Here is a 135,708-nt window from a genome sequence, read left to right on the forward strand (position 1 = left end):
AATACAAGTAAGCTGTAACACCACTCTTTCTTCCCAAATTCTTAAATTTTAAATATATTCCCATGGCGGCAGCCAAGGGCCAAACAGAACCTAACAAAGTTGCTTTAAGATGTGCTAACAGAGGCAAAAAAGGAGTTTACTGGAGGCATCACCAGAAATCCACCAGAAGCAGAACCCACGGGGCAGGCACAGGGCCCCCTCGCCCGATAATGAGCTGCCGCACAGGTGCACCCACCAGTCAGGGCCCCAAGCTGAAGCACGGCACGGCCGCCCCCGCACCGTGGTGTTCAGGTGCGTTCGGCGCAGTCCCTCCTGAGTTGGTACACTGGCCCACCCCATAACTACGACAGAGCCCAACACTGCGTTAGAGACCTCGCACAGGTCCGCATTCAACATTGAGAGCAGAGCTTCAGTTTTCCCACTGACGGACTCAAGAAACAAATACACTCTGTGTGCCTGATAAAGCTTCAAGACCTCAAGTGCAGTCACTCTGGTCACCGTCTAAAACCTAAGACTTAGGAAGCAATGTTCAAATTACACTTCAAAAAAGCAGGGGAGAAAAAACCCAACACACTCATAGCCTCACCCCTGTCCCCATCAACAAACTGAGCAAGTTGCAATTAGCAATCCAAATGAGGGTTCAATTCCTTGCCCTAGATAAAATCCTGGGTTGAGATCTTTAATCTGAATTTATTATTACTGTATTAAACCACTTAGAGATCTATTAAAAATCCCAAACTCCCACCTTTTACCGTCTTTACGTAGAAAGGTATAAATAGGATCATTTTCATTCATAAGTGCAGATGAAAATAGTCACAAATACTGATGAATGTAATACTTCCTCTTCAACCCCTCAAAGAGCCAGAATGCTAGAATAGAAAGTCACTATGTAGCCAATTCCCCACTAGAAATGATACTAGGAACCAGCCATTCTGGAGAGCATTCCCAAAATTCTATTTGTTTTCTAAAATGTGTCAACTGATAAGCAACAAGTAACAAGACACACAGAGTCAGACATGAAGTAGGCTTTCGATAAACGATGTGAAAGAAGGACTGGCAGCAAAGACTCTGCGGGTGCTAGCCTCCCCACCCCTGCCCCCTCGGGCTGCCTCCCAGTGGCAGTGCTCAGGAGTGGGAAACAAGCCGCCCTGAGCTGGGAACGAAACAGGCTGGACTCGCCAGCCAGCCCTCCAGTGGTGCGAAGGCGACCTTCCGGCCTCTGCTGTCCGGCGTAAGAGCCTGAAACATCCATAACTCACCACCAGCGGAGCGTCCTGAAGTAGCCAGAAACCACCTATTCGGTAGTCACGTATTTTGGGCCCTAACTTACAGTTATAATCATACTGACCATAGATCTATTTTTTCTTCCAAAAGTCAACAGAAAGACTAACTTACGGTTAAGGGGGAAAAAATCACATAATCACCACAAAAGTCCCCCAAAACACGTTTCTACTGACACTGCCCTTTCAAAGGTCATAAATGCCCAACATGGCCCGAGACGTCGCATGGACCAGCCTGAAGAGGTGGCCTACTGGAAGAGCCAAGACATCCACACACACAGAAGCGGCAGGACTCACTCCGCCCCACACTGCCTCAGGGCCTGACACCGGGCAGCGTCCACCACCTCACAGGGGAAGGCCGCAGTCCCTTCACAGGTGGGACTGCCCGGAAGGCGTGAGGAACGTGGCACGAGACAGAAGGGGTCAGGATCGCAAGTTTCACTGTCCCCACACAAGCTGGCACACACCCATGCTACTCTGTACTGAACTAAACTTATTTTCTTGGTCGTCTTCTGCTCACCCCGCACCACTCTGCATATGAACGGCTGGTTTCCCCTTCCCTCATCTGTCCCTTTCTCCTCCGCTCTTCCAGAGAAAGAGGTCATTTTAACCTCCCTGAGGACTGAGGCAGCTCTAGAATGACAGAGGCAACTAGGAGTTGAATTCCAGTCTGGGTGACCCCGAGGTCCAAACTGGGACACTGAGACCATTCCAAAGCCAATCTGAGTTTCTTAGTCAAATAGGGAAGGCTTCTAGTCCCCGAAGTGTCCCTCCAAATGCAGACTCATCAGACTGGTCCCGAGACGAGATCCATGGGGACTGTCAGAGATAAATACCAAAATAATCCGTTCTGTAGGAATAAGCCGGCATTCATCTTAACAAGTCCCAGCAAATCTCCTTTCCAAAACAAGCACCTGCCTCTTGGAGCAGCCTAGTAACTGGGTAGATAACAGTTGTGTGAGCCTGTATCTAAGCCTAAAGCGCCCAAGATCGTAATACCAGGGATACCAAGATGGGTGATAATAATCAACCTTGCAAAATAAATAAAAGACATTTTAAAAAGTACCAGCCCACCCGGAATTATTAGCTCACGGTTTGTGCCCTGTAACATACGTACGTAAGGAAATGGGAATTCCTCTGTGAGCAAACAACTGCTTTCAACAGTTAGGTCATCAGATTAATGGCTTTTTCACGGAAGATGCCAGGAAGCTAGGGCACACACCCAAGTCTGGATCTGCTCACCCCAGCTTCGTCAGTCTGCAGCAGCTTCAGCTCTCATCAGAGCAGGTGTAACCTCTGAGATACTTCCACCCCCGGCTATTTCCAGGACTATTACTAGGCCCCCTGGAGCTTATCTTTGACTCAAGTACCTCGTGTCCTAAGCAAAAGCTGCCAACAAAGGTCTCCGAGTCAAAAGTATTGGGTTGGCCAAAAAGTTCTTACGTTGTTTCTGTACGATGGCTCTAGTAGTGCTTAGCTGTCTCTAACTCCATTTGAAACAATTTGGTTAGATTGCTCTGTGACAACCATCCTGTCAGTGTGTATTTAAAAAACTGTATCAAAACTGTTGAATTTTTGTGTAGCCATTTTCCTATTGAAGATAGAAGAACATATACAACGTTTTTGGCATATTATGCTTTATTATTTCAAGAAAGGTAAAAAACAACTCAATTGCAAAAAAAAGATTTATACAGTGTATGGAGAAGGTGCTATGGCTGATCAAATGTGTCAAAAGTGGTTTGTGAAGTTTCTTGGTACTACTGACATTTTGGCCAAATAATCCTCCGCTGTAGGGCTGCCTTAGACATTGGAAAAGTTCAGCAGCACCGGGCCTCTCCGTAGTAGAAGCCAATAGTGGGAGATAACTGACATATCCATATCAATAAAGTTATTGGTGAAAAAAAAAACATACAGGCTTTTCGGCCACCCAATAGCATCAGGGCACCCCAACCTGAGATGCAAATCATCTAGCGTCACCTGTGGGCAAAGGAGAACAGCCGTCCCCCAGTATCACCTGGCGGTTTCTCCCAACCTGCCTGGATGACGGTCCACAGCTGGTCAAGGGGCTGAGTCAGAGGAGACGCGAAAGGCAGTGGTTCCCCCGGTAACTGATACCCCGCTTGTCTGACAGAGGGCATTCTAACCAAGTAACTCAGACCGTGGTACCTCGGTCCCGCAGCGAGATGGCTGTCCAGCTGCCGGCAGCTCCAGCCTCGCTCTCTGAGCGGAACCCTGATGCACCCGAGCCCTTTGGGCTGGGGACACGGGCTAGAACTGTGCAGGGACCGACTTGTCAGACTCCCTTGGCCCATAAAGGCCCCTTTCTAGGTTCAGACAAAGAGATGGTCTCTCAACAGAGGCTGGGTGGAGCCGCAATCTCCCAGCAGCTTCGTCTTCAGCTGCATTTGTCTCATGCTGGCGGTTCACTGCCAGCCCCGTAAGGACGGAGGGACACCGACAGTCGGTCTTCAGTGTCCACGGGGGCTGCTTCAGGCGCCCTTGGAGACCAAAGTCCAAGGACACCCAAGCCCCTTGGCCAGCCCCTGGGACCCACGGATACGGAAGGCCAACTGTACTGTATGTGCGGGTTTTTGTTTCTGCTTCTTATTCACAGCTGTCGTCTCCTTCCTCTCCTACGTGAGGAGCTTACTGACAGCGAAGAGCATGTTAATTCAGAGAAGCTGCACTTCCCAATCTGGGGAAGGAGCTCGGGGAGGAGGGCACCAAGGTCAGGCTCAGGGGAAGATCAGAGAAGCGGTGGCCGGAGTGGGAGGGACGTCCCCCAAGGGGACCCAGACAGAGCAGGTGCTGCTCTCAGGGTGTGGTAAGGACTGGACGGCGCTGGCACGTTCACGGTACACTACGCAAGGCTTCCGCGCTGCACCTAGAACGTGTGCTCCAGAGAACGGCGACCGGAGAGAGGACCACACAGGCCACAGAGCTGACGCCTCCTCTCCGTCCTCGGTGAACCCAAAGAGTTCAGAAATTTCAAGTAGTGAGCGTAGGCCCGTTTGCATCTGTCTTACAACAATATTCACATTCGGCTCCTTATTAGGTGGGAGAGAAAGCTCTGGAATTTAGATCCGAAAAATCCATACCTAATTCTCCTTTTAATCTTGCCCAGGTAAGTCTTCTGAGTTTCAGATCCCTCATCTGTAAAGTGAGAGCAGCACTACCTGCTACACCCACATCCCAGGATCCCCACCGAGACTCACAGGCGGTTAAGACATGAGCAAGGGATTCAAACAGCAAAGGACCCGACAAGCGTTGGTTGCTCCCCCAGGGGCACAGGTGGGAGCAGGAAGGAAAGGGCTACGAATGGGAAGAAAAGAAGAGAAGGTTCTTCCACCTGAAAGAGAAGTTGCGAGCACCGTCAGGAGTAATTTTAAGCTGTTGGCTATACATTGAGGGGAGCGGGTGACGACGGATTGAATTATTATTTCGAACTCGATTCTCACGCCAACGCACTCACATTGCACTGACCGCAGAAGAAATGCAAGAAAGACTAAGAGTGGGTGTCGGGCGCTCAGCTCGCCGAAATAACTGCGAAGTCCCACCTGGGGGTGGGGGAGGGTGGAGTTGGCTCTGACAGCCGCGCTGGCGGAGCTCTGTTGCATAAGGTGACAGCAGCAGAGGCGTAATTACCAAGCACGGCAGTGTCACGTCCTCCACAGCCCGTGCACGGCACCTACAGGAGGACACGTGGTGTCGCCCGTAGACGGATTCACAAAAAAAGGAAAAGAAAGAAAGGCCGTTCCGGAGCATCCAACAACCCTGAGACTCAGCGGGCTGGCTCCCCTCAGGGGGCCCTGGGGAGGCGAAGACCCCGGAGCCCTGAGCTCGGGGCCGCGGGCGGCGGGGGGCAGGCTGGCTCTGACGCGCCGCAGACGCGCCCAGCGAGGGGTGCGCTGCGCGAAGAAGCCCCGTCGCAGCGCCAGGACCTCCGAGCCTGCGCGGCCACGGAGGCCGCGTCCTCTGCCCGGGACCGACGGGCGACCCCGACCGCCCAGAGGGACTCGGCGCACGGCGCGCCGACCGGCCGGACGCGCAGCGGCCGGTCTGCAGTGACGACCCCCGGGACCCGGTCCCCAGCAGCCGCGACAACCCGAGGAGGGGCGGGAAATCCGAACCCCGGCCCGGGCGGGGACCCTGGCCCGCGGCGGGGGCCGGGCGGGCGCGGGCGGGCTCGCGGGGAGGCTGTCCGCCGGGGGCGCCGCCGCCCCGCGCGGGTACCTGGTGCAGGGCGGTCAGGCCGTCCACGTTGGCCGTGTTGATGTCGGCCCCCCTGGCCAGAAGCCTCTTCACCTCGTCGGTGTCCCCGCTAGAGCAGGCGGCCAGGAAGACCGCGCCGTCCTCGAAGCGGACCCGGGGGGCCCCGCGGCTGGTGCGCGGCTGCCGCTCGGCGGACTCCTGCTCCGTCGGCGAGCCCCGCCAGCGCCGCAGCTGCTCCGCCCGCCGCGCGCGCGCCGACTCGGCCCGCTTCCCGCCCAGGTGCTCCAGCTCGGCCATCGCTCGGGCCGGCGGCCGCGGCCGCGCCGCCGCCGCTAGGTCGCTGCTGCCCTGGGGGCCGCCGCCGCCTCCTTCAGAGCGCGTCAGCCGGGAGCAGAAGGCGGAGACCCACGCGCCACCATCTTTACTCCTCCGCCGCCAGCGCCGCCCGCGCGCTCTCTCGGCTTCAGCACGCAGGCGCGCCGCGCCCCGGGGCATCACGGGACTTGTAGTCGGAGACCGGCCCCAAGGGCACCCCTTGGCCTTCAGAGAACTACAATCCCTGGATGCACCAGGACAAGGACCAGAGCTCGTGGCTCCCTACTTCGCCCCGGACCCAGCAGGGTCACCTTTGCCCCAAAGCTGGAACTGACTCCCGCCGCGGCGGCAGCCTCTGCGGGCATTTTGGGAGTCGTAGTTTATTCTTGTTATGACTACCAACTACTCTTGGCTTCCTAATGATCACATCAGGCCTTTGAAGTGCAAAGGGCACGGGAATTATCCCTATATTCTGTTGGGGAAAACCAGACAGAAAGTACCTGGTTCTAAATCTGGACTTTTGTTAACATTATAAATATAATACGTTACCATGTATTAATCACAGTAAATGCCAATGTGCGTGGGGAGGAGGGCTGCACACACACGTAAAGTATCACATATTGTACACGCGTACTTCGAACTTGACACGTGCTCTAGGCTCGGGAGAGATCCTGGAAAGGATGCGTTCAGGTGCGGCCCCAGACAGGTTAAGTGACTTCTCGGAGCCTGTTTCCCGATGTTTAGAATGGGAATAGTAATGTCTCTGGTATCCACGTGGATCAAATAAGATCAGGTATGGAAGAACACCTAATATTATCCCCGGCACAAAAATTAACTTCCCCTCGTTTTCTCTTCTCCTCGACCGTTTGCATGAATCTTAAATTCTTAGCAGACAAAAATGGATGTCTTGTCTTCTACGATCCCCCATCCCCCACCCCCAGCTACAAAAAGAAATTGTGGAGCATACTATAAACTTGTAAGGCAGCAAATTGGCTATTTTCATATTCACAGTCAACCTGGTTACAAAACCTGTCAGATTGATTTAATAACTATACCCCTAGGTGTTTGGCCCTGGCAAAATTAATTAAACATGTTATCCATAATGAAAGAGAACACATACAATTACTAGGTTCTTCAAACTTTTCAGTAGGTTGGACATTTTTCATTTAAAAATGGTGCAAAAATTATTAGGCCATTGTAAAAGGAAACTTTATTATATCCCATTTATTAATTATCCCATTTATTAATGGGATATAACAAATCTGCCTGTGTCACAATTTCCCCTGAGATGACCTGAAACTCAAAGGAGAAGTTACATGTAATTGTAAAATATTGTTTAATAACACAGTATCAATCTACAATGTGCTTTAATTAGGTATTCTTAAATAACTTACAAGTACTAATTAAGTGCTCCAGCATCTTTATGAACTGGGAATAATATACATTATGCCTTGTTTTCCCTGCTCTGTGTGCCAATTTATGGTCACTGCGGAGTTTGCCACGCCTCATCATCTACAGCGATTAGAAGTTCTGTCTGGGAGTTACGTTGTACGGCAACTTGTCAACATTCCAACTCAGCCTCTCGCTGATAATTAAAATTGCCCACAAGCCCTCAATAAGACTTTCCCAACAGGGTAAAAGGAACACTGATATTAAATCCAGTAGGAAAGCCTACACGGGTAAAAGCCTAACCCTCTTGAGGAAACCATTCTCAGCTAAACCGCCAATCTGCCCAGGAAGCCAAAAAGGGAGAGGAGCAAGGTTCCGCATACAGCAAACTGCGGAAATCTCAGGAAGCACATCCGACAGCAATCCCCGGGCACCACTTTAATACCATGTTCCCGGAACACAGCAGCTGCTCCAAAAGTATAATTGAACTGTATATTTTACTGGCCTGGTTTTTTCGTAAAGATATTTTAACTGGGGTAAAATTTTCAAGGGTCAATACATTGCTTTTGGCTGTATTCTTTCCATGTTCAGAATCTAGAAAAAAGTGGCATCTGCTTCCAGTTGTATAAATAAGCTAAAATTGACCAAGTGCAGGTTAAATCCTTATTTTCCCAAAAGGTATGAACTCAAATTTCAACAGGGAGAATTCAGCTTCAATACTAGGAAGTTCCAAGAAGTACTTTCTTCCATATCTATTTTATTTGCTTTCTTTCCCCCCTGAAGTATTGGGTTGGCCAAAAAGTCCATTCCGTTTCTTCTGTAGGATGGCTCTAGTAGTGCTTAGCTGTCTTTAACTTCACTCGAAACAATTTTGTTAGAATGTATTGTGACAGCTGTTACATCAATGTGCATTTTAAAAAAACTTATCAAAATTGGTGAATTTTTGTGCATCTATTTTAATACTGAAGATGGAAGAAGACACACAACATATTTGGAGTATTGAACTTTATTATTTCAAGAAAAGTAAAAATGCAACCGAAATGCAAAAAGAGATTTGTGCAGTGTGTGGAGAAGGTGCTGTGATTGGCCAAACGTGTCAGAAGTGGTTCGCGAAGTTTCTTGATACTATTGACATTTTGGCCACATAATCCTTTGCTGTGGGGCTGACTTAGGCATTGGAAGAAGTTTAGCAGCCCCAACCCCCCGCCCCGCCCCCCGCCTCTGCCCACTGGAAGCCAATAGCAGGAGACAGACGACATACTCTGAATATCCAAATCAATGAAATTATTGGTGAAAATGAGAAATGTCTTTTATTTTAGGGAAAAACCATATGGACTTTTTGGCCAACCCAACTGTGAGAGTATAACACCCTCTTTGGATATTTTATATAAGTAGCTAAGTTCCTTGAATAATTTAATCTACATTTAATTTACTCACTTGGAAAGAGAGAAATGTCTTCCTGCTCTGTAATTATGGAAAGCAGTACTAATTATTTTAATCTAATTAGCTTAACTGGCTTAGCCAAAAAGATGTTATGCCACCAAAATAAACAATTAATTTATGTATAATGGTTTGAAAAGTTTTTCAAAATTAACATAAGTTTTTTCCTGAAACATCTCCCCACCCCCCGCCACGACACTCTGAGAGTAAACGTATACACTCAGCTCATTAAACAAACATGGCAGAGATACTAAATAAATATTCTACTCTAAAGAAAACACATTTTATATGCAAGTGATTGAATCCTGGCACGTAAGTCTGTGTACACATAAAATATAATTGTTGTACATTTAAATGTACTGAGTCGGCTATGAGGCATGTACGTATATTCTTGTGTAAAGAAACATTAATTCTTACATACACGCGGTAAAAATTACGATGGTAGAGGGCTCCGTTTTTAACAGCCACGACACCTGCGCACCGGGTTTCTGGAATCTCAGCCCGGCCTCCGTTCCTGCCGTTCCCACGCCTCCCCCTGGTGGACAAACGGAAACGGCACGTTTAACCCCTCGGGGCTCTTTCCTTCCAGGATCCAATTCTTCCCGTTTGGTGGCCGAAAACTATAGGTATTCGCTCGTTTTCTCACGCCGCCCCTCCTCTCCACCAGACTCAATACAGTTCCTGATTTTTCTAAGAGACCTTTTCAAGGCCCGTTTGCAAAAGAACCTCCCAGGGAGAAGTCAACTTCGGTTCTGAGATCCAGCTCCAGTTGGGGTAGGAAGGAAATGAGCGAAGCCCCAGATGTCGTTCACAAGCCACCGTTAGCTGGTTCATTCCTGCGACCGGCGTCGGGGTCCCCGGAGAGGAGTCTGGAGGAGAAAGCACATCCCACGTGGTGGCTCGGGGCCCCAACGTGGACTAGGCGCAGAAGTCACCGCAGGGATTGGCCCGGTGACTAGTATCGGCTGGCCGGCCCTGTCTCCCGTGACACCGCTCTTCCAAAGCCGGCGGTGAGCGGAGAGCAGCGAAACGAGGGTTTGGGGTGGAGGGTGTCCCCCGGAGGCCCGTCCTCTGGCGTCCACCGGGTGTGAGCCTGCTCCGGGCGGCTTGGCTGTCCACAGGAGCGCCCGGGTCAGGACCCGCGCTGCGGAGGCGGAGGAAGGTTCGGAGTCCTGTCCTGACTTCCGCTCGGCCAGGATCCGCCTCCGCAGCCCGCGGTTCGGTTCCGAGTTCTGACGGCCGGCACGATCGCGGAGCTCAGGCCGCACCCTTGACGTCCACCCACGGTCTTAGGCGCGTCCTCCGTGTCCCGCGAAGTGCGACGGTCGCCCTACCGCACATCGAATCTTACCGCTCCCTCCACTGTCCCTCCGGGGGTTAGTTTCCAGCTCCTTCTCCGATCAGATCACAGAGTCGGCCCGGTAACCCGCCTCGTAGCCGTTCCGGCCGCCCGTAGGAAACCGGGCTCGGAGCAGCCAGCTCCCGACCTGAACCCTCCGCCTCCCGCGCTCTGCGTTGAATTCGCGGGCTAAGAGCGCGGGCCAATGGGCGGCTGCGCTCGTCTCCCCGCTCCACTGCGAGCCAATCGCGACCCGCGCCCGCAGGAGCGCACATGCGCAGGTGGTGGTGGGTCCGCGGCGGTTTTGCGGTGAGGTGGACCGCGAGCGTAAGCAACGGGCTGGTGTTGGGTCCTGGCGGGGGTCCCTGTGGGTCTGGGGGCGCGCCCTGCTCCCGCATGGCGTAGAGATTCCTCTAGGCGGGGCCCTCGGGACAGGAGGGTCAGCCTGTGGGGAGGCAGGCGGACGGACGAGAGCGCTCGCTCGGGCCCCGCCCACCACAGGGCTGCACAGTGGACGGATAAGCCCCTTAACTGGTCGGGGACTCGGCCCGGGGCCCCCAGTGACAGCCTGTCGGAGCTCGGCGGCAGCGCCTGGAGCGGAGGGTGGGGCGGGGAGGGTGGACGGGACCCGTTCCTAACAGGAAAGCGCTCCCTCGTTGCGCAAGTCCGCGACGCGTGAGAAAGGCTTGTGAGGTCCCGGCTGGCGCCGGGGGCGTGGCGTCAGGCGTGTGGGGCGTGGCGGCGGGACCGGGTGCTGGTGTCCAGTCCCTGCGAACACAGGCGGGGTTGGGGCCTCCCTTTGCGCGCCCCCGGCGCCCCCACCCGCGTCCCCGCTTGTGCACCGCATTCCGGCGTTAGGCACATGTGCGCTGGAAGCCGTAAAACCTGTAAATAAAAGATGTAAAAGGGGTTGTCCTTTTCTGGATGGAGACCATGCGCTGAACCCAGTCACTTCTGTGTTTCAGAGCTGCCCTTTTCTCCGGCTGAGCCCCCTCGAACCATGAGCGCGGCCCCGTGCGCAGGGACCATGCAGAGGGCCTCGCGCCTGCGAAGAGAGCTGAGCCTGTTGGCCACCGAGCCCCCGCCCGGCATCACATGCTGGCAGGACGCGGACCAGCCGGGGCTGCGCGCGCGTAGGTGCCCGGCGGGTTGTGGGGGGACCCATGGCCCTGCTGAAGGCTGTGCCTGAATGCAAACAGGTGTCCCTTCGCATGTGGGGAACCATCCGACCTCTAAATGCCCCCCCCCCCCCCCGCCCTGTCCTTCTACCCCAGTCTGCCCCCAATTGTAAAAGGTTTGCTTGGCGCCTCCTCTTGACCCTTTATTACGCGGTTGCTGATGTGCAGCCGCGGTTGGGGCATCGGCGTCTCAACTTCCTGCGAGGCCAGACAGGAGGCGGAAATGAGCAAGTCGGTGCCCGGCACTTGCCAGCTCGTGCCGGTCTGCCGTGTGAGCCCAGTTTGACGCCCTCGTGTCTGGGCGCGGCGGCAGCGGCGGCGGCGCATTTTTTGAGGACCGGTTATAGCCCTGAGAGCATTGCTGTCCCGGTCGGCTCCTCTGTAAGACCGCAGACGTCATTGGGACCACGTGGAGTGGAAATTCAGATCATCCGATCACCTCTTCACTTTCTCTTTTTCCTTTTAAGAAATAATAGGTGGGGCCAACACACCTTATGACAAAGGGGTATTCACGCTGGAAGTGGTCGTTCCCGAGAGGTTAGTGTGGATGAGACTGGACCTGCAGGGCGAAGCTCAGTGACCGGAAGGCAGCAGTGTGGGAGTTGAAGGACCTGGGGGTTAACCCCTCTGACCTGACTGAACGCCGACTGTTCAGACGTGCGGGGCTGCTCCGGGTGGTGGGGGTAGGCGTGTTTCAGTGCTCGCATCTCAAGTTCCCCAGTGTTTGTAAACTGCCGTTAGAAAAACCTGGGGGGGGAACGGCTGTCTTTCTGAGTGGTCACTGGGAAGCTGTTCGTGATGGGTTAAGAAGCAACGTTTTAATGAAATGTCTCCACTGTCCTGTGCTTTCGAAGGTACCCGTTTGAACCACCTCAGATCCGATTTCTGACTCCAATCTATCACCCAAACATTGATTCTGCGGGAAGGATTTGTCTCGATATTCTTAAGCTGCCGCCAAAAGTGAGTGGGGGTGGAGGGCTGGCGGCAGCGCCGTGTGGCTGTCAGGTGGGCACCGCAGCCCCTCACCCTGCTCACGCAAAGCCCTGCTGCCTCTGTGCAGGGGGCCTGGAGGCCGTCCCTCAGCATCGCCACCGTGTTGGCTTCCATCCAGCTGCTCATGGCGGAGCCCAACCCCGACGACCCGCTCATGGCTGACATCGTGAGTGCCCCCGAGCTCTGCGCCTCCGAGGCCGTCGGCGAGGCGGCCCAGCCCTGGAACTCGCCCCGGCAGGTCCTCTTTCCCTCCCCCGACTCTCTTCTTTGGGTTTGTCTCAGTCCGCAGAGTTTAAATACAACAAGCCCGTCTTCCTCGAGAATGCCCGGCAGTGGACGGAGAAGCACGCGAGACAGAGACAGATGGTGAGGAGTTCGCACAACTCGGACTTTCTGCTGCCGTGGGTCCAGCGGACGGGTCTGTGGTGGACGCAGAGATGTGCAGGAACCAGATCTGGGCTGTGTGCGCTCCAGCGTGCTGGCGTGTCCCTCTCTGCTGTGCAGCCTTCACCGAGCAAAATGGCCTCGGGGCTCAGCCACCAGCAGCTTCTTCCCGACAGTTGTCACCCATTAATGACACCAGGGAGCAGGCAGCCGCCGGGTGACGTGGATCCCTAGGGGTGGTGTGGGCAGCAAGGGGTGACCCAGACACTCAGAGTCTTTCCATAAGACTTCTTGCTGATGCTGTTTGCAGGAGGCGGGCAGGGGTGAGGGTGCAGGAGGGAGGGGCGTGGACTTTCTCTGGGCCTGTTTTCGGGAGAAGGAGGACTCCCCACTTGAGTCTTCCTCACGGCCCGAAGCACACAGTGCAGGGTAAGCACCTCTGTTCCCGCTGAGCTGTAGCGTCCTTGGGAGGGAGCTGAGGGGCAGTGAGTGCCCCCTGTGGGAGGGGGAAGGATTGAACACGTGGGAGGGAGTGTGCATCCCAGAGGCCGCAGACAAGGCCCTGGAGGCGCTGCCCCGGCCGGGTGTTCGGTCCTGGCGCAGGCCTGAGCCTCGGGTTTTCCTCCTCAGGCTGGCGAGGAAGAGACGCCTGGAAACCCATCGGCGGCCGGTGACTCGGCAGCACACAACTCAGCCCAGAAAAGGAAGGCCGGGCAGCTGGGAGGCAGGGAGAAGAAAGCCTGCCTGGACGTGTAGGGCTGGTCCTGGTCCTGGTCCGGCAGAGTCTGATCCTGGACCAGGGGGGCCTGGTCGGCCCGCCCGTCTCACCTGGCATCTTTGTCCTTGATGGCGTTGTCGTGTCTGTGCCGTGTAAAACAGGCCTTGTGTATTTATATGCTCTTCACTGCTTCTCTAATCGAGTTTGTTTTATTGAGCTTGTACTTGTGTATTTTCAAACGTTTTAAACCTGAAAAATAAATAACCATTTAATGTTGAGTGTGTTTGTCCTGAATGTGTGTCTGGGAGCGAACTGGTCGGAACGCTCGCCACACGGTGAGAGAGCAAAAGCAGCTGCAGTTGCTGTCCTTTGTTTTGCCGACTCACCGACATCGCTGGGGACCCTGGAGGCTGACATACCTGTACTGTGACTGCCGGAGACACTCCCGTCACCACCGGGCCTGCGGGGGCTGCAGGGCTCCGCAGTCTCAGCGCTGCGTGGGCCTGCGGGGACGTGTGCTTCCGTTCACCTCTGCAGCGTCCGCGCTGCCTGAGTTGTACTGCTGGTCAGAATCCCTGTGGGGGCCTTTCAGCAGACACCACCGGACACCTACTGTGTGCCCGGCTTTGTGCTGGCGTTTCAGAGTGCAGCGGCGAGGAGGTCAGACCTGGATTAACCTAACGACCGTGCGAACTGAACAGGGATTCTTACAGCCCCCATCTGTCCCTGGCTCCGTTTCAAGGCGTGCCCTACTTGGAACAGTGGGGTGCCAGACCTGCACCCTGCTCAGGATTGTGGGTACACGTGGCTTGGCCACATCATCCTGTTAGGTGACAGCAAGCAGGTGGAACAGAAGTCAGGTGAAGTGGAAGGAGGCTGCCCGGCTGAGCGGGAGACTTTGAGGGCGGCAGGTAGCAGGACCATCACGTCTCCCTGCATGTCCCACTGCGGTGACTGCGAGGTGAGGGGCTGTCACAGAAAAAGCATCTGAGTAGGCAGCTCCCGATCGCCCCCTGTGAGTCCCCTGGGCGGCCCTCCGCCTGCCGCAGCACACCTGTGGTCCCAGGTCAAGGACAAGATGGGGATCTACTGTGACAGGACAGCAGGGTGAACACGCCAGGTCCCCTCATGCCCCGTTTCCTCGGTCCCCGATTTCCCCAGAGCCTGTTCCCATCTCTTCTTAAAGCCCAGCACCCACTTGGCTCCAGGCTCATCTCTGCTCATGTGTGCTGTGTCTGACGCGGGTTCCTAGACGTGAGTGCGTCCGTGGGTGCCCTCAGCTGTGAGCGGAGCCCAGCTCGGGCCGGAGCTGACGAGGAGGGTGCTCTTTGCCTTCCTACTCGTGAGGCCCAGGGCAGCATGAGCATCTGGACTGGGGGGTGGAGGGGTCAGTCTTCCCACCTGCACCAAAGCCTGAGGGACTTTCTTCATGCAGCTGGCCACAGACCAAGTGCCAGTGACCGTCGGGCCACCATGAACCACGGCACCGGGGCCAGGAAAGCTGGGTGTGCAGTGGCAGAGGGACTCGGGGGCAGGGGGAGGAAAGGCTCAGCCCTGCAGGATGGACTCCACCTGCTGCTTCAGCCTGGGCAGCCCTCAGCCGCCATCCCTGCCCCCACCCCAGCCCTGGCCTGCTGCCGGCCTCTCTCCTTGTGCAGCCACAGCTGCTACCTTGTCTCCTTGTCCCCAGCCGTGGCCCTCCACAGTCCACATATCCCACAGCCACAAAAACAGTCTTTTGATGATGCAAAAGCCGCCTTTTACTCCCCTCCTTAGAGTCCTCCCAGTGGCTTCCCACCCTGCCCCTGCTCAGCCCCTGCCCCTGCCCCTTTCTCTGCCCACCCTCACAGCAGCAGCCATGCCCCACGTGACCGACACCCAACCTGAACACACCTGGCCATCTGCCTCAGTGCCTGCATGAGTGCCATCCCCTCTGCCTTCATGGCCGTGATGGTCTCAGTTCAAAGGCAGCCACCCTGGAGTCCTCGCCTGTCCCTTATGAAGGAGGACCTGCAGCCCTCGGCCACTGCTACCGGGGTCTGTCTCACACACCCTGCCTGAGAGCACGTCCAAGGGCTGGCGACAGTGGCTGCATAAGCAACCCCACGCTGCCAGGGCTTCGCAGCCAGCCAGTCACCCACCTCTGACGCAGCAGGTGCAAGAACTCGGCTGCAGAACAGCAGTGAGAGAGCAAGAAAAGCTCGAGGAAGCGTGGGAGTGGGCTTGTGATGGGGCAGCCTGGGGCCGGCCACCTTTCTGTGCCCGTTTCTCCCGCAAAACGCAGGTAACGGAAACCTGACTCACGGACTGTCGTGAGGACCAGCTGAGAGGAAGGCCCGGGCCTGGGACAGTGTGCACGGGCTGCCTAGCAGGGGACAGGGGCAGAGACCGCGGACACCCCCAGGTGTCCCCTAGAGCTGCTCCACACCCGTCTGCTCTGTTTCTAGGACAGGCGAGCCAGGTGCCCCCAAACCTCTAATTAGAGAGGAGAGATGACACTGAGCCCAATCACGTAAACACTGCAGGTCCCAAGCTCCCTCCCCTGTGCCCCTCCCCTCCCCATGCTCCGCAGGAGCATCTAAACCAGAGCAGAATGTGCCGCCCCCCCACCTCCTGGGCAGTCGCTGGGCGAAGGCTGGGCCAGCTATTTATCCTTGACTGCCAGCTGCCACGGGAACTCAGCACAAACAAATAAAGCTCCTTTCCGGCCAAGTGTGTGTTTTCCCGTTGGTGTGTGTCCCCCCTGTCCCCCCCACCCTGCGCCCAGGTTGTCTTGTTTGCAGGCCAGGTGGCCTGGGGAGGCAAGGACAAGGACAGGAGAAGAGGGGGGCTGTGGTTTCTGAACCTGCTCCCCAGGCAGGCCAGCTGCGGTACAGCTGGACAGGGCTGCCCATGAGCTGGCAGAGGCTGGAGATGGGCACAGACCTGCTACACCCAGAAACAACGCTCTCCGCTTTTTCCTTGCTTCTTGGGACGGCTCCCCCACCCCAACCCCCAGCTCCTGCCAGGCCCCCCAGAACGTCCATGTCTCTCCCCAAGTCTCAGTCTATCAGAGGTGACCAGTCACCCTTCCTTCCATTCCCGGCACCTTCAACCAGGACGTCTCGACTTCGCTTCAAAGGTGACCTGTGGACACCGCTTCCCCCAGCCTCCCAGCAGAGGGGACCTCCTCGGGGCTGAGGCTGGTCTGCAGGTCCTCTAGAACAGGGTCCGGTGGTGGTCCCTTTGGGGAAACGTCCAGCTTCCCCCACCTGGCAACTCACCACTGACCTCAGAACATGACCGGGAGGCTCCTCCTCCAGAGCCCTGACCGTCCCATAGTCACCCACAGGCTCCTGCCTGGCTCCACTGCCTTCCCCTCTCGGTAGCCCCCCCATCTCAAGTGCCGTCAGCTAAGCAGCCCCCAGATGCCCATGTTGGGGGGGGACTGAGCGGCTGACAGTTCCCAAACACTCACTCTGTGCCTGGCACTCACTTCTTTACACAAAAAATCTCCTTTGCCAACTTCAATAGCCCGCAGAGTTTAGGTGCCGTGCCATCCCAGTTTTCCACTGACGACACAGACTCAGAGGTTAAGGGAACCCCTCTGACACCTGCCGACACCGGCAGGTCTGGGACTCCCACCCAGGCCTGTCTGGCCCCAGAGCCCCACTGTACACCGCGTGGACCCTGGACCCAGCCGGTATTCACAAAGGCCGCTGCTCCGCCCCCAGAGCCACCTTTCCGCAGGCTCCTCTCTGCAGAGCGACGAGGGCTGAGAAGCTCCGCCAGGGGCTCCCAGAGCTGAGCCTCGGTGGGCTTGTGGGTCTGACGCCACCTGTGACGTCCAGGAGTAGAGCCTGCGGACTTCAGGGACAGGGACAAGTGGACAAGGTGGGTCTCAGTCACCCACTCACCTTCCCTTCCATGCTTGCTGGTCTTCCACATTCGTGCCTTGTCCTAGGTTACTGCAAGGGGCCTGTCCCTAGGACCCCTCTCCCCTCCTGATGGCCCACCCCAACAATCCTCCTTGCCTGGCCACATTCCCGGTCAGCAACTGCCCTCTTCGCCCTCACGCTGTGGGCAGGGGGAGGCAGAGAGGGGGTGTCAGGAAGCCTACCTGCCGGTGAAGGAACTCTACCTACTCACCTGATCAAACAAAAATCGCTGCTTCACTAATGAACAAGTTCTGGAACTTTCAGGGCTCCAGCCCTGCACACAGGGACCAGGACAAGCTGTGGAGCTGGGGGCACCACCCCCCTGGGAGCAGGCAGGGGCGTTCGCCCGACCTGAGGCGATAAGACAGCAGCCGAGGCCCAGGCAGAGGGTCTAGGACACAGGAACGAGGGACCATAATGTGCGTGGGGTTCTGGAAGGGAAAGGACCCACACAGGGCTCAGGCTAGTGTCTGGGCCTCACGGGGCAGTTCTCGGGGATGCCTCAGCATCGTCCAGGTGGAAGCTGCCACTCGTGCTGGCTGCGTCTCCTGGCCAGGTGTCCGCGCAAGGTGGGGAAACAGAACCTAAATACATGGATGTATTTAGATATGTTAATTCCGTAATTCTTTTTTTCCAACCAAAAGTAATTGAGTGAGGGCTGCGGAGGCCCCAGAAAGGGCTGCGGTGGCAGGTATGAGAGGCGCTCCATGGGCCTTTCCTGCTGTGCCCACGGACAGCCCTGTTCCACCCGACCGGGACCCGCACACAGACCTGGAGTCCCGAGGGCCGGGACGGGACCTGGCCCGAGTGGCTGACCACAGCTGGCTGCCGACCTGTGATTCGCCCAGTGGGGAGAAAGGAGCTGGGCAGTGGGAGTCTCGCCCGGTCTCTCGGGACACCACCCTGGGACATACCGAGAGGAACCAAGGCCGTGAGCCGGGCGACAGAGCAGCGAGCCGGCAGGGGCAGCCTGAGGAAGACTGGGGACCCCCATCTGCAGCAGCCGCGGACCAGCACAGGCTGAGTCAGCAGCAGCAGTGGGTCCAGAGGAGGCAGAATCGCTTCAGCGGTTGCTTTCTACATCCCAGGGCACAGGGTCACCAGGGTGGGAGCCTCGGGACACAGGTCTCCCGGTCTCAGCTCCCACTCCCTGCTCAGGCCTCAGCACCTCTCCTTCTGGGAGACCCGCCCTCCCACGCCCAGTGCACCTGAACGTGCCCTTAACTGCTGCAGGTGGACAGGGTCAGCCTTGACCTCACATCACAGCTCCCACCTGGGTCCCCAGCGCCCACCCACCGCCGCGGAGCACCCTCCTTTGGGAATGTATCTTAGATATTCTTTTTCAAAATTATTTTATTTATTTATTTTTAGAGAGGGGGATAGGGAGGGAGAGAGAAGGAGAGAAACATCAATCGGTTGCTTCCTGAACGCCCCCAACTGGGGACCTGGCCCGCAACCCAGGCAGGTGCCCTGACTGGGAACAAACTGGTTGATTGATTTGTTTTTGGTTTTCGGGATGACGCCCATTTCGTTGAGCCCCTGAGCCCCATCCAGGGCGATCTTACAGATAGTCTTACTGTGGGTTCTCACCCTGCAAAGGGGCCCCCCAGTTATCTTGGGACATCACCCCGCTCTGAAGCAAGTCTTGGGTGAGAAAGCTCCCAAGGGAGGGAGTGGAGAGGAAGGGGACCCAAGAAGAGGACAGCAAGCTGACCTTTGGGGTCAGGAGACTGCAGGCACAGGCTTGGGTCCAAGTTGTTGGAAGCCCACTGGCTCCTGCTTTCTCCCCACAGCTCTGTCTGACCCAGCACAAGTGCAAAGGGCAAGGGCCGTGGATTCTGGCCCCTCTGAGCCTCACCCTGGGCCTCCTTGGCGGGGCCCCAGGTGCCCGAGCTCAGAGGCCAGGCTGAGGAAGAGCCTCCACGCCTGACTGCTCCCCCAAGGCTGCCCCTTGGTGGTTGCACCTTGGGTCCAGCAGAGATAAGAGCCCAGGGACACACGCGATACTTCACTGTGCTTTATTGTACAGAAGAATCCCGATATGTACACCTTGCAATCCTCACACTTCACACAGCAGCGGCGGGGTGGGACCGTGACCCGGGAGTGACGGGAGCGGGGTGGGGGCCATGGCTGCCCCAGAGCAGAGGTAGTTACAGGGGGAGCCAGGAAGGAAGGAGCTCCAGCGTTCCCGAATGACCCACCGCCAAGGGAGCGCGTGGGCACATGGAGAGTGCCGGTCCCGAGGCCAGCACACTGATTCCAGAGCCTGTGAGAGTCCAAGCCACTCGGCAGGTCGGATGGGACAGAGGGAAGGGCCCTCTCCGCTCCCGGTCTTGGCCTCGTGGCTGCAGCGTGGCCCACGCAGCCAGTGGACTCGGGTCAGCGCCTGCCAGGTCTGGGAACGGCAGGGGGACAGCAGAGCAGCTAGGCTGTGAGGCTGAAGGACCATCTCAGGGCCGTCTTCACAGTGGAGCCCTGGGGCTGGCGGGGAGTGCTGGCCAAGGACCAAGACTCGGGAAGTGGGCTGTGTTTGCTTCGGTCTCAGATTCCAGACCCCTGTCCTGATGTGGCCGATGTCGGGGTGCCCTGGGACAGGTCTCCCCCAAGTTGTCTCCTTGTGTCTGCAGAGTGGTCCTGCTCTCACTGCCTCATCCCGAGTGTGAGTGTCTGGGGTGGGGAGGGGCCAACCCGGGGTGCTCAGAGGCATCGGGCGAACTGCAAGGTAGGAAGGCACAATGGGCCAGGCAGAAGGGTCCTGACCTATGGGGCCCCCAATTTCTGTAATGCTTCCTACAACACAATGCAGGCAACAAATCCACCTCCAGTTTGCTGGCTGAGCACCCCCCTCAGAAAAGGCGGGGCCCAGGATGCAGAGGGAGGACCCGGCTTTGGCAAGAGGTGGCATGAGAGAGAACCACGAGGTGGCAACTCAGGGCCAGAGGGAAGTCAGAGAGCCACCGAGGGGCTGTGTGCACCTGCTGGGACCCAGGACCCTCCCTCTTTGGAAGCTGGGCTTGGGGAGGAGGCAGGAGGACCATGCTGCCTGCCCCAGCAGCGGGGCCAAGGCCGGAACCACAGGGCAGCCTCTTCCCCATCCTTCGCAGGGGGAGTCTCTGCCAGCTGATGCCCCCACTTTACCCAGGTGGGGCTCCTGGGACCAGGGTACCTCGTGGGGTCCCTGGGGAGCACGAGGTGGGCCCCTGGGAGAGAGCAGTGCTGAATTCTCCGAGAGGTTGGCAGTCCACAGAAACCAAACAGGCAAACAGGCCCTGCGTCCAGCGGCCGGGGCAGCTGGGTTAGACAGCAGCAACGGAGCCCACTGCTGCAGGGACGGTCAGAGCTGGCTTGGCACGGACGTGGCCCGTGGCCCTCAGAGAGGGCCGGCCCCCGTGCCGCCTTCCCCCACGCATCTCTGTCGGGTTAACGGGACGCAGGGCACGTGCTGTGTACGACCCACGAGTGCCTTTGGCCGTCCCTTGAGGGCCTTTCCTCACGAGGGCCCCTTCCCTTAAGCAGACATGACCAGGCAGTGGCCCGAAGGACGGCCCAGAGGAAACCAGGCCGTGCAGCCAGCACACACCGGTGACGGCCACCGGGCCCAGGCAGCCAGAGCCTGGGCCCTCCTCCCAGGGACGACGGGGCTGAGTGTGGGTTGGATTTATTTTACAAGCAGCCGCCATCCATGGAAGGGAGGGAAGGAGCAGACGGGAGACAAGGGTGGGAGACATTTACATGTGGGAGGCAAAGGCGGAGCCAGAGCGCTGGACGCCGCTGCCCACTGACAAGCGCCCACCACCTGGCGCAGCCCCCTCTGCTCTCAGCAGCAGCTCCCTGTCCATGGAGGGCTGCTGGTTCCCAAAGTGGGTTCCCTCTGGCCGCCCTCCAGCCTGGTGCCCCCCTGGGAGACAAGGGCCACTGCAGGAAAGCTGTAGGTCTCCAGCCCGGGGGAGTGCCCAGCCTCAGAAGCTTCCAGAATGAGATCCACATCAGAAAAGGCCACCAGGGCCTGTGTGGAGTCGCAGGAGCTCTTCTGCAGGTGGCTGGTGGCGGCCGAGGCCAGGGGCCTGGTGACGCTCGCCCAGGGCCAGAGCCGCCCCAGGTCCTCGCGGAAGCGGGGGTTGGAGAGCAGGTAGAGCAGCGGGTTCAGGCAGGCGGGCAGCGGCAGCACCAGCAGCAGGACGGACTTGACGGCTTCGGGGGCGACGGGCACGAGGCCGAGCATGGAGGCCACGCTGAGGAAGGCCACGGGACAGTGGAGCAGCCCGTCGGCGAGGATGAGCCAGGCCACGTGCCGCACCATGGCGCCGTCCCATGCTGCCCCTGGCTCACCCCGCGGCAGCTCGCAGTAGAGTCTGATGTGGGCGCAGGCGGCAACCAGGAAGCAGAAGGAGTGCAGCATCACCAGGGCCACGGCAAAGCCCAGGGCAGCTGGCTGGCCCTCGGGCAGTGTGTAGGGCAGGCAGAGTGGAGAGGCCCCGTAGTCCCCCACTGAGGCCAGGGGCAGGGCAGCCGCCAGCCCCGCCAGTGCCAGGCAGCCCAGCGCCCCTGCTCGCACGCTGCCCCGGGCGGGCGCCTTCCCGTGGGCCCAGGTGCAGGACACCGAGATGCTGCACTGTACGGCGGCCAGGGCCAGCAGCAGCGCCGAGGCCTCGGACCCGAGCACTGCCAGGAAGCCTGCAGCCCGGCAGCCTGGCCCCGACTCCCAGCGGGCCCCGTACTCGGCAAACCGGCCAAAGGTCAGGGCATCCACAGAGGCCAGCAGGCCGCAGGAGACGCCGGTCACGGTGTTGGCCCCTGCGATGGCTCCGACCAGGAACTTGACCAGAGGCAGGGGGCCAGGCCCCCCGGCGAAGACGCTCAGCAGCACCAGGGCGTTGCCAAGCAGCGACAGCACCGTGATGGCCCACACGGCCAGGCGGACACCCCAGCTCTCGAACAGGTGCTCGCAGGGCTTGAAGGGGCCTGTGGGGAGAGGGCAGGCATGGTCCTGGGCTGCGGGGGCCCCCGCTGGGGCTGGGGTGACCCGCGGGAGGGACTTGCAACAAACACACACACAGCACAGGGACACGCTGCCAGCCCAGGCGGGGAGCAAAGGGTAAGCACACCGCCCTTCCGCAGGAGCAGCTCCGGGGAGAAAGGAAGGGACGGGCAAGTCCAGAGGGGTGGACAGGCCGTCAGGATTGGGCTGTGGCTGGAGGAGAGACACCTGCGTGCAAAGGCTGCCCTGAGAGCCACAGCCCTGAGGCCAAGGCTCTGCTTGCCCAGTCTGGGCCCAGGGAGCTCCCGAGGACCCCGCTGTGGGTGGCCCTTGACCCCCCTAGCTCAGGGCCAGGGACACAGACCACATTTAATATTCACAGTGTCTACCTGTAGCTGGGAGGCACATTAGGACACACGCAGCTTTCTAAATCGATCTGGAGGGGACTTCTGGGGTTTCCGGTCTGGTTTGCGTGTGGCGGTCAGACCCTGCCTCTTCCCCTCCCGGCCCCCAGGTTCTGTCCTCAAATCGCCTGGTCACTCTGGACATATTATGTCTTCATTCCTCTTAGCTTGAGACCCCTTTCCTGCCGTGCATGGCTACGTAGCTTGGGGATTTGAAAAAAAACTTGGGAGCCATTTTTTTTAACACATTTTTTTGATTACCAAGCAATAGATAATAATTATAGAAAATTTGTAAACTATAACATGGAAAAATTAAAACCACTTATGATCCTACCTCTCAGAGAGAAGTCATCATTTTGGTATGTTTCCTGCCATTAAAAGATACATATGGACATAGAGAGTTTTAAACTCCATTGGGGTTTTGCTGTGTACAGCTTTTATTCTTTTAAAGTTAAAATTTTGCTAGGTACTGTTCAGCATGCCCCTTATATTCCTCCAAATACACGATCTACTTGGCGGTTTGTATGAGTGATGTTAAAGCGAGTTCAAGCTGGGCTTTGTCCTTGAAACGTCCTCTTTCACCTGCTGATTATCGGTTTTCAGAGGTGAAGTTTCTGTCCAGGTGGGAAGAAACAGCGCTAGCTTCCTCCTCTGTGTCGGCGCGCCTGCCAGGGCAGCCACTAGAGGGCGCGAGGCAGCCGCAGGCGCTGAGGGCAGGTGCGGGCAGGCGCGACTTCAGCCTTAGCGGGAGCGAGAGCGGGGGCGGGTAGAGGGGCCCAGCCACAGAGGGACGGGAACGTGGAGCGCACCCGTGGGTGACACAGAGAAGCTCACTGCCCCTTGCTCCCGGCTCACGCTGAGCAGCTGCTGTCCTGGCCTGGGCGCTGTGCCTGGTACACCCAAGGGTGACTTGCAGAAAGGGAAGAGGACTTTCCTTCTCTCTTTACAGAAGAGGGGTTTGGGTTAAACTCTAAAGGAGCTTCCCCATCGGTAAGGCTCGGTTCTGCCCTAAGTAGTTCCCCGGGGGTGCTGGGGTGTCCCGTCCTGGGGCGTCGTGAGACAGAGAGACTCTGAGACGGAGCCCAGGGTGTGGAGAAGGTGACCCTGCCAGAGTCCAGCCCCCTTGAGGGTCGCTCTGTGGGTCTGTGGGTCTGTGGTCAGGAGCTGCCCCACCCCCAGCAATGCTTTTCTCTTCAATGGGGGGCATTTCTTCCCGGATGTGAGGCTTCTGATTGGTGGATTCAGAAAGGTTCCTTTGACCTCCCCCCACCCCCCTCCTGCCCAGGAGTCACCGAAGAAGCTGTCCTCCCCAGGAGGTGGGTTCTGGACACAGAGAGCACCTGCACACAGCCGCAAGCACACCTGGCTGACCCTGCATGCCCACCCTGCCCCACCCCTGTGGCCCCAGCTCACCTGGAACAGGGCTGCACTGGACGCTGGGCTGCGGCCTTCTGTCCTCCGTCTCCAGCTGGAGCTCGTCCAAGTCCAGGTCATCTGATGGGGAGACCAGAAAGTTGCTTGGACCATGGGCTCCAAATGCCCACCCTGTACCTTTACGAAGTCACCCGCGTCACTCTGCCCAGCATGGTCCTTCCAGGCCCCTGAGCGCAGGGTCTGCCCCTGGGCGTGAACACTGGTGGGCTCCCGTGCTGGGCTCTCTGCGTCCTGGTATCTTTGCGGAGACCTGCCCTTCTGTGACCTGCCTCTGCACCCTCTCCAGGCGGGAGGGTGTGCGGGTGCTGCCTGGGGGTGGGGAACGCTGCTTTGAGAACAGGAGCTGGTGACCACAGGGCCCGGCCGGCACTCGCAGTCCCTGTCCCGTTGGAAACACTGCACATTGAGGACAACTTCTGACAGCTGGGAACAGAGGTTAGGGGTGGAAGGGTAAAGCAAAAAGGAAAGAGGACTCACGGACATGGACGACAGTGTGGGGATTGCTGGGGGAGGGGGGTGTAGGGGGACAAAATGGTAATGGGAAAGAGATACAATTAAAAAGGACACCTTAAGATGGAGAAATGAGCCAGAGTGTCCGGAGGAGGAGACCCCGGCGACAGTGAGTGGAAGCCACGTGTGTGAGACAGTCCAGCAGCTGGGACAGTGAGTGGGAACACAGGGGCTGTCCTCAAGGAGCCCGGACCCGAGTGGCTCAACGGGTTAGGCATCGTCGAGTAAACTGAAAGGTCGCCAGTTCGATTCCCAGTCAGGGCACATGCCTGGGTTACAGGCCAGGTCCCCAGGTGGGGGTGTGTGAGAGGCAACCGATTGATGTTTCTCTCCTTCTCTTTCTCCCTCCTTTCCTCTCTCTAAAAATAAAATCTTAAAAAACAAACAAAAACAACAACAAAAAACGCCGAGGGCCTGTTAGGCACGAAGGAATCTCCTCCGTTTTGCGTCCTCCTGGAGGGCAGAACAGGGAAAACGATCGTCAGCAGGAGGCGGCCCTCAGGGTTCCGGGGGAGAAGTTGCAGTCCTCAGTGACACGCACGAGTCCCACAGTTCGGGTGGTCCAGCCAGCGGCGTGGGGAGGTCCCCATGGGGAGCCCAGTGTCTGCCGCATGCCAGGTGCAGGCAGGGTGGGCCCGACACGGCCCGATCTCACGCAGCTTGTGGGCACAGACAGGGACCACCATCACAGCTCTGTGGGCGGGCGCCCTTGGGCATCGTCGCACAGAGAGGAAACCGAGGCTGGTGGAAGGCAGGTGGTTCGCCCCAGCCTCGGCCACTGAGTGAGCGAGCGGCAAGGCCAACTCCATACCCGAGTGTGTCTGACCACAGAGCCCGGAGCTGGGCAAGACGCTTTCCCAGGGAGGACTGATGTGGGGGTGGGGGCATGAGGGATGTGGGGGAGCTTTACAGAAGCAGGGGCAAGCACGCCTTTCACCGGAGACACTGAAGCAGACAGCCCCTACCATGAGAAAGGGCAGGTCTACACTGACTCAGAGGCTGGACTCGGCCATCTCTACCCGTCCTTCCCGTTGGATTCTAAGCTATCTGTCAGAGAAAATAGGATTAGCAAGGTAAATACATTGCTAAAGAAAGTCTGTGACGTGTTGGAAACCAGTGGATTTTTTTCCTATTCACTGTTACAATGTTTCTTAAATAGTGGCCAGCTGGCTCCAGCAGAGAGGGGCACGGGGAGTGGAGGGACAGACATCTCAGAGTCCACAGATTGTATAAGAATTTTGAAACACTCTGAAACATTTATAACTATGCAGATGACACCCCTGCACCATGTGCAGGTTTGAGAGTCAGAGCCCCGGGGCTCTTCCTCCGTCTACAGAGGATGAGGAACAGGTGACTGTAGCACTTGTCCCCACGTTGGGCTTCCACGGTTTCCTGTGCAGACCCTTCTGCCCCACCCAAAGGGTTCATATCCGCCCTGGGAGCGGTCCAGGAGGCAGGCGGCTGTGGAGTTGCCATGGCCCAGACTCTGGGCGGCGAAGGCCGCCGTGTGCCCGGTCCTGGCATTTCCTTCTCTCCCCACCTTTCCTCCCACCCGTGCCTGTTCTCCAGAGTGGCTGCACTTTGAAGTACAAATGCATGAATGAAACACACCCTTGGAGTCCGTCTGTCTGCGGCTGAGAGCCCCAGCCAAGGTGCTGAGTAACCGCTCCCCCAGCGAGGAGGAAATCGAGGCTGGCCGAAGCGGCAGCCCCCTGGCTCTGCCACAGGAAGTGGAGCCCCGCCCTAGCTCCCACTGCCCCACGGTCCTCCCAGACCTAGGCCTGGCGGAAAGTTTCACCTCGAGCAAGGAGGGTTTCTGTTGCTCCTTCCAGCCCCTGAGGGAGTGTATTGCAGATGTCCAGCCTTCCCGGGGGCAGCCCAGCTGCCGGGCCCTCCGCCTGGTGCTCACCCTCCTCGGGAGGGGTGTTAGCACATGGTGGGGGGCTCCCAGAGACCCCATCACCGTCTGTCCCCCTGCACCAGCAGGCACAGATCTCAGGCGTGTGGTGGCGGCTGGAGAGGTGGACCCCGGTCGCCACCTGCGGTCTTTGATCCACCCAGAGGGTGTGTGACTCAGGTCTCACTTTACAGAGTGGGAAACTGAGGCTCAGGAACACTGGGGGGCTTGTCCAAGGCACCCAGCTGCTGACGGTCCATCCATCAGGTTCAGAGCCCAGGTCTGTCTGCATCGCCGAGAGATGCTTTCCTTACACATTTAGATTTCACCTTTCCACTCACTTCTCTGAAGTCAGAGGGCGGAGAGGGGGTTGCAGAGCGGACAGAAATGGACAGAACTCTGCCCATCACTGGGGGGCAGGGCCTCGAACAGGGCCTCACCTGAGACACCTTCAGGAGGCTGTCTCTCAGATCCCCCTTGGCCGCCTGCCCCCACCTTTTTGCCTTCTGCCCAAATCTTCCAGAAATGGGGACCCCTCTGGCCCCAATGGCCTCGGCTGGGGTCTCCTCAGCGAGGCCCTCGGGCACCTGGTGGCCTCGGAAGTGTCCCTCTGAGACTCTCAGGGCTGGTTGGTGGGGCAGGGCGGCGCAGACAGCCTACTCCCTATGCTGCTTCTTCTGACTCCAGGATGGAAGTGGGGACTTCTTCTGGAAGCAGGTGGAACTTGATCGACCTAATTCAAGCCTCCTCTGGGGGGTGGAGGGGGTGGAGGGGGATGGGCGTGTTCCCGAGAACGCCCTGCAGTTGAAGGGTTGCAAGGAGGCAGCGTGGGGAGGGGACGGTAGGCACCGGGCAGGGAGGCAGGGGTGCAGGGGTGCAGGGCCTTGTGAATGCAAAGGGCGCACCTCCATCGCTAGTGTCTCCGCGTGCGGGCGGGCGTACTTCTGCGGTGCAGCCTTGGAGAGACGGCCCCTCCCTGGGTCCTCTCCCAGGGTCCCCAGGCCTCCAGTCTGCCTGCCCTCCCCTACAGACCCCCTGCTCCTCCCAGGTCTCCATCACTCACAGTGGCTCTCGGCTTGTCCTGTGAGAAGTCCCAGGGGACTCTTGGGAGCCTCCTCATCCTCTGGGTGAAAGTTGTCCGCCTCCCACGGCCTGGAGGCCTTAAAGAAGCTGGCACAGAGGCCCCCGTAGGCACAGCACTGGTAGGCGTGGGGCGCCTCCAGGATCCTGGGGGCGGGGAGGGACACGGATGCATCAGGAACGTTTGGGGCCTCATCCCAAGTTCCCCACACCCAGCGCCTGCCCTTCGGCTCCAGTGTGCCCCGGCTCCCTGCAGGCGGCTTCCTGGCACTGTACTCAAGGGTCAGCAGCCTGGCTCGTGCCTCAGGAGGTCTGGGCACATTTCAGTCCGAAGAATGGAGCCGGGGCCATGGACTTGCTGCCCTCGGCAGGCTCAGAGTGGGGGCAGCGTTCCCCCAAGGTCACACAGCACTGAGGTGCTCTGGTCGCCTGCCAACCAGCACCTCTTCTTTAAACTGAAGGAGACAGGACTCTCCTAGTGACCTCTGTGCTTGCCCTCAGGGAGGCCTGCACCCTGGCCCCCCACCCCGGGCACCTCGAGCCATATGGGTGCCCTGTGAGGGGGCCCTGGGTGCCATCAGTGCCTGGAGGATGACGCAGCCGGGGTTCTGCTCAGAGGCCGGGCTCTGCCCTAGCTCCAGGGGCGCAGAGGCAACCCAAGTGCCGGGAGGGGGCGAGGGGCAGGGAGGTGCAGGGGCCTTCCCATCATCCTCCATCCTCACAGGGTCCCCTGGGCCTGGGGCTGGGACAGGGCTGCAGAGGAGGGGCAGGAAGCAGGGGTGTGAGCCCTCCGCTCAGCCTGCACACCAGGCATTTCCGGTGGCCTTCACGTGTCCCTCACAGCCTCTCAGCTGCCCTGGGCCAGACCTCCCTCAGGGGGTGGGGGGAAAGCCAGGCCCTCACCTCAGTTTTGGGAAGCTGTCCTTGGAGAAGGCCTGAGACAGAGCCGGGTTCCCTCTGAGCTTGAGATGCACCAGGCCCCCCAGCCCAGCCAGGGGCAGTGCTGTCAGCTGGTTTTCTCTCAGGTCCCTAGGACAGTGGATGGCCAGGGTTACTGGCAGTCAGGGCTCTGCGGTGCCAGGGCTGAGCTGAAGGTGTGGCCAGAGGAGAGGACAGAAGGGCTGATAGTCACAGGCCAGGAAGGCAGCTCTGGGTGCTGGGGGGAGGGCGGCCAGCAGAGGTGCCAGGCACCATGCGCTTGCTCGCTCATTCGCTCATCAAACGTCGGGCACTGATTGTCCACTGGGGTCATCCCACTTCAGGGGTGACAGGGCCCCTGGGCCACAGCTCCTGTGCCAGGCGGGAGTCCCATCCAGGAGGCCCCGCCCCGCCCCTGCCTCTCTGATGACATGGGAGCCCAGAGCTGGGACGGGGCAGAGCTGGCCGGCTGGTCATCGGTCCCCACTGCAGCCAGAGGAGAGGCTGGGTATGTCTTGCCAGGAGCCACAGAGGGAGGGAGGAGGGAGGTGGGAGGAGGCAGGAGAGCCCTGCAGCCCGAGCCCAGGGAGCGCAGACTGGAGGGACTGCGGGCTCGGGCACAGAGGGTCCCTGAGGCCGGAGCCGGTGCTAGCCTGGGAGGGGTCTCAGTGAGAACCAGAAGGCGCCCCCTCGGGTGGGCACGCCTTTTGCACACACGGCCGGCAGGCAGCTCCCCGGCACGGCGAGGGCCGTTGCTGTAGCACATGGCTGCACATCAGCGGCCCCTCCAGCGCTGGGAGGTGCTGGGGCCATCAGCGGAGGGGCGGGGCGGGGCGGGGTGCAGGGAGGCCCAGGTTGCCAAAATGCCACAGAGCTCCCCCAGATGATGTCCCATGGCCTGAAGGGGGCGCGGCTCTCTGGTAACAGGCCCCGCAGCCGGTCAGAGGGCCTGTCCCCGTGACTGGTGAGGCTGGAGCCCTTGTCCCCAGGATGTGTAGTCAGACACCCATGCCGGTGCCTGCTCTAGTGTGGGTCCTGCTGTCCCCACTGGCCGGCAGCACCCAGGATGGGGACACGGGGGCACTTACAGCTTGACCAGGGAGCGCAGGGTTGCGAAGGCCTCGGGGTGGATGGACCGGATGGCGTTCCAGCTCAGGTCCCTGTGGGCAGAGAGGGTGTGAGAGGAGGGACATGCGGAGGACTCCCTGTCCCCACCCTGGTTCTCCTGCACTCACCCCCATCCGAGCTGCCCCTGGAGGCGAAGGCACCTGTAGCCTGGCTCCTGGCCTGCTGTGGCCCCAAAAAAGGGATGGGGCAGCCTGGCCCCAGAGCCTCACAGCCCCTGGGGACCCGCTGGAGATGCGGCTGAGAAGCCATCTGGCAGGGGGGCACCTGCCCTGCTGTACTGGGGGCTGTGTGCCCCACTGTGAGCCTCCCCCAAGGCCCTGCCCCCCACCCTCCTGGGTGCACGGGTACTCACAGGGCCCGCAGGGAGCTCAGCTGGCGGAAGGTGTCGGCTCCCACCTCCCAGATGCGGTTGTGCTGGAGGCCGCTAGGGCAGCAAGACAGGCTGGTGACCGGGGGAGGGGGAGAGGCGGGGGGGGGGGGGGGGCGCCGACCCTGGCTGCACTCCAGGCTGAGACCCCCCAAACACGCTGGCAGAGAAAGGAGAGCCCCCACTTCTCCTGGCGCAGAGAGCGAAGGCCCAGCCCGCAGCGTATCAAAGGGACCCGGCTGTTTCGGGTAAGTGGGTCAGGAGACAAAGCCACAACGCTGTCCCGTGGCCCGAAAGAGAGTCGGTTTCCAGGGTTCCCATCGGGCCTGGCCCCCCGCCCAGCTGACCTCACCCCGTGGGTCCTCCAGACCCACGTCCAGCACCAGAGCACCGTCCAGCCCTTGCACGGCCGGTGACTGGCCCCAGCTGGGCGGCAGAGCTCAGTGGGCTGAGAGACTCGGGCCTTGGCACCTGCTGGGGCACTTGGACAGGCCTGACACCCCGCCCGGGCCCCCAAAGGCACCGATCGCCCTGCGGAGACCTGGGGATAGGCCCAGGGGGCCCTGCTGGCTGGAGAAAGCAGGGGCCGGGTGACCGCCGTGGAGAGAATCTTTCACGTGACTCAGTTCCCTGTCAGGTTGGCGCCGGGCCCCCACCGTGTCTGTGTGTGCGTGCACAGACGTGCATTCACACATGGAGTGCGTGTGCGGCTCGGGGAAGTGACAGCCCCTTCCGGGTCCAGCCCTCCGGGCCACGGTGGTCCAGTCCCTCCTTGGGCCCTCGTCACCACCACATTGCCCTGTTGCCCTTGACCCTCAGGGAGCCTACTGGAGACGCCTCGGGCACCGGCTCCTGGCCCGTCAGCTTCTGCCCAGGTCTCTGCCCAGCCCCCAGCCCCACTTTGGGGAAGGTCAGCGTGCAGCGCCCTCCCCACTGCACCCACCCTGACCCTGGCTCCACTCACATCTCCTCCAGCTTCTGGCACCTGTGCAGGCTGGGCAGCTCCTCGATGCGGTTATGAGACAGTTCCCTGGGGAGAGAGGGGCCGGGACTGGCGTGACGTGGGGCCAGGGAAGCAGCCCTGTCAGGCAGCTGAGGCTGGGCGAACCCTGAGGGGACATGGCTGCCAACACACATCACACCAGGACCCTTCCCTGACCAGGAGGGGCCTTTGCAGCCCAGGGGGACCACTGGCACGAGGCAGGGCTGCAGAGGGCACTCACAGGACGCGGAGCCTGGGCAGCTGCTGGCACATCCTGGGCGGGAGCAGCCGGATGCCGGCGCGGGTCAGGGTCCTGCATGGGGGACGGAGACGGGGACAGGGAGAAAAGTAGATGGTGGGGCCCTGGGAACCGAGTGCCAGTGTCCCCCACCCCCGTGCCCTGGGGAAGAGAGGATGGGAAGGAAGGGGAGGGCAGGGGCTGCCTGGGGAGAGGGGCAGGTTGGAGAGCAGCTTGGCTCAGGGACAGGGTGTCCTAGGAGAGACCCAAGGCCAAGGTCATCCCCGGGAAGCATTTTCAGGATGCTGGTGAGTCTCAGGGGATGACAGAGGCACAGAGGAGAGTCCCCTCCCACCGTGCCACGGGTGGACAGGGCGACATGGGCAGGACAGGGGACAGGACCCCTGACTTGTTCCATTCATTCTCCCAAACGGTCTCAGGGCCTGCTAAGCCCCGACACCCACCCTCCCACAGGCGTGAGGGAGAAAGTCGAGGCTGAGACTCAGCTTCAGAAAGCCAAGGAGGTGGCCTCTCACTCCCTCCCTTCTGCAGGGCCTCAGGCGTCCAGGGCTGGGGGAGGAACCCTGAAGTCACTCACCCCAAACCACCTGCCACCCGCCCTGACTGCAGTAGGGCCCCATTCAGAGCCGGCCCTGGCCCAGGGGGCCCAGCCAGGTGACCTCTGGAGCCCCTAGCAGGAAGCGGCCAGATAGGGGCAAGCAAGGCATCGGACATCCAGGTGGGTGGAGTCCCGGGGTGGGGGCAGGACGGCCAGAGAGCCACTCACAAGGCCTCCAGGCTGGTGGTGCCTTTGAGGTCTGGGAACTCCTGGATTTCGGTGGCTCCGTTCAGGGACCTGGAAACAGAGCCGCAGACTGGGGGTGGGGTCTGAGCGTGTCTACACCAGCTCCAGCCCTCGGGCTCTCCCCCTAGAGACCTCCACATCCCGGAGGGGTGGTGTCATCCTCCCCACACGCCCCACAGCCGAGCTCCGGCCCAGGTGGAGGCTGCGCTGTGCTCAGCAGGGGCGGAGCAGCCACGAAGCCCAGACTGAGCGGGTGCCCATGACGTTCAGGCATCACCTCTGTTAACACGGTGAAGCTCAGGCTGCTGGGTTTGCTCAGAGCCTGAGACAGGGTCTACCCGGAACTCTTGTCTTCTGGGGTTTCCTCAGCGCCCCTTTCTTAAGCTGCTTCAGACTGGAAGCTTCCACCCCTCGCCCCCCATCTTGAGAGGACACAAAGCCCAGGGACCTGCGCAGGGAGTGGGGGCTTAGTGGGGGGGGGCGGGGGGCAGTGTCCAGGGCTGCTGCCTGAGCAGGGCCTGGGGGCTCAGGGTCTGGCCATGTGATGTCCTCACGGCCTGCGCTGGGTGGGGGTGGGGGGACACAGGACACCCAGGGGAAGCATGTGCTTTAAAGACAGCACGGAGATGCTGAGGGTCGCCAGTGGGAGGGGCTTTCCTGAAGGAGCGGGACCTGGGCTGGGAGCAGGAGGAAGGAAGCAAAGCAGTGCGGCCCAGGAGCTGGAGAACCGCGACCTGGCCCCGGCGTTTTCCGCAGGTGCTTCCTGAAGAGGCTGGGTCCAAGGCCCTGCCTGGGGATGGGCCCTGCCCGCCCAGCTGGGGTCTGCCCACCCACAGGGGCTTCAGTCACCAGGTCTGGGAAGGGGCCGGAGCAACGCACAGGGTGTGCAGCTTCGGCAGGTGCTGGAACGCCGACCTCCCCACGGACTGGATCGGGTTGTCGTAGAAGTGTCTGGAAAAGCCCCGAACGCCGAGTTCAGCGACTGGCGCCTTCCGCTGGGATCGAGGCAGCTCTCTGCTGTCTTCACCTCCCGCCCCCACCCTCTGGAGCCCATGAAGAGCAACCCCCTCGCCCGGCCAGGACTCACATCGCCTGCAGCAGCGGGCTCCCCACGAAGGCCTTTTCTGGGATGGCCTTGATGATGTTGTTGTGGAAACCCCTGGAAGGCAGCAGGGGTCAGCGGGGACTGGGGATGCGTGTGACCTCACAGGGACACATGGGTTCCAGGGGGCTGGCGGACTGCCCTCCAGAAAGGCCAGAGACCAAAGGGATACCCGCCGGGAGACCCAGGTTCAACCCTGCCTGTGACTTTTCTTCATTCAACATCACACTTGACTCCCCCCACCATTTCCCTGACAGGCGTGGGAGTGGGGCCTAAGGAAGCCCTAGAGCAATTCAGCTGAGGGAGGGGGGGTCCTGTCCGTCACCACCACCATTGTCACTCATTCGGGAGCCCTCTGGAGGTCCCCAAGGAGGAAGCAGAGGGTGTGTGGGAGGAGGAGACCAAGGTGGAAGGAACAGAACTTCCAGGGGACCCGGGGCGAGGGGCGAGCCCCAGATGGACGCTAGCTTGATCTCAAGGCCCCAAAGCTGAGGCACAGAGAAGGGGGCAGGGCAGGAGGACTAGGCAGAGGGTGGGGTGTTGACGGACTAGACACAGGGGCGACTGCCTGGGGCCCTGAGGCAGGAGTTTGTGTTTGGTTAGCTGGGGAGGACCTTTCAAAATAAATGCTTGGGGAAAAATGAGTAAAATAAATGCTGGGCCATGTGGCACAGAACCCTCACGCAGCAGGCCCACGCAGCCACCCTCGTGTCTGCGGTGATTCCGGCTTCTCCGGGGCTCCCGGGTCGCCTCACCTGGCTCTCAGTCTCCCACAGCCCCAAGCTGTCACTGACCCTGGGCCTCCAGCCAATGCCACCACCTGGGCTGGCTGTGTCCGAGCTGAGCTGCGCGTGGTGCATTCCCACATGTCGGGGACAGCGGCCCTGTCCCCAAGCAGCTTTCCCTCGAGAGTCACAGAGACAGAAGAGGATGGACAGACACGCCCATACACAAATCCTCCAGCCCCTGCCGCCTCAGTCTCTGCTCCCCAAGCCCATCAGCCTCTCCCGTCCGGCACCGAGGAAAAGCCAGACCTCTCAACCTACGGGAGATGGGGGACTTCCAGCAGTCCCCTCGGACCCGTCCCTCTGGCTGGTCTGGCCTTCGTCCCGGACCAGGTGGCGGGGCAGTGTGAAGGTGCCACAACCGTTTAGGCGGGCGTCTGAGTCGAGACGCTGCCTGATGTCCGGGGCTCTGCTGGTCGCCCTCAGCTTCCCTCAGGCTGCTCACGCCCCCGTCTGTGCCCCTGTCCTCTGCCCCCTGCCACCCCCCGTCTGTCCCGGCCCCCAGAGCAGGACAAGGGCTGGCAGAGGCACTCACAGCTCCTGCAGCCTGCCCAGCGTGCGGATGGCGACGGGGAACTCGCGCAGCTCGTTGTGGTTCAGGTCCCTGGAAGGAAGCAGAGCCCTCATCAGGAGCGGCCAGAGTGGGGGTCCCCGGCTGTGGGTGCTGCCGGCCGTGCCAGGAGGCACTCGTGAGGACGTGTGCATTTCACCCCTGCCCCTCACACCCCGCAGCGAGCAGCCCCCCGACAATGGGACAGGGAGATGGGGCCCGCTGGCTCAGAGCTGTCCCCGCTGACCAAGGAAGCCCTTTAAGTCTTTGGGGACATCAGTGGGGGCCGCGGGACAAACGGGAGAGGGAAACCTTTAACACCTGGCACCAGCTCTTGGGATTCTAGAAGGTTCTCGGGTGACTCCCTGGGCTACCTGTGGCCTCTGCTCTCACCTTCTGTAAAAACGAACAGCGCCCCTTGGCGCAGGGTGGTGGCGGGCAGCTCATCTTTACTTTCTTTTTGCCCTTTCCCGGTTTCTCAGGGTTTCCACAATGAACACGCATGTCACACGTGTGATCACAAACATGGCGGCGGATTTGAGAGCGGCAGCGCCCCCAGTTGGCGGGACGGCGAGTCAGCCTTCCAACCAGTGACAGGCGGGCATTTAAGTGGGCACCGCCTTGCAGACATCAGCTGATCACGTATTTTCAAACCGACTGATGCCCAGTTCCTCCACGTCCAGGGACGGGTCCTGCAGAAGAGCCTGCACCCAGGGCACTCGGAGGAGAGCACCTGAGAAGGGGCTGCAGTGGGGGGTGGGGGTCCACATTCCTGGCATTCAATCTACCACCGGCCAGCCGTGGAAGCCACCCAGATGACGGGCAGGAGTCGCCTGACCATACCCCGGTACTGCACGGCCGTGACCTGAACCCAGCCGCCCTCCTCTTGCGCGGCGGCTGCCCAGTACCGCCGCCGCCCACCATGTGGCTCTTTCAGTTTCAGCTGATGGCAAGTTGGCACCACTAATAGGTCAGCCCTCCGCTCACCAGCTTGCTGTGGCTGACACCAGCAGCACGGACGGGAATGTTTGCATCCTCTGGAAAGTCCTGCTCGACAGCGCAGCCCACGGAACGCGAGCCGAGCAGGTCCCAGCCAAGAGGGACCCAGCCAAGAGGGACCCAGCCGAGTGTGCTGACCCGACTCCCCCAAGCGGTGTGGCCTTGTGACCTGACCGCCCCACAGAAGGTGGGCGGGGGGCGGGGGGCGGGCACCAGGCTACAGCCGGCCCGGGACTGAAAACACCAGCCCGTCTCCTCCACAGTCTCTCTGCCCTTCCACCAGCTCGTGTGGGTGGCCAGGGCCCAAGAAGCCGCGTCCCTGACCACCACGTGGGGGTGGCCACCTGCCGGGAAGAAACACCCTCCCTGCACCATCACAGGGTCCAGGATGACCCTCTGCTGCTGCAGCCACTGCCCACGGTTCAGCCTGTCTGCTCCAGCTGCTCAGCCGGGAGCTGCACCCCGGCCCAGTGGGTCTGGAGCCCACGCTCTCAGCTGCTACCCGTTGGCTGGGAAGACCTTTTAAACTGCAATGGCGACTCCGTTGCTCTCCTACCGAAAGTCGGAGACGGTTCCTCCTGACGTTGGGGACGGGCTCTAGAGACCCAAATGGTCCATCCGCCTGTCCACCGGTTCACACCCTCCCCCCCATGCATCTGTACACCTGTGCACGTTTGCTTCCGCGGCTCCCTCCGGGCCTGGGGCGCCTTCTCCACATCCTCGGCTGTGGACGCCCTACTTCCCCTTTGAAGCTCGGCTCCGGCAAACCGTTCCTCACACAGCCGCATCCCTGCAGCCGGAATGGCCCCTCGCCCCCAGTGCCCGCTGGTTTTCTCTCAGAGCAGCGTGGCCTCAGGCAGTAATAACGATGGTGGTGATAATAACAGTGCTGATAATAACAGTGATTACTATGTGGCTCTTGTGGTTCTAGGTGATCTACATATATTAATTCATCCCGTCCCTAGCCAGCCCTCTGAGGCAGGTGCTGTTATTACCTCTGTTTCAGGGAGGAACTGAGCCCAGAGAGAGGCCTGCACTTGAACCCTTGGCTGAGAATGAAAGAGCTGGGTTTGTAGCCCAGGACGTGTGAGCTGGGGTGAGGGGCCTCTGTGTGCCCCGACCGACCGGGCGATTGGGCGCTGCCACCCTCAGGAAGCCTGAGGGTCCCCTTTCGGGTCTCCCAAGGCCTGGGCTGCACATGTGGGTGCTCATTGTCAGGGATGGCTTCTCCCGCTCACGGCCGAGGCCTGCAGATGGGGCTGCTCCAGGCCTGTGCGGCCCCTTGAGGTCAGACTCTGGCACGCAGAGCCTTCCCCAGGACCCTCCCACAAGGCTCCTTTGGTCTGGCCCTTCTGTAGCAGGGTGGTTTCTGACACCCTCAACCTCAGCCGGAAAACCTGTCCACAGCTTTTTTAATAGCCCAGAATCAGCCAGCAGCCCAGGAAGCATAAACTGTTCCATCGGCTGCTTTGGGGAGCTGGGAGCAGACGGGAAAGGGCCCCCTGTAGCCTCAGTTCCGTTTGGAAGCTCAGCTGTGATGGCTAACCTTCCCCTCCGTCTGCTCAGCCATTTCCAGCCAAATCCAACCCAAACGGGCGGCAGACCCAGGCCATCGGAAGGCAGCTGCGGAGGCGAAGCCCTAAGCTGTGGAAGACCCATGCTCTCAGCTTCTCCCCCCCCTCCTCCCCAGCCCTGCGAAGATGCAGAGACGGCCGCCTCCCTAGCTGTCTGGGAGCCTCGTGGCGGGTTCAGAGCACAGAGCTGCGGATTTCACTGTCATGCTGGCCAGCCCCTGTGTCTGACCGGTAAGGAAAGGTGGGCTCAGAGAGAGAGGGGCTCGCAGGTCTTGGAGCCCCGGCTCAGTTAGGCCTGGTTGACACGCTTTCCACACACGACAGAGATGGATGCTGGCAGGCACCCCATCTCAGAAGGAAGATTTAGGGACAGCGAGGAGGAGGATGGGGGGAGGAAACTCGGGCCGGGCGACAGCCCCCAGCTCTGCGGGTGCACTTCCTCCCCTGAGGATCCCGACGCCGGCTACGCGGGGCCGCGCCGTCCCCTGGCCCAGGGCGGAGGCTGCCAGGATGCCGCCTCCTTCGCCTCTTCATTTTACTGGACATCAGTCACCCGCCCAGACTCTCCGGTCACGGTCACTGGACGCCACACCAGCGGACACATGAGTTGGCCTCTCTCACGGCCTCGAAGGAGGGTTAGTGTCACTCATGGGGTGTGCCTTGCACTGATTCTCGGGGTCAGTTTGGGCTTATTTCCAGGTCACAGATGAGGGCACGCAGAGTAGTGTGCGCGAGGACGGTGCCGTGACCACGTGCCCTGCGCCCTCCCGTGCACACGGAGCCTCCGGCTTGAATCCGACTCCGCCTGCTGGGGCAGAGGGCTGAGTGAGCCAGGAACCAACAAAGACGTTCTGACTAACAGCATCGTCTCACCTTCTACACCACCTACAGCAAAGGCCACCCACGGGTAAATGCGGCAATTAGCAAAATTGCCGTCAATTTCCCCCGAGATACACAGATGCTGCTTCCTTCCAGCTTCCCCCCACCTACGTGTTCTTCCAGGCTGGAAAACTCAGACAACACCTGCAGCCCGCGCAGCAGGTTCTGATGGAAGCCTCTGACCCATGAAGCACCAAAGACCCGAGAAGCTCGGACTCGGAAGGGAGTGAGAAGTCTGCCTGTGGCCGGAGCCGTCTCTGAGCTCGAGTGGGGACCGCCTCAGCAGCGGGGCACCCACTGCCTGTGCTGGGCGTCCAGGCCACCCCTGGTTGGCGGTTCTGTGCGCTGAGAATCCCTCCCTCTTGTCCTCGTTCCCTGGGTCCCCATCCTGTCCGCCAGTCACCTGTACACTGTCTTTCCAAGACAGTCACCATGTTCCACCTGGGGCTGCTCCCAAGGCCTTTGAATCAGGGTCTGTCGACGCTTCCTCCCCCCAGACCCTCCCCAGAAAAGTCCTTGCACTGCAGATGTGATGCCACAGGACCCAGCGGTCCAGGTGTGGGCAGCACCTGCCTCACTTGGGCGCCATGGCGACCTGGAGGCCTTGGGGTCACAGCACCATGCCGCCAGGGTCTGTCCTGGTGGCCTCACCTCGCAGGTGTAGCGTCGGGACCCACGGTTCTGAACCACGGAGCTCCCGGGGGGACCGTCCCCGTGGGGGCATGCATCTCTGCAGACGGTGGCCACACCCCCCAGAGAGTCAGTGCTATCCATGGGACGAGGGGCAGCAGCGAGTGGGGGTCACTGATGCTACCAGCCCCTTCCCTCCAACGCTGACGGACAGACCCACCGGGGACCTTGGCCAGCAGTTTCACTGGGCGCCCACCGCCATTCCAGGCCAGCTGGCGGGGGGGCCCCTGGGAGCAGGACAGGTTCAAAGCGGAAGCTGCAGCCCCATTGCCAGCAGGGGGGGAAGGGGCAGCGGGGACAAGAAGGGCAACCCTGGCTGCCCACAGTGCCGGGGCCATGGGACACGAGCATCGGGCTGGGCAGGACTATGAACAACCCGCCACGGCCACAGACTGCAGGACAAATGCATCCGGCAGCTCAATTTTCCGCCTGCTAGGAGCCATTAGTATTTCCACGGGGAAAGCCAAAAAATGACGTTTTATGTGGAACAATAAATTCCTCTATAAGCCACAAAGCCCCACAGATTTGCGGCTAATAAACACTCAAACGTGGGGTGATGAGAGACTGGCAAGGAAGGGTCTCCTTGACCCATCCAGAGCCTGCGTGGTCCAGGCACGGGTGCTGGGCAGGAGGCAGTGACCAAGCTCTGATCCTGGCCCCTGGCTCCCGCGTGAACTCGGTGCGCCATGCCCGCTCTGCCCCGTCCTCCTCACCTGCGACACCAGGGGGCACAATTCCTGCCTGGACAGGCAGGTGGGAGGGGGAACAAGCAGGACACGAGACACCACAGCCTTCGAGAAAAAAGCATTTTCACTTCCCATCCCGCTGCCTGACCTACGCGGACCCCTGCATCACGCTGGTGCTGGCCAGTGCTGGCCGGTGCTGATGAGAGGGAGCTGGGACAGGAGGCGTCCACCCCGCCTTGGCCCCAGGCCCCCTCCCAGGAGAAAGTCCAGCAGCCCAGGGGCCCTAATCCGTCTGATTTGCTTCATGAAATGGTAACGAGGCCCAGAGCCCGTGACCCAGGCCCAAGGGAGGGCCCCCTCCGAGTTCTGGCTGAGGAGCAGACATCCAACGCCCAGATCTGGGGTGTGGGGCAGGTCCCCGGGGTGGCAATATATTTGCTTGGCTCTTTTGGGGGGGCACAGATTTTATTGGCCAGTATAGCTGGTGATTCGAGGAGCATTTGCCGGAGGCACAGAACAGTGCCCTGGTCTCCGGGCTGTGTGTCCTGTGGACCGCGCACAGGCCAATTTCAGGTTGCTGAGGCAGAACCTCACCAGAGCCCCTCTTGCCCAAGAACTCTACTTCGCAGCCCAGACGCCTGGGAAGGCCTGTGGCTAACCGGCCCCGCAGGAGCCAGCGCTGATGGAGCCACGGCCAGGGCTTCACCAGCACCTGCAAACTCTACAAACAGGCAGCTGCCCCACATCTCTGCATCGGGTCTGATCGGAAAGTGAGGCAGTAGAACCCCACAGGCCAATCCTCTGATTATGAATTTCGCAGCCAGGATGGGCACCCTTGTGGGGGAGCGGGAGGGAGGGGTGCCTGTAGGACATAACTCTCCTCCTGCGAGCGGCTGGGGACAGTCTCACCCTGCAAGCCAGGCTTCCTCGGAGCGCAGCGGGGCTGGAGCCCGGGGCCGCGAGCCTGCAGGGCAAGGCACAGCAGGGTCCAGCCCCTGGGCCCTGCCCGCCCCTCTCAGACTTGCGGGGTCTTTCAGAGCAGAAGAGAGCAGGGTGCACGCTTGCCGGCCGACTCCTCTCTCTACGAGGTGCCCACCGGGCAGGTGAGGGAGAAGAGGCCCAAGGCTGCGGCCATTGGCTCTGGCTGGCCAGCCAGCAAGGACAGAGGTGGTGGTGGAACCCAGGGTGCCTGGCCCCAGAGCATCAGATGTCACAGGCCACACCGCCCTGGGTGCTTTTGCGGCAAATATCGATGCTGTGCATGCCGGGGGGTGGGAGGGGGTGTCTGTGTCCAGTGAAAAATGTGGCAGGCTTAGCTACATGGCATGTGAACTGTGTGTGTGCATGACCACGCGTGTGCTTGCCCACACCTGGGCCCTGCTGCACAGGTGGAAGGGCTGGGTGCCGGAGCCAAACCACAGCTGGGGCGGGGCGGGACAGGGGGTTGATCTTCCCTTTGCTGCAGAGACTAGAGGGGTCTGGGAGGCAGGGATTTACGGCCGGAGGGAGAAACACCCTGCCAGTGAGGAGCGCACATGAAAAGCTCCACAGTAATAACGGGGGCTGCAAAGCTTGACAATTACACAACAATTAAAAGCTTTGACTCCCGCCTTTCATTCGCCGGGCCCCGCCCCTCCCACATCTGGCTGCCCCCAGCTTGGCAAGTGCCACTGCGGGGACAGAGGATAAAGAACACACTTTCCCCTTTTTTATTGGAGATCAGAAGTTGGAAGCAGAGCTGATCCCTGGAGGGTGGGAAGGAAGGGGTGTTGCCCAACCAGCCAGCCAGCCAAAGAGGGGCTGGGAGGGAGGAGGCGTGCAGGGCGAGATCCCCAGCGACCCTCATGGGGGCCACACGGCAGCTGCTGAGGCCAGTGCCTCTCGGACTAGCAGCCGGACTCGGAGCACGCAGGACGTGGCCAAGGTCACAGGCTGGAAGGACCCCTTCACGCCCCAGTGGCCTGACGCTCTGCCCCTACCCCTGCTGCCTCACGGTGTCGGGGGTGGGGGTGGGGGGTGCTTCTCCATCCCTCACCTTGGCTTCCTTGCCTGTGCAGCGGGTGCAGGCTTTTTGGCGGCCCCACACCCGGCACATCAAAGGCATGGTGGGCGCTGGGCGGCAGGCCGCTCTGTAGTGCAGCCAGCACCGGCTGCACCCGGCGCAGTGCGCCAGTGGCTAATTGAGAAAGAAGCGGGCAGTGTGCCCTGCAGTGAGGAAATCGCTGCCGGTAGGCTTTTCAGAGGAGCCGACCCTCACCCAGCCTGTGGGCCCCGATAGCTTCCCAGCAGAGCAAGCCCACACCCGGCGGGCGGGCAGGCAGGCAGGCAGGCCGCCTGACTCCACCCAGAGCTCTGGAGTCCCTGCACACCGGCAGGGCAGAGCTGCACACTCATACTCCACGCAAGTGGCGGAGGACGGCCGGGCACCAAGCTAGGGTTGACGTCTGTCTGGCGAACACACTGCCCTGGGCCCGCCCGGTCCCTGGCTGGCAGCGCCGTCCCTGGGCGTCAGAGCCCTGGCTGTGGCTGGCTGCTGCCCAGGGTAGCTGTGGGGGAGCACGTGGCACCCATCTCGCGCGGGGCAGGAGACAGGTTCCATTTCCTGCCGGCAGGCTGGGCACCCCCACACCCCCTCCCAGGCACGAGGTCAGCAGCAGAGACAGCTGGGCCGGCTCTGACATTCACCCAGCATGCTCCTGGGCCTCCCGCACGGAAGGAGGAATGGACTGTAGTCCTGTCCCCACTGCCTGCCTCAGTCACAAACACGGACGGCCCAGCCTCTGGGACACATGCACCCAAAGCCCCCACACAGGGCCTCCTCCGGCCACCACTTGCCTCCCAGAACTCCCCGCTGCTGCTGCTGCTTCCTGAGGACCCGTCCCTCAGGGGTGGGGCACCCGGGCGCGTGTGTATGGAGTACAAGTGGGGGTGAGTGGAGTGTGAGAACCAGGTACCGTGAGCCCTTCCCAACCTCGGTGGCGGGCTGGCACCTGGTGCCGGGGGCCTCCGCCCTGCGCCACCCTGAGCTCCCGGAGGGCACGGTCCACCCGCCCGAGGTGGGAGGCATTTTTCATTCATTCATCCGGGTGACGTGCTAGAGACAGTGCCGGGGAGGGCGTGTGGGGAGCAGGCGGGCAGCCAGATGCCAGCACCCCCGCCCCCGGAGCCGGGCTGCCGCAGCGGGCTTGAGTAAGACAGAGCTCAGCCACAACCCCACACTCACAGCGTCTCCAGACTGTGCAGCCCCTCGAAGCTGTGGGTCCCCAGGCGCTGGATTCGGTTGTTATGCAGATGCCTGTGTGGGAGGAAAGACTGTCATTAGGCCCAGGCGTAGGGGCAGACGGTGGCTTAAGGAGAATGGTGGAGGCTGCCGCATGGACGGGATGACCCCAGTGGCCCAGCCCAGGACCCCAGAGACAGAATGATTGACCAAGACCGACGTCACAAGTCAAAGTCTCCAATGCTGGGCCGACCACAGGCGACCCCTTTCTGACTTCTGGTTAAAGGAAAACAGAGCGGAGCACCCTGGCCACAGCTGGTGCCGCTCCTGCTACGTCTCGGAGAGGCCTGGCTCAGAGGGGGCTCTGGTCTGAGGCTTCCTCTCTGGTCCTGCTCCCCAGGACCCAGCCTGCCTGACTCAGTGGCCAGACGCACTGATGGCAGCCAACAGCCAACCACTGCAGACAACGTATAATTAAGGGCCAAGTGTTCTGTTACAGGGCTGCAGACAGGCGAGCGCAGCGGCAGGGACTGGTGAAGCCAGAGCAATCAGGGAGGGCTTTCTGGAGGTGGTGACCCAGAGCAGGGCCTCGTAGGGAAGGAGATCTAGACGAACACAGGGAAGGGTGTCCCAGGCACCAGTGTCCATAGCAACAAAGCGCAGGCTGGTGAGGGGCCTGGCCAGGGCACACACAGGCTGGGAGAGAATTCTGTGATCAACAGCTAATTGAAAATAAGTGACAGGATATTCTCCCAGTTCCTGGTGAAAGGAGTGAGATAGAAAAACCCCCACTGCCGCCTCAGACACTACAAGTAGCAACAAAACAAGGGCAGTCATAACCTAAGGCGAGCAAACCGCAAAACCTGGCGGCAGAGGGATTGCACGGGCACGAAAGCAAAACCCTGAGAATTCTCCCTAAAACCCCCGGATCTGAAGGGAGGCAGCTCTGCGGACATCCTTCCCTCTGTGCTGGCCTCCAAGCCCAAGGCTCCGGGCACATACCGAGTCGGGGTCTGGGCGGAGGGTGTGACTCGGGCATTTCATGGCTCCTGGGCTTGTGGGCCAGCAGGGGTGGACACTTCCTCCGAGCACCCCCGCCTCCCTCCACTGGGGCTCGTCCACGTGGGGGAACCTAGTGTACCCGCAAGACTGGCCCACAAACCGTAGCTTGGAAGGGGTACCCCAGGGGCCCATGGTGACGCTGTGGGGACCAGTAGACAGCTATCCAAGCGAAAGCCCCGAAAGGGAGGCACATGGCAATTACGAAACAGCCAGGTAGGAGACACACGGATGCAAAAGGCCGCAAAGGTCAGGCCTGGAAGAAAATGCAGCTCCTGAGAGAGAGGAACAGAAGGGAAACACCGCAGTCGCCTTCCGCGGCAAACCATCGGCTGAAGCACCGTGTCAAAGACGGAACTTTAAAAGTGGAAGAAAAAGTGACGCCACAGACCAAGGAAGCAAACTGCGGACGGAAACTCCATCCTGAAACACTAGTCCATGGGCTTGAAACCACTGCCACCGAGACTCAGAGAAAGTGGAGGCATCTCAGAGGGGGACAGGCCGGTCCGAGGGAGGCGGAGGAATCCGGTGACTCAGCACGGACTCTTGGGTGTCTCGGAGGGAGGGACGGAATGGTCTGTGAGACAGAGGGTGCTTTCAGAGGTGGCACACAAAAGACAACTCTCCAAGATGACGAAAGACTGGAATCTGCAGCTGAAAAGCGTCCATTGTTTCCGGGGAGCTGGGTGCGGGGGACCCCACAGGGTGTCTAGGATCTCGGATTAAAGGAAGAAAGGAAATCGCCTACTCTAGAGAGGCGAGGCCGGCAGGCTTCCAGGTGTCCTGCAGGCAGGCCCGCCCTGCAGAGAGGCCAGGGCTGGGCCTTGAGGGCCCTGCCAGTCCCCCATCCTTGTCAAGGGCTCCACCACGTCCCAGCAGGGACGGACCCCTCCTGCAGGGAGCTTCTGATTTACTGAAAATACACAGCCCAGCCTTCTGGGCGAGGACTGTCCTTCCACACCAAGGGGTGAGTTCCTCTGTAGTTCCTCGCCAGTATCACCAAACTCTGTCACTTCTTCCTGCCTCCTGTTGAACGCCAGTCTCCATCCTCCACCCCTCCTCCTCTGCAGCATCTCTGGTCAAAGTCTCAGCTTTGCAAACACCCCACCTGCATCCCCTGCCTCTAACTCCCTCCTCCAAATCACTTGCTCAGCCTGGGGTGCTGGGTGCCTCAGGCAGCTGCCTGGGGCAGGGTGCTGGGGCTTGAGGCTCAGGCGGTCCCACCAAGCGTTGTCCTGGGGTCCAGCAGAGCAACAGTAGGGGGCTGCCTCCAGCCAGACCCCTACCCATCACGTGGGTGCCACCCCATCTGGCTCCTGGGCCTTCCTGCATGCAGCTCATCCCCCGAGGGTCACCTGCTATGAAGCCTGTTTCCTCCATTCTCATGAGCCTGGGGCAGGTGGGGGACAGAGCGGGTCCCTGGCTCTGCCCCAGAGAAGGGGTCAGCTCTCCCCCTGGGCCCGGCTCCCGCCCCCATGGGTCCCCTTGCTGCCTCCATCCCAGCCTCTCCTCGTGCCTTTCCCATCCCTGGTCTGCAGCAGCTGAGTTCCCAGCCCCCTGAGGCCCAACAGGCTTCTGAGTCTTTCTTGATTCCCCTTCTTGAAATCCCAGCCTCGGGAAACCTCTACATCGATTCTTCCTCCAGACCGCCCCCCAGTGCTGCCTCCCCTCCAGCCCTCCGCTGCCTCCCCAGCCTGGGCTTTGGTTGGTCAGCGGAGCCTCCTGCTGACCGTTCTGTCTTCAGTCTCCCGGGTTCCCCCTGTCCTTCCCATTCACCTTTCACCCTCACTCAAAACCCTCATGCTCCCCTCCCCAACTTGCAGACAAGGTCACCTCTGACATGGGGAGGCCTGAACTCCATCTTCAGCCTCTTCTCCCGACTCCACACCCCATGTCTTCACTGATACCGCTGGGTCTCTCATTCTCTTCACTGTGTAATCTCCGCGCCGGTCCACGCCTGTCCTGGCCAGGACCTGCCCCCTCTCCGGACCCCCTGGGCTCTGATGAATCTGACCACAGGAGCTGTTCTTTCCCACCTTTCTTCTGCTGTTTCCACTGGACCGTCACCCTGGAGGGCAGCGGCTGTACACCACACTCTGGTGCCTCTGCCTGCGCCCCCCACCTGGGAGCTGCTGGGGACCATCCTGAGGCCCTCGCTTTCCCATTGTCCTGACCCTACTCCCTCCGGATGCTGCCGGGGCATTGCTGAAACTCCAGTCAAACACCTGCTGTGCTCGCCCTCTGCAGGTGCTGCCGCCTCCCAGGAGGGACGCATGGCCACCTGGCACCAGGATGTGGCCCCAGAGGAGGCTCATCCAGGGTCTCCAGTCTCCCAGGCCAGGGAATGAGACGGAGGGGTGCCAGCTTCCCCCAGAACAGAGCGCCTAACACGTGTGTTCCCCCAGCAGCTGGTGTGGAGCCCTCCGCAATCCCCCGTGAACCCGCCCGTCACAGCAATTAGCTGGGAGCTAATTTGCCCTGACAGCACCCCCCCGGGGAGACAGGGTTCACCTGGTGCCCACTGCTGCCAGGGCTGCCATCTCCCAGGTAATTACCCTGAGGGGTGGGCTGGCCAATTATTGGTGATGGCTCTTCTCTGCTTCTCTGGGCCTGAGAGCCATGATTGTACCCTGTCCCTGTGCCAAAGCACCAACTGCCCCACCTGGTCACCAGGTGGGGTGGGAATCCCTAAGGAAGTCTGGACCCACATGCCCATTCCCCGGGGGGCCGCCACTGTGCAGGCCCAGCAAGGAACACAGCGCCACTCTGGCTTCTGCCCTCCGAGGGGCTCCTCTAGCTCTAGCGGCACTTGGCCTCGCGACAACCCCATGGGATCAGCAGGGCACACAGGGGACACAGAGCGGGAGGGCAGCGCCACAGAGCTGCAAGCAGTGCCCTCGGGCTCCCAAGACCGCCCTGCAGCGGGCGTGCGGCCGGGTCCCCGCCAGCAGTGGGGCAGAGCGTACTCACAACACCACCAGGCTGCTGAGGTTCTGGAAGGCGTAGTCGGGGACGTGGCTGATGCGGTTGAGGGCCAGGGTCATGGCCTGCAGGGCAGGGAGGTTGTTGAGGGCCCTGACAGGGACCTCGGTGAGGGCATTGTCATCTAGCCACAGGTGGCGGAGGCGGGACAGCCCCTCGAAGCTCCTCTCTGGGACCAGGGAAATGAGGTTGGCGTCGAGGCGCCTGGAAGGAGAGAGGAAGGCAAGGGTCAGTTGGGCAAGACATGGGCCAAGGCTGGGGCCAGGGCGGGGCGGGCGGCCAGGACCCCAACCAGCTCTGAGGAGGTGCCCTGGGGCTAAGCTGCGACCTGGCCCCCCAGGGCCTGGCCCCCCTCTGTGGGGTCCCAGATTCTGCCTCCATTGCGGCCCGCGGTTCCTGACCCCTTGTGCTGTGCGGTGCTGCTTCCTCTCAGACCTCAGGTGAGCCCACACCCCACATGTGGGTAACTGGTACGTCCCCACACCCCCAGCTCCCACTGCCCCCCTGCTCTGGTGGGTGTCTGTCCTTCCCACCGCTGTCCACTCCACGGTCATAAAATTGAGGTCCCCCACTGACAGAGAGAACCCCCTCCCTCTGGGCCTAACCACGACGGCGCTCCCAACGACGCGGCTGCTCCCTGTCCCCTGGCTTAGCACTACCTGTCCCTCCAGGGCCCAGTGGCTTGATGGGGCTCCCTGCTCAGCTGACCAGACACGCTGTGACCTGATGGAGCCCCGGTCCCTTCCAGAGAGCCCTCCCCAGCAAGGCTGTCTCTCCAGGCACAGTCCTCCTAGGGCAGCCACCCTCCCCTGGATGCTCTGGCTGAGGCTGGGTTGCCTGGGGCTTTGTGCACACACGGACCCCCGAGCCCCGCCCCCAGGGAGTCTGGTTCAGAAGGGGGGCCGGGCATCTGTTTGTGAAGACCACCCCAGAGGCGTCCACGCACAGATGGGTTGGATCAGATAAACATCAGGAGGTGAGGAGAGTGTCCCTGTCCCCTCTCCCCAGAGTCACAGCTCAGTGACAGAGTAGGGAGCAGGGAAGGCCCCCAGGAGCAAGTGAGGTGGGCCTGGGGGCCCAGGAGGAGTTTGTCAGGGGAGGGGATACTGCCTAGCAGACGGAAAGCAGAGAGTGGGTGCTGTGGGACTGCAGGGGGTTGGGAAGGGGGCAGGAGAGGGGAGGGCCGGGTGCAGCCAGCCAGGCAGGTGGGCGGGGCTCCGGAGAAGACACAGAAGCCACCACTTGGGACTGAAAGAGACTTTTGAGCTGCTCCCTCCGCAGGTGGGACAACAGCCCAGACGGACGCTAGTTTTGCAGGAAGGAGACAGTAGTCACACCCATCAAGCCCTGGAGCCAAGTCCAGAGCCCCAGCAGCCCCCTCGCTGTGCGTGGGCCCAGGCACCCCGAGTAGTTTCTGATGATCTTTCCCACCTGTGTGAACACGGCAAGTGAGCGGGGCCTCGTGGGCCAGTCGGGGCCCGCCTGGGCTCTGGAACCGCTTAACGCCCTAGAGCCAAACTGCTCCCCACCCCCACCACCCAGGGCTGAGGCTTGGGGGGTCCTCAGGGGCAGGTGGTTGGAAGACCTGGCCACAGACACCCCCCCACCACCAAATCGAGCTGGGGAGGCGGGTCCCTCTTGACTGACGGGAGATGATTAGCTCAAGCAGCTCACTGGCCTTGACCTGAACAGGGCGACAGAAAACTCGGGGCCACGCCCTCTCAGGCCCTGGAGGAGCCTCCCCCAACCCACAGAAAATCGAGAGGAGAGACTGTTGGAAGACCAGCAGCCCTGACCCACCTGCCGCGGAAGGGCGGCCCCAGGGGGGCTCTCTGGCACCCACAGAACTGAGGAGGTGCCAGCCTCTGCACCAGGTCCCAGGCCCGGGTGCCTCCACGCCACAAGCACCCCACATTGCCCTCACAGAGGGCCCCCTCTAGTTCCATGAGGCCTCTGCCACCCCCAAACCCCACCCCTCCCCCTGCCGGGGCTCCCTTCCCCTTGGGGGGAAGGGGTGGGGGCAGCTGAGAGCCTCGGCAGCAGCCCCCTCCACGGGGAAGGTCTGAGTTTCTCATTTCTGGTTTATGCTGCGGAGTCAGAACCTTCCCCTCTCACCATCAGCCTTTCAATGGGTCAAAGGTGGGACATTAAGGTGGAGGCCACGCTGGGCCCAGCCTGTCCTCCTTCCACCTGTCCGGCACTGCAAGCCCGTCCTTTCTGCATATCAGGGGGGGACACCTGAGCCCACTCCCCCTTCATTTGTTTGAATGGGCAGCCGTATATAAAAATAATGACCCTCCCAGCTCCATTGCAGGGAGGCACAGGAGAGACTGTGTGGACCCATTACAGGCTTCCCCTGAAGACACAGGCCTGCAGCTCCGGGCAGCAGGCCAGCTTTGTGGGTGACAGTCCCGGAATCCTGGGGCGGGGCCCACAAAAAGCCATCTCATCCGTCTCCTGGCCCCCAGCCTCCAGCTCCTCACATCGTGTCACGCTGGCTTCTGGGGTCCCTCCTGGGCCGTCAGATGAGGCCGAGAGCTGGGCTCCGAGGCTCCCTGGCCCTGCCCTCAGCCATGGGCAGCTGCAGCTGGCAGAGGGACAGGCAGACGGGGTTTTCCCGATGAGCCTCTCCAGGGAGGGGCGGTGGTGTCGGAGGTTTAGGAAATATAAGCAACATCCCAGGGTTTTAAAGGCACCACTTAAAAGCCACCCCAGCACACTCTGTAGTAAGAGGTACCAGGGAAAACCAGCCTCACGGTGACACTTTTAAAGGCGCCCTGGGGGAGGAGGAAGGAGAGGGGGGAGGAGGAAAAGTCCCCATCGGTTCTGGCTTCCCTAACACAGGGTTCTGGTCCCTTCCACAGTCTGTCTTCTCCTTCCCCATCCTGGGGCCTCGTAGCTTTCCTGTGGACCAGAATGAGAGTTGGGGGAGCTCACGGCTGTGTGATGTTGACCCGCTGCTCCCCAGCCTCCCATCTACCCATCCCTCATCCATCCGTCCATCAACCCACCTTCCCATCCATCGATTGTCCATCCATCTGTCTGCCCATCCTTCCATCCATCCATCCATTCATGTGTCTGTCCTTCCATCCACTCACACAGACTACAGACACCCACCCCCAGCCCCATGTTCTGATCTTGTCTTTCTCTTGCTCAGAGGCACCCGGGCTTCGGAGGACTCCAAACCCTTCTGCTTGGGTTTCAAAGTTCCTGCCCTGAGTGACTCTCTCACCAGCCCCACCTGCCATAAGGTCCCCCATTCCCCACTTCACCTGGGAAACGTGCCTCTCCGCCGCCCCGTCCCAGAGTTCATGGTCGTTCCTCCGCCCAGTCGGAAATAGACCTCTGCCTCCTCTTCTCGACGCCTCGCTCAAAATTCCCCTCCTTCAGGAGCCCCGCGGGGCACTGGCCCCTCCCACAGGCATACCTTTGCTCCTCACAAGGAGCCACAGTGCCCTGCCCCGCCCCGCCCGCCCGGAGCTGCAGCCTCGTCTAGGAGGGAAACTGAGGACACAGGTACACACAGGGACGCGGCTCCACAGGAGTTCACAGCGGCACATTCACACCCTAACAGAGGAAGCAGCTCCGTGTCCACCAGCCGAAGGCGGGCAACCCAGGTGCGGTCCACCCACACAACGGAATGTTACTGAGCCACGGACAGGAAAGAGGCACGGACACGTGCGTGAATGCATGCGTGGACAGATCGTGAAAACTCCGTGCTCAGTGAGAGAAGCCAGACGCAGAACGCTGCTCCAGTTCTGTGACATGCCCAGAGACCACAGCTGCCAGGGGGTGTGGGAAGGGGGCTGACCCCCAGCGAGCACCGGTTTGCTTTGCGGGGGGGGGGGGGGGGGGGATGAAACTGTTCCAGAATTAGTCTCAGTGGTCGCGCAAGTTTGTAAATGGGCTGAAAAGGACAGACCGTGTGCTTCCCAATGCTGTGCTTTTGCTCCGTGAACACATCCTGATGTTTTTAATACCTGAAGCTAAGAGGAGGGCGCCGGTCCTCTGTGAGTGCCACTTGAAGGGACACAGAGCCGGCCCGGGGCGACGGGGAGGCTGCACGTGGGAGGGGACGCGTGGACAGGCGGCCGCGCTCTCAAGCATTGTGTCTGGGTGGTACAACTGTGGGTGATTTTCAGTTTCCTCTTTTTGGTTTTTGTATTTTCTAAATTTTCTACAGTGAGTCAGAACAGAAGTAAACATGTTGTTTTAAAAACAAATGGCGTCAGTGTGTCATTAAGGCCCAGACGCGGGAGCTGGGAGGAGGGCGCCAGCGGAGCTGGGGGGTGGGACCCTGCCAGGGGTGGAGGGAATGCGGGCAGCCTCCAGGAGGCATCGAGGGACGCGCCCTGCTCTGGGCCCCTCTCTGTGCCCCACGTTTCCCTGGCTCTCCCACCCAGTGGGTCACTTCCCTGGCGGTGGAGTCTCCCGGCCGTTGCTGTGGTCCAGGCTCTCTCCTGCAGGGGTCTCCTGACTGCCCCTCATTCAGCTGGGGTCCCTGAGCAATGCTGGACCCCATTAGATTCAGACACTTGGCAGGCCACACAGACAGCAGACAGGGACCCACTACCCTGGGGCAGGCACAGCAACTTTCGCAGACTTCACAGGTGCCAAAAGTCACCACCTAGTGTCCCAACCCTGACTACTGAAGCCAGATGTCTAGACAGTACCTAAAGGGACTTAAGGCTCAGAGTCAGATGGAGTCAGTCTAGGAGGACTTCCTGGAGGAGGTTAGTGCTGCACTGACATAGGCAGTGCAGACGCAAGGCTTGGGGGTAGAAGAGGGCAGGTTTGGGGCGCTGGGGGGCGTGGGGGGAGTGACTCCATTGGCGTTCGTGGACAGCAGGGACACCACCGGAGACCCGTGTGCCTCGGGGGAGGTTTGCCCCAGCTAGGCCCTGGGGGCCGGTGGTTTCTGGTCAGAGGAGCGAGATTGCTTACCAGGGGTGTCCCAGCTTTGGGCATCTCTGGGCCACACGGAAGAAGAAGAGTTGTCTCGGGCCACACATTGAATACGCTGCGACACATCATCACGAAAACATCTCGTCGTGTTTTAAGTACGGCCCACAGGCGTGGGTTGGACACCCCCGGCTTAGTGGTGACTGAGTGGTGCCATGATCTGGGGGAGCCTCGGGCACCACCCTCCCCCAGGTCCCAGGTCTGTTCACCCCCACACACCGGAGAACTGAACACCAGGGACACAGCCTCCCTCCACTGACCCCTCCCCTCTTCCTGCCCCATTCCAGGTGGCTCCGCCCCCACTCCAGGTGTTCTGGGGGGGTTTTACTACATGCCCCTCAGGCCCTAGGTTAGCAGATGTGGAGCAGAGGGGCAGGCAGGGGCAGGGGCTGGGGCATCCCAGGGGGGTTAGGGCCTCTGGCCCCCTCCTCTTCCCCACCCCACCCCAGCCCAGCCCGGAGCTCCAGAAACTTCCGACGCCCCAGAGTCAGCGCTGGCCTCCCCTTCAGAGACCCCTCTGCTCCCCACGAGGGCGGAGGGGCTGCGGACAGGACCCTCCCTCACGGGTGAGTGATGCAAAGAGGGGTAAGTCTTGGCCTCACACCATGTGGCTCTTTAGAAGAAGAGCGTTGACTCCCCATGGGCCGTGTTGCGGGCCCTGACCACACAGCCGTCCGACAGCGGCTGCCCCCACCGCCAAGTTGCAGCTGCGCCTGTCCTAGGCCCCAGTCTGCGCTTCTCACCTTCGACCCCGTGGGTCCCTCTCAGCCCTCACTCCCTTCACAGCTCCTGTGCTACCCCAGCCCCCTCCAAAGGGGACAGTGGAGTCAGGAAGGGCCTCCCCACCCCCTGTCATCTCAGAACTTCCAGAAGGAGCTAATTTCTTAAAGGAGATGCAGGGAGGGCATAGAGCTGGGGAGGGAAGAGAGCTTTGCGAGGGAGCGGTGGTGACCTCTGCCCCATGGGCAGCCAGGACCCCTCAAGGCTCAGTGCCCTGGCAACCACGCACCCAGAGCAGCTCACCCTCAGGTGCATGGGCCCCATCCAAGCCCACAGAGCCCAGCCCAGGCCTGGCCTCACTGACAGGCAGATGTGGGAAGGAATGGACTCCAGGCCCCAAAGCAAGTTCCTGGGCTGCTGAGATAGGTCACCTAGCAGAAGGAGTGACCTCCGAGCCTCCTGGGTGAAGAGGTCACAGAGACCCCTGAAGGGGTCACCCCATTTCACAGGGAAGGTGCACATTTGCAGGCCTGGCCTGGGGTCTGCTTGCTGGGAGACCCTGGGCGGTCACTCCCCCTCTGCTGCCGGTGTCCTCCCCTGAAGGAGGGGCGGTCAGACGGGGTGACCACCCACGCCCTCCAGCTCCTGAAGCCGAGGTCCTGCGGTCTGGGGCAGGCCACCTCCTCCCACGCAGCCTCACCGGTGGCCAGAGTGGGAGCCCGCACGCTGGCCGCCTTTTCTGGCTGCTGTGTGAATTTCCACACCCAGCCGGTGGCTGGCAGACACCTGGGCCTCCAAGGCTCATAAACGGGTGGAAAATTACTCATGGACTCGACAAAGATCACACTTTCCCGGCCCCTGACCAGTCGGCTCTCCCTGGGATGGCGGTGGGCCTGGCGAAGGGGTGCGGCCGGCGGAAGGGGCTGCAGACCTGTGGGCGCTGTCCTCACCCCGCGCTGGCTGTGGTCCTAGCCTCCTCTCACCTCCGCTGTAAGGTGGCAGAGCGACAGAATTCTGAAAAGATGCCATCGCCCCGAGACAATGCCCAGTCGATCCAGGGGTGGCAGTCAAGCCTGTCTTCCTGCCCCCAGGCCATGAGGAGTGTGAGGCTCTAAAGGACTTCAGAAGAAAGAACCCTGGCTCCCTCCCTATGGGTGCAGACAGGTGGGAGGTTCTTTCTCCCCAGAGTCTAACCTGGGCGTCTCCAGCTGCATCCCCAGGAGGCCACAGGCATCTCACAGCCCCTAGGCTAGTCTGCAACCAAACCAACCCAAACCTTACCACCCTCCCGTGTCTGCAGTTGATGGTGGGAAAGCGGGTTGCAGCCTGAGGCCCTTGCCTCTGTCCCCTCCCATGGGGGAGCGGCCATCCCATTTCCTGGCTCTGCCTGGGACCCATGTGCCCTCTAAACAACACCTGAGTTATCAGCTCCACAGCCCCTCCTGTGCGGGAGCTCCAGCCTCTCAAAGATCTCTCAGGCCCAGGCCTGCAGGAGCTCTGGGGAATCGGGGAACTCAGGGGGCTGGGGGACCCACAAGTAGCTGGGCTGAGGCCTTCCCGGCAGGGTGCAGTACCACGCCGCTCCTGGGTGGCCCACCTGGGCCAACTCCATCCCACACCAGCATTTACGGCAGGAAGAATGGCCCCAGGACCCCAGGGCCCAGCCCACCATGGACACGCTGCTAGTAGCTACAGCAGCCAAATTACCCGTGTTCAGACCTCCATCCCACGCAGGGGCCACCGCGCGCCCACCCACCTCGGAGCGGCCTCTACCCCAGACACATGTAGCAATCAACTCCCGGAACCTCGGGGATCCAAATGCAGCAGCATGTAATCACAGAGCCCAAAATAGCCACGCCAGGGAGCCATCTGCCACCTCGCGCGTCCCCAGGGACCTTCGGCCAGGCCCCACCGCATGGTGGGGCCTCAGGGCCCTCGCCGGCTGGTAGGCGGGCTGAGCAGAGCTGATGGTACTCACTGGACCCCAGGAGCCGCCTGGGGGCCTTCTCCACGGCAGATGGGGCATCTCCAGCATGGAGCCTTGGACCAGAGCTGCCCAGACTCAGAGTCTTGCTGCTTGTTCCCTTGTCCCTCCACGGCCCCTCCCTCATCCCAGTGCCCCGAAGGTCGGCAAAGTGCCTCCTCCAGAATTCCCTGAGCCCACGGGGCTGCTGGAAGGTTTTTGTCAGGAGGCTGTGAGCGGGGTGCGGGTCCCCAGCAGGGCTCTGTGCTTGGCCTCAGGAGGCCCCTCTGGGCTCTGCCCCTGGCTCCGTCTCTGACCCACTGGGCGTCCTGAGCAGGGCGCCGCCCTCCAGGTCTGCGCAAGGTGGGCTGTTGCAGCTGGTGCTGTTCTCACAGTGGGAAGACAGACCGGCCGCTTCTGGTGGGCAGCTCCCGAATCGCCCTTCACAGGGAGACACTCACTGGGCACAGCCAGCCTCACGCCCTCACGCAGGGAGTCTTTGGGGGCTCCCATCAAGGCCGGGGGCTAGAGATCAATGCAGGCGCCTCCCGCTCCCCAGACGACCCACACCGTCCCCTCACGTTTGCACCCCTCCTAAAATTCACATTTACAGTCTACCCCGTGTGGCGGAACTAGGGTTGGAAGAGGTCACGAGGGGGCCTCCTGGGGCGTCAGTGCCCTTGCGAGTCGGGAAGAGCTTGCTTCCCGGCCCTGCTCCCGTCCACGCGAGGGCCAGCGAGGAGTGGCCGTCTGTACCCCGGCACGGGGCCTCTCCAGAGCTCTAGCCCCGGACTGTTAGGAATGAGCTTCAGTTGCTCACAGACTGCTCCTATCGGAGACTGAGTGTGGCCAGCAGTCCTGAGTGACCCGGGGACAGTGCCCGTACCCCCTCGGGAAGCTCTCATGTCCATTCGCACGATGTCCTCCGGGGATGCCTGGCTGCCATTGGAGACCGGGACCCTGGCCTCAGGGAGGGGAGGTGACTTGCCTGGAGCCTCATCGTGCTCGTGACAGCCAGCCTGGGATCCAGGTGCCTGGACCCTGGCACCTGTGTCTTCAAGGACACACTGCAAGCGAGAGTGGCAGCCGGAGCTCAGGCACAGCCAGCCACGTGGCCTGGGCAACGTCTCTGGGCTCTAGCCCCTTCACCTGTACGGCTTTTGGGACTCAATGAGATGTGTAAGTGCTTAGCGTTTCGAAGTGTGATGAGCGGGAGCCATTGCCCCCCGCCGCCCCCGCCCCCAGCCCCACTCCCACGCACTCTGCTCCAAAGCCCTGCCCCAGGGAGGCTGGTTTGGGCTGAGAGGCCATGCTGGCCGGACCACCGGCACCCTCCTGGATCTCCGCTCGGCTCAGTGGCAGCGGGTCCCTGTGGCTGCCCTTTGCAGTCAGGCATGGCTCCCAGGGGGGTGAGCCACACTGGGCTGTGTTTCTGTCCCCTCCCCTTTAGTCCCGCCACTGTGTTTTTCCAATCCTCCAGGCCCCGCCCCGCCCCGCCCCGAGGCCTTTCTGAGCTGTTTTCCTGCTTTTCCATGGACCCCCGGCCTGCCTCACCCCCACCGGGTTTCTATTTTCCCCCAGGCTCCCTGGCTTCCTGCAGCTTCTCTTGGCCAGGGCTCAAGCCGGGTATGACATGGCTGTCACTGTCACCCAGTCCCTCCCACCTCAGTGGGGAGGAAGCAAGTGCATCAAGGAGGGGAGTGTGGGCTGGGTGCTGCCCACCCAGGCCCAAGCCGAACATCTGGGTGCTGTGTCCGAGGGGGAACCTGGGCCTCCAGCCCAGCCCCACTTCCCAATCCCCTGACCTGCTTCCTCTTGCCCCAGGATCTGGTTCTAGCCAGTGGGGAGGGGACTACAGGACGGAATACCTGGGGGGCCTGGCTGCTGGGGGTTTACTGAGCGGGACGTGTCCCCTAGGCACCTCCCTGGCTGCTGACTCCCAACAGGAGGGGGGAAATTTCTCCCTGCCAGTGCTTGTGCCAGGGTGGGGGGTGGCACCCAATGCCAGCCACCCACAGTGGCTTCCCCGGCAACGCTGGCATGTAGGACGAGGGCGCAGCCCTGCCTCCCTCCCCCCTAGCGCTGACCTTGGAAGGTCCCTGAGCCTGACAGCAGGGGTGACGATGCTTAACAAGGGTTTGTGGGGATGAACTCAGACAACGAACGAGAAGCGTCCTGGGCAGCGCTCGCCGGGGCAGGGGCAGGGGTCCAAAAACTGTCATTTGCCCTCATGCTGTCCTTTTCGCCTAGTCACCTGAGCTGGTTTTCCTGTCACCATCTCAGACGGAGGGACCTGAGCTCAGTGGGACAGCGCGTCACCCTGAGGTGCCGGCTTCCAAGGGCTTGGGATAAACCCCTCTCAGAACCCTCCAGGCAGGTTATCGCCACCCCACACACACTCTCCCACACACTGATGTCCGGCAGGCAGGGAGACCCACTCTTCAGTGTCCCCGATCATCGGTCGCCGACCACAGGAACCTCAAAGTCAACATGTGCAAGAGGGACGTCAGCACCTCCCTTCCCCCGGGCCCATCCTGCCCACCTTCTGGGAGTCACTACGGCTCTGATGCCACATTCCTACCGACCCTCCCAGGTACCAGGCTCTTGGCCACCATCCTCGATCCACCCAGACGTCAAAGCACCTGGTCTCTCTCAATTGCCACCTGCAGTCAGCACCACTAGCGGCCGTTGTAACACGAGCCAGAAAGGTACGCATTTGACGTAGGTTAACTCACCTCATTCCATCCTACCGAGGCTCCTCCTCCGGTTCACTGATGCAGAAGCAGAAGCCTGGGGATGACCAACCTGCCCGCGGTCTTCCAGGTAGAACGCAATGCGACTCCAGGCCCCACAACCTGGCTTCCCTACACTTTGGAGTTGGCCACTGCACCTGCCTTTCCTTTCACCGGCGTCACGCTCCCGTGGTTCACAGGCCCCTTCGCTGCCCCTGCCTCCAGGCTGCCCTCCATGACTGCCACTAGTCATTGTTCAAAGATGCAGATTTCACCCCACGGCTCTCCTGCCAGAACCCTGCAATGGCTCCCCAGGGTCCAGATCCTCAGTGAGGTCTGCGCCCACCTGTCAGGCGTCCTCTCTTACCAGTTCCAGGTCTCTCTCCACAACTGCCCGTCCCACCTGTCCCCAGTGCCCACAGGCCAGCCCAGCTCCCCAGCCCAGACAATTCCCTAGATGTTATCAGGTTCTTCTCAGCTCTGTGTCCTTGCTTGTGCGGTTCCCTGTGCTGGGCACGCCCTTCCTGGCTGCTTCCCTTCTCAGCTCTTCCTAAGCCATCGGACAGCAGGTGGGTCTTGCCCACCCCCAGGGAAGCCTCACCCATACGTGGGACAGCATGAACCGTGACCAGCTAAATGGACATGATGACCACAGCTGTGTGGACCCCGTTCTGGTCCCTCTCATGTCTGCAGCGTCTGATCTTGGAGACAACCCTGCGAGAGGGGCAGGGGAGACGGCCACCCCCAACTTGAAGGTGGAGAAGATGAGGCACAGAGAGGGTCAGTGATGGAGCGGTCAGGCCAGAGCCAGGACGCGAGCCAGGGCGGCCTGCATCCCCACCCTGGGGCACGAGGCAGCAGGGTGTGCCGGGCACAGGTGGGTGCTGACGGTCTCGTTCACCCACCAGTGGGGCTGCCACTCCCCAGAGCTCAGGGGTCTGCCTGTGGAGCCCACAGAATCCCTCAGCATGCCAAAGCTGATTTGTAACCAAAACCACCTGACCTCACTAGTGTGCCGGAGTCCAGGGGACGCCTGCCTTCTCCCCGGGAAGACTTCTTTGGTATTTTGGACAAAATGGCCAATTCTGCCCCTGCTCTGCAGGTGCCCTAAGCAAATGTGGGGGTCTCCCTTTGGGGGTGGTGGAGGGGGGAGCCAGCACTGGCTTTCCTGGCCTTGGGTCTCCTGACAGGGGCCTTCTCCGGCCTGGTGGAGGAAGAGGAGGAGGCTAGGGACAGAGGCCCAGCCCTTGCTGAGATAGAGGATGGGAAAGGGAGAGAAAGAGGGCTGGCAGGGCCCACTGGGCACCTGGACGGCACAGGGGCGCAGACAAGGGAGCAGGAGGCAGGGTGGGGAGGAAGGCCAGCCATGGGGGTTGGGCACAGCTGACGGCCACTGCCCCACCGCTGGGCCCTGGGTTTGTGGGTCCTGGGGGGAAGCCGCCTTTTCCGCCCCGGGAGGGTCAGGATGGTCTGACCCACCCCCAGGGGCTGGGGCCAGGGCAGGGGCCAGAGCTGAGAGACCTTTGCTCTGACACTCGGCGAGTCAACCGTGGCTCGGTTCCCCCACGGATAAACCTTATGCCCAGTCTCCCAACTTCCGTTTCCCCCAGGTACCTATACCCTGTTCCATCAGATACAGATGGACCTACGGGCTTTGGCGGGCGCGTATCAGGCCCGGGATGTGGGCGCAGACCAGCACCCCGCCAGGGCGGCAGGCTGCACCTGTTGGGCTCGGCCCTCACAAGGTCCTGTGTCCACGGTGCCCCTACTGGGCAAGAGAGGAACTGCAGGGATGCCTGGAGGGTGGCTGTGTCATGGGTGGCCGGTGTGTCCCCAACGCAGTCCCACCCGAGCGGGGGAAGTGGGTGTCTGGGCCACCCCGCCCCAGAGCCCTGGGGGCTGGAGCAGCCTACGTGGAGGAGACAGCCTCTTCCTGACACTTCTGGGGGGTGGCTGAGTCCGCTCCCACCCCAGACTCCGGGGCAGAACGCCAGACGCCCCAGGACGGCTGCCCTGGTGGCCCCACCTAGGGAGGTCCTGTTCCCACAGTCCTGGGCGGGGCCCGGAGCCTCCCTTCCCCGGATGCACCCTCAAGTCGACACACACCCTCTGACAACAGCAGAACCCCGACACAGCGAAGCCGGGAACACTGGCTGTCTGAACGTGGGGGACAAGGGGGGTGCAGAGGAGGGGGCGGGCAGGCCCGGCTGGGACTCACAGAGACTGCAGGCTCGGCAGCTGCCACAGCGCCTCGGCGGGGATGCCTCCCAGCTGGTTGTTCTGCAGCATCCTGTGAGGAGAGGAGGGGCTTGGAGGACCCATGGCATGCGGAGCTGGGGCGCCTCCCTGCACCCCACCCCAAGGAGGTCCCTCCCTGTCACCCCAGCTTCAGAGGCCCGAGGGAGTCCTGGCCCAGCCCGGCCTGTGTGCAGGGGCGTCAGAGGCTGTGTGGGGGCCATGGAAGGATGAGGCAGAGCCAAAGAGGAGGAAGGGAAAGAAGCAAAGAGATGCGTGGGCAGCAGTGAGGTCAGAAGATGCGCCAGCCATGGCTGCTGTGGCTCAGTGGACTGAGCACCAGCCTGAGAACCAATGGGTTGCCAGTTGCTGGTTCGATTCCTAGTCAGGGCACATGCCTGGGTTGCAGACCATGTCCCCAGTTGGGGGCGTGAGACAGGCAACCACACATTGCTGTTTCTCTCCCTCTCTTTCTCCTTCTTTTCCCCTCTCTAAAAATAAATAAATACAATCTTTAAAAAAAAAAGTTAAGAAGAAGATGCGCCTCTTGCCCCAAATCACTCGGCTCACAGCCTTGGAGAAAGCAGCCCATTCCCCAATCTTTAAGTTTTAGTACCAGGAACAGCAGACAGTGCCGGGCGCCGTCCTAGAACTTGACCTGGAGTAGCTCACACTTACCGGGAGGGTTTGGGCCTAGAGAACAGCCAGCCGGGACCGCCCGTGGCCTGTGTCGCGCCAGCAGACACAGTGAGGACAAGGGGCTCCTGCATCCCTGTCCTCCCGTATCCCTGAACTCCCAGCGCTGCTACAGCAATGAGAGAAAGCTGGGCTCCCAGAGGTGGGGAGGACGAGAGGAGCTCCTTGGAGGAGGGGAGGGACAGGGCCCAGCTGGGGAGGGCAGGCAGCTGTGGGCCTCCGAGCCCGGCTCCGCAAGGCCTGGTGGGGCCTTTCCAAGGACAATTTTGCTTCATGGGAGGAATTTAAACCTGTGCCTCTAGGGGCCTCCTGAACACAGGGCGGCTGCACTGCAGGCCTGGGAGTCAGGCAGCTGCAGAGTCCCAGCTGTGTGGCCGTGTGCAAGCGGCTGACACTCCTGGTCCGAGAGCTGGGACAAGGACAATGCCCTCGCCCGCCAGCACACTGCAGCAGTGGAGAAGGCCGCAACTCGTGAGCCGGCATTGTGGGTCGGCATCGATGTCTGGCCGCCCTCTAGCTCAGCTTCGAGCCCCTCGGCTTCCACAGGGAGAAACCTCACTCGGTTGTCACACTCGGTGACCCAGCACGTCTCCTGCCCTCCGTGCTTCTGTCCTTCCACCTTGCTGACCTGGTACGTGTCAAGGGTGGGGACATCCTCACATGGTACCTCAGGGCTGCCTGGGCCTCCCTGAGGCCTCAGGATGCTTGGGGCAAGAGGACAGATGTGATGGCTGGGCCCGTAGGGAGGGGACAGCTACCCACCCCCTAGGGCCCCCTCCCCAGGCCCCAGAGGGAGTCACTCGCAGCAGACGCCTCACCTCCTCTGAACCCTGCCCTTCCCTCTGCAAATCCCAGATCTACAAAGTCCCTCGGGTCCCTGATCTGTCCCTCCCCACACAGCTGCTGCAGCGGCCACCGTGTCGGGCCACCAGAAAGCCTGTCCTCGCCTGGAGTCAAGCCCCCTCAGCCAGCGACTCTGCAGCTGCGCCGCAAGAATCTGAAAGCAACACCTGACTGTCTGGTCAGGGGCACTGACCTCTCTTCCTGGAGACGGTCAAATGCAAATGACAGCAGCCAGCAGAGCCACACTGTCCAGTGTGATGAATCACAACTACACAGATGTTTTGTCGGATAGGTAAAAAGTACGTTTTGGGGTGTGCCGTAAAATTTCAGTCGTTAGCTTATGTGCCGTGAGATGGCAAAGCCTGGATCCGCTGCCACACACGAAGGGTCAGCCTGGCCGCTGGCCCTGGCTCAGACCCTGCGTCCCCGGCTGGCACGCCTTCCAGAGACTCGAGGTGTAAAGATGGAAGGACCTTCACACAAACTGTCCCACCATTTCCCACATGGGGAGACGGAGGCTTGGAGAGGGGAGGTGACTCGGCCCAGGTCCCAGAGCAAACGAACGGCAGAAGCAGGACCAGGGCCCAGTCCTGCCTCCCGGGCAGGTGCTACTGTGACTGCAGGTCCCACCTGCGGAGGGGCGGCCGGCACCCCTGGGCTCTCAGCCCTGGCTGCACGGTACAGTCACCTGGGAAGATTTCAAACCCCGGTGTCTTGGCCTCACCCTACAGACCGAGAGCCAGACACAGAGCGGACTGTCTCCTGGTGCAGAGAGGTTATTATGCCGATGAGGGACTTTGCTGCTCGATTTTCCTGCGGGTCTGACATGGGCCAGCCCAGCAGCCAGAGGGCCCGGCGTCGGACACCAGAGGTGCTCCCTGCCCAGACGCCGACAGGGCCCCGGCTGGGCCCCTGAGCAGGCACCACTCCGAGATCTCCCAGCCCATCTCTAACATGGAGAGGCTCACAAGCCGGGAGCTGACACAGGGCTGGGGGCCGGGGGTCTCCCAGGACGGGCCCCGCGGCAGTCATGGGCACAGCGGGCACGTGCCGTCCTGGGCCTCCCGACTGGGCTGAGCCGAGGGCTCTGTTTGCAGAGAGGGGCGGGGGTCTGGCTTTGATTCACTGCCTAATGCAGGCGAAGAAGAAAGCGGAGGCTCGGCTAAGCCGGAGTCTTCAGAAAGCCCAGCACGCAGCCCGCTCTCATCCGGCTGCAGGTCTGAGCCTGTACTGGGCACAGATACACCACCAAGCAGGCCACCTCCCTCACACCGGGCTTCGAGGCGATGGGGGCGGGACAGATCCAGGGCAGAGGGACAGAGGGCCGGGGCTGCATGGAGAGGAGGAGACAGAGGCTGGGTGGAGGCGGTGCCCAGGGCAGAGCAGAGGGTCAGGGGAGGCCAGGGGCCAAGGAGCCCTGGCCAAGGCGCAGAGTCAGGCGCAGAGGGAGGCTGAGGGCAGAGGCTCCAGAAAAGAGTACAGGGACGATCTGGGCAGGGGACTGGGACTGCCAGCCAGCTGGAGACCGGAAGCTGTTGGCCAAGGACCCCTGCCAGCCCAAACAACTTCGAGCGAATTAGACACACATATTCCTTCCTTCCGTAGCCCACGCCAGACACAGGGCTAAGTCTTGGCGCCTGGTACCGTGTGGCCAGGTGGTCTCGTGCAGGAACAGCCCTCCCAGGTCGGGCGTGGGGGCAGAAGGACCCGGGAACCACTGGCCCAGCACAGAAGCTCCAAAGCTCCAGGACCAGCCCCCACAATGCTCGTCCCCCGCCAAACCAGTGGCTGTGGGAGACACCCTGCCAAGGAGACTCTGCTGCCCCCTCAGACCCTGTGTACCCGACCCCACTCCCCGCACCGCACTCGCCACCAGCCCTGAGTGGGGCCGAGTGGGAGGGAACTGGCTGGAACAAGGGGAGCCAGCGACAGTGCCTCTGATGTCCACTGGCTCAGTGGTGAGAGGGGACTCCAGCTGTCACTTTCCCTTTGGCTTCAAGGGCAAGTGCCAGGAGCTGGGACTAAGAAGCCTGACACCTAAGGGAGGGTCAGGTTCGCACTGGGAGGGGGACTCAGCACGGCAGCCACAGAGACCGGGGTGGGGGCTTGCGAGGACGCTGGCCGAGGACCACCTGTGGATGCTTCCCCTGCAGACAGCTGTCCCGCCCTGGCTGAGTCTCGGGGACAGCGCTTGGGTGGGTCCTGGCCAGCCCCACAAAGACCCACACTCAGGGTCATCACTCGCATCACGAAACAGGACTGCTCGCTTCCCGGGGAGACACGTGGCCACAAGCCATCACGTCTGACACAGACAAAGCCACAGACGCACAGACGGAGGCAGCGCTGCAGATAGGAAGTGCCGATAAGGGAGTGACAGGCAGAGGCGACGGGCATTGACAGGGCGAGGCCTCCCCGGGCCCGGTTCCCCCAGCCAGGCCTGGGGCCGGCCGGCGGGTGGGGAGGCCGTGCACTCACAACACTCACAGGATCTTGAGGCTGTGCAGGCCGGAGAACGCTCCTCCCGGGACGTGTGAGAGCCGGTTCCCCGAGAGACGCCTGCAAACCAGAGCAGGGGCCGGTGACGGGGCCGGGCACCCGCGGAGGGGACCCGTTAGCTTGGGGGGCTGCAAAGGGGACATGGGGCTGACTCCCACTCTCCGAGGGTGACGATATCTACCCTGCTTCACTCTCCCCATCTCCCTGTGGGGTGCCTGTTGTCACCTTGACTCTCAGGGGGGTAACGGCGGTTCACAGGGGTCCAGCCCTGCCCTCGGGTCACAGGGCTCCCAGGGCCTGGGTGACATCCACTCCACGGCCACCTCCTTTGGGAACGGGCCTCGCTGCCCCCCAAAGGCCCCACCCTGAGGGCAGCAGGTGGGTCCCTCTCTTGTCTCCCCAGGACACCTTCATCCGCCTGTCACACAGAGGCCCCGCTGTGGCCCTCGGGGTGAGTGGGATGCTAAGTCCAGCAGGGGCTGGCCACGCATACTCTTGGGGAGACCTGTCAGGGGCGGGGTGGGGCAGATATGGAACTGTGAATGTGTGCAGAGAACCCCGTGGCGCCCCAAGGATCTCTGCCGGTGAAGAAACAGACTGAGCAGGACGGGGAGCTGGGAAAAGGTGGTGTTGCAGGGTGGACAGACCGGGCACCGCCCTGTGCGGGTCACTTATTCACAGTGCCCAGTGGAGGGAAAGACAGACTCGCCAGGTCGGAGGGGAAACCTGCCCGGACACTGGAGGGGCCCAGGGGTGGTGACCAGGACTGGCCTCGAGGAGCCAGGCCAGCCAGGTAGGCTCGGGGGCTGGTGAGACGCGCCCCGAGAGTGTGCAGAGAACCCTGAAAGGGGCAGGGGTCTGCCAGCTGGGAGGCTGGAATGATGCCTGGAAGTGAGGGGCTGTCTAGGGCAACAGGAGTGGGAAGAGAGGAAAAGGAGGGAGAAACCCCCCAGAAAAAGCCGCCAGGACTTGGGAGCGGCCAGTGCTGGACCTGTGGGGTGACCTCCCAGGTGAGGGGCAGATGTTCACAGAAAGGGGGGTTGGCCACCACGAGGAGCTGGCCTCAGGGAGGAAACAAACTTGAGTTTGGAGTTTCTGTACCACGTGGCCCCTCATGGCCACCCTTGGGCTCCCACCTGGGCCAGGTGTCAGCAAACACCGGTCCGTCAAGAACAGCTGCCCAGCCCCTTGTTCTGAAGGGGTGCCCGGTCCCAAGAGTGGGTCAGCTGTCCGAGGTGGCCCCCGCCCCGCCCCCGGGGGCGGCGTCTACTCACAGCTCCTCCAGGAAGCGCAGGTGGTGGAAGCTGCCGGGCTGCAGCTCCGTGAGGTTGTTCATGCTCAGGTCTCTGTGTGGGGAGAAGGCGGGGTCGTGAGCGACCACAGTGTCCCCCTACCCGGCCCCAGAGCTCCCGAACGCCGAAGCTGGCCTATGGCCGCAGTGACCCTGAGTGGCCGCTGGCCAAGTCAGGCCTCCCGGGGCCAGGTGGGCGTTGTCTCCCTGGTCTATGCCACCCCCTCGGCCTTCTGCCTGCATGGGCCCAGGCACTGGCTCCAGCTAGGGCTCTGAAGGACGCTGACCTCCCTGCATGGGAGGGACCCACAGAGGGACCCACAGAGGGACCCACAGAGCTCCAGGGCAGGAGGCAAGGGGCCACCTGCTGCACACAGGCCCTCTCTGTACCAGTGGGGAAACTGAGGCACGGAGCTCCCTGCTGTCCCGGCCTCCAGTTTCCATGCACAGTGTGACCGTCCTTCTAGCCCAGAGCTGGGGCTGGCGCTGCCCTCCAAGGCCCCGGCCAGTCACGGTCCGGTTGGCTGCCCCCTCAGGGTCCACCCGGAGGAGGCTGCGGGCTCTGGGCACATCACAGAAGGTGCCCGGTCCCCGAGGGGCGGGGCCGACACCCTGCCCCTCCCAGGTTACCTGTGAGCCCAAGTCGGTTTCTGTGCCACACCTGTGAGGGGCGAGACACACGAAACCCTCCTGCTGGTAACAGCCTACACTGACCAGCCTGGCTGACCCTTACCTGATGAACGCGCCAGGGCCGCCCCCACCCAGGCTGGGCCATTGTTGCCCCCATTTCACACTCAAGGGGACAAAGAGGAAAGAGCTGTGAGCGTTGCCAGCTGAGACCCTGGACCCAATCTCTCCTGCTCCTGCCTGTCCAGCCTCAGGCAGGGAGCCACTGGGACCCTCGGTCTCTTCATCCACAAGGGCAGGATGAAGGGAACTCAAGCACTCAGGTCCTCGGAGGGATGTGATGAGCCCCTGCTTGCAGGCGGCCTAACAAACGGCATTTCAGTTCTTCCTCCCGCCTGTTCCTCAGGGCCGTGGACAAGCGTCCCAGCCCAGCAGGCCTGGGAGGGTGGGGAGGGGCAGGGGCCTCAGTTGCTCGGTGGTCCTGCCGGAGTTAGCATTTTATTTTCCCCGTTTGTGCCTGGTGAGCGGTGGGGTCTCAGACCACATGCATGTGTCCGACACACGGGCCCCCTCTTGTCCACTGCAGCAGGGCCTTCTGGCCACTGCCAGCCCCTCTCTGGGGGCCCAAGGCTCCTTCCCCCCCAACTGCGGGGCCTCCCTCCCCCTGAGAGACGCATGTGCCAGATGTGACCGCTCAGCACGGCAGGCTGGAGATGGCGGGACGCGCAGGACCCCAGTTCCAATCCACACAAGACCATTCACTCTCAAACGTCTCATCTCTGATGAAGCTGGCCTCGGACCGCAGCTCCGGGCCTGGCATGCGGAGCCGGGCTGCTTCTGGCCCTGGGTGTCCCCTGCTGCCGGTGCAGACTGGCCCCCTCAAAGGAGGGGCCACTGGTGTGTCGGTGGCCACCCTTTCGCAGCAGCGCCCACAGAGGTCACCGATGGATTTTAAGCTGGAGTTGGGTCCTCAGGGTGCTCTCCCGCCCCGCCAGTCTGGGTTCTGGTGGAGTGTGGAGATGCAGGCACCCCAGGCAGAGCCCGGACGCGGTGGCCCAGGGAAGCCGGTGCCTCAGCCCCTGGGTGTGCTGGGACCTCCCCGAGTGTCAGCCTGGCTCGTCCTGCGCCAGGCAGGGAGCTGCAAACTGATTACCTCCGAGTGTTTACCCCCAGCATTTCTGAACGTGCCTCCACAGGAGTCCGAGGACAGCGCGGGGCCTGTGACTCAGGACTCATCACTCAGCCGTCCCTCCGGGGCCCGCTCCTCAGAGCTCTGATGTGGCTCCAAGACCCCCACCCCCACGAGCGGCCTCATTGTTCTCCCCTGGGGGGTGGGGGCCCTGCCCAGCCCGCCCCCACATCCTGCCCAAGACAACACAGCCCAGCTGCGGGCTCAGTGTAAGGGGGTGGATTTCAGAGGTTCGGGGGCGGGGCGGGGGGAGCCCCACTCAGGCCTAGCCCTGTCACAGAAGGCAAAGGGGTGAGGCTGGTGCCAAGGAGAGGGGGGAGGGGGAACTGAGAGCCCAGACAGGGAGGTGGGAGGCTTCCCCTGAGAGCCTCCAGGCTGACACTGGGGGCCCGGGGAGGCTAAGGGCCCCACTGGCTCTTCTGTGGCGGGGTCTGCTGTGGGGGGGGTGTGCCGGGGCAGGCTCAGGGGGGCATCCTGGAAGGTGGGCTGTCCATGTGCGGCAGAGAACACAGCTCAGACCCGCAGGCCCGGCCTGACCCCTGGGCACCCGGGCTTGGCAGCGCGGACGGGGGCGTGTTTATAAGGGGCCACGTGTGGGGACACACCAGCTCCCAGATGGCTTGTCCTGTGGGTACGGGGCATGTGCGTGTCACATCACGTCACACACGTGTGCACCTGTGCATGTGCGTGTGCGAGAGCCGGCCTGGTAGAAGTCACGAGCTCTCTCGAAGCATCTGCTCGTCATGAAAGGACTTGCACGGGCTCGGCGGGGTCTCATCGGGAAGCCTAGTGTGCCGCGACCTTCTCTCCGCCTCAGTTTACCCCCCGTCTGTCTCCGGGAAGGAGCGCCGGTCACTCGGGGACACCGCCTCCGGGCCCAGCTTGTGGCTGAACTGGAGCCGACACCGGGCTGCACTCTGGTCCGTCACTGTCACCCCGAGACTCTAGGAGCGCACACACATGCACACACATGTACACACATGTACGTGCTCACGCGTGTGTGCACACACACACGGAGGCCCTTGCTCCTCGGCTCCAACCTCTGCTGCGTTTGGGCTGTTCCTGACTTTCTGACGACAGGCGCATTCCCACTGCAAACGCTTCTCTCCGGCCTTGGCAGGCCCTGCAAGGGTGGGCGGCAGCCCCCTCCAGAAGCCCTGGGGCCTCAGGGGGACACAGCTGTGGGGGAGGGCCGGGCGAGGCTGGCAGGAGAGGGGGGGGGGGGGAAGAGCCGTGGCCCTGGGCACGGGAAGTGGGAATGCTGGCTGCACGTCAGGAAAATGTTCTCAGAGCTTCACCCTGTGAGGTGACTGGACCACCCAGGCGGCTGGGTGAGGCGGTGTCGCCATGGAGACCAGGAGCAGGTGTGATGAGAGGGGGCTGCTGGGGGGCGGGGCGCAGGAACTGAGGGGTGGGGAAGGGGAGGCTGCCCCCACAGCGACCTGGCTGGTCACCAGGGCCGTGGGGAGCTGTTCCGGTGGGTTCCACAGGGATTGTCCCCACCCGGCTGCAGCAGAGGCCCGGGGCGCCAGCCCCTCTGGGCTCCGGTGGCCGTCTCTACAGCCAGGGCAGTCAGAAAGACTGGGAGGTGGGCCCCTATCCCCAGCATGGCTCTGCCCCAGGTCACCGCCAAGAGACCTTTCCCAGGCAGAGCTGTGCAGTGTCCCTCGTGCCCACACTGCTGTGTGCACGCTCCCTCGGGGATGGTGACGGAGCTCCCGCCACGTGCCACCCCGGTCACGCCACCTGACACCTCCCAGCCTCTGCTTTCCAGCCTGTGACACGGGGTGAAAACAGCACCTCCTCACCGGGTCACAGTGGGAGTCATCTGAGCCGGTAGCAAACCCAGCAGTGCTCAGGGAGATGCCTTGGTGTTCACTGGACCACGACGGCCCGTGTCGAATGATGCGAGTGACCGTGACCTTCTTCAAGGCGAGGACCTACCCAGTCCCCATCCTGTCCGACCCCTGCCCCTGACATCCATGAACGCCCTGCAGTCGCAGCCCTGCCTTCCTGCCACGGGGGAGGCGGCTCAGCGGCCCCAGGGAGCAGGGCAGGCCGGCTCGGCGAGAGCCCGGCAGGGCTGAGGGGACGGGGAGGCCGGGAGGGGAAGGTGTCAGAGCCAGCCGCTTCCATAACTGAGTGCGGTGTGGACGGCACTGGAGAGACCCCCTCACCCAGGGACAGAGCGACCTTCCCGTGCGGACACCCCACTCGCCTGGTAGCAACCTGGGTGCAGGTCGTGCCTCCCCCTGCGGTGCCCGTCGGCGCAGCCCTGCGTGGAAGGTGCCCTCCTCTGGCCACACGCCCTCAGCAAGGGGCAGGTCAGAGACGGGCACAGTCCCCTAAGGCCACCGGCACTGGGGTGGCAGAGAAGGTGTGGGGTCGGTTCCCCTGGACCAGGCAAGGCCCCCTCCCCCCACGCTGACCTCCGCCCCTCAGCCCCTCCTGAGCAGAGCTGCCTGCTCTTTGGCTCCAGACAGCCTGCTGGCGCTAAGTCCTCTTGGGTTGCCGCAGTTTTCACCAGTGTCTGAGCCGGAGAGCCCTCTGTCTCCACGCACACAGCCGTGCAACACGCTCTCCTGGGCTTTGCACAAAGTGCGGCAGGGGAGTGGTGCCGTTTTTAATTCTCAACATACATACACATCTACTGATTCCAGAGAAAGGGAGAGGGGAGAGAGAGAAATACTGATCAGTGGCCTCCTGCACACTCCCCAGCCGTGGATCGAACCCACAACCCAGGCTTGTGCCCTGACTGGGAATCAAACCCACAAACCTTTGCTTCACTGGCTGATGCTCCAACCAACTGAGCCACACAGGTGGGGCCAGAGCTGTGTTGTAACTGAAAGAGCTGAGGCTCGACCTGGTCGTGGCTCGGCTCCCTCGTTTGTGACAAGAAGGTCCCAGCAGCCCTGGCGGGGGACAGGTCATGGGGGGCAGCAAGCCAGACGCTGGAAGGGCAGGCAGGGTGGCCTGGCATCTGGACTGGGGGTCCTTAGTGAGGGGACAGGAGGTCCCTCCAGTTACCGAGCAAAGGCAAGGCTTGTGCGGGTCAGGCTGAACCAGAGGGCTGGGGGCGGGACATCAGGTGAGCCAAGAGCTGAGGGTTGGGGAAGGAGACATTCCTCAAAGCCGGGTGCGCGAGAAGAGAAGGAGGGGGATGTTTTCAGCCCCGGACTGAAGACCACCGGAGTCGGGGACTGTCACCCATGGCATGAAAATGCCCGCCTGGGGGAGGCGGGCGCCCTCTCTGCGTGTGGCTGTGACTCCAGCTGCCCCGTTGGACGTGAGCCCCTTTGGAGAAGGGCTGTGACCTCCCCTTGGGCCAGGGTGCCACTGAGCTCCCCGGGGAGCCAGGGGAGGGGTGCACAGGGCAGGCGGTGGAGTCCCCTTTGTGTGAGACCACAGCACTGAGGTCTGTTTGTTCCGGCTGAAGCTCCCGGTCCTGCTGCCTTTATTCAGCCAGACAAAGGGCCAGGGTGTGTCGGGGGCAAAGACGGAGAAAGGCTCTCTCTCGAAGCCCCCACACCTACATCCCAATAGGAGCTTTTCTCTCAAAGCCTGAATCTGTCCGTCCACCCTGGCCCGCCCTGCCCCACCCGGCACTCACAGGGCACACACCAGGGAGCCCCCGCACCGCCCGCCACCGCCGGGCTGCACTCCGGAGCCCCAGTGCAACAGCCCTTTAAAGGGGGCTGGGAGCAGCGGGCGCGGGAAGTGCAGAGGGCCTCCGAGAGCTGCCTTGGCGGAGGGCAAACACAGAGCTAAAGGCAGCACCAACCCGTCTCACAGATGGGCTCAGCAACATCAAGGTCCTGCCCTGGCTGGTGTGGCTCAGTGGGTGGAGCGCCGGCCTTGGAAGCAAAGGGTCACTGGTTCAATTCCCAGTCAGGGCACATGCCTGGGTTTTGGGCCGGGTCCCCAGTAGGGGGCATGCAAGAGGCAGTCTCACGTTGATGTTTCTCTCCCTCTCTTTCTCCCTCCCTTCTCCTCTCTTTAAAAATAAATAAAAATCTTTTTAAAATTAAAAAAAAAAAGGTTCCTCTGATGCCCGAGCACCAGATGGCGCCCACCCGCTGCTCACCCCTCCGTCCCCCCACTTGACCATTATCTGCTCCTACCAACTGAAAGGGAGATTCGGCCACGCGGAGGTGCCGGCACTCCCGGCCTCACGCGGCGAGAGGCAGAGACCCACTGAACCCCAGCAGCACACTCAAGCCCACAAGCGGCCCAACGCCCGGTCGCCACGGTCCTGCCGGGGGTTAGGGCCCCGCCTGGACGGCCTTGCCTGTCACGCCCACCGGCCCCTGGGTCCTGCTGCCAGGGGCTGCCAAGGACAGCTTTCGCGAGCTCGGCTCCCTCCCGCAAGCCCACCGCCCGTGCACTGCTGCACAGCCCCTCCGCTCCCCCCAGCGCCACAGCCCCGTGCCCCATCCCCAGCACGCTCCTAGGGATCCTCCCTTGTCCTGCCACCTCCATCCTTCCCTCTGGGTGGTACCCCAACAACCTGCCCTGGTCCCAACTCCCCGCCTGCTTGCTTGCTTGTGGGGCTGTGGACGGACAAGGTCCAAGGTCTAGAATGACCTCCCCGCCCAACAGGGAGTCCCTGCCACCCTCCAGTCTCGGCCTGTCCTGTGCAGCTGGGCCAGGGCCTTTGTCTGGGTGCTGCCGTGGGTCCTGGTCCGGGCATCCAAGGGCCAGCGTGCAGCCCGGCCCCACCCCTGAGCAGCTGCCTTCTCTCCAGGCCTCAGTTTCTGCATCTAGAAAATGTTATATAACGTTCCTTGGGAGGGACCGGTCGTGAGGGCTACAAGGGGGCCCTAGTATATGAGGGGCCCATGGTACCCACCGGGTGGTCCCCACCCCTCTTACCCCCTCCCCTCCCCTCCCCTCCCGGCGCTCAGCCCCCAGAGCCCTGCCACAGGGTCACACGGGGTGGGGGGTGTTGAGGGGAGGGCATCTGGGGTCAGCCCTGCCCTTGGGAGGTTCAGCTGCCACTCCTCGCTCCACGGGCACCTCCTCCTGAATGCCACCTGCCCAGCCCAGATCTTCTGGTCCTTTGATCTTCTGGTATCTGGCCCGGTCCCTTAGCCAAAGGCATTCTGTCTCCCTGGCCTCCTCCAAGGAAAGGCAAAGGTCTGGGCTCCCCGCCCCCAGCTCCTGCCTCCTGCCGTTCCTCCCCCTCCCTGTTTGTTTGGCGCCCTGATGGCCACAGAGGCAGCCCCCTTGGCAGCAGCCGGCAGCCTCTGGGGGACAGAGGCCATGGGGAAGGGCTGGCCACCGGGCTACCCCTGGGTACGGGGCCCTAGCCTGGAGGCTGCTGGGAAGGTGCCTTCAGCCGAAGCTGCTTGTCCCCAGCACCCTGTGTGCCCAGGCTGGCTGAGCGCCCGGGGAGGGGTGTATGCGGGAGTGTGTGAGCGTGTGCAGAGGAGGGGAGGAGGACACCCTCCCTGCCCCGAGGAAGCTGCCCTCTGAGGACTGATTCGGACCCACAGACAGTGGGACAGAACTTGAACGTCAGGCTGGAGGGATCTCAAGGGCCTGAGGGTGCAGAGGCGGTCAAGGAGGGCTTACTGGAGCAAGGGGGCCGTGGTAGCCAAGAGGGACAGGCAGACCGTCAGAAAGGGCCCCGAGAGAGTGGTGCAAAGGGCAGGAGGGAGCTGGGGTGCTTAGGATGACAGGAGGGGCGGTGCCATTGGCTGAACGGTGGCCCCCCAAAAAGACATGTCCCGTCCTGAACCTGGAGCCTGCAACTGTGGTCTTGCTTGTGGTCTTTGCAGGTGTGATAAGCGCAGGTCCCGAAACAAAGAAAGAGTATTGGTTACTCCGGTGGCTCCCAAGGCCAGTGACGAGGGCCCCGAGGGGAAGCACTCAGGAGGCGATGTGCAGAGGGAGGCGGAGATGGGAGTGACGCAGCCACAAGCAAGCGGGGCCTGGCCACCAGCGGAGGTGGAGGTGGCATGTGCAGTCCTCCCCCCCAAGCCTCTGCAGCGAGCACTGCCGGGCAGACGCCCTGGTCCCGGGCTTCTGGACACCAAGGGTCAGAGAGTCCATTTCTGAGGCTTAAGCCCTGGTTTGCTGTGGGAGCCACTGGGAACGGCGCAGTGGCTGGGCAGAGGTCTGCTCCTTGCCGCCCTGCCCTGGGCCCCCTGGCCACTCCCCCTCCCCCCCTCCAGCCCTGGCCTCCCTGTGGCCTCGGACCAAGCCAGCGACCTGGCCACATATCACCAGGAAAGCCATCTCACGCTGAGGCAGCTCCTGGGTCTAACGGGACCCAGCACTCCCAGTTCTGTGTCCACAACTGGCAGAAACACATCCAGGCGGCCGTCAGATGACCGTCCCAACCGCTTACAGCAGCACGGCCCGGCTGGCAAGGGTCCGATGGCCGTCACAGTGGAGGGGACACCTCGTGTGGTGTCCTGTGCAGACTGCTATGCAGCTTGAGTGAATGGGGTACAGCCACAAGCCGCAGTACGGATGGCCCTCAAACTCGGTGAGGGGAAAACATAGGCACAAAAGAGCGCCCCGTGGAGGAAGTCCGGAGCACGGGCGAGGCGCCCGGTGTGGCCAGAGGTCACGGCCGCGGTCACCCTGGTGGGTGGGCGGGGGACGGAGTGCTGGACAATCTACTTCGTGGCCTGGGTGCTGGTTGTGCAATTGTGTTCAGCTTGTGCGACAGTTCCACATCCTGCACCTGCGGTGGGCCCCCTTTCTCGGGACACGTATTAAACCAAAGTAAAGGTTGGTCCGAAAAGCGAGAGGGCGGCCCCTTCGGGAAGGCTTCTGAGCCCCCGGGCCGGCGGCACGGGCCCCTCGGGACTCCTGCAGCACTGCACAGAACCGAAAGGGCTTGTTCATTGCCACGTGCTGTCTGCACCTCACTCCTCCACGTATGTCAGTCTCAGGCACATAGTAGATGCTTAATAAATGCTGGCCGAGGTCTGCTGGCTCAGCCAAAGGCTCTGGTGTCCTCAGACTTCCCTGCACCCTGGACGTCACGGGATTCCAGAGTGGCCAGTCCCTCCCCACTGCGCCCCACTCCCGAGCACTTAGGGTGGTCACTTTCTCACCCACCAGCCTGGACCGCTCTTAGCACAGACTGCCCGTCTTCGTCACCTCGGACCTTCGGAGCCGAGGTGAGTGCCAGACACAGGGGCTCTCCAGAGCCAGCCGCCCCCAGCGCTCTCCCCGCCCAAGCCCTGGATGGGCACCTACTTCCAAGCATCTCAGCTTGTGGGGAAACTGGGTGGAAATTTCCAAAAGGAGGTTTCTTTTCGGAGAAGTAAATAAAAAGCATGAACAGGGAAGGCAAAGCCCCTAAGTGGAAGGGCTTATAAACAGATGCCTCACTTTACGGAAACCCTGTCTGGCCACGGGCAGGCTGGCTGGCAGCTCAAAGGCTCCATGGCGCGGCTCTGTCCTCGCCGCAGCCGTCTGGGTCGGGTGCCACACCTCGGCCTGCCACGGAGCCAGGTGAGCGCCAGCCCGGGCTGAAGGGGCGGCCCTCCGTCCCAGCGCCCCCCCAGGTGAGCGCCCGTGCCGCAGCCTGGGCAGCTCAGTTCCGCACGCCCAACCTGGGCCAGTCCTTTGCTTCTTCACTCAAGCCCCCACTCCAGTGAGCGCCCCGTGCCAGGGGCGTGGGCCCACCCTGAGGACACTGGGGAGCCCTGGCCTGGGGCCCTGCTTTCCTGGGGCTCCCAGCCTAGGCTGGGAAACAGAAAGGCCAATGAGAGCTGGAACCCAGGAGGTGAGCCCAGGGCAGAGGAGCACACGGTGGGCCACCCTCCTCAGGGTGGAGGCATCAGGGAAAGCTTCCTGGAGGAGGAGACATCTCAGTCAGTCCTTGTGTTCTAAATCAGGCTGGAGTGTTTCTGGCTTCCTCTGAAGAGGCCCCCAAGAGGGCTGCTTTTTCTAATTCACAAAGGCCTTCTTTGGGGGCAGGGAACTGGGGGTAGGGAGGCCCGTGGTACGGGAAGTCCCATGCGATGTTCAGCCCCCATGGCAGGCAAACCCTCCAAGACCCCTTTGGACCAGGCTCAGGTGGAAAGGGAAGTGAAGGAGGTAGGGGCAGCTGCTGGCTCGCTCCCCTCCGACCATGATGGGAAGGAATCTCAGGGTTATTACAGCCTGACAGATGGACCCAGGAAGGACAGACACAGGGAGGGCCTCCCGGTGATCACGTTCCCAAAGGGCCGGACACTGAAGCATGTGGTGGGGTGCTGCACGACTTGGTCTGGGGGGGGCGCGTCGCCCAGCCAAGGCTGGGGGCTGGGGCTGCAGCAAGACTCAGGGGGCCCCACACCCAGCTCCTGAGCTCGCCCCACTCTTACCCCCAGCCCCGGAAGGCCCGGGGGCTGTCCCCTGGCACTGGGACCACCAGGAGGCTCAGGGCTGCCCGAGGTTGTCCTGAGCCCCAGCCCCACCCCAGCCGGTCCCCAGGCCCCCCAGCATGGTGCCTTTGCACCCTCATGCCGATCTGGACAGAGGGGCTAATACTTCCTGGCAGGTGGAGGCAGGGCTGTTGGGGGTCACCCCAGCTTCTGCTTTCGGAGCGGAGCTGCCAGCAGTGAGGCTGGCGAGGGCCGGTGTGGTGTCAGCTGGCAGGGTCGCGTGGGCATTCCTCTTTCTGCTGGCTGTACACAGTTAATGGGACCTTGTTCTGGCTGGGCACCTGGCCCTGAAGGCGCTGGCCACTGCCATGCCTGTCCCAGCCCTGGGACCGCCAGGCTCGCCAAGCAAAACTGTGAGTCTCGGGGACCCCGGCACCTTCCTTGCCGACGTCGCCCCAGGGCCTCCCTCAGGCCCCTTCTCCCCACTCTGCCCTCTGCCTCTCTATTTACACACAGTCATTTGTCTTGAGGACGCCCTGTGATCTGGGACAATCAGCCCGCAGGACACAGTGCCAGAGAGGTCAGAGGACCTGTCCAAAGACACTCAGCCACTGGTGGCAGAGACAGAATTCTGGCCTCAGTCTCCTGGTCCCAACCCCGCTGAATGTGACCCTAAAGAGCCAGCACAGGCAGCCAGGTGTTTTGGACAAAACTGGAGAAGATCTACAGACACCCCCCCCCATTCTTCCCAGGACTCTGCAGCCCCCCCAGCCACTCTGCCGGGGTCCCCTGGGGTGGGGGGTGGGCTTAGTTACTGAATCTGTGCCACGTCCCTCGCGGGGGACTGCGTTTGTGTCCCGAATAAAAAACCAGTACTTAACACAGCTGGGCCTGCCCCTAAGGATACACTCAACAGTCAAATGGATACATGACCCTGGCCACACCCACGAGCGGTTACTGTGTGTCAGACACCCTTCGGAGCCCATTCTGTAGGTTGCCTCTTTACCCCGCACAACAGCCCTCTGGGCCCTTGTTGCCCCATTCCCCAGGTGAGGAAACTAAGGCACCAAAAAAGTAAGCCCACTCAGCTGCACACCTAAATCTGATACAGTTCTGCATGTAACCGTAACTGGAAAAAAATGAAAAAGTCCACCCTTCCCCACAGGGCCCCCAGAGGACTCGTCCCCACAGAGGCCACCCTCAGTTCAAGGGGCGCCCAGCCCAGCTGCCCAGTCTCCCGTCCAGCTGCAGGGCCACCCTGGGTGCCTCAGGCAGCGGCTGCCACTTCTGTCCTTCGGGCCCCTGAGAAGGTGACCCCTCCTCCCATTGCCCCCCATCCGTCACAGCTGTGAGACGGGGGGACCACAGAGCATGTCCAAGGAAGTGGCCTCACTTGACAGCGCGGCCACTGGATGGGAAGCTGGGGAAGAGACGAACCAGTCGCCAGAAACACAGGAGGCTCAGCGAGAGCGAGGGCAGGCCCGGCTCGAACTGGAAACACAGTTTCCCGAGTCCAAGCATTCCCAAGAATTTTGAGATGACATCGGCAGAACAATGACCCAGGGGGACCCTTCTAAGCTCGGGGACCACTGGGCAGCCCCTCTCTGGGGCGACCAGGCTGGCTCACAAGGGCATGCAGGCGCTGTGGGGCAGAGATGGGGTACGGGCCGGTCCGCGGCGAGCTGGCCGCCACCTGGCTTCCTGTTGCCGGTGAGCCAGGCTGGGCACAGGCCTTGTCCCAATTCTTTCTCTCTGCCTTCGTCCAAGACAACAGCCCCTTCCTCCCTTGTCTCCTCCGGCCTCCCTATCGGCTCTGCCGCCACAAAGGCAGGGATTGGCTTATAGCCCCTTCCTGCCTCCGCGCCCGCATCCTGGGGCACCTGATCCCCGCCCCACGCCGGGTACCCCACCCCTGGGTGCCCCAGGTCTGCAATGGGGGGAGAGCAGACAAACACACACTCCTGTACCTGGTAGGGTCCTGCTGGGAGCAAGAGGAGAACAGCCCCGGGCGGGTAAGTGTGCTTGGGGGTGAGCGCAGGTGTGATAGGTGTGAGAAGCCCCCAGGTGTGCAGGCCCTGCCTTTGGGAAGCTCCCAGTCTGCAAGAGACAGCGTGGCCCCTGACCTTGAGGAGCCCTGAGTCTGGGGGCGGAGCCGGGTCGGATGGACAGGCAGGGACGCGCCACAGACACGGGGCACGCCACACTAACTAGTAGGTGGTGCCTTTGGGGGTCATGCCCCCTACGCTCTCCCAAGAGGACCGGGATTAATTCGCCCGCTTCACTAGGGAGCGAGGACCATTCCCCTGGTGCACACACACGGCCGTCAGCCCAGGGCTCCCAGTGCCCGGGCCTGTGGCCACCCCTCACCCCACGGCTGGCTCAGGGTCTGCATCAGCTAGGCGGCGGCTCCTGCCTTGAACCCTGACCCCCTTGCCACACCTGCCCTTGAGCAGCCCCACAGAGGGGGCCGCAGGGGCCAGAGCTGGCAGACGGGAGGGGAGCAGGGAAAACCACCGGTTCTTGTCCACATCGACGGGCCATGAGGAATAGGCTTTGATGGGCTGTTCAGCCTGGAGATTCACAGCCCGGAGTGTTGCCTACCCCCTTGGAGCTCAGGACCCCCAGATCTGAGCCCCTGAGAGGCAGCCCAGTGAGCTGGTTACAGCTGGTGGCCCGGGGCTGGCTCCTTCTCCCCCGAAGGCCTCGGTTTCCTGCTCTGTAAAGTGGGAATGACTCCAGCACCACCCTCCCAGGGTGGACATGAGACAAAGCCGCCACATGCTTACAGGAATGCAGTGACACATGTCTGTCTGGGCCCCAGGAATGGACATTTCTGACCAGCTAGTGTCTCCCTGGAAGGAAGGTCACGGTCCAGGGTGAGACACTTCACCCAGGACGGCATTCCCACTGCGCTGGAGCGGAGAGAGAGGCTGGCAGCCGGGCACAGGAGTGTCTGTATCTCACAATTCATCGGAAGGGACCCGGCAGCCGGGCCTGGGGACCCTGCGTGGCACAGGCCCTCCTTGTCCATGTCTGAAAACAGGGGTGGGGAGGGAAGGGAAGGCCGGGGAACAGACAGACAGGACAAAGCCTCAGGGCTGGAGGCGCCCCGTGCCTGGGGCCGGGCCCAGCCCCCACCTGCCTGCCGGCTGCCAGCCGCCCGTGCCTGCTCTGGCGCGGCTCCGGGGGGAACACTGCCAGCCCCTGAGCTGCCCCGCCATGTCCCTTTTCTGCGTCCAAAATAACTCTGCTCGCTGCCCACGTTTGGTGTCCCGGGTGTTGGCCTCCTCCCGAGACCTGTCTCCCTGTCTCTACCTGAATGACCACTAGAAACCGGGGAGCCCCCTTTTTATCAAGAGAGTAGTTAGCACTGAGGGGCCCCCCACTCTGACAGCCCCTGAGTTAGAATTGACAACCGTTTGGCTGAAAGAGTTGTCACCCCTGGCATAGGGGGAGAGCTGGACATTCCCTTCCATGTGTCCCCGTGCCCCCCAGGTGTCCAAGGCCTCCACAGGGCTCCCTGCCCTTGGTCCTGCTCCCAGTAGAGTGAGCTGCTGGCCTGGGGTCCCAGCCCTTCGGGGATGAGCTCAGAGGGGATCCTTGCTGGCCCCTCAGGGCACATCCCGGGGCAGCCATGGACCCCAAACGCAAGCACCCGGCCACGTGGCCTTCCCTCGGGCCACCAGAGAAGACTCTGGTGCCACAGAGCTGGGGAAGTCTGCCTCTGGGGATGCTCCAGACACAAGGGACCTAGAAGCCCAGACTTGTCCTCTCCGACGACACCGTCAGGTGCCAGGCCAGCCAGCCTCCCGGTGAGGAGGGGCCCGGCCTCCATCCTGGGCCAGGCGCCCAGGTCGAACCTCTTCGGAAAGGCCCTCTTCCCTGGAGGTCAGTGGGGTGGCTTCAGGAGTAACAACGAGAGGTGGAGGGCGGGTGGACACTCCGAGGAAGCCCCGGCTTAGACCCTGGCAGCTGGAACCCACCCAGTTGTGGCAGGGCCTTGTGCTCACTTGCAGTGAAGGTGGGGAGGAAAACAACACTAAGCGTGGGCACCCTCAACCAGGTGAGATGTGGAAGGCACCAGCTTCACTGTGTGGTCGTGTCTGCACCTCCCCACTGCCCCTCCAGGTACACGAGTCCCAGATCCCTTTTTGAGACGAAGAAAGGAGACTTGGGCGAGGTTAAGCACCGATCCCAAAGGTGCACAGCTCTTGGACCCAGGACCAGGACAGGGCCCCCAGCCACCGGCAGCTCCGTGTGGCCCCGCCTGGTGGGCACGGGTCAGGGCGGGAAGGGGCTCAGCGTGTTCGGGGCTGTGGGGGTTGAGTGCCCGAGGACTGGGAGGGCGGGCCGGGCGCCCACTCCGCCCTGGGCCAGGCTTTCTTCTCACCGCCAGCTGCCCCGCCCAGCCGCGCCCCGTGCCCGGGCTGCCAGAGCGGCGAGGCTTCCTTTTTCTCTGGCCTGCGGCTGTTTCCTGCCTTTCCTTTGAACTGGGGTGCGGGCCCTCCCCCCTCCCTCCGCCAGCCACCCCCCAGGGTTGCCCTCCGCGGCTGGCACACAGGCTCCCAGAGGATGGGCTCCTGGAAGCCGCCCCCCTCCCTGCCTTCCTCTCTGTGTCCCGGTCTGGGAGCTGCCCCAGCGGCTCCCTCCCTGGGGGCTTCCTGCCCCTGCCCGACCAGGCTCGGAGGGGGGTGCTCCCCGGCTCTCCCACACTCTCTTTTCTCAACACAACTTTGGATGCTGAGGTCCAGAAGTGTGGGAGCCAAACAATGCAGGGACCGAGGGCTGGGCTCACAGACCCCCGGTCTGGGGGGTGGGGGGGCCGCAGCTCAGGCGCCAGGGAGGGAGGGCAGCCTCAGAGGTGAAAATCTACGCCTGTACATCCACCCCCTGGACACACCCTCCTCCCCAGGTCTCTCTGCCTCTTCACAGGACAGGCCCAGCGAGGCCCGTCTGGAAAGAGGGGCACAGGCTGGGGTCCTCTGCCCCCTGCTTCCCACCCCCACACCAGCCAGGACAAAACCAAAGCTGCTCTGCTGTCCCACAAGAACCCCTCTGTTTCCCTGGGCGCCACCACAGCCCAACCCCACGCCCTTCACAGAACAGGGCCCCTCCAGGAAGCCCGCCGGGACTCAGCCACCTTAATAAGGACACTGACCGAGCTCTTCCCGTGGGCAGACCCTCTGCCCACCCCTTCACACCCCCTTCTTCGGCGACGCCACACAGCCCTGGCTCCTTGTACAAATGAGGAAACTGAGTCACAGGGGGCCCTTACCTGGCCAGGTGTGCACAGCTCCGCTGTGGCCAGGGCCCGTGCCCCTGACCTGCTGTCCCTGGCCCCCTGCCTCTGTCTCGCCGGTCCCAGCACCCCAGGCAGTGACAAGGAGAGGGAAACCACCCAGAACCTACCCACAGACACCGTCCGACCTTTCCAGCCGGTTAAATGGGACCACATTGGTCTGAGGGGCAGGGAGCCCGAGCAGGTCGTGAGCAGCCTGCTGGGCACGTGGAGTGGTGCCCACCTCTGCCCTTCCGTGCAGACACGGGGTGGGAAGCAGCGAGGGGCCTTGTCACCATCAGATGGGCGTGTCCCAGAGCCGGGGTCCCCTCTCCCCCAGGCAGGCTCCAGACAGGCCCTTCCCAGGGAGGGCGTCCCCAGGTGCCTCACCGAGACATGACTTCGGCAGCTTCCCACCCCCAGAGCTGACCCATGAGGGCCTGTGCAGGGCTGTGTGTCTCTGTGGCTGGTCCTCCTGACCTCCACCTAGCAGTGAGCCAAGCAGTCACCTCTTTGGACCAGAGGTCAGGGCAAAGGGTGCCCGGAACCAAGGTGGGCAAGGTCAAGGTCAGCGCCCCTCGAAAGGAACTGGTGACACGGAGGGGTGCTCAGCCCTGGGGGTGGAAGCAGGTGGGAAGTATTGGGGTGCCAAGGACCCACAGGGAACTTCTGGGGCCCCCAGTTCCTCGGGTGCCCTGTGGCACCATCCGTGGCTCCTCGAAGGGTCTCCCCCTCGCCTGCCACTTCCTGTGATCCAGCCCTTTGGTTCTACCTTTCACCTTCTTGAACTGAGTGCCCACTCCCTCCCTCCCCATCCCAACGCTCACCAGCTGGTTGGGTCCCCATCTCCAGGGCAGCCAAGCCTTGACCCAGACCAGGGCCTGGCAGCCCACCCCCTCCTCCTCCGACCGGAATCTGTTCCTTGCAGGGCCGCCCCCACCCCGGGCTCAGTGTCTCTCCTGAGGGGAGGACCCCCGGAGCTCCTTCTCCTGCTCGGAACACCCAGCAGGAGACAGGACGGTGGCAGCCACTCCTCGAGAGTCACCCTGCGAGCCAGGCCAACACGTGGCCACCTGCAGTGCCCCAAGCACCCACTTCCCTCCGTGGAGTAAGGGAGAAGCTGAGGCGCCCAGGGGCTCAGTGACTCTCAGTGGGTGGCAGAGCTGGGGAGGAACCAGGGTCAGATGGGGCACTGGGAGGGGACTGGGGTCACACGGTCAGATGGGAACCTGTACCGTCCACGGCGAGAGCCCGGCCGCTTGGTGCAAGGCCCAGGGGGCACGCCCGACATCCCCACATCCCTACCTTGCTGAGAGGAGGAAGGGGCCCTGGGACCTCCTTGGCCGGGCTCCTCCCAGGGACAACCCTCTGCCACTCCCCGTCCCTGTCTGTCCCTGGGCTGCTGTCCTACAGGCAGAGAGAGAAGGCCCCTCCTCCGAGCCCTGCTCCAGCAGAAACCCCTTCATCCACCTCGCAGAGGGGACCACTCCGCAGCCCAAGGCAGGGGACGGGCCGCTCTCGCCACCCTTCCACATTCCAGGGCCCACCGCAGCATCCCTCTCCCACTTCCAGAAGCACAAGCTGTGTTTTGGGACCGAGGGGCCTTCCTCAAGCCCCAGGGAGACCTGAGACCAGCTCGGTGGAGCGTCCCACCTCCACAGGACCCCGGTGCAGCCTTCACGGCCCCAGGGGGTGGGGACAAGAACGGGCAAGATCTTTCGTCTCCTACCAGCAGGAGCCACGGGGCGCTCGGATCCCCAAAATGGCTCTGTACCTTCCTTCCCCAAGCTCTTCCTGAAAAAAGGAGGCCCAGGAAGACAGGTGCTGGAAAGGGGGCTGAACCCCTCTGCCTGGAAAGTGTCCCCCAGCCTCCTCAACTCAGGAAAGGGATCTTCGGCCCCCACGCTGGTCCCCAAACTCTTTAGCCACAGAACCCTGTCCTCCAAGGGACCACTGTCACCCCGACATATAAAACGGGCACAGGTGGGGCCTCCCGGGGGCAGCAGGTGCAGGGCAGAGCCTCCTCCTCTGCTGGCTCACCGCCCGCCCCTGCCTTCAGCGCCAGGACCGGGAAGGGCTCTCCTTCCACTCCCTCCCCCGGCCCCCACCTTGCGCCCAGAGAGGGCATCCCAACTCAGGGCAGAGAGGCTGGGAGGAGAGCCCCGGGAAGGACTGCCCTTCAGGGCCCTCCACACCTACCCAGGACGTGCCAGCGCCGAGCACCTGGGTCCCGTCTGGTTCGGCAAACACGTGAGGCTCTTGTGCAAACCACCCCAGCCCTCCTCCCTCACAGAGCCCAGGTCCTGCAGCCCCAAAGCCAGAAAGCTGCGGGGGGTGGGGGGACGCTGCCCAGGCCGATCCACTGAGAAAGACTGAGCTGGGTCCCTTTCCTTTCCTGGGGGGGGGAGGCTGAAGGGGGTGGCCTGGGGCTGTGGGACGGAGCTGCACACCCTCCTCCTGCCCGAGGACACTGCAGCCAGAGCCCCAGCCCCGAGGCTCTGCAGCCACGCTCCAGAAGCCAGTCCGACTTCATGACACCTCATCCCCAACTCAGACTCTAGAGACGGCTCTCTGGTTCTCAGCCTCGCACCCGCCCACCACAAATGCGTGCCTGCACCAGGACCTCATGGGGCACAGCCTCAGGGAGGCCCCTAGGGGAGCCAGCAGGCCTCAGCCAGGGGACAGGGTGCTGGCAGGGTCCCTTCAGGAGGAGACAACAGTGGGTCGGGCCCCTCTGCCAGCCGCAGGGACTCCCCGCCAGGGCCGTCCAGGCTGCCTGTCGACCCCGCCAGCCCTGCCACTCAGAGGGCTCACCCTCCTCCCGGCCGGAGCCCCTCTGCTCTTCTCTTCCCGAGTGCAGCTTCACCTTCAGCCACCCTCCGGGGCACTCTTGGAGGACAAGGGCCACCAAGCTCGGTCCTGCCAACTCTGATCAAGCCTGAGCTCCCTCAGTGAACCCACAAGTCGGGGGTGGGGCCCAGGGCGAGGGGGGACTGAGAAACCAAGAAAGGAAGCCCAGCGCACAGCTTGTCTGCCGTTCTGTCTGCCTCTCCCCCTCCCACCCCGCCCCGCCCCGGCGGCCAGTGCACTGGAAGGGGAGAGCCCTTGCCAAGGCCCCTTGCGCAGGGCACCCACCCAGCAGGTGCCCCAGACTGGGGTCAGGCAGGCACAGGCGGGAGCTGTAGGGGCGCGCGCGGCGGGTACTCACAGGTAAGCCGTCAGGGGGGCCACGTCCCGGGGCACTGCGGAGAGCCCGAGCTCCGAGCAGTCGGCCGACAGCATGACGCCGTCCTCCTGGCAGTGGCAGGGGGCCGGGCAGACGGCGGGCGCCGGGCCGGGCTGGGGGGCGCACGGGGAGGCGCAGAGCGCGGCGCACAGCCACAGCGCGCGCAGCCCGGGCGCGCAGGGCATCGCGGCGGCGGGGCCGGGCACCTGGCGGCGGGAGGGTGCGGGCGCACCGCGTGCGCGGCCAGGTGGGCTCTGCTCCTGGCGCGGCGGCGGCGCGGGACCGTGCAGTCAGCGCGGCGCAGGCATTGCGAGTGCGTTATTCCGTCTCACAGGCTGGGCTTGGCGAGGGAGGGAGACACAGCGGAGGAGGAGTCAAGGAAACTTGCTGCGCCCGGCTCGCCCCTTCCCTCCTTCCTCTGAGCTGGCAGCGCTTCCACCCGGGGAAGAAAACCCAGCGGAGAAACCCGGGACAGCGAGCCGCACCGGCCCGTCCGGACCCGCACTTGTTCGCACCGCGACCCGGGGCCTGGGCGCAGACCCTCCTGGCTGCAGGGGCAGCCACGGATCGCAGGGGACGAGGGGGACGGGGTGGGGGAGGCGCTCGGGAAGCAACCTCGAGCCCCCATGGGCCCCCAAGCCCTCCACCCCCGCAGGAGGAAACGGAGACCCCGCAGGTGGTTTGGTCAAGGTCACTCCAACGGTGGGAAACGGACCCCGAACTGGATCTTCTCACTCTGTCGCCTGAGGGAGGGAAGTGCGGGGTTGTGCCTCCCCTAGGGATCCCCTGCCGGCTGGAAGAGGGTGGTGGGCAACAGACCCAGGAAATGGGCGCGCATTTCCACCCACCGAGTGCGGCGCGGCGCGGCGCGGGACCCCCCGGATCCTGCTCGCGGGACCCCGCAGAGGGCCAGGCTGGGCCCGAGAGACAGCGGGTGGGCGCCACCTGGCGGCCAGAGCGGCAGCTGCATCTCAATCACCTTGAGGCGGGAACCCAGGGACCTGGGCTCTCTTTTTAGAACCGACCTGTTGCTGAGCCAAGGCCCAGGGCAGGGTCAGAGCAGGCCGGGGTCGCGCACGTTTGCCCTACCTTCCCGTGGTCCATCCGCAGTGCACACCGGAGGCCGGGAACCTCCTTTGTCCCAGACTTGCACACCCCGAGACCCTGTCGTCAACTCCTCCCAGCCTTCCCAGGTTGCCTGCACTTCTGGCCTCATTCACCCACAGCTCTGGCTCCACCCTTACCTGTCCTCAGCTCCCGCTGTCCAGGTGAGCCCTGGTGAGCCCTGGGCAACCTCTCTGGCACAAGGGGCTTCGGCGCTAGGCACTGAGTCTCCTGCCCACCTGCCTGAGAGCCATCACAGCCCTCCACCCCCACCCCCACCCCCAGGGCTCCTGATAAACACAGAGCATGATGGGACTTGACATCCCAGGGGAGCCTCACCTCATTCTGGGAGGTTCTTGATGGAGCAGAAAGCCCTCCCTCTGCTCCCACCTCTCTAGCGGGGCCTGACAGGGCCCTCCCTGACCCCTGACCCCCATGTACTTCACTAGGAGCTCCCAGCTCAGCCCCTCCTTTGTTTGGGAGTCTGAGTCCCTTCCAGGGCCCCCCACTCGGATGTGTCCAGGCTCTCTGGGGCACCCCCAGGGCCCTCCACAGGCACAACCGGTGTCCAGCCTCAGGCACTGTCCACAGCCGAGCCGTCCAGTCAGGGAGGCAGACGGGACCTCCTGAGGCCACTGGCAGTCACATCCCCTGCTGGTCTGTTCAGTCCTGAAGGGTGTGGGACCCTGTCTTCTCCCCAGCCCAGCCCCTCCCCCTGCTTTCTGGCCTCTGTTTCTCCTCCTGGCACCCCTCCCCCAGGGTGCTTGCTGCGTTCTCCCCCACCTGCCTCAGGTGTGCAGGGGAGGGTGGAGGAGAGACATCAGGAGCCACCTGGTGTCTCTGCCTTCAAGTCAGCGTGGCGGGGTTCAGGGAGCCCCGGGACGCTGGCAGGCAGAGGAGGCCGGGTCGTCCAGAGCGGAGGAGCAGGGAGCAGGGTTCGTCCCACTGCAGAGGGGCGTGGGGTGGGGGAGCCGTGAGTAACCCAGACACCAGAGACTGAAGTCTGAAAACTGGGGGCTGGAGGGCGCGAGGTAGGGGCAGCCCGGTGTACAGGCGGCCCTGCCTGGCCGTCACAGACCTCTTCTGCTTCTGCCCAGCGCAGTGGCCGCACAGGGCAGCCCATCCTTCGCTACTCCAATAGTTGTGGAGGCGGACCAGCCGCTCTTGCGGGTGGACTTAGGTGCTGATGAGAAAGGCTCCCTGTGTGTCCCAAGCAGGGTCCTCAGAGCACACTGCGGTCTACAGCGCCACCTAGTGGCTGGCTCAGGCACCGCGCAGAGGCTGCCTGCAGCCTGCAGAACCATCCCTGTGTCCCTGTTCCTCCCCGCAGCTGGGCCACGCCTTTGCAGCAAAGGACCTAAAGTTGGACGGGGTCCCTGGGGCAGGGGAGGGGGGCAGGGCTCCCCAGGCGTGTGGGGAAATGCACCGGGCCAGGGTGGGGCGGGGCGGGGACGCCCAGGAGTGGTGAGCCAGCCAGCCTGTGCCCAGCCAGGGAGGGGACCATTCTCAAGAGGCAGCATATCCCTGGGAGATGTCAGGGCACCTCCGAGAGGAGCTGGGAGGCCGTGTCCTTTGGGCCCGTGACCCAAGCAGGGCTCCTGAGTTGTGAGGCCCTCCACAGAGTCACTGGGGAGTCCAGGGTCTGTCCCCAGCCTCCTCCACGGCACCTGCAGGGGCTGAGCAGAGTGCCGGGCATCCCTGTCCGGGGCCCTGCCCCCAGGCTTGCAGAAAGGGAGTTTCGATGCAGAGCGCCCCATCTTTTGTGCCCTGAACCCCTGGCAGTCCTGCCTGACTCCCAACCCCTTCTTGGCCTAGAGCAAGACCAAGTGGACACCATGAGAAACAGCAGAGGCCATCTGGGAGCTTGAAGATCTGGTGCCTCTGTTTCCTCAGCCTGGGTGGCCCCCAGGATCCCCACCCCCCTCCAGGACCGACTGGCCTCATCCCTGCAGGACCTGACCCCTGGCCACTCCTGCAAGGAGAACGCATGCCACCTGGTGGCCATGCTTAGAAACTGCAGGCATGCTCACCCTCTCTTCACACCATTTCAGCAAGACGGCGACAGCACCTGCTGCTACCCCCCTGCCCCGCCCCGCCGCCCCGCCAGCCGCCAGAAGCCCTCCAGGATTTTCTGGAGAAACCTCTGGGTGGCAGAGGGTTCCTGCAGTGGGTTCAGCCCTTCGGGGGCAAAGGACAGGGGCATGTGCCCTGGGGACACCTTGGCCCCCCAGGCCTCCCTGAGCACACAGCGGTAAACACTCACACCCGTGTCTGATCGCCAGGGTGAGGGCACATGCATGCACAAACACACACACACATGTATTCCCCAGGAGCTCCAGCCAGGACGGGGCTTCAGAGACACTACCGTCACCACCCAGCCCACCCGGGGGGCAGCCTCCCAGAGGCCTGGCTGGCACTGGTCCAAGGCCGCACTTCAGCCCAGCCTAGAGCCTCAAGCTGCTCCCCGCTACCCCGGAGCAGCGGGACAGTGGAGAGAGGATGGGCGTGTGGGTGGGGTCCGGGGCAGGGCAGAAGGAGGGAAAGGGCTCTGGGCCCAGGAAAGTGGGTAGGGGACCATGCAGTGAGCACGCAGGCGCGGGCGACCTGCAGACTAAGGCAGCTGGGGAGACAGGGCCCAGCCGGCTGCCTGCCCCTCCCACCCCAAACCTCAGAGCCACCCACCAGGCCCTGGCCGGGGGATGGGGGCCTGGAAACTGGGCCCTGCAGACTCATCAGATTTTCCGGCTGTGTGTGCATGCCTGTGTGCCTGCACACACGTGCTCCTTCTGGAGAGGTCGGGGGGAACACTAGAGAAGCTGATGTGACAGGAGCCCTGCCCCCGAGGGCCCCCCCAGCCTGGGGCACTGCCAGCAGAATCTCTGCAGCAGCAGAACGGGAGGAGTGGGTGGAAAAGCCCCGATTCAGAATCCAAGGGGCAGAGATGGAGCAGAGGGGTCTGGGGGTGCGTCTCAGACCCCCCGCAAGAGTCCCCACAGGAGGGGCCTGCTGAGGACAACACAGGGGCACCTGGCCACAGGAGGCACACCTGCCAGCCCCTGCCAGCCTGGGGTAGCTGCAGAAGTGGGCGGGGGGCTCCAGGGAGGCGGCAGAAAGATAACAAGCACCCTCCTGGCCCCAGCCTCTCCATTCAGCAAAAAAAGTCCCGTAAGAGCTGTGTCTCATCCCCACAGACAAACCCACATCCTCTCCTGAGAGAGCCCGTGGCCGGCCCAGGGCTCAGAACACCTTACCCTCTCCCTCTGGAGAGGGCCAGCCAGGAGGCCGAGGGGGCTGGGGAGGGTCCAGGCGTCCAGGCCCCCTGCGAGCCAGCTGGGGCGGGCCTCTCCCAGGCAGCTCCCTCCAGCCCACCCCTCCCACCTGAAGCCAGGCTGTGGGCGCTGGAGGAGGAGAGCCACCAGGCAGGAGAAGGGCAGGTCTCCCACTCTTCCTCCCATACCCGGGAAGGTCACCAGGGAGGGGGGTGGCCTTGGTTCCCTTGACCAGGCTGTGGAAAGGCAGCTAGGGGAAAGGGCAGCGCCTGGCAGGGTGCTGGGCAGGTGTGCCTGGGTGTTCATGAGCCTCGAAGGTGGGAGGGTGTACGGCGGGCATTCAGGGACGTCAGGGGTTGGGGGAACAGGGCCCCTGGGAAGAAAGGGCCACATTGTGGGACAGAGGGATGACCATTTCACCGGGTCTGGGCTTGGGGGAGAGGGAGGGACTCTTCTGTCCTAAATTCCACCTGCGGGGGGCAGGCTGGCCCTGGGTCCCAGGGCCCAGCTGGCCTGATTTGCTGGTCCTCCAGCGGGGGCAGGGGCGGCGGGCAGGTGACCGGAAAGTCCCTCCACAGCAGGCACCAGGGTCAGGGAATTGGCTGGGTGGGGGGTGGGAGTCCAGAGGGCCCACAGGGAGGCAGGGCCCCAGGACACGCCTGGGGGTTCCCAACCTCACACCAGCAGCCCAGGCCAGCAGCACCTTGCTCCACTGACCACCACCTTCCCCGTGTCCCCCTGCCTCCTCCACAGGCCTCCCCGACCCCAACCCTGGGTGTCCATCGCCCCCACAGGGCCAGGAACAAGCTGGGTGGGGCCCCTGAGGTTGGCACAGGACTTCTCCAGAGGGGAGCTGACGAGGGATAGGGAGGGGAGTGGGCCTGTGGAGTGTGCAGGATGGGACTCTGGCAGCTGGCCCAGTCCCCAACACCCCTGCTTTGGGATCTGACGGGGTGGCAGCCTTTGACTTTGGGGCTTGCAGCCGCCTGGGCCACTCCAGAGATGCTGTTAGGAAACAAGAACTTCTGGGAATTCCAGATGATGGGTTGTGACTCGGGGGTTGTGGCTGGCAGCCCTAGAATTGGGGGTGACGGGACTAGGTGGCAGTGTGGCCCAGGCAGCCCTCTCCCAGAGTCTGGCTGAGAGCTGAGAGCCAGAGGCCTGGTTCCGACCCAGATGCTGCTGCTCCTGCCCCTCCCCGGACCTCCCATGCTGGCTTCTCCCTCCCAAGTGCTCAGCTCTGCACGGGGCGAAGTGACCATGCGGCGGGGCGGAAGCCTGAGGGGGACCTCGAGCCCCAGCAGCCCAGGCCACTCGGCACACGCAGGGAGGGCCTCTGGCTCAGCTGCGGCTCTGCTTGCTCTGGAGTCAGGTTGGCTGGAACCGAACCCCCACACGGGAGGCAGGCCAGCGGTGGGAGGGGGACGGCTGACAGGCCTTGCAGGCAGGTCCACAGGTGCTGGGGGGGGCAGGTCCTGGAGCAGGGTCTCTCCCGGGGGTCTCCAGCCCCACCCCCAGCAGCCAGGGAGCAGACGGGGTGTCCCAGGCACCCAGGCTGGGCTTGTGGGTGGCATTCTCACCCCACACCTCCATGACACCCCGGCCTTTCTAAGCAGACGGGGAGAAGGAGTGGGCAGGGTGCAGAAGTGACTGTCTCCCCCAGACATACCCAAAGGGACCTGAGAGAACACCCACACCCCCCACCTTGTGCTTCACCCAAGAGCTTGGCTCCCAGCTCCTCCCTCTGCTGTGGGAGCAGCCTTGTGAGGTTAGGGGTGCTCACAGCCAACGGAGGAGGCCGGGGGCACTGGTCGCCCTGGGGGGGAGGCTTTGCCCACTTCCTCCCTCCCCCCCACACCGCGCTCCCCTAGCTTCCTGTTCTCGGTAACCATCACCAGCGTGGCCCACAGCGGGTGGCCCTCTTTCCAACCCCCTCCTGCTCCTCTGCGGTCTCAGGGCCCCCCCTGTTGGCCGCCTAGTTCGGAGGCAGCCTCATGTCAGTCCCCACAGGTATTGGGGACTCCCGGGTTCCTGCCCCTCCCTTGGTGTCTTGGGCACCAAGTACCACCCAGATCTGACTAGTCCCCTTGGGAAAGTCACCCCCCGAGGAGGGAGGAAGGGGCCAGGACCAGCTGGCCCCAGAGGGGAGCCCGTCCTGGTCCCCACCGCCTAGAGCCAGGGCCGTGCTGGGAGGCCCCACCTCCGGGGGCTGCTGGTCGCCTCCAGCCCCTGGGCCAGCAGTGGGCCCGCCCTCCCCCCACCTCCCCCCGCCCCCTGCCTATTGCACCTCGTTTCTTTCTGGCCGGTCACCGTTGGATGGCTGAATCAGAGAAGTGGGAGGGGGAGGAAGGGAAGGGTGTCTGCCCTGTACAGGTGAATGGTGACAGAAGTGCCAGGGGGGCATGAACTGGGGGGGCCTGCTGAGGCAAAGCAGGGCTGGGGAGCCACGAGGCCGGGGGGCCACTCCCCAGGCCCCAGGCGCCTCAGGAGCAAAGATGACACAGGTGTCCCTGCAGTGAGGGCGCAGACTGTCCCATACCTGTGAGTCTGAGTCGATGTCAGCGTGCTGGGAGGGGCCTGGGGAGCCTCCCAGTCCCTCTGATCAGCTGTCTCCACCGCCTCTCCCAGATGGTTGGCCCATCTCTGACCAGAGGCAGCCAGGAGCTGGGATGTGGCTGGCCGGGGACGACCCCTGGGGTGCACTGGGGCCCAGTGTTTGCCTCCTCTTCTCCCCACCCACCCCATCTGCACCCGCCCCTGCCCTGAGAGCAGCCTGGGCTTTGACCGTGAACTCCCCACTCTGGAGAGGCCTGTGCGGCTGGGGCCAGGCACTGAGGCAGAAGCAGAGATGTGGACATCAGTCTCTGGCCAAGGTCAGTTTGAGCAGCAGCTCCCTGGGGGGTCAGCTGAGCTCTGGGCATCGAGTCGGCAGCCACTGGACAAGACCGTCCCAGTCAGGAGACGGCCCAGCAAACCGGTCTGGAGAGGGGTCTGGGGTGGTCGGGGACGTCCAGCTCAACCAGCCCCAGCACCAGGCCTCGGGCCCAGGGCAGAGGTGTGGGAACACTGCCAGGCTGTCCCCAGTGGGGCACAGGCAGGAGGCACCCGACCCCTGGTGGCGGTAGGAGGGCAGCATGCAGCTGGGCGTGCGTGGGTGGCAGCTAGGAGGGGCGGAGGGAGGAAGCTGGCTTCCTGAAGCTTCCTTAGCCTCAAAGACAGACCGACAGACAGACAGACAGCTGGCAAGAGGCAGCCTGGGAGGCGCAGCTGCTTTGGTAAGTCCAGAACGGGGGGCAGGGGCAGGAGGTGTTCTGTGGCCCTGGGGTGGTGGGAGCCATGGGGAGGCGAGCGGGCATCCCCAAGGAGGGTGCACTGGGTGCCAGAGTCTGGCTGGGAAATGGGTGCTGACCTAGCTGATGTCCCCAAGGGTGCAGGGCCGGGGCCGCAGGGGGCTGCCCAGAGAGAGAGCTGAGGAGCCCCTTCAGCTGTGGAGAGCCCCTCGGCATAGCCCACTTCTGCACGGGCCACCCTGTCCTCCCCACCTTGGTCCCTGCGGCCGTAGGGACCCTAACATGAACCCCCCCAACACACACACACCACGGAAGTGGGACCCTGGTTCTGGAAGATGGGGACTGCCCCCCAAGAGGAGATGGCCCCCCACCTCTGTGCCCCTCTCCTGCCCCCAGTGTCTCCTCACCATGCGCCTTCGCTCAAGGGCTTGGTGAGGCCATTTCCTGTGACGGTTAGGGAGGCAGGAGTGGGGGAAGGGCATAGGAGGAAGGAACACCCCCAGTCTACCTCCCTGGACAGAGACCCCCGAAGCCCGGATGAGCTTGGGAGAGGCCTGCCAGCTGTCCAGAGAGGGTCCCGATAGTGGCCAGCAGCCCAGGTCCCCACAGGCAGCTAGGGGCCTCGGAATTCTCACTCAGAGAAGGCCCAGGGGCTGGGCCCCCAGGTGGCACCTGTGAGCTGGCCCCCCTTCTGTGCAGGACGCCCACTCTGCGTCTCCTCCCCTGCCTCCTCTCAGGGCCCCCGGCCTGGGGCCCGGCTGTGAACTCCGGTCCGGGGCGGCCCAGGGCAGCCCCTCCGCCCCTCTCTGCACCTTCTGAATTCTCTTCCATCTTCACCCATAATCTTTGCCCTCATCTTGCCCTTCTTCTGACCCAAGACTGCCAGCCACCCTGGGTCCCCCGTGCAGAGCCTGGCCTTGCTGTGGTGAACGACACCATTTCGTGGGGAACTGAGACCTCCCCACACCCCCCTCCCCTGATGAAAACAGGAGGAGGAGGAGGGCAGGAGGCCGCCTGGGTCTGGGGCCCCTCCCCTGCCCAGCAGCCTGGTGCTCAGCAGCCCAGGGGCTCTGTCTTTCAGGCAAACCTCATGGCTGAGTGAGCCTCCCCCGGGCCGAGCAGCCCCCAGCATGGTCCAGGCCTGTGGGGGGCGCTCCAGAGCACAGCCGTTGGCCTGGTCTTTGGGGGTAGCCATGACCCAGCCTCCACCCGCCAAAGCGCCGGCCAAGAAGCACGTGCGGCTGCAGGAAAGGTCAGACCCTTCCCCGGGGGGCTGGGGGGCCTTCCTGGCCACGAGCCCGGCGCAGACCCCCGGCCCCTCCATTCGCCCCTCCAGCCCAGACCAGGGAGCCCAGGGGCCCTCAGTTGCTGACTGCAGTCTAGAAAGGAAACCCCGTGCCCATTTGCATGTCATTTGCATGCCCTTCACAATTTGGGGCACAGAGTTTCATGTCACCCTTGTCCCTGCTCCCATCTTTGTTCTTGGGCCCCTGGAGAAGGGCTGTCTGGAGTCTGAACGTAGGTCCCAGCTCTGGGGGCCAGGCCAGGAGTGGGCAGGAGGGCGGCTGGAGTGGGCAGCTGGGCCCACGGCTGCTCTGTTCTGGCTGAGAAGGGAGAAGAGCCGGAGAAGGGGCCTAAACCCAGGACTCAGAGGGCGGGCCGTGGGTCGGGGAGGCAGGCAGGGCCGCCTCCGACGGGCCCCGTGTCAGCGACAACCCTGAGCAGGGCCCAGGCGATGGGCGCCCGCTCACCTGGCTGCCGTGCCCGCAGGCGGGGCTCCAGTGTGGCGCTGGTGCTGGACGTTCGGTCCCTGGGTGCCGTGGAGCCCATCTGCACAGTGAACACACCGCGGGAGGTCACCCTGCACTTCCTGCGCACCGCCAGCCACCCCCTCACCTGCTGGGCCCTGCAGCACCAGCCCCCCAGCCCCCAGCAGCTGGAGGAGGAGTTCTTGGTAAGAACGTGGGGTCCCCCTGCCTTTCGGAATCACAAGCTCCGTCCTGCCCTGGGCACTGTGAGGGGGCCTCCCCTCTGGGCCCTCAGGGAAGAGAACCCAGGCTGCAGGGAGCAGACAGCCCCAGGCTTCTCCTCTGCCCCATCCACCCAGGCCTGCGAGCCGCTGCTGGAAGCCCGGGCCACCAGGGCTCAGCCCCAGCAGAAAAGGGTGGAGGGGAACGGGGGCTGGACAGGGGTGTCAGCTGTTCACTCGTGTCCTCCCCCCACCAGAAGATCCCCCCAAACTTTGTCAACCCTGAAGACCTGGACATCCCTGGCCACGCCTCCAAGGACCGGTACAAGACCATCCTGCCCAGTAAGGACTTCGGTGGGAGCAGGGGTGGGGGGGCATTGCCCCTGGGGTCAGCATTGCTCAGGATGCACGGCCTCAGCCAGGGAAGAGCCAGGGAGCACACACGGGCTGTATCTTAGCAGACACCCCAGCACCACATGGCAAGAGCCACAGCCACACCTGCCTCTGGTGGGGCCAGCCCCCTACACGTGGGGGTGCTCTCGGGGCCAGGCTCCACTCCAAGTCCCTCGGAAGGACCCCTGACGTCGGCACTACGGTATTATTACGGTGTCCCCATTTCACAAATGGGGAAACTGAGTCGCAGAGCCGCTGCACACCTGGCCCAAGGTGACTCAGCTAGTGGCACCTAACCTTCTTCCTTTTCCCTGGGCATGTCTGGGGAACACCCAGCGAAGGGCTACAGGGGTGGTGCCCAGAGAGGGGCTTGGAGAACCTGAGATGGAGGCAGGGACAGTGACGGAGGCAGAGGTCAGGGGGCTGCAAGCTCCGCGGGCCTGGGACCAGCACCTGCTTCATTCCGGAGGGGGCCAAGGCCTGGGCCCAAAGGGCCACAGGTGGGGGAGAGTTCCCTCCCTCCCTCCACCACCCCGGCTGAGCAGCCTCATCCGGCGCAGCAGCCAGCCTTGAGGGTCCAGCTTAGGTTCCTGCCCATCCTTGTCCCCGGGGCCCAGCCGCTGACCCAGGGCTCTGGGACTGACTACCCAGCCCTGCGGCCCCCGGAGCTGGGAGCCCCCTCTGCCTGAGGTTTCCAGCACCCTCTGCCCAGAGCCGGTGGCACTGAGAGAGCGCCGGCATCCCACTGGAGTGGCCTTGGCGCCCTTCAGGGACAGGGGCTGGGACAGCTGCCCCTCCCCAGTCCGAGGAGAGGCTGACGCTTGCCCTCCGAAAACCTGCTCAACAGCAGCCCTTCACCCTCCGATTGGACCCAGTTCCCCACCAGGACACAACCTCTTAGTGCTCTGCTCTCTGTCCCTCCCCACACTCACCCTGCACAGCGCCCCCTGAACCCCAAGCCAGGGCCTGCACAGTGTCACTGTACCACTCAAATCGCGCCGTGGCCCCTCCTGTCCACACAGAGCGCCAGGCACAGCCACACAGAGGTGCCGTGGTCACCACAGGCCCTCGCCTCCCTCCGCCCGAGCACCCTGCCCTTGTGGGTCACTTTTGACCTCTGACCCCCGCTGACTTGACTGCCTAGACCCGCAGAGCCGCGTCTGTCTTGGCCGGGCCCGGAGCCGGGAGGACGGAGACTACATCAATGCCAACTACATCCGCGTGAGTGCCGCGCGGCTGGGGGGCTGGCGGGTGTCCCCAGGGGTATCTCCTTCCCCGACTCACGGCTGGCCCGCCAGGCTAGCCAGACACTGAGTCCCCACGACAACCCGAGAGAACAGAGCGGATGTGAAACAAGCTGAAAGAAGGGCCCCCAAGTGTCCCGAACCCTCCCCTCGGCGCACCCCTGCCAACTCTGGCAGGGGCGGGAGGTGGCAGGTGGAGCCCGCTCCGCCGCCTCTCGCAGCCTGGTGGATGGCGCCCGCCCGAGGTCTGCGCAAATGACCGTCCCGCTGCCTCTGCCTCTCTCTCTCTCTCTCTCTCTCTCTCTCTCTCTCCCACCTTTACCTGCCTCCACGCAGCCCCTCCTTTGTGGACGTGGTTCCCTCCCACCGCCCGGGCCCTGAATGCTGCGGGGAAATAGCGCCACCTAGGGCCCTGCAGTGGTGGGACGGCGTCGGGCGCCGAGAGCGGCCAGGCTGTTAGTTAGGCTGGGACCCCGGGGAACAAGATGCCCACCTGCCCGCAGAAACCAGGGGAGCAGAGGCCCAGGCCTCACTGCCGCCCTGAGCAGCCCACCGCCGGGAACTCTGAGGGGAGAAAGGAGGGCTGGCGGGGCTGGGCGTCCTCCTGCTACTAAGCACGTAAAAGGTACACGGTAAAGTGAAGCGCTCCTCCAGCAAACATGGAAGCGCAGTTTTGCACTTGGTGCCCGGAGGGACGCAGGGGAGAGGGCAGCAGGCGCTCACGGAGGACCTGGCACGTGCTGGTCTCTGGGGACACTTTGAATCTGACCGGCACCGTGTTCCTGCAAGGGAGAGATTGTGCCCAGCTCACAGATGAGGCAGCCGAGGCTCCAGGGGCAGGGTAACCGTGCACGGGGGGGCCCCCCAGGGCCCAACCAGCCAGCCAGCAGCAGGACCGGGGTTCCAGACCCAGCGGGCCTCACTCCAGAACCCCTGTCCTTTCCATTGCATGCTTCTGGCGTGTGCACGTGTGTCCACATGTGTCTCTGTGTTTGCACATGCGTGTCCACTCATTGCTTCAGCCTGGTCCTGGCACCTGCAGAGCCCGGTCTCCCCAGAGCCCCCCTCTCACCGCTGCCCCCCTTCGCCGGCACCCCCCAGGGCTACGACGGGCAGGAGAAGGCTTACATCGCCACTCAGGGCCCCATGCCCAACACCGTGTGGGACTTCTGGGAGATGGTGTGGCAGGAAGGCGCCTCGCTCATCGTCATGCTCACTCAGCTCCGAGAGAGCAAGGAGGTAGGAGGAGGGGCCACGGCCCCTGGTGCACCCAGAGGGGCTGCACCCCCCCTACACCCCTACTCAGGGCAGAGCAGAACCCCCCCTGGCGGCGGCGAACACCTACAGGCAGGCCCAGCTCGCCCCACTCACCCAGAAAAGTTCCTGAGATACACATGTCCCATGGGGGCTTTCTGGCTGGGGCACCTCATCTGTAGTCGGGGTGGGGCGGGGACTTCCTGCTGCCCCGCCAGCCCCAGCTCATCGACGCCCCCCTGACTCCCAGCTCCCTCCCTCCTAGAAATGTGTCCACTACTGGCCCACAGATGAGGACACGTACGGGCCTTTCCGGATCCGCGTCCAGGAGGAGAGAGAGCTCCCGGAATACTCCGTGCGGCAGCTCACCATCCAGGTATGCACCCATCCCACAGGGCGGTCCAGCCCATCAGCACCCTTGGGGCCAAGGTCTACTTCTCTCACCTTCCTCGAGCCCGCATCTGCAAGAAGCATCTGGGGCATGGAAGACGGGAAGTGGGCACCGCTCTGAGGGCAGAGCTGAGGCGAGGGAGGGAGGGGACACAGGGACGTGCTTGAAGTGCCTTCTGTTACCGGACAGCGCTGTGTACTTGTCACAGCATTTCCCTCTCGATTCAATACCCTCCCGCCTCCCGGGGTGTGACCCAGCGAGATATCACTGTCCCCATTTTCTTGATGAAGAAAGTGGGCTGAAGGGACTTTCCCAAAGTCACGTGCTAGTTGGAGGCAGAAGGGGACTGTCCCCTCTCCCAGCCTGAGTTCCTTCCCGGCATGTCGGGGTGGGGGTGGAGCGTGACAGGCAGGAAAACAGCTGGCCCCCCCAGCTCAGGGTCCATGGCCCTCTGCCCCGGGCCACTTCAGCCTCAGCTCCCCTGGCACCAGGGGAGGAGGCTGGAGTGCCCCTACCCTATCCCTGGGCCTCAGGCTGTGTGTCCCCACCAGCACCAGGAGAAGTGCCGGTCCGTGAGGCATGTCCTCTTCTCGGCCTGGCCCGACCACCAGACCCCAGAGTCGGCTGGGCCGCTGCTGCGCCTGGTGGCCGAAGTGGAAGACAGCCTGGAGACAGCGGCCAGCACGGGCCCCATCGTGGTCCACTGCAGGTACTCGGCCCACCCACACACAGCCTGGCCCAGACTTCAGCCAGAGGAGGTTTCCCAGGACACAGGGTGTCTGAGCTAAGCTAAAACCTGAAAGGCAACGAGGGGAACGGGGCGCACCCCAGGCAGGTGGAACAGCACTCGCAAAGGCCCAGACTGAGGTTTTCAAACTGACACGTTGCTGGTGGCATTAGAGGCCGGGGGCCCGGAGGTCACAGGGAGGGGACAGTGATGAGGGGTGATTATGGAGGGCTCAAGGATGAGGGGCCTTCATAGGACTGGCTAAGACACTCAGGTTTGCCGTTTAGAAGGAATACTTTGGCTACAGCATCAGAAGTAGATTGGGGTGGAGCGGGAGCCACGCAGGGGACATGCTTAAAACAAGGACACCCTCCAGAAGCACATTTTCTTAACAAAGCCCAATGCAGACGCCAAAGGGACAGCCCCACCCCCACACAGGTGGCCCCTGGAGAGGAGGGGAGGTGGTGAGAGGCTTCTATCAGGGGTTCCTGAGAAGGAGGCCCAAGAGGATTTCAAAATCAAGGGCAAGAGAGAGCATTGTGGGAGGCCCGAGGTGGGGACGGGCGGTGTCGGCCGCCGGGAGGAAGTCACGGTCAGATAAGGAGAGCCCAGGGTCAGCGGGCCAGCGTGGGCGCAGTCCGTTGGAAACCACTGTCACAAGCTTATCAAACACCCACAGGGCCTGCGGGTGACCTGACATAGGCTCAGAGCAAGGTCAGTAAGAAATGTAGCTCTTCCTGGGCCGGCTGTGACCTGCCAAGGCCCTGCCACCTCCCTGCCCCCATGTCCACGGCCGCCAAACAGGGCGTGTTAGTTCCTGGCGCTTTCTCTATGGTTCGGGGCCTGGCCCCCTCGTTCCGGTCACCTGTGACCTCCTATCCCCTCCCTGGCCACATCCAGCGCAGGGATTGGCCGGACCGGCTGCTTCATCGCCACCCGGATAGGCTGCCAACAGCTGAAGGCCCGAGGGGAAGTGGACATCCTGGGCATCGTGTGCCAACTGCGGCTGGACAGGTGGGCCCCTGGCTGTGAATGGGACGAGGACGCCGAGCGGGGTGAGAGGGCCTACAGGCACGTGGCCAGCGAGCGCTGCCCGTGACACAGGAAGCGCCCTTTGCTTCCGGAGCTGTTTCCTTGGCTCCCACAAAAATGTCTATCCAGAACTTCCGCTTGGGGACCTAGAATTAAGTATGCCGCCCTGTGGGTCTACCCCAGCCTTCGGTAAAGTTTTGTTGGTTTTTGACTTTTTCCCAGACCCCTGCTGAAGGGAAGGTGCAGGGATGGGGTTTGCTCGTCCTAGAGGCTAGGCAGTGACCGGGGAGGTCACTGCAGAGAAGGCAGACTGGGACTCGCGCCTCGCCGAGCTCTCACTCTGTTCTCCTGGTCCCTTCCGCAGAGACATGCCTGAGTTAACTCGTGTCAAGCGGTTTGGGGACATGAGAACCTGCAGCACACCTGCGTGGGGTTATTGCTTCTCCATCTAAGATTATTGGGATGAGGAGCCCAGGAATATTCCTGGCCCAGCCTGGGGAGTCAGGGCCTGTTCTGCCCCAGCAGCTGGTGGGTTGGACATGACCATGTGCCAGTAGGGGGCGTCCTCTCTGCACAGTCCCCAGGCTCAGTCCTGAGTAAGGAAGGGGCAGGGGGCTCCCACAGGGGCAGGCCTGAGGTTCAGCAGGAAGCAGTAGGAAGCTGAGAGGTGAAGGGGGTGGTGGGCTCCCTGGCAAAGTGAGGGCTGCCGAGGGACTCACGTCTGTGTGCTGTGCCCGCAGGGGGGGCATGATCCAGACGGCGGAGCAGTACCAGTTCCTGCACCACACCCTGGCCCTGTACGCCTCCCAGCTGCCGGCGGAGCCCAGCCCCTGAGCCCTGGCGCCTCTCCCCCAGGCCTGGGAGGGTGGGCCTTCCCACCTGCGGACCCCCTGGGCGGCCACGGGAAAGAGATGCCCCCTCGGCGAGTGTGGGGTCACAGGACACCGGTCAGCCACGACCACAGCCAGACGCCAGGTCTTCCCACTGGCCGCGCTCTGCTCCCTCTGGAGGCCCCAAACGGACCCAGGGGAAACCCCGCTCCTCTCTGACTGTAGGGTGGGGGCGGGCCTTTCAGCAGACCTGAGAAAGCCGCCCAGGTGCCCTGTGAGCAGAGGCCTCCACGTGTCTGACGGGGACATTCCGCGCTTTGCTGCCGTTAGGGAGAACCAGAGGGAAACTGCTCCGGGGCCGCCTTCCTGGGCCCCTGGGCCCTGCCCGGGCCAGGCCAGATGCTGGAGCCAGAGGCCTGTCCTGACCTTGCTCCGGTTCCCCTACTGGGACGCACTTCCTCACCCCACACCTGTGAGTGTGTGCAGCCTCCCAGTCGCCCCCTGAGCCCACAAGTAACCCGGGAGTGACGGATGTGCGGAGGGACAGGCTGGGCAGTTGACGTCTCTGGAAGAGGGAAAGTGTGGGGACCCCCCTCCCAGGCCCAGAGGGACAGCCCTGCCTCTGGAACTGCTGGACACTCACCGGGCTCCTCCTGAGGGAGGCCCGGCACCCCCGGTGGCGCTGATAGGGAGGTTGTTTCCTCCGTGCCTCCGCCTGGCCTTGCTGGGGAAGTCCTCCTTCCCCACAGCCCTGGAAGGGGCTCGGTGCCCCCGTAGGCCAAGCGCAGATGCGCCAGCATGGAGGCCGGCTCCCAAACGCCGGCCCGCAGGCTCCCTCCCCGGACACACAGCCCCACCGCGTCCCGCGCGCAGAGAGCACCACTCTGGAAAAGGACCCGAGTGAGAAATTAAAGAGTCTAGAGTGGCTGATTCTTTCCACCGTCTTCTCGGGCCCTGGAGTCCCTTTAGAGCAACAGAGAGGGAGCAAAGCCGCAGACCAGGGCAGGCTGTCCAGGGACTTTCCTAGCCCTTCCGGGGACACGCGTCAAAGTGAAACTGTCAGTTCAGGGCGCGGGCAGCGTGCACCTGGCCAGCCAGAGAGGGGCCCATAAAGGGTGGAGTCCAGGGAGTTGATGCTTAACTGCCCAGAACGCTGTGCTGGACCCAGACCGGGGCTCCTGCGGGCCGCCGCGTGGTCATCTGCAGTGGGGGTGACACAGGTGGTCGACACTGACAGGTTACACACCTTTGACTGCCGCAGCCTGCATGTGGCTACCAAGTGCCGGGGAGCGCCTGGCAGAGGGCAGGGGTGGCGGAAGCCTGGGACCACTGGGTGGTGCAGGGAGCCCTGGGGGTCGGCAGGCCCTGGGCTGGGTCCTCAGAGGCCCAGGGCTGTCCTGGCAGGCCTCTGGAAAGAAACTTCGGCTTTTACCAAAACAGGCCAACTTTTTCATTTGCTGCCAACCTTTCTCGCTGTACCCCACCCCCGCATGAATTTTTTTCTAAATATCATGGTGATATTAGTAAAAAAATCAACATCAGCCTCAAACATCTACTTCGCCTTGGGCCAGAAGGCCCCAAACACGTGGTCCTGGGTAAATCGTGAACAAAACAAGATGAGTCAGAAAACACCCAACACCCAAACACCCGCGTGACCCCTGCTGGGACGTGCAGGAGCGGGGCCGGGGCCCAGAGATGCTCCCGGGCAGGGACGCAGGGAACAAAGCCTCCATGGCCCCTGTCCCTGAGGCCTGGTCTTCGCGTCCTGGGGGGTGGGTGAAGCACCCTCTCCGCCCTGGTCACGTGCTACTGCTTTCGGGGGACCTCTCCCGCCGGGCCCACCCCCCTTCAGGAGGGAAGGAGGTGCCAGTCGGGCGCGGCCGCGCGGGAAGGGGACAAATAAACCGAGTCCTCGCTCCCCAAGCGGCCCGGACGCCGCAACCCGCGGGCCCCGCGCACCCCGCCCCGGCCCCGCTCCGGCGGAAGGCGCGCGCGCTCGGGCGCGAGCAGGACGCGGCCCCGGCTCGGCTCCGGGCGCGCGGGGGGCGGTGGCGGAGGAGGCGCCGAGGCCACACCCAGCAGCGAGCGGATCCGGCCGCGAGTCGTCCCGCGCCCGAGCCCCGCGCACCCCCGCGGACCCGGCGCACCGAGGCCGCTCTGGCCGAGCGCGAGCGCTACGACCATGATCGCTTTGTTCAACAAGCTGCTGGACTGGTTCAAGGCCCTGTTCTGGAAGGAGGAGATGGAGCTCACGCTGGTCGGGCTGCAGTATTCGGGCAAGACCACCTTCGTCAACGTGATCGCGGTACGGGGCGCGGGGCGCGGAGGTCGGCCTGTCCCCGCCTGCCGCGCGGGTTGAGGCGGGCAGCCGGTCGCCGCCCGGCCGGGCCAGGCGCCGCGGGGAGGAGCGGCCGGGCGCCTGGGGCCTAGCACGGCCCGCGGGGCCCCGGGGGCGCGCGACCCGCGCTCCCGCCCGGCCCGGATGGCACCGCAGGGGCGGGGTACTAGGGACAGGGCTGGTACCCGGGACCCGCGGCCCTGAGGGGTCACGAGGCCGGAGGGATCCTCGGCCCCGCGCTACGGCCTTTCCACCCCCGCGCAAGGGGGCATGACGGGGCGAAAGTGCGGGGCCTGCCCACCCAGCATGCGGACCCGGTGGCCGGAGGGCCTTGGGAGGGGGCCTGGGCCAGGCCAGCCGCACCCTGATGCTTTAACCCCTTCTGGCCGGAAGAGGAAGCCCCGGCGCTGTTGAGGGGGAGGGGAGGTGTCCCCCGGGGTTAGTAGAATCAGCAGCGGAGGCCCTGGGCTGGAGCCCAGAGTCCGGTTCCAGGACACCCTCCCCGAGGGGCGCGTCCGGGGGTGTCCGGGAGGTGGGCATCGCAAAGGGAGTGTGGAGGCCCTGCCTGGCTCAGAAGTTGCAGGAGGAGGTGCTTGGGACCAGAGGTGAGTCTGAGGGGCGCTGCCCACTCTGGGGCCTGGGAGACGGTGGCCCCACCGGCTCCGCGGAGTCAGGACGGAGGTGGGTGATTGTGAGGCTCGGCGCCGGGGGAGCGGTGCAGAAGGAGTTAAAGGCTCTGTCTCAGAAAAAAAGGGGAAGATGAGCCCCGCGGTGTGTGAGCCCAGGCTGCAGGAATGGCTGAGGCCTGCGCGGCCCAGCCCCGCTGGATCTGGCTGGGGGGTGCAGGAAGGTTGGGACCTGGTCCCAGCCTTCACGCTGGGGATTCTCAGAATTGTGGATTGGCCGGAGACTGGCCAGAAATGCTGATGAGGTAGGTCAGCAAAGGAGTGTGGCAGCCAGCCAGCCTGCTTGACAGGTCCCAGAAAGAATCATTCCCTGAGACCAGAGGCGGGAGGAGCAGCCACCCCGGGGCCCCACATCCCAGCGCCAGCTGCCTTCCTCAGACTCCGCTCTGCAAGGTCTGTGTCTGGGCAGTGTCTTCGGGCCCGAGTTGGGTGTTCTGTCCACCCAGCCTTGGGCCCTGGGGCCAGACACCGCTGGTTACGCTTGGCACTGACCTGGGCCCCAGGCTCCGTGAGCCCCCAGGCCCGGGTGGCGCGGCTTCTAGGCGTCGTATCCAGGAGATGTCTCCAGGGTACGGCCAAGAGGGGGAGTGAGTTGCTGCCGCCCCAAAGGCTGAGCCTGAGCGTCCCCAGGGACCTTTTCACGGAGCATCAAGGAAGCCGTGCTCCTGGACCCTGGACCGGCCTCCGCGAGCTCGCCAGTGGTTTCCGGTTCCTGGTCAGAAGGGTCTCCTCTGGGCCAGCGAGTCAAGAGCCCAGGCCGCTGGTGCAGGGCCCCGACCAAAGCAGGTTCCTCTGTCAGGGTCGGGGTGCCCGGGAGGTGCAGGGACGGTCCCCTCCCCAGCACAGGCGTCCCCCTTTTGATATGAAATGTGTCCTTCAATGCACACATCCCAACGTGCAAGCAAATGTCCTTTAGGAAAACCGCCCCGTGGGCTGCCGTGGAGCTGTGGGTCGGGTCGCTCCGAGGGGAATGGAGAATCGGACCCAGCCCCCCAGCGACAGCCTCAGTCTCTCCTCCTGTGCATTTGTCCTGCTCTGCTCCGCTTTTTCTCCGTGGCGTTTTTCTTACTCTGGGAGGTCTCTAAATGCAAACCGAGTCAAGGGGTAGAGACAATATTTCTGGGAACCTAAAACTCATCTTTGGAGTTCTGGAAAAATGTGCTGCTAGAAAGTAGGGGGTGTTTTGCCCATGGGAGAGGAGAGGGCTGTTCTCAGATAGTTAAAAGTGTACCTTGGGGTGGGAGTCACAGGAAGGAGGCACTTGGGGAAAGCTGGAGCTGACCCACGGTGGAGGGGCCAGAGGGGCTTCAGGTTGGAGACAAGAGGGCGGACTAGCTGGCCTCAGGCCCACAGTGGTCACCCCGTGTCTGCGGGGAAACGAGCCAAGGCCCCAGTGGGTGCCTGAGACCGCGGATAGCACCGAACCCTGCGTTTCTTTCTGTTACTTTGTAAATTAGACACAGTGAGAGATTAACAACAGTGACTAACAACAAAACAGAACAATTGTAACAACATACCGAAATCAGAGTTACAGGAACGTGGTCTCTTGCTCACAGACTGTCTCATTGTCCCGCGAGTGCGGCGTGGAGACTGGACAAAGCGATGATTCACGACCTGGGCGGGTGGGACAAGTGGGATGGAGCGAGATTTCGTCATGCTACTCAGAATGGTGCGTGCTTTAAACTTATGAACTATGTGTTCCTGGAATTTTCCACTTAATATTTTTGGACTGTGGTTGACCGACCGCAGGTAACTTCTTTTTTTCTTTTCTTTTTTTAAGATTATAGTTATTTATTTTTAGAAAGAGGGGAAGAGAGGGAGAGAAACATTGATTGGCCATCTCTTGTACGCCCCCAACTGGGGACCTGGCCCGCAACGCAGGCATGTGCCCTGACTGGGAATCCAACCAATGACCTTTCGGTTCGCAGGCCAGCGCTCAGTCCACTGGGCCACACCGGCCGGGGCTGCTCCTGACCTTCAGTAAAGAACTTGTGAGATCAGGAGGCGTGAGCAAGGACAGGAAGTCCTCACAGGGTCCCAGTCAGTGAGGTTCACAGCTGCACTGGCAGCCTGAGGGTGCTCCTGGCACCCCACCTGCCCAAGGCCACAGCTCCCAGGGTGGGCTTTTCATTGCACGGGGGCCTGAGGGTCCTCTGGTTCCAGAGGGGCTGTGCCGGGTCCTCGTGCCATATCCACCACATCCAAGCTTTTGTGACCCTTGTCCACCAGCCTGGAAACATCATAGAGCACAGGTGGCAAACACAAGGCCCTCGGGCCGAATCTGGCCCTGCACCTTGCTTTATCCGGCTGGGCACCTTGTTTCGACCTGGTGGCAGCGCTGAGGTCCTTGCCTCTAGTTAAGGAGTAGTTACATTTATACAGCCCTAAAATCACATTCGGCCCTTTGAAGGCAACCACGAGGCTGATGTGGCCCCCGGAGAAAATGAGTTTGACACCCCTGTCATAGAAGGAAACCCTGAGGCCCGGAGGCTCGGGTGTCCTGTCCCAGCTCCTGTAGGACAGGAGGTAAGCGGTGCCTGGGCTCAACGTCCTCACTGGCCAGGATGGGGATGGAGTGGACGTTGGTCCCGCAGGCGCCCAGCCCCCACCCCGGCACCCTGCTGGGACTTGGGGGGTACGGGACATGGTGGCTGTCTCCACTCAGCCAGAAGCGCAGCAGCTTCCCAGGGCACCCACCTCTCCTTAGTGACTCCTGACCTTGAGGGGCTCTTGGACCCTTTGACATCAGATAGAACTTGGAGGCCCTTTCCCCAGAGGACACACTCACGGACAGAAGCATGAACGTCCAGGTTGTGTGGTGCTGGGGGGGGGTGGGGTTCCTGGGCCCTCAGTCCTGTCTTTAATGGGAGTGCTGGGCTCTCGGGCCTCGCATCCGAGGGCCTGAATGAGGCGGGGATTCCTGCAGATCACTGGGAATCTGGGAGCTCTCGGCCAGAGAGGCCCCCGGGGGGCAGGTGCATGGGCTCTGAGGAAGACACGTCACCTCCTACCAGGGGTGTCCAACCTTCAGGCGTCTCTGGGCCACAGTGGAAGATGAAGTGTTGTCTTGGCCACTCGTTAAATACATTGCGATGCGTAATCACTCAAAAAATCTCATCATATGTTAAGTAAATTTGCGATTTTGTGTTGGGCCGCATTCACGGCCATCCTGGGCCCCTGTGCCCCTTGCTAACGGTCAGAGCCCCGACCTCTCCGAGGGGCCTGAGATGGGCTATTCCTGCCACCCGGTGGGAGAAAGCGGGACACAAAAGAACAAGGTGGTCACCCTCAGGGGCCAGGTTAAGTTGGCCGCGGCCTGCGTTCCTCTGTGGGACGTGGACATGACCCTGAGTTTGGTCTGCCCTTAGACAAGGCCTCTGGCGACTTGGGAACAATCTAGAAATCTCGGAGACAGTTTACAGAGGAGAAATGAAAGGCATCAGGGTTTGAAAATGGGGTCTGAGGAGTAGACTTACAGTCAAGTCCTTGCTGTTCAGCAGCATTTACTGATGTCGTGGATGTGGTTGGGGGGCGTGTGTAGTCACAGATCACAGGGTGCGGGGTCCATCCTCACAAGTGCAGGGTAGGACAGACGCACAGACCAGGGAGAATCCAGAAAGTGCTGGGTGTGCGTTGCATTTTGGGTGTGGCTGGTGTACCCCCCAAAACGCGTTTGCTTCCCTGGCAACCCCCGACCATTTCCTGCGACCTGTTCGGGGCTCTGCTGCTGGCAGGCGTCCGTTCCAATCGGGAGCCGGGTCGGAGCTCTGGAAGAGCTTGTTCTGGGTCTGCGCAGAGAGGCTCACGGGCCTCAGTCACGGGAGACCTCCAGGGTGGGACGGGTGCCTGCGATGCGCCTGCGCTGTTCCCGGTGACCCGCAGGGGGGCGCCAGAGGCACTCTGACCCGGTCTCTGTGTTGCCCTTGGAGGCTGCCATCTGGGAGGTTCATGGGGTCCGGTTGACTTTTACCCCTTTTCCGATATTCACTTCTCTCTCCAGTCAGGACAGTTCAACGAGGACATGATCCCCACGGTGGGGTTCAACATGCGCAAGATCACGAAGGGGAACGTGACCATCAAGGTAGCGTGGAGGGAGGAGGAGGACGGGAGCAGGGAGCCTTGGGCAGCCATGGCCATGGCGGGGGGGGGGGGGGGGGGGGGGGGGAGCACCTGGGAGGCAAAAGGGTTTGGTTGCCTGCCAGCCGCTGAGACTGCTGCCCCCTCTTCTTGCTCAGCTCTGGGACATCGGGGGACAGCCCCGTTTCCGTAGCATGTGGGAGCGCTACTGCCGTGGCGTGAGCGCCATCGTGTGAGTGCCCGCTGGTCGAGGCCCCGCCTCCCCGGTCGGCCCCGCCTCCCCGGTCGGCCCCGCCTCCCCGGTCGGCCCCGCCTCCCCGGTCGGCCCCGCCTCCCCGGTCGGCCCCGCCTCCCCGGTCGGCCCCGCCTCCCCGGCCCAGGCGCAGAGCTGGTTAGAGGTGATCAGAGGTGACCCTGTGCGTGACCAGCAGCCATGATCGGCCTGCCGTTTCTCTGCAGAGCGCTCACCTACTGGACGCGCCTGTGCGGCCCTCCTGACGGTCTTCCCGCGTCCCCCCACCCCGCAGTCACCACTGGCCTTAGTTTTGTGTGGTTTCAAGGGTTTATTCCCTGGCTTCTTAAAAATAATGTCACCCTGCCTGCAGATGCCCAAATAGAAGTTGAGTCCCCGCTGTTTGTGACCTGACTTTTTAGAGCAGGAGAGCTGGGCCTGCCTTGGCTTTGTTCCCCGACCTGACAGGTCTTCCTGCGAAGGCCTCAGTGGGTCACTGTGGGCGGGGGTCTCCCCGCTGATCCTGAAGGCCCAAGCTCTGCCACGCGGGAGGGCTTCAGGGGACAGGACACTGAGGCCCAGTAGTGCCTGCAGGCTTCACCTCCATCCACCCAAGGCTCCCGCCAGGCCGCAGCTCCTGTCCCTCTTTCCCACCCTGTGGTGTCGAGCGCTGTCCCGCCCTCTCCCCCAGGTACATGGTGGACGCTGCTGACCAGGAGAAGATCGAGGCCTCCAAGAACGAGCTGCACAATCTGCTGGACAAGCCCCAGCTGCAGGGGATCCCGGTCAGCCGCAGGACGGGGTGGGAGGGCAGGGTGCCCACAGGGTCACGGCGCACAAGCGTTCGCCGAGGGCGCGCAGGGGGGCGGGCAGAAGCCAGCCCCGCTGCCCTGAACCCGGGCCTGCCATTCCTTCTCTGCAGGTCTTAGTCCTGGGCAATAAGCGAGACCTCCCCGGAGCGCTGGATGAGAAGGAGCTGATTGAGAAAATGTAAGTCTGGGGACTTTTCTCTGCCTCCTTGCTCTCCAGATCCCCAGGCTGCTCCCCAGCACGCGGCTGCTCTCAGTGCCAGCCACACGGGGGCAGCAGAGCCCACCTGCCCGGGTGCCTCACCCTCTGGGACCCACCCCAAGCCCCAGGCAGATTTCTCTCTGCTTCCTCCCGCAGGAATCTATCTGCCATCCAGGATCGTGAGATCTGCTGCTATTCCATCTCCTGCAAAGAAAAAGACAACATTGGTGCGTGGGTTTGGGGGTTGTGGGCGTCCTGGTCAGGAGGGCGGGGTAGGACCTGATGGGCGGTTCAGCCTGTGGCTCCCTGAGCCCCGGTTTCCCTCTCAGCCCCCCTGCCGAGGTTCTCCTGGGGGAGGCCCCCATCCCAAGCACCTTCCCAGCTGTGCTGACCAGCCCTGTGTGGCCTCAGGCAAGAGGGCCGTGCCACCTGCCTGGGGCCCTTCACAGCCTCTGGCGCTGGCTCTGGGCTTCAGTGGCCTGAGGGTGGATCCTGGCCGGGGTGTGGGGAGGATCCCCATGTCGCTCCCTGTGGTGTTGCTCGGCCTCCCCCAGGCCCAGCCCTGGAAGTCCTTTCCCTTGTCCCCACCCAGACATCACCCTACAGTGGCTTATTCAACACTCGAAGTCTCGGAGAAGCTGAGAACGCAGCCCCGCCCCTCGGACCAGCGACTCCCCTCCAGACCTGAAGCCGAGCTCCCTGCCTACCTGCCCCCCATCCCCCCAAATTCCCCCTCGTCACTGGTGTGGGGAGGGACCCTCTGGGCACCCTAGAGCCCTGTTCTGCTGAGGTTTGAACTCCTGTTTTTATTGTAAAATAAATCGCTCCCTTCTGGTCCCCTAACCTCTCACCCACCACCTACCCTACTTCCTCCCCTCTCCACAGCCCTGGCCCCAGCCCTCGCCCTCCCCTGCCCCCTGGCCCTGGCCCTGTCCCACCCTGTCCTGCCCTTTCCAACACTCTTCTGTTATTGTCCTGTGTGTACAGTATATATATGTATATATATTTTAATTTTTTAATTTAAGCAAAGACTAAAATCAACCATTTGATGCTGCAGGGGCCAGTTGGGGTCTGGGAGGGGCAGCCTGGAGGGGAGGTGGGGTTCAGGCTGGCTGGGGGCAGGGCCAGGGCAGGGGAGGTGGGGGCCGGCACCTGGGGCAGGTGCCAGCCTGGGCACCAGCGGCCATCCCGTGTCCTGGGCGGCCCCACATCCTGGTCTGGCTGTCCTTGCTTGCATGGCACAAGCTGACAGAGTCCCGGGTCATGCCCCTCCCGCCCCCAGCCTTGTAGGGCCCCATCGCAGCCAGCTGCCCCGGACCAGCAGGCCCCAGGAGCAGGAGCCCAGCGCCCGTGGGGTGGCCCCCACCCCACCCCCGCACCTCGCTCTCTGTCCTCACTTTGCAGAGTTGCGCAGGGGCAGAACTCAGCAGGGGTGTTGGCTCTTTGGATTTCGTGTTTGTTTGTTTATTTAATTTAATGATTTGTAAAGTGATGGTCCTCTTTCTTTTTTTATACTTTTCAGCTCATACTTAACCTTTGTTTGGAAAATGATTCTTGTAACTGTACATTTTTTTGCCTCCTAACAACACGAATAAATTAGCAATTTTGTGCCGGGGGTGTGTGGTGCCCGCTCTTCCTCTGCAGAGGGCACGAGGGGCGGGCTGGGGCCACAGCAGCTCCGCACATGGCACCAGCAGCTGCGGAGAGGGGGTCACACGGTCGCGGGGCTCACAGTGTCACGTCACAGGGCGCCCACCCGTGCGTGCGGGGCCCTCGCGGGTCTCCTCTGTCTCCGGCCCTACCTTATGGTCCCAGCTGGGAGCTTACAGCTGCCAAGCGCCACTCGGGGCTGTGTAAGGGACCTGCCCAGGGCCTGGGACATGGTGGTCGGGGGACGGGCCCTTATTTCCTTACAGCCAGACAGGACCTCGCCTGCAGCCCGACTTGGGCCAGAGCCTGCTCTCCGTCCCCACGGCCCACCTGGAGCCAGCCGGCTGTCCTCAGGGTAGAAGCTGGTGGCCTCCCTTCTCAGCTGCTGATTTCCAGGGAGGGGCTGTACCCTCACCCTTCTGCCCATGTCCAGCTGTCTTCTTACCCACTGGCACCCATGTGCCCTCCTCACTGCTCACAGCCACTGGCCCTACTCACCCGAATCCGAGGCCATCTTAACCCAGTTTCACAGTAAAGCTCCACCTCCTGCTGCTCTACCTCCCCCAGCCTCCCCTTCACCCTGGAAATGGAGCGGGCGTATCTGCAGAACACGGGGGTCCCCTCACCTGCCCTTGCAGGGAGACCCCCTCACTTGCCCCTGCAGGGAGACGGAGCCACACTTTCCTCCAGGTCGGGCCCTGGGCCTGGGCGGCCCTGGTGGCTCCCAGCTCCACCAGCCTTCCCCAGCGCTCAGCCTCCCTGGGATCCAGCGCTTCCTCCCTCGGGTGGAGGATGGAGATGGAGGACGTTCACTGCCAGAGCAGTTCAGGGGGGATCTGGGTGGAATTTGGTCCACAGAACTCAATGATTTCACAGTGCCCCTTACCCTCCGTGAGGAGGTCGGAGTGGGGTCAGGCTGTCCCCTGCCCTCCCTGGCAACAGGCCTTGTCCCTGGCCTGGAGCCTGGGGGGCAGGACAGGGGGACTGTCTTTCTCGGGTCCTGCGTCCCCCAGGGAGGCGAGGTGTGGGAGGGGATGGAGACAGGACACGCGGCAGGCGCCTGCCGCAGCTGCGCACAGCACTCAACATTGGATAGGGAGGTTGAACACTGAGTGAGTCGCCACCTTTGGGGTGTCCCTGGGTCACCGGCCGCACCCCAAGGAGTGACGGCTGCCCGGGCCTGGCCAGCTCCAGCCTTGCAGAATTGAATTCTCAAAGGGAAGGAAGGTGCCAGGTGTCCCCGGAGCTTCGCCTGCTCTCGTCCCCCTTGGTGACTAGTCCTGGGGAGGGAGGCGTCATTCTCCCTCAGATGGTGAAGCCGAGCGGGGACATCCAGTGACCACATCCAGTGACTAAAGTGAGGCGATTGTCACCGCAAAGTGCAAGGTCCCGCACGGCTCCCCTCCCACCTGACCCCAGGCCTGGGGGCTGCCCTCCCGAAGCCCACCCTGCAGAGAGTGAGGGTCAGCGCCCGGCTCAGGCCTGCTGCCCACAACTGCCCACCACTGCCAAGCCGGGGACCCCTGAGCAACAAAGGCCACACTGTTCCCCAGCTGGTCCAGGCGGGAGGGACAGCGGCTCTTTGCCAAGGCCTGGCTGGCCTGCTGACTGATTCCGCAGGCGTCCGCGCTGGCCAGTTGGGGGGTGGTGGTGGTGGCCTCGGAGCCCCACCACCCCCTCTGCACAGAGCTTGCCAGCCAGCACGAAGGAGAGGCCCCCAAACAGGATGCTGAAGGGTGCCCTGCCCAGCCCCTGCCCTTCATCCGCAGCCCTGTCCAGTGCCCAGACTTCACCTCGGTTCTCCCTGGTCCCCTCCCCTGTCGCTGGGCATCTAGGATGGCATGGGGGAGGAGATGTGGAGGAAACACAGGCCTGGCTTTGCCTCTTGTCCAACCTGCCCCCCCATCTTAAGTTTCTACAGACAAAGCTGGGGCTTCGGTCGCTGTGGCAACAGGTCCGCTGAGCGATGGGTGGGTGCCCCCCCAGCGCGGGTGTGCGCCAGGCAGCCATCGCCTAGCAACAGCCTCCCGCCCCCAGCTGTGTCCCCGGCCTGGGGAGGGTGCCAGGGAGCGAGAACAAGGCTATTAAGATCCCCAGGAGAGCGGGGAGGAGGCTTGGGTACAGGGCAGGCTGAGGCCAAGGGGTGTGGGAGGGGCAGACCAAGAAGGAGGTGCCCAGGGTGCCCCAGAGATGTTCTCAGTGGGCCTTGCGGGCAGACTTGCCAGCGGCCCAGGTCCTGAAGACAGCCAGGTGTCTGTGGCAGCGAGTGGCTGGTGGCCCGGGCTGAGCGACCCTTCTGACGTCCCTAGTGCCAGTTCTCTGGGCCCAAGCAGGGCTAAGGTCCCCAGAGGAGATGGAATGCCCAGGGCAGGACTGGCGGGAGGAGCTGCAGGGCATGGGGAGGAGGGAGTGGGGGCAGGGGGTGACGACAGGGGGGCAGGCAGCTGCAGCACAGTCGTCCTAAGCGACAACAACAGGGGCTCTCAGAGGCAGAGGCTGGACACCCAGGGCTCCCTGGGGGTGGCTGCTGGTGCTCCTTACACGGAGCTTTGTGGAAAGGGGAGCAGAGAACAGAGTTGGCAGCCCTCTGACTCCCCAGGGACAGCTGGGCTCAGACCCGGAGGAGGACTCGGTGCCCTCCATCCATGAGGCCCCTCTGTAGCCATCGGGCCACGGGGCTGGCGGGACACCAGCCGCAGGCCGGGAAGAGCCAGCCCCCAGGGTGTGGCACATGGAAGTCCAGTGGCATGGGGCTCGTTCTACCTAGTTTATTGTTTTCCATGGAAGGCCACTGTGGGGGAGCACCTAACGGGGACGTGGGGACAGGGCGACCCGGGACATGTCGGAGGAGGAGGCGGAAGGAAAGAGAAGCTTCTGGAAGAAGTGATGGTGCCGGGAGGAGGAAGGTCCAGGCTGGGATGGATCGGGTCCAGAGAAGAGTCGAGTGGGGCTGCTCCCTATTCCAGGAGGGGAGGGCAGGCAGAGGGGCTCGGATGCGGCACGCCTGAAGGGTGTGAGGCTCCCAGGCAAAGGGGTGCAGGGAGCAGCCGCACTCCCGGCCCACAGCGGGTGGGACTGCGCTTCCCAAAGCGCGGCGCTAAGGACCCACTCGCGTCACCATGCTCCCCGTGGAGAGGACAGGAAGGCCTTGCTGGGGGAGGGGCTTGGACGTGCCCGGACCTTGGCACAAGGGACCCAGTCCACCTCTGGCCAGCAGGACGGGCAGAAAGGCCAGCCCCCTGGGGACAGAGACCCCAGAGGCCCTCTCACCCTCCCTCCCACCCCCTCTGGGGGGCCGGGCCTCAGCAGGGGGTGCCCAGGGGCAGGAGCGGGGGCGACTCCCTGGGCTTGTGGAAGTAGATGGAGGAGGACATCTCCGTCTTGAGCTTGCCGTCCGGGCCGGGGGCAGCCGCGGGCTCCGAGGGCCCGCCACACGCCTCACAGCACGCGGTGCAGCAGCAGCAGCAGCAGTCCAGGAAGGCCTGGCCCAGCGGCCGGGAGACGCACAGCAGCAGCACCGGGGTGGCGGCGCCCTTGAAGAAGGCGGAGAACTGGGTGACGAGGCCCAGCAGGCCCAGGGTGTGGCGGGCCAGCTGGGGGGACAGGTAGGCCAGCACGACGTTGCAGATGTTCTCCGGCAGGGTGCACAGGGCGTAGACCGCCGTCAGGCCCACCACGGTGCCATTCAGCTGGCGCTCACACGGCTCGTGCTTGCCTGCCCGGCACTCCGGCTTCCTCCCCGGTGGGCCCCGCACGCGCCACGTCACCAGCTGGCAGGTGACCGTGAAGAGGACGGGCAGGCAGAAGTAGCAGCCGAAGTACCACCACATGCGGGCGTTCTGGTAGGTCATCACCAGCGAGTAGAGGGACTCGGGCAGGCTGGCCGAGGGCTTCATGACGCACGTGTCCACGGTGCCCGTGGTGGGCCCCGGCTCCTGCACCAGCTGCCATAGCAGCAGCTCGGGCGCGGCCAGCGTCACGGAGCCCACCCAGATGACGGCCAGCTTGGCCAGGATGGACTGGCACCGCTCAATGGGCCGCAGCTTGGGCAGCGTGCTGGTGGCCACGTGGAAGCGGTCGATGCCCAGGGCGCAGAGGCTGAAGGTGGTGACGCCCAGAGAGCAGACCTGGGCGGAGACGGGAGGGAGAGGGAAGCCGTGGTCAGACCGGGGGCTTCGGCGGACGGGGTCGTGTGGTGCGTGTGGAGGGGCCGCAGTAACAGCCCCCGGGCACGAATGCCAGGCGCTTCCCCTGTGTCATCGGACCCCGCAACCAGCCACCTTCAGAAGAGGCTGCACTCAGTCCGGTGGGAAGAGCGACCTGCGGGGCGGTGTCGAGGTCCATGCCCAGGCGGCCTGGCGCCTCTGGGGCACGGGGGCGAGTGTGCCCCTCAGCACCTCAGGCTCCTGGGACCTGGCAAGTGTCGCTGAGGGGGAGTCAGAGCGTCCACAGAAAGGCTCAGAAGGCCTGGCGTCTGCAGGCCCTCCCATCCCTGCCCCGCGGTGTGCGAATGCGTGGTCTCGGGGAGCACGGCCCACACACGCATGCTCACACTCATATGCTCACAAACACACTCATTCGTAAACACACTCACACACACTCACACTCACAAGCTCACTCTCACCCTGTCCACAGAAGCCTAGGCTTGGCTGTGTGGGGTCGAGAACTCCCCCTCCCCCGAGGGCAGGAACATCACTCTGTGAGCCAAGAGGAAGACGCCAGGGCAGCCGGAGAGAAAGTGCCAGAGAGAAGAAAGGACGAGGGTGCGGACCACACAGGGACTGTGCTCGGTGGCCCTCTGTCCGCCTTCTTCCCTCTCTGGCCCTGGAACAGGTCACCGGCTGTTAGCACCACCCCGGGGCTCCTGGACGAGATGCCCCTGCCCCCCTGCAGGGGCAACGAGCTCTCTCCTCTTTCCCTGTCTCACAAATCTCGATTGTTATTCTGAGGCCACCTCCCACAAAGGGTCCAGCAGCCTTGAATTTGGTCCCTGTCACCCACCCTAGAAGGAGGGCTCTGCCCGCCGGCACATGACCTCTGTCCTCCAGGGGGAGGGGGGGAGGGGGAGGGGTGGCCGAGGAGGACCCAGGCCAGGGCCTGTGGACCAGGTGCCCTGCGTGTGTCCCCTCCCTGGGTCACTCCCAGTACAAACCACCATCCACTGAGTTCCCTCCATCCCCAGCACTGCGGAACCCTGCGAGAGCTCAGTGGGGTGGTCACTGACTGGCCTCCCCAGTGCAGACGAGGACACTGAGGTCGGAGCAGGACAAGTAGCTCACAGGTCACTCAGCGCGGGGGTGGGGGGGGGACAGCTGGGCCTGGTCTCTGATGGCTGCTCGGTTCCAAAGACCCGCCTACCCTGCCAACGCTGGACCCTGCTGGCCGGGCACTGAGCATGCTATCACCCAGATTCCAAGGCCTGAGCTCCAGGGTCTCCTCTCGGCTGGAGTCCTCAGGGCCACCCGGGGTGTCTGCCTGGGTGGGATGGGCCGGAAAGGGCCGGCGTCTGAGCCTCAGAGAACCTCTGCAACCAGAAGGCCCTCGCTGAGGCGCAGGGGCCGGGGACGGAGCCGGGAACAGCAGCCACGTTCCCACACCTGGCTCTGCCCTTTCACCCTCCCCGGGGTGGGGCACCACGTCACAGGTGGATCTTGGCTTCGGCGGCACGCCTGTCCACACCCGTTCTTGGGACGACGCCCCACCAACCCAAAACTTGAAAGGCTGCTTGCACTTTTCTGCTCCTGTGCAGTCCCGGGGCCCTGCTGGGTCTCACCGAGATGCCTGGTGGGGGCGGTTTTGCCCTGATTAAGCCTGCGTCCATCGACACCCTCGGGCTTGTCTCAACGTGGGAGGTCCCGGGGGAGGACAGCGGACCCTAAGGACAGTAGCCCTGAGCAGCAGGAAGGGGCCGCGCCCTGGTGGGAGATGAGGAAGCGGGATCGTGGATGTGCCCGGCCCAGCGATGTCCTGTGTATCGGCGCCAGAGCCCCTGCCTGGAGCAGCGCGGGGCCAGCCTTCCCTTTCAGAAAGGACAGAGGATGCGGCCGGCGGTGGGGGCGAGGTGGCAGTGAAGGCGGTCACTGTGAAGACAGGTCCTTCCCTCTGGTGTTTGCATTCACGGGGGGTGGGGACACGGGTGGACCTGTGGAGTCTGCGGGACTGTGGGGGTCTCCCTTCAGACCCTGCTTCGGGAGGCGGGGTGAAGGGGTGGAGCAGAGGCAGCGGCCAGGGGTATGAGGAAGAGAAAGGCACCCCCAGAGCAGAACGTCCCAAACGGAAAGACGGAGGCAGAGGGCAGCGCAGAGTGTGGGGGAAGGATGGCCCCCTGGAGCAGCTCCCATGTGGGAGACCGGGCGGGGCCAGAGCCAGGGCCCCGCACCCCAGGGCCCGCTTCGCCCCGAGGGCCCCCCGGAGCCCATTCCCCGCTGGTTCGACTTGCAGGAGGAAACTGCAAGACCGAGCTCCAGGCCTGGGGTCGGGGCCACACCTCCCACCTCCAGCGGCCTCAGCCCGGCTGTGCCCCCGAGGGACACTCACCTCCAGGAAGGGCACCGCCCGGCAGGAGACGTCCCCCAGCAGCCTCTGCTTGGTGAGCTCGTCAAAGACAACGATGGGCAGGCAGAAGAAGAGCACCAGGAAGTCCCAGAGGGCCAGGCCGGCCAGGATGGCATTCCAGGCGCTCTTCAGGTGGTAGCTGTGCCACACCACACACATGACGGCCAGGTTGCCCACGATGCCCACGGCGAACACCAGCAGCGCCAGCAGCAGGACCGCGTAGGCGCCGTAGGAGCCCTCGGTCACCGGGAACAGCGGGTTCTGCATCTGCAGCCTCTGGCCCGGCGCCCCCGTCACATGCCCGCTGCCTGGGGTGTCCCCGTCCTCGCCTGGGGTGCGGCCAGTGGCCACTGAGGGCCCGGTGGGCTGCAGGCCAGCGGGGCGGATGGGCCGGGGGAACTCAGCCCACACCTCGGGCACATACTGCTGGACCCCCTTGGCCTCCTCATCCTCGGTGCCTCTCTTGGGCCGGCCCACCTGCTCCGGGACCCTGGCTCGGTGAGTGCCCGTGGCCGACACCATGGTGAGAGCGACGGCCAGCGGCCACAGCCTCCGCATGGCCAGAGGAGCAGGAGGCAGCTGCCCTGTGCAGAGCCGCCGAGGGCCAGGGACCCAGTGCTGCGGACTCCAGAGAGGCAGCTGGCCGCTTGGTCCGCCCCCAGGCAGGCGTCTGGAATTGCCAGCTCCTCCAGCGCCCTTGAGCCGCTCCCTCCCACCCTGCCGGCCTCGGGCCGGGCAGGCCCTCTGCTGGACACACAGCGCCCTTGCTGCCCTGCGCTCCAGGACACTCCCTCTCAGCCAACAGGGCAACCGCACGTCAGCCCTGCGGGCCCTCCAGGTCCACCTGCTGCAGCACCACCAAAGCCTGACGGTACCTGGGACCCCACCTCCGCAGGTGGTTCTCACGCAGCTGCTGCAGACCGTGCTGAGCCCTGAGTGGGCCTGGTGCTCGGCTGACTTCCCCGTGACCCTCACGGCAGCCCTGCGGGGTAAGCGGTGACATTGCCATTTTTCTGACTAGGGACCCGAGGCTGCAGAGTGCCACTGGGACGTAGTCTGTGTCCAGAGCCCTTTAACTTGACACCATTTGCAGCGGGCTGCTTCCACCTGCCGGCCTCCTGGACACACGGACACCCTCGGAAACCAGCAATAATCTAGCGTCTGAACACCGCCCTCGGCCCCAGGCCCCAGGTGGACAGCCACTGGCAGGAGCGAGCCGCTCCTCAGCACCTGCTGCGTTCCAGCAGCTCCGCACACACACGTGGGCAGGACCTCGGCCGCCAGGAGCATCCAGTCCGGAGGGGAGACAGCCTCGTGGGGGGAACATCATCTCGGTGCCACCTGATAGGCACCCTGATGGACGCAGGGCCAGGTGCTGGGGAGCCCAGAGAGGCTGGAGGGTTCTGGAAGGCTTCGCTGGAGAGGTGACTTTTGAACTGACCCTGAAAATGACAGGTGAGCTGGCTGAGCAGACAACAGGAAGGAGGGCACCCCGGGCAGAAGACACAACACATGCAAAGCTGCAGAGGGGTGGCCGTGGGTGCTGGACCTGGCAGACTGCAAGGACGCAGGGGTGTGGGGCGTGGGGCCCGGGGGCCGGCAAGTCAGCAGTGCAGCGGCGAGAAGGGTGTGGTGTGCCGGAGGTCGATAAGCAGAGAAAGAGCACAGGCGGCCTGGAGTAGGGCGCACAGCCTGGGACGAGGCCGGGGCGGCGGGCAGCGTCTCGGGGCCTTGGCTACACGTGGGAGGGACAGGCCTGGGCTGACCCTGGAGTGCGGTGGGCAGTGAGGCACTCCCCCGTGCAGGAGAGACATGGGGACCCTGGTGGGTGGTGGGGACCTCGGTTTTGCTGTCGTGGAACTCCGTGTGCAGGTCCGAGAAAGGGTTCTCTACAGCTCGTGAGGAAGGCTGGAGCTGGCAGCCCTCGGCCCCCCACCCCCATCGGGCACGCGCCACCCGGCGCACACCTGAGCAGGGGAGCCAGGGACATGCCTCCCTCTGGTCCTTCCTGGCACAGGTGACGATGCCCCCATCACACTGTGTCATACAGGGCAGGTACTCAGTGATCGCTGACCCCCAACATGGCCCTGCTATGCGGGCCCTGGGCCTCCGAGGTTGTGTGGGGACAGCCAGAGGCCACTAGGTGGAGGCAGATGTTCAGTGACAAGTGACAGGCTGTGCTGGGGAGGGGCAGACCCAGCGCTCCTCTGCTGTCCCAGCTTCAGCTTCTAGGAAGATCCCTCCCCCTGGACTTGGGCTCAGGCAGGTCCCTCCCTGGGAAGGATGCAAGCGGAAGCCAGGCTTCTGCCCTTGGGAGTCTCTACAAGATCCCAGGAATTCCCCATCCCTCTCCCTCGGAATTTCCCCAACGCTGGTGACAGAAGAGGCCGTAGGTGGCACAGGGTGGGATAGGGCTGGGGCCCTGGTGGGACACATGGGTGGGAGGAGGCCTTGTTATCATCTTCGTTTGCAGAGAGGCAGGCGGGCAAATTCCGGGCAAGCCCGTCCCTGGCCAGTGCGCAGGCCTGGACAGGGACGTCCTTCTGGCCTGCAGCTGGTGCCAGACTCGGGGAGTCAGGACACTGGACCCCAGCGGATCCCCGTGCCAGCCCTCTGAGCTCTGGGCTGCCTGTGGAGGGGCTCTGGGTCCAGCTCTGGGGGACACGCCAAGGCTGCCGAGGGAAAGTGCTCGTAAGCGTCGGGTTGGGAACCTGGTCCCAGCTCTGCTGCCAGCAAGCCCTGCGACACCCACGACCACTCATTCACTCAGTTTACAAATAGTGGTTGAGCACCTACTGTGTGCCAGGCATCATCGCAGGTACTCAGGAGACAGGGAGTCAGCCACGTGGCCACCACCGTGCCCTCCCCAAGTTCATGCTCACATGCTGTCGGAGCCACTAAAAAACTGAACCCAGGTAGCACGACGGGGGCTGTGGGAAGGACGGGGTGTCGAGGGGCCCCTGGTCTTCCTGGGTTCCCCGCGGGAAGGGTACAGACTGTGGCCTGGGCCTGAGTCTCCCACGGACTCGGCCGCAGGAGACGCAGGTGTCAAGCCAGCACTTTGAAAGGCGAGACTTCCACAGCTGCCAAGCCAGCGGTCCTCAAAGCGTGGCCCCAGGTCACCCACAGCTGGACCTCATTTCAAAGGCCCGTTCTCGGTCCCCAGCCCAGACCTGACGATCGCACAGGGGTGAGAGCTGCAGCCTGTGTCCTAGCAAATTCCCCGGGGGGTCTGGACGCAGGCAAGAGTTCGTGGTGCCAGGGTTGGGGGTGGGAGAGTGCTTCCCCAAAACCTGGGAGCAGAGCCCCCAGGCGGGGTCAGAGGAAGGGAGCAGGGCCCCAGGGCTCGCTGACCCCTCCCTCACTGACCTCAGGTGAGCAGGGCCTGCCTCCCTGTCTGGGACCCCAGTGCTGGGCGTCCAGCAGGTGCTTGGTACACGTGTGTACCAAACTAAGAACCAGCACAGGCGGCTCACCAAGTCCTTCCCGGTCCCTGATCCCTGCGTCCCCTCCGTGGGGCGGGCGTGAGGCCACCTCTGGCGTCCTCAGCAAAAGGAAGACTGGCAGCTGCCCCGTGGCAGTGGGAGGGTCCAGCCAGCAGGGTGCCCCGCGCTTGGGGATGCCTCCCGGTCACTGCCCAGCCGTGGTGGCCGGCTTCCCCAGGACGTGGGTCCCGTCGCAGCCATCCTCACCCCTGGCCGCAGTGTCCAGATGCAGGACGGCCTCTGGGGGCCATGAGCGCAGCGCTGAGCCCAACCGTCGGCCTGCCGGCGTCAGCTGCCTTCCAGGGCCCAGGACACCCCCACTGCAGCTCCAGCAGGGAGCTCGATGCCGACACTGCTCCCCGCAGGGTGGCGGGTGGGCTTCAGACCACCCTGGGTCAGGGGTCCCCAGACAGCCCCCTGTCGGTACAAAATCCCGAAGTTGTCCGCGATCAACCCACAGCAGGGCTGGAGGAAGCTGGGGCAGTATTTGTTGAACAAATGTTTATTAGTCACTTTCTGTGCCAGACAGGTAATTAATGTGCCCGAGCCCGAGTTACTAATGAGCGAGCAGCCTCTGTTTACATGCCTCCACCAATGGAGAGCTCACTACCGCTCAAGGCAGCCCCTTCCTGGGTCAGACTCTGTAATGGTGTGGATGTGGCTCCTTTCTTAGAAAGCAACTCCAGGAAAATCCACCCGTCGGCTCTGGTTCTGCGCCCTGGATGGGACAGATCACACGAGTGTGCACACACGGGCTGGGCAGCAGTGAGGGAGGGAGCCTGTCTGGCAGAAGGGAGGATGTGCAAAGTCCCAGGCGGGAGGCGGCTGGTGGGCAGCAAAGGGTGATTCCAGGAAGACGCAGCCGCGGGGAGAGGAGCGGTGTGTCACCCCCGGAGGACAGCGCCTGAGCCCCGGATCAGGAGATCAGGGGTTGAGGAGCCAGGAAGGGGTGGGGCGAGGCTGCAGGAGCTTGGGAAGTCCTTGTAGGGTCATCCCCATCCCTTCCTGTTGCCCCTCCCCAAGCGACCCCAGGCAGGGCAGCCCATGAGTCCCTGACACAGTGTCTTCCTCCTATAGAAACCTCTAGTGGGACGTCCCCCTCAGGCAGCTGAGGGCCCTCTGGGTCTGGGACCTGAAGCCTTGGGGTCAGGGGGACAGCCATCTGTCCAGGGGGTGACCGTCTGGGAGGCGGGGTAGGGCCAGGGTCCTGCTCCAGCTCCCGCCCTCAGGGGCTGGCACCACCTGCCTCTGGGAGCCCAGCCAGGAAAGCAGATCATTCATGGCCAGGTGCCCTTCCCGGCTCTGATGTCCTGCCCCGGCTGCCAGCCTCAGCTCGAAGGAATGCAGTGGGGGCAGGGAGGAGGGTCAGCCCTGCTGGCCTCCTTCTGTTCAGGCCTCTGAGCCCGACACCACCACCCTCCTGCCCCTGGAGTGGGTGGGTCGTCCTGGACACAGCTCGAAATGGATTCACACACATCCCCTCTCTTCCTAAGTGTATGGCCCTGGGCAGGTCGCTTGACCTGTCTGACCTCAGTGCTCTTGACTGTCAGACAGCAATCCACACGCAGAGGGCTGTTCCGAACTCTGCACCAGCCGGCTAAGAGGCTCTCCTGACTCGAAGTGGGCGTGAATGGAGATGGTCCCCACCCCTCCTCTGTCACCCCCTGCTCTCCCCTGCCCACCTGGAAGCACCGCCCAGATGGCCCATGGCCAAGGGTCTTTGTGCTCACGAAGCCTCAGAGGCCGGCAGTGTGACCCTGATGGGGACGCTGGGGACCTTGGACCCCATGGCCAAAACCCTATTTCTTCTCCCTCTCCCAGGGTGAGCCATTCACGGAGGTCCACGCACTCATCGCCCAGACTGGGCGGAGCAGGGAGGGGAAATTCCCAAATGCAGAGGGGGCCAATGATGGATACCCCACCCTCACAGGTCCTTGGAGACACAGACCCCCTGCGTGGCTGCCCAGGGCCTGGGAGCTCCAGCCTGTGGGTGGAGAGGAGGGTTTCTGGCCCTAGGCGAGGCTCCGCCCACTGCTGCTCTTGCTGCTGCAGGGCGGAGGGCTCCCTGTGAGTCCACACGGCCAGTCCAGGGCTGCCCACTCCTGCTGAGAGTCGCGCTGTTTGCACAGTCGCTGTTTTGTCCCCAGCAGAGCTGGGCGGGGCCAGGCCTAGGAGCCCGAGTATGGTAGCCCAGGCGCTGCCCTTGGAGGGCTGCGGATGTGAGTGCGATTTCTTCGATTTCTTCAGACCCCTCCAGGGGACACTGAGCAGGTTCACATCGTCCCCAGCCCTCTCTGTGGGGGTGCCCGTGGCTCACAGCCCTGAGCTCCAGCGCCTGGGAACCAAACGGTCCCTGGTTCAGCCCAGGCTTCCCGTCTGGTCTCCAGGCAGAACCCACAGGAGCACCCAGCCCTCCCAGCCCACCAACAGGTGCCAGGGGTGGGGGGTGGGGGGACCTAGAGGGCACACCTGACATCCTCCCAGGTGGGCCCACGGGCCAACGTCTGACCTGGCTCCTGGAACTTGGGCGGGTCCTTGCCAACCAGAGCAAACACGAGCACCGAGCCCTCCCGCATGGAGAACCCCGCCCCCACGCTCATCTGTAACTGGGGGCCTTTGCTCAGGGTCCCTCAGACCCCTTCAAACGCACTTTCTGGGAGGAACTTCCTCGGCCCACCCCACGTGGGTGCTTCTCTGTGCCCGCTTTCGCTCTTCATTGTTGCCGAGCTCCGCCTCGCGGCTCACAGAAAGTCGCGCGGACCCTGGAGAGACACAGGCAGGCCTGCCGCCATCTCCCGGCCCCTGCTGCCCTGCCTGCCTCTGACCCAGGGGGAGGACGGGGCAGCTGTCGTGTGCTCACCCGTGCGGCATGTGTCTGGGTGTGAGGGTGCCTCCGTGCTCAGTGTGGACCCGGGTGCCCCCCCTTCAGGGCAGCATTGTGGAGCTGGCCGGGAGCCCCAGGACGGCTGCAGCAGGGCGTGTCTAGCGGGCGGCTGCAGGTGTGCTTGCTGGAAGAGCGAGGAGGCCCAGGCCTCCGGGTCTGCTGCTCTCAGTGACTCACAGCGGCTGGACCTCGGGACTGCCCGGGAGTCGGGTTCATGCCCTGCCTTATCTCTGAGGTCTTCTCCTGGCCCAGACAGACAGCGTTCTCTGGAAGGACAGTGACGCTTGCAGGCTGCTGCCTCTGGGTCAGTGGGACGTGGCCTCTGGGCGGCATTCCCAGGAATGTGTGGGTTCACCTTGACCTCAGTGTGCCCTGACACCCCCACCCTCCCACGTCCAGTGCACCAGCCACAGCAGTGACCTGATGGCCCAGCTGGCGGCTGGCTGTAACCTGCAAAGCCACAGAGGGCTTTCCTTGTTTCTGAATGACCCCCTGAACTGACTGGAAACGCAAAATTGTGGTGAACATTTTAGAAAACAGACTCTGGGAGGGGCCTCCAGGGACTCAGTCAGGGAACTGTTGCCATGGTAACTCGGCAACCTTCTGAGGGTCCGGCAGAGAGGCGGGGTGACACAGGGGCCAGAGACCCTCCCTCCTGGGCTTTCAGGCACAAGGGGTCCTGCACACAGGGCCGGTCTCAAGTCCCAGGTGCGCACACAGCTGTCAGGCTTCCTGGGCCCCTCGTGGGCAGCGAGGCTTCAAGCCCTTCCAGCAGGGTAGGGCCCAGACCCTGCCCGAGTCTGAGATGGACAAGGCAAGGCCCTGATGGGGACGTACTCTGCTCAAGGTCACAAGGCCGAGGCCACAGGAGCGGACCCAGGGCCCTCCGCCCCCTGCAGCACCTGATGAAGTTCACTTCTTGCCTGGTTGCTGAAAGGGCCGCAGCCCCCACCCTGTGTCCCACCCAGGGACCCCTCAGCTCAGAACCGGAGGACCTGCGTATCACCTAGACTGAGGGCTGCAGCTTTGGAGAAGCTCCAGGCTTTCAACAGGTGACCCCACGCTTCCCACCGCTCCTCCCCTGTCTGCCCCTGCCCTCAGCAGAATGCACCACCCATGTCTGGGCGGTGGGGGGAAACCGAGTGGGGAGCTTGGCAGGCCCCCTGCCAGCTCCCTGTGGAGGCCAGGCTGTTGGTGCCCTGGACTTTGGGCTCCTGCCCGCCCAGGCTGGCACGGCTGCACCCAGGGTGCCTGGGCAGAAGGCCAGAGGGAATTTTCCACCTGCCTGCTTTGTCGTCTGCCCTGTGGTCTGGAGCAGGGCCCGGGGAGGGGCAGCCCCCAGGGGGCCCGGCGGGACAGCTCCCAGGGGGTGTTGGGCTGCTTCCCTGGGAACGGCCAGCTCTTGCCTTGGTCCACGACAGGCACCCATGCCTCCCCTTCTCCGCTTCGGAGATGTGGGAGCGTGAGTGGGGTGGAGACGCCTGCCTGGGCGAGCAGAGCGCCAGGGAGAGAAGGAGACGAGGCTCATCTATCCGAACCCCTGCCTTGCTGAGATGGGGGCACTGAGGCACCAAGACAGCAATGGACATGCCCAAGGTCACAGAGGGGCGTGGTGGCCGAGCCAGGACTCAGTACCTTCCCACCTCTGCAGCGCTCTGTCCCCTGACCTCACGCCCAGCTCAGGCCCTTACACACCTGGCCTCTCTACCTGCACAGGGTTTGTGGGGCCGGCCAGGCCTCCATACCTCCTCATGTGAGAAGCAGCTTGGGTCCCCCCACCACCATCAGAGTGCACACCCACATCACCCCAGGCTGGCTGAGCAGCCACCCAGCGGCCTCGGGCTAAGGGTGGGGCCAGGGCTGCTGAGAAGTGACTGAAACCAGATGGCCACTCCCACTCCCGGGGAGGAGATTAGAGGCCGGTAGCAGGGGGCAGAGGTGCTGAATGGGCCTCCAGGGAGGGGCCGAGCCTGGCAGCCCAGTGAGCTGGACCCACTTGGAGCCTCTGCTTGCCCCCAAATCCCCCACTTCACCGGAGAGCTCCCTGGCCTGGCCTTGAGCCCCCTGCGGGCGGTGGGGCCAGAGCGCCCCCTGGTCTGCAGGTCTCATATCTGTCCCTGCCTCCGTGAGATGACCCAGCTGCACCTGCTGTGGGAATAAACAGCAAAGGGGAGCCCGGGGCAGGGGCGGGGCTGAAACTGGGTGCCAGCGGCAGGTGAGTCACTTCTAAGTAGTCACCCGGGAGGAGAGGGCATGTGGAGGAGGGGACACAGACCCCGCCACAACGCAGGCCTCGCCAGGCCCCAAAACCCATCCTCTGGCACCCCTGGTGCTTGGAAATCTCGCCTCCAACCTCTCCCTTTCACTGAGTTAGGAGCTGCGCCCTAGAGCTAGCCCAGAGAGGACAAGGGACCTGTCTGGGGACACACAGCCTATTACTGCCTGGGGATTCCTGAGCAATGGCCGCAATCCCAGAGCCAGGAATAGCACTCCCCGCAGGCCCGCCCTGCCCCATCCTGCCCTGCCTGCTGGGAAAAGACCAGTCATCACAACCTTTACTAACCATGCTGTGCAGTCAGGCTGGGAGCTGCCTGGGGACAGGGGGACGTGCAGCCCCTCAGTCTCCCTGACGTCAGCGGGGCCGGCAGTCCCTGGAAGCCCTGCCCAGTGGAGTGACATCACAGGGCTGGACCTGCTCTGGCAGCCAGGAAAGTGCCACCCTGGGGAGAGGAGGGTGAGGAGACCCAGCACCACCTGCCCCCACCCTGCGGGAGGCTGCCAACCCGCTCCAGGGCGACAGAAACTCTGAGTCCTTCCTGCTGCCACCTCCCGCCCCCTGAAACCTGGGTCTGGTGCGGCCCCCGTGGGGACTGAGTCAGCGCCCAGGGCCCGAGGAGCAGCATCATGCCAGGCCCTCCCCGGCTGCACGGCATTTTGGATGAGGGTGGAATTTACAGAATGCAGAGTTTCGGGTCATCCTGGCAGATCTCGGCTTGTCCCTGGTCAGCTGAGATCTGGGCAGGTTTCTGAGCCTCCACTGTAAATTGGGGTGAATGCACCCCCCCACCCCGGCAGGGTCGTAGGAAACATCTAACGGGTGCTCCATGGCTAGCTCCTGGCGCGCCCCTAGTGGGCTGGGTCCTCGGAAGGTCAGAGGCAAATACCTTAGAAAAGGACATGGACGTTGACAAGCTGGTGCACTATGCCTGTGCCTCTGTCGTCCCCAGTGTCTGTAAAGTCTCTGCCTTTTTTTGTTCAGGAAACAAGGGCTCAAGCCTAACTTGGGCCCCCCTTGGGCCAGCAGAGGGGCTGGGTGGCCCCGAGAGGGAGCCCAGGGCGGGCAGGCGCTCTCCAGCAGCTCTGAGGCCAACATAGAGCCGTCACTGCACCACCACCCTCTCCCGCTCACTCCAGACCTTTGGGCAGAGAGCCTGCGCCTCCTTTGGCACCCCCGAGGGGCTGACCTGGATCCAGGCCCGTCCCAGGGCCGGCAAGGAGCCTCCACGTGCTCCCCGAGCACCTTTGCTGCCAAAATCATGAGGCTGGGCCAGCGTCCCACCCGCTCCTGCGGTGGGCTGTCATCTCCCTCATTCCCTGCGAATGTCCCCAGGCCAGGGTGCCCAGGATGGTTGAGGTTTACGCTGTTGTCCCGTTGTAATGGTTAATAGTGCCCCCCCACCCCCAGAGTGTCTGGGCTGGGGGGATTCACTTCGCAGTCACCTGGGCCTGAGGACCCAGGACAGGAAGTCCATCTTGGCTCCTTTTCCCATCCGCGCTGGGGGTGCTAGGGGACTTGGGGTGCTGGGGGGAAGCTCTGCCCAGCCTGGACTCGGGCTGTAAGACGAATGGACAACAATGGAGAGGGAAAGACTGGAAGGAGTCTGAGGTCCCGCAGTGCCCCCCACAAGGAAAGCCCCTTTCTTGGACACATGGGTGTCTGGGTTCATTTAATTAAGGAAGCCGAGGACGAAGGCAGTGAAGCCAGAGAGAACACTGGGAATCCCACCACAGTCAGGCCCTTTGTGTCTCCACAGTCCCCGAGCCTGAGAGAGCTCCCAGCCCCACAGCCCCAGGGGAAGGGGTGGGGACCCCAAACGCTGGTCCCCAGTGCAAGAAGCTGTCGGCCCTTAAACCATCGGGGTAGGACCAGCAAAGGCAAGGGGCCCCAGCTCCTAATGAGGCAGAGTGGTGACCGAGTCACCATGGCAGCCAGCCCTCCAAGGAGACCCACCGTGTCTGGAAGGACCCAGAGGAGGCATCAGGCCAGCACCCCCTTCAGTGTGCTCAGCAAACATTCATAAGCCTCGCAGGGCGCCAGGCATGGGGCCCGGCCCTGGGGACACAGAAATGAAAGACAGTCCTGCCGTGGAAGCCACACTCCGGAGGAGGCCACAAGCTGGGATGGAGGGAAGCCCAGAAGACTGCTGGACCGGGCCGTGCCCAAACCAGCCCAGACAGGACCTCTGACCTGAACCAGCTGAGAGGGGACCTCTGACCTAAACCAGCCGAAATGGGACCTCTGACCTAGACCAGGCGAGGGGGTACCTCTGACCTTAACCAGCCCAGACAGGACCTCTGACCTGAACCAGCTGAGAGGGGACCTCTGACCTAGACCAGGCGAGGGGGCACCTCTGACCTTAACCAGTCCAGGCAGGACCTCTGACCTAAACCAGCCAAAAAGTGACCTCTGACCTAAACCAGCCCAGACAGGACCTCTGACCTAAAACAGTCGAGACAGGACCTCTGACCTCAGGCTGAGGGATAGGTCAGCCCAGCCCTGAGGAGAGCAGGCCATTTATAGAAGCTGGAGCATTTCTGCCTGTGTGCTTAAGAAGAGTTACCCCAAATTTGTAAATAAGGCAAAAACGACAGCCTGGTCTTTCAAAAGCATCCAGCCGACCTGAGGACCACGTGTGCTTTGGGAGAGAAGATGTGTTCACGTAAGTCTCTGTACAGAGCAGGCCAGTGGTCCCCTGAACGGGAAACTGATACATTGTGACACGTTTTCATCTGGTAGAAACGATCATGCCGAGGTCGCAGTTCGACTGTTTCACTGGACGCTAACCAGGGAGCAGCCAGCTGTGCAGCCTCCCCCAGCTCGCCGGGCGAGGTCCCTCGTACCCTCCCTGGACCCAGCTCTGCCCTTGGTAGTGGACGGAGGCCTTACCTCCTGCGTCCTATTTACGCGGGAGATTCAGGGTTTTCATTTGCGGAAAGGGAGACTCCGAGGCGCGTCTGCGAGGTCACGGTGGGGAAGGGGGCTCTGTATCACATCGACACACAGGTGACCTTGTGCGTTTGACCTGAGAGGTCACTACCACACCGTTTTAGCAGTTAGTTTCTCAGAAACATACCCTGTTACCCTGCCCGGCCCCGCACCTGCCCACCTGCCCACCTGCCCAGGAGTAACCCAGGAGTAACGGAAGCAAGCGCGGTCCACACGGGCGCGAGCACAGCGGCGTGCGCGACAAGACAGCGTTACCGCAGCAGCTGGGAATGGGACTCGCCCCGCGCCTGCCAGCCGCCGAATGGATGCAGGCATGTGGTACGGCATGCGCAGGAATGGACTCGGCAGTAAGGAGGAATAAACTGCCTTGCGTGGAGCATCACGGCAGAGCTCGGAAACATCACTCCATCAACCTTCTAGAAGAGGCTAAACCGTGGCGGCAGCAGGAAGACCAGCGGCTGGCTGGGGGGTGGGGGGAGCCAGGCAGGGGAGCTCCGGGAACTTAGGGGCTGAGGGGGAGGCTTGGCCATGGCTTCTACACACCATCTGGTCGCTTACATGCTGATCCTCTGCAGCGGCTGCACTTACCCTCTGGTGGAGCCCTCCGTAATACTGTGATACATTGTAACACTCAGCAAGGACAGCGCTGAGACCCCGTCTTACCCTACAGGTGGGACCTGCAGTGGCTGCAGGTGGGAGGGCTTGGTCTCGCAGGTCCCAGCTCCTGCATGATGTAATCATCCCGGAGGGTGGAGGGTGGCTTCCCTATCTGTCCCCACATCACCACTATGCCCGATTCCCAGAGCTCTTCAACCAGAAATGTGCGTTAACCTCTTCCCTGCCTCCGGTCACGGGGGAAGCAGTTGGAAAACGCCTCTGAAAGCCTCTTCTTACTGCAGGGGCCGTGGGTGGGCAAGGTGAGGCCACCCCAGGGCTCTGACCTGGCTCGCACCGGCTCGCCCTCCCTGGACACACGTGGTCACTGGAGCAGCCCTTGCCCCGCGGAAGGTGGGGCCCCTGGCTGACGCTTGGAGGTCTTTAGGTGCAGGATGCAAACCTTGAGGCCTCGTTTTGGTGGCCTTTTCTGCTTCTCTGGGCTACTGGTAAAAACAGTACAGAAGAGGAAAAAGCTTTCTCCCCCTTTTTGTTCAGTGACTGGGATGGGTGAACTAAACTAAGAAAGGACAAATTAACAGGAGAAAAGGCAAACAAAGGATAGACATTTATTTCATGTTAACAGTTTCATTTCTCTGTGCAATTAATGCAGGGAGCATCTAAGGTTGAGACTGAGGCCATCTGTCCCCCACTGGCATCCAGAGGAGGCTCGGAACAGACTGACCCCGGCTGGGGATGCGCGGAGCCCCTGCGGCCACGGCCGCCCCACCGCCCCAGGCAGCCTCACCTGGTGTGTGCTGGGTTCCTCCCAGGGAGCTCAGCCTCCACTCTGTGTTTGGGCCATCCAGCAAATCCGCTTTCTTTATCCCTTAAAAAAAAAACCCTTTTGCTTAAAATAGAACGGATTCCACTCCTAGCAGCTAAGAACACCTAAGGCGAATGCAAAAGCAAGGTGAACAGGCGAGAGGTTGGGAAGGCAGGCTCACAGGTATGAGCTGGACTTGGAGGCAACCGGTGCTGACGGCGGCTGACAGCCCGGCTGGCATGGCTCGGCGGGTTGGGTGTCGTCCTGCAAAGTGACAGCTTGAGGGTTCAGGTCCCGCTCAGGGCACCTGCCTGGTTGCGGGTTTGGTCCCCGGTCGCAGTGCGTACGTGAGGCAACAAACTGATGCTCTCTCTCCCATTGATGTTTCTCTTCCTGTTTCTCCCTCCCTTCCCCAATCTCTAAAAAAATACAATCTTTAAAACAAAAGAAAGAAAGAAAGAAAGTGGCTGATAGACCGAGTGACAGGCTGAGGCACCAGGGACCAGGGGTTTCAAAATTATGTGTTAGAAAGAAGGACCAGGAGAAGCTCTGGGGGAGGGGCCGGGGCTACGTGGATTTCAGACGTAAGTGACAGAGCAAGTCCCAGTGGTGACAAAATGCAGGCTGTGGTTGCGGATGTGGGTGGCTGACATTGAGTGGGGGGAAGAAGTCTCTGGAGTTAAGGGACAGAGAGGTGACCGGGTTGGATGGGGTTTCTCCACAGCCTTTGAAATCACCCAGTAGTGTCAGGATGACGGAATGGGTGCAGGTCCCCAAACCATAAAGCAGGGGTGTCAAACTCAAGTTCACCAGGGGCCACATCAGCCTCGTGGTTGCCTTCAAGGGGCCGAATGTAATTTTAGGACTGTGCTAATGTAACTGCTCCGTAACAGTTAAGTGAGAGCTTGGCGTTGCTGCAGGTAGAAACAAGGTGGAGGGCCGGATTCCGCCCTCAGGTCTTGTGTTTGCCACCTGTGCGGTAAAGAATAAGGCCAAGTACCCAGCAGGTGGTCAAGGAGAGTGACAGACGAGGGAGGTGGCAACGTCTGAGGGCAGAGGCCTTGTGAGGACCTCGGGAAGTGGCAGGGCTGAGCTCGGGCTGATGCCCACCAGGCCTGGCCTCCTCCAGCCCCTCCCGGAACAGCCCACTCCCCGGAACACGGGCCACAGTGGTGTCTCCCTGGTCCAGGCAGCAGCCCGCCACGGCTGGCCAAAGCAGGACAGGGCCGGGCCCCAAGTCGGTTCCAGGCCCCACTGGGGCGGGTGGAGATGCACATGGGGCTGCCAAAGTCAACACCGTCTCACGGCCCCTGCAGGCGGGGTTCCCAGCCCACAGGCCGGGCCGGGCCTGTGCTGGAGCGTCTCTCTCCTCGGTTCTCTGTGTCCATCACAGCCCGGTCACTGTTCTTCAAGACCTCAGCCCTGCCACCATCCCCGAACCCCAGACAAGCCCGCAGGGGAGTGGCCCTCTGAGCTTGCACGGAGAACAGGGACTGCCAGCTCTGCACAGTGAACGGCGACGTTCACCTGACTTTTCTCCTGCTGGAAGGAGCCCTGTGCACTGCAGGGACGGGCACGCCCCCGGCCACCCTCCCCAGTGAGCCCCCAAGAGCGCCCGCCCGCATCCCCGTCCATCCTGACTGCTGTGTGTGGCCCTCGCCCAAGCCCTGTGAAGACCCCCGGCCCTGAAAAGCCTGTCTTTCCCCAAACTTCAGTCCCCGGCACATGCCAGCCTTGCCCTCCCACTCAGGAGCTGTAACGCCCCCTTCGGGGTCAGAGGTGGGGGCAGAATCTCTCGGATGGATGTGAACTTGGCTCTGTTATCAGGAGTCTGTGCCCTAATGTTTGGGGAGCAGGCATTTCTGCAGATCTTCCCCCAAAATGAGCCGTTCTGGTCTCCGCACCCCGGCCGCGGCCCCTGAACAGGTGTCTCGTGGCTTCCTCAACTGAGCCCAGGTCCCGGCCCTAAGCTCGCCCGACTGGGAGGCTAGTCTAGGCATAGGGTCCACCCTGGCCCCTCACAAGGGGACAGCGGGTTGGGAGGGGCGGATTTAACTTGCAAATGAGTGTGGGTGCACTGGGTGCAGGCAGACGCCCCACCGGCCTGGACTTCCCTCCCTTGCTCTGGAAGGGGAGCAGTTCTCACCCTCTCCCACAGCCTGACAGTGTCTGTGCCCAGGCCTGGGCAGCCGGGGCGCAGGAGATGGGCAGCAGGCCGCTCCTCCCTGGCTGACCTGCATCCCGGGCCACAGCCCTGCAACATGCCCCTTGTCCTTCCCTCTTCCAAAGGGTCCCCAGCTCTGCCAACCCCAGACACACTGTGCTCCGAATCCCTCACACCCCAGCAGACACCTGTTTGCTCAGGGTGGGAACCTGCAATGAGGAGCCAGCCCTTTGCCCAAATAGACGGGGCCGCTGGACCCCCCTGCAGCCCCCAGAGGGATAAAGACTCGTGCATTTGGAGTAATTTGGAAGGGGCCTGTGCCCTGCTCTGGGTCTGCCGTGGCCCTCAGGGGAGCAGTGGGGTGTTATTCAGTGCCCTTTGCCCAGCGGGCAGGCTCAGGGGAGCCAGCAGCTGCCTTGCCCAGCCCTGCTCTGCAGCCCTCCCCCCAGGGCGGGGCTGTCCTCCTCTTCCCCCGGAGGCTCCCTCCCAGGGATCAGTCCCGGGTCCTCAGCCACACAAAGGCCCTTTGTCTGGCCTGCAAACCAGGGGCCTCGTCTGGTAATCAGAGGGCCCTGCAGCGGGGGCGGGAGTGTGGAGCTGTCCCTGGGCGCTGACAACCTGTCATCGTCTCTAATCCTCACCTGCCCGAGCCCCTGCACACGCCCTCTCCTCCCTGGGCTGGGTCCCGGGAGCCTCGGGGCTGGGGGCCGAGGAGGACGGGGTGGGTCTGTGCTGTTCCTGGCACCCACCGGGCTCGGTTCACAGCCTGCCAGCGCGGCATTGGGTGTGGACGTGCGGAGAGGCACTGCCTGGTGACAAAGGTGGCGCCTGTGTTGGCCCAGGGCCACCCCCACCTGCCAGGTCTTCCGTCGGCGGGGGGGCGACCCCTCAGATGCCCAGGCATTTGCTCTGGCACCAGTGAGCCCCTTCAGGGAGACTCGTGGGCCCAGGGCCCTGCTCCATGCACGGCTCTGCAGGCACCACCTGCAGCCCCGGCCGCCTCCCAGCTCCTGTCTCCGGGCTCCCCACCTCTCCCCAGTCTCCCACATGGGAACCATGGGGTCGGCCTCCAGGGACCCTTCCCTCCTCCGGCAGACACTTGCCCAGGGCCTGAACATGCACAGGTTTCCGACTTTGCCCCCACAAGTGGATCCCACACGACATTTTTAAGAATCCAACGAAAACAAGCCCCAGGTCACGTGGGGGTGGAAACCAGAGCACAGAGAACCACAGCACTGGCCGGGGGTGGGGGTGGGGGGCCGTGGGGACCGGCGTAGGGACTTGTGGCCACATTCGTCCTCCCGGTCACATCAGCCTGCTCGGCCTCTGTTCCCCATCCTAGGCAGATTCCCAGCGTCTGCTGGTATTTTCAGACAACGTAGGCGCCATCGGGCTAGGCCAGCCCACATCCTTTCACAGATGGGGAAAGTGAGGCTCTGAGAGGGCAGCCCCAGCAAGTTCAGGGTTACGTCTCAGGCTAGAGTTAGGTCTCCCGACCCTGGCCACGGAGGTGGGTCCCTACCCTCTCCCCTGTGCAACTTGTCTCCCTGACAGCAGCCACCCCTGGGGTTTACTTTTTTTAAGGTGAACACGGATTCAGGTGTCCCCCGTGGAAGCACACGTCAAGCAGGGGTGAATGGATAAGGGCCAACCGAGGGGGATGGGAACAAACACAGAGACCCCCAGAAACGCCGAGATCCCATCAGAAACGTGCCGTCAGGCCACATGTGTGCCGGGCAGGACGGAGGCCTGTGGGCTCTGTGCCATCCTGGCGACTGCCTGGGGGGCTCTGGTCAGGCATGCTGGTGGTCCCCAGTGGGGGTCAGGACAAGCCAGCCAGCATCGAGGTGCAGGGGAGGGGACAGGTCATTCCCAGGCTCTGTGCCGAGGTGCAGGCCCTGTGTGCAGGGCAAGGGTGGGAGGGCCCCCTGAGCACCTACGCAGGGGCTTTGAAAGCCCCCCAGGATGAGGCCAGGGCAGCCGGTGGGAAGGGCAGGGAGGCATCATGTAAACAGTAGAGTCTCAGGGGACAGCAACACACCCACTCCTTCCCTCCGTCCTGCACCTGGTCAGCTGCCCCGCTGCTGCGCCCCATCACCCATGACCTGGGCACAGCTCGGCTCGTGAGGCAGGCCTGTCTCTACCCCTCCGGCCCTTCCCTCCCTGGGGCCTTCGGATGGCGCGTGTGCGCTGCAGCGTCCACTCTGACCACGCCCGGTCCCCCGCTGACCGGCCTCCCTTTTAATTCCCTGGCTGCTCTCGGCTCTCTGCTTCCATGTCTGACACCCCACAAGACTGGGGGCGCCCAGGGTGGGCACGGCCTGGCTGCTCGCCAGTGCCTGTCAGCCCGCGTGCCACACCGCCGTACACCGTGACTGTTACGCACCTGTGAAAACGCACAGAGAGCCGGCGACTCTCAGAAGGTAGAGGAGACTGTGTGAGCCAGGACCGTCCTTCGCATGCTGCCTCCCTCCCATCCCGTCTCCACGCAGCCGCCACGTGAAACTTTCAAAACGTGAATCAGATTTCTTCTGACTCAACTTCCCGTGGCTTCCCTCACCGTGTAGCCTCATCTCCAAACTGCTTACCGGGGGCCCCCAGGCCGAGTCCTTGGGCCATGGCTGCTTCCACCCACCCTCCTGCCTCCTGTGTCCCCAGACAGAGCACCCTCATGCCTGCCCCAGGGCCCTGGCACTTGCTCTCTCCTCCCCAGAATGGTCCTCCCTCGTCTCCTTCTCATCCTCTGAGGCCCCTTGGAAGGGCCTCCCTGGCCACTCTGTCTGAAGACCCCCCAGGCCTCTCCCCTAGCTCCCCTTCCTCCACCACAGTCTCTGTTCCCTGTAACGATTGGCTCACAGTTTGTCCCCAACCACCCAGACCTCCATGACAGCAGGGCCTCGGCGCCCAGCGCTGCGCTACACACAGCGGCGCTCACACCACCTCTGTGAGTGCCACACCTTTGTCACACACGAGAGAACTTGAGTGTGTGGGTGCGTGGGGAGGAGGCCCCCGGCTGCGGGGGAGGGGGTAGGAGGGCAAGCTGGCTGCCCAGAGACGCTCTAGTGGTCCCGGGCGGAGGCCACAGGAACCTCGGGACCCAAAGGCTCCATGCCTGCGGGGGACCTGATGGGGGTGCAGTCATTGGAACTGGCAGCCCGCACACAGGCCAGCCTGGAGACTTCAGCCCGCGTGTCTCGTCCCTTGTCCCTCGGTCCCCGAGGCCCGTAGCTCCCTGGACCTGCAACAGCTGCCCCTGACCTCCGCCCGGCCAGGTGGCTGCAAGGTTCCAGAATGACAGCCCTCCGGGCAGCTGGCAACCCTGAGCCAGGTCTGCGACCGGGGTGGGGAACATGCAGGTGTCCGTCCTCCCTTCACTCGCCGAAGCCACATGCCCAGCCTGCCCGGGGCCCCTCTGCAGGGTCCGGGAAGACGCCTCCATGAAGCCACCAAGGGCAGGTTCAGAGCTAGAAAGTGGAGCCCAGGGCCTGCAGGTCAGACTGACCTGGTAAGTGACAGGTACTGGGCCTCCTCTTACAACCTGAGCCAGGACCTCAAGCCTTCCAGGGGGCTCCCCAGGACCCCAAACACAGCCCGGGGGTCAGGCCTCCTCTGAGCATACCCCCACCTACAACACCCTCTGGTGTGCAGGAGAAGCTGGCCAGGGCGAAGAAGGCTCCCTGCCCTGGGATGTCCCCTCTCACCTGCCCAGGGCCAAGTCGCCTTCAGGACTTTGCAGCCAAAGGGGCAGGCGGGGGTGGGGCACCATGCCGGATGGGCCTGGACTCGGGGTTTGGCCTCCTCAATGTCCCCAGGGGAACACAGACTCCCACGGAGCTCAAACCAAGTCCCTGAGGCTACTGCAGGCCCCGGCCTCATCATGTCGCACCTGGTGCCACACCCGGGTCCCACTGAGATGGGAGAGACAGGCCCCGGCCCCTCCTTGGGGCAGGGTTGGGGGCTGGGGTGCAGCCTCCCTGGGACCCCAGCCATCGCCCCCATTCACTGGGGTGGTCTGTGTAGGTTGGGGGCGGGGAATGCCCAGGGACCTCGACGAAAGCTGGCTGGCGCCGCACCGCCCAGCACCATGGGCACCGGAAGCCCATCCGATTTGGGATTAGGAACGCCAGACCCGTGCCCAGACAGAGCTGTCTGTCGGGCCATGAAGGCCAGTGAGGCGGCATCAGAGAGAGACAGGCCCAGGTGAGGCCCAGGTGAGGTGGGAGACGGGGTTGTTTTGGGTCACACGCAGCCTGCTGAGCTGGGTCACGGAGCTTGGACCTGACCCTGGGGACAAAGGAAAGTTGTCACAGGTCTAGGGAGGGGACGGACAGCCCCAGGCCAGGCAGGTTTGGGAGGTGCTGCAGCTGCCGTGAGTGGGGGCGGGCCCCTGGGGAGAGACTCCCGTGCCTCGCAGGGGTCCACAGTGCACCCGCCTTTTCTCAGCCTCAGGTCACCGAGCACAGAGCTCCTGGCCTCCCACAGTGGTTCCTACCTGCATTTGAGTAAAGTGTGTACACAGCTCAAAGGCTGGGCGAGCCTCCAGCTACAGAGGAAACTGCAAACCCCTCACCGTGGGTCTGCACAGCCCCCCAGGAGGGACCCCTATGTGGGCGACAGCGGTGCCCAGGCTGCCCCTCCGCCTCAGGTGCCCCTCTCCCTCCTGGGTCCTTGCTCAACACTGGCGGAGGCCTGGCACAGGGCCAACTCTCAGCCAGTCTGTTTTGCACACTGCAGAGCCGATGGTGCCCTGTTACCTGAGTGGCCCGGGGCGCACACCTGTAATGAGGCACTGGCTTGCTCGTCTGCCGTCTCCAGCCAGACTATGCTCCCCGAGGGCTGGGAGGGGGCCTTCCACGTGGGAGTCCCCCGGCGGGGGCACTCAGTGGGCCGTGGAGCTCGTGGCAAACCCTCCCTGTCCCCGCTGAGTAACAGGAGCTCGGTCCCACTCTCTGCTCTGTCCCCCACCACACTCTCTGCAGCCAGTGGGGGTTCCGGGGGCCTGGGGCAAGTCCAGGTCCAGACCTGGCTGTGGCGTTAGGGACGCTGGGGTGCCCTCAGCTTCCATGTCCCTGGGGACTGATTCCTGGGGTGGGGGCGGGAGGAGAATGCCATCAGCAGCTCAGGCCGCTGGGGGCAACGTGCTACTTCACACCTCCAAGCCTTGCTCTTGGGGAGATAAGAAGTCCTGGGTGTGGCAAAGCACAGGCACATCCAAGTGAAGATAACATTTTTTTTTAACGTGTGAAATGGAGGACTAAGAGAAGCAGTAGAAAGGGTGGTGGGCAGAAGGGGGATGGTGGACCGTGAAGGGATTTGGGGGGGAGGCGGAGTGGGGAGGCTCGGGCCCAGATTCGCCTCAGTGGGGCTGGCAGGGAGCTTGGTGGGGGCCATCTCTCAGGGAGGCCCCCTGGGGGGGCCGCAGCCAGGGCTTTATAACCCCTGTATTCATTTATGGG

General features: G+C 62.9%; 6 protein-coding genes and 1 long non-coding RNA gene across 23 annotated transcripts in view; 4 read left to right on the forward strand and 3 right to left on the reverse strand.

Annotated features, from left to right (window-relative positions):
* The window catches only part of PPP1R12B (protein phosphatase 1 regulatory subunit 12B), an 84,098-nt gene extending 74,420 nt beyond the window's left edge, over positions 1-9,678 (reverse strand). For 13 of the 14 annotated variants that reach the window (XR_008425395.2, XR_008425397.1, XR_008425396.1 and 10 more), the window contains exon 1: positions 5,514-5,930. Coding sequence is in view for 10 of the 14 variants with exons in the window: in XM_053913312.1 (XP_053769287.1) it covers positions 5,514-5,789 (276 nt within the window). In the remaining 4 variants the exon portion in view is untranslated. Of the gene's footprint in view, positions 1-5,513; positions 5,931-9,057 lie in introns of those variants that run through there. The other variant, XM_053913313.2, reaches the window with a different exon arrangement.
* A 204-nt stretch (positions 9,679-9,882) lies between these two features.
* On the forward strand, positions 9,883-13,524 carry UBE2T (ubiquitin conjugating enzyme E2 T). 2 transcript variants are annotated; one of them, XM_024576167.3, is made up of 7 exons: positions 9,883-10,012; positions 10,941-11,108; positions 11,621-11,690; positions 12,008-12,113; positions 12,214-12,312; positions 12,429-12,512; positions 13,161-13,524. In XM_024576167.3, exons 2-7 carry the CDS (start codon positions 10,976-10,978, stop codon positions 13,284-13,286), a joined length of 618 nt encoding a protein of 205 aa, XP_024431935.2. In that variant the 5' UTR covers positions 9,883-10,012; positions 10,941-10,975; the 3' UTR covers positions 13,287-13,524. The 2 variants fall into 2 exon arrangements, with proteins under 2 accessions (XP_024431935.2, XP_053769296.1); XM_053913321.1 differs by lacking the exon at positions 9,883-10,012 and adding an exon at positions 10,230-10,302.
* A 5,066-nt stretch (positions 13,525-18,590) lies between these two features.
* LGR6 (leucine rich repeat containing G protein-coupled receptor 6) lies at positions 18,591-83,332 on the reverse strand. The gene is given in 19 exon segments (XM_053912855.1): positions 18,591-21,039; positions 21,042-22,127; positions 23,961-24,041; positions 27,452-27,615; positions 28,372-28,497; positions 29,475-29,546; positions 29,867-29,938; positions 30,846-30,911; positions 31,105-31,176; positions 31,889-31,957; positions 32,786-32,857; positions 32,994-33,065; positions 34,329-34,397; positions 42,395-42,466; positions 46,421-46,636; positions 59,028-59,099; positions 63,068-63,139; positions 64,354-64,425; positions 83,003-83,332. Coding segments are annotated over 19 exon segments (2,874 nt in total). The 5' UTR covers positions 83,206-83,332; the 3' UTR covers positions 18,591-20,893.
* Positions 44,224-50,270, forward strand: LOC128779394 (uncharacterized). Of its 2 annotated transcripts, none has more exons than XR_008425320.1 (3): positions 44,224-44,417; positions 45,856-45,997; positions 49,590-50,270. It is a non-coding gene; the product is annotated as an uncharacterized lncRNA (long non-coding RNA). The 2 variants fall into 2 exon arrangements; XR_008425319.1 differs by having other exon boundaries at positions 45,859-45,997.
* A 6,982-nt stretch (positions 83,333-90,314) lies between the features above and the next one.
* On the forward strand, positions 90,315-100,045 carry PTPN7 (protein tyrosine phosphatase non-receptor type 7). Of its 2 annotated transcripts, none has more exons than XM_024576124.4 (10): positions 90,315-90,668; positions 91,765-91,935; positions 92,454-92,637; positions 92,910-92,994; positions 94,190-94,266; positions 95,391-95,528; positions 95,809-95,919; positions 96,486-96,643; positions 97,562-97,675; positions 98,434-100,044. In XM_024576124.4, the coding sequence occupies exons 2-10, from the start codon at positions 91,814-91,816 to the stop codon at positions 98,525-98,527; spliced, it is 1,083 nt and encodes a 360-aa protein (XP_024431892.1). In that variant the 5' UTR covers positions 90,315-90,668; positions 91,765-91,813; the 3' UTR covers positions 98,528-100,044. The 2 variants fall into 2 exon arrangements, with proteins under 2 accessions (XP_024431892.1, XP_045040534.1); XM_045184599.3 differs by having other exon boundaries at positions 90,601-90,668; positions 92,913-92,994; positions 98,434-100,045.
* Positions 100,046-100,371: 326 nt separating this feature from the next.
* Positions 100,372-108,484, forward strand: ARL8A (ARF like GTPase 8A). The gene is made up of 7 exons (XM_053912856.2): positions 100,372-100,828; positions 105,548-105,628; positions 105,783-105,856; positions 106,548-106,641; positions 106,779-106,846; positions 107,024-107,094; positions 107,460-108,484. The coding sequence occupies exons 1-7, from the start codon at positions 100,706-100,708 to the stop codon at positions 107,507-107,509; spliced, it is 561 nt and encodes a 186-aa protein (XP_053768831.1). The 5' UTR covers positions 100,372-100,705; the 3' UTR covers positions 107,510-108,484.
* A 2,791-nt stretch (positions 108,485-111,275) lies between these two features.
* Positions 111,276-115,771, reverse strand: GPR37L1 (G protein-coupled receptor 37 like 1). The gene is made up of 2 exons (XM_024576068.4): positions 115,055-115,771; positions 111,276-112,644 (listed from the first exon to the last, which is right to left on the reverse strand). Exons 1-2 carry the CDS (start codon positions 115,628-115,630, stop codon positions 111,820-111,822), a joined length of 1,401 nt encoding a protein of 466 aa, XP_024431836.2. The 5' UTR covers positions 115,631-115,771; the 3' UTR covers positions 111,276-111,819.
* Positions 115,772-135,708: the final 19,937 nt, after the last annotated feature.

Source organism: Desmodus rotundus, chromosome 10 (genome assembly GCF_022682495.2).
Source record: "Desmodus rotundus isolate HL8 chromosome 10, HLdesRot8A.1, whole genome shotgun sequence".
NCBI classification, from domain to species: Eukaryota; Metazoa; Chordata; class Mammalia; order Chiroptera; family Phyllostomidae; genus Desmodus; species Desmodus rotundus.

What these genes read in the sequence shown, in the direction of transcription:
- ARL8A (XM_053912856.2), top strand. Translation starts at nt 100,706, where the DNA reads ATGATCGCTTTGTTCAACAAGCTGCTGGACTGGTTCAAGGCCCTGTTC. An exon ending in AGGGGAACGTGACCATCAAG is followed by an intron (nt 105,629 to 105,782) that starts GTAGCGTGGAGG and finishes CTTCTTGCTCAG; the next exon opens with CTCTGGGACATCGGGGGACA. An exon ending in CAAAGAAAAAGACAACATTG is followed by an intron (nt 107,095 to 107,459) that starts GTGCGTGGGTTT and finishes GTCCCCACCCAG; the next exon opens with ACATCACCCTACAGTGGCTT.
- PTPN7 (XM_024576124.4), top strand. Translation starts at nt 91,814, where the DNA reads ATGGTCCAGGCCTGTGGGGGGCGCTCCAGAGCACAGCCGTTGGCCTGG. An exon ending in GTACAAGACCATCCTGCCCA is followed by an intron (nt 92,995 to 94,189) that starts GTAAGGACTTCG and finishes TTGACTGCCTAG; the next exon opens with ACCCGCAGAGCCGCGTCTGT. An exon ending in AGCTCCGAGAGAGCAAGGAG is followed by an intron (nt 95,529 to 95,808) that starts GTAGGAGGAGGG and finishes CCTCCCTCCTAG; the next exon opens with AAATGTGTCCACTACTGGCC.
- UBE2T (XM_024576167.3), top strand. Translation starts at nt 10,976, where the DNA reads ATGAGCGCGGCCCCGTGCGCAGGGACCATGCAGAGGGCCTCGCGCCTG. An exon ending in GAAGTGGTCGTTCCCGAGAG is followed by an intron (nt 11,691 to 12,007) that starts GTTAGTGTGGAT and finishes GTGCTTTCGAAG; the next exon opens with GTACCCGTTTGAACCACCTC. An exon ending in TTCTTAAGCTGCCGCCAAAA is followed by an intron (nt 12,114 to 12,213) that starts GTGAGTGGGGGT and finishes GCCTCTGTGCAG; the next exon opens with GGGGCCTGGAGGCCGTCCCT.
- GPR37L1 (XM_024576068.4), bottom strand. Translation starts at nt 115,630, where the DNA reads ATGCGGAGGCTGTGGCCGCTGGCCGTCGCTCTCACCATGGTGTCGGCC. An exon ending in GGGCGGTGCCCTTCCTGGAG is followed by an intron (nt 112,645 to 115,054) that starts GTGAGTGTCCCT and finishes GTCTCCGCCCAG; the next exon opens with GTCTGCTCTCTGGGCGTCAC.